The following is a 144,179-nucleotide window of genomic DNA, read 5'->3' on the forward strand; positions in this document are numbered from 1 at the left end:
CCCATAAATGTCATTTAACGATGATATGCACGTCCTATGTAATTATTTTCAAAATTTAAAGTTATGTCCTCAGATGGTTCTTGATGTCCATTTATCCGTAGCGAAATCTCACTAACATTACAATTATCAAATATCATATGACTATGTTCTTGAATATCTAATCGTTCAGCATTTTGTAGCGCGATAAATATGTCTTCGCGCAGAAACCCCTGCTGTGATGCTATTTGCCATGTAAATAACCCAGCCATATTACTTTGAGTGCTATATGTGGTCATTGTTAGCCATGATAGCAATGATTTTCCACCTGAATCCATTAAAGACAGCAATCGCTGTTCTTCGGCAAACGATGGAGTCATTACTGGCATCCACAATGAAAGTTTAAATAATATTACTTTATGTTGATATATTGTTCACTAGAAGGGAACATACCAGCCAGCAGCTTTTTAAGTGGCAGATAAAACCAGATGTTGTTCCCAGAGCAATACAACTTTAATAGGTCATCATATACATACTACACATTCCATTATAGGCTAGTAACGGACATCAATCATGTGACTACACTGAGAAACTGAATGAATCTACTATACTCTGTTTCAAAGTATGCTACATTAATTTTATTCAACACTTTACCAGCAGCAATGCAAGCTGGTCACCAAATAACATCATTATCATGGCCCTTTCTCACAAGTACAACTGTATGATTCGCTCCAAATATTACTTTTCTGACATTTCTACAGACTCTAAAGATGTGTGACAGTGGAACAGCGCATAAAAATATTATATGGTTATCCTTCAACATTGATTTACTTATGCTCCAGCTAGTTGTGGATCAGTCGCAGTATTTCGTAGTACTAGTACTTTAAGATATTGTCTGTGATCAGGATGATTAGTGCTATCTCTGGCAAACATTATTGTTGGGCCAGCTGATCTTGTATAATCATCAGAGTATCTTGCTAAATTTATTATTGTTGTAGCGTCATCAACGTCTTTTTGAACTGTTTCAATATTTCTTCCGTCAGTCATATACGTAGCGCTGTCAAATAACGCCATACTACCGTTGTAAACAAAATCAACTGTATCATTAGCTCTATATGCTGTATTAAGAGGAACGTCTGTTACAAGCTCGCTCTCTCTATCTCTCTCTCTCTCTCTCTCTACTTCAATAAACGCTTCAGCGGGTAATTTTGTTGTTGAGTTTAATTATAGTGGCGTGCGCACAATTGTGCATGTGCCACTTTTTTATGACTGCACCGCAGTCTGCTAGTTGTTCCTGGGGAAAGGGATGGTGCCACCTCCCCCAGGCTTTTATGGATTCAAGGAACCCTGATAGTTTGGCCTCAATCTGTGGGTCCATAAAGGTCCCTACAGTTGAATGGTTGGCTGTCATTAGTGGGAAGGAGAGCTCGGGAACGGTCCTGCTTGCTTTACATCGCTGGTTTCTTGTTGCATTTGCCTGGTGTTTCTTGCGATTGTTTCTTGTTTTTCTTTTTTTTCTTCAAAATGTTCTAAAAGGAGGGGGGATGTTCTATGCTGTTTATAGAGGTTCTTAGTAGAAATCATGTAAGAAATATCTACTTGTATCATGGACTTGCATCTCAATTCGTCCACGCTGATTTGGTACACGCGCGTCATAAGAATAATACTGATAATCGCGTAAGGATTCATCTTTAAGAATTGGTGCAGCCATATCGAACGTTGGATCGGACATACACTTAAACATCTTATTATAATTACCTTTTTATAATTACCTTTGTCTAACACAAAGACCACTTCCTAAAATAAAACTTGTATTTGTCGGCATAATTCCATTAGTCAACTTCATAGGAACAACTTCATTAGCAGCCAATTCTGCTAGTTTTTTATTTGCAGCTTGATTTATTATTTTATTAATTTTTGCAGACATAACTTCAGTACTCGCCAGTTTCACTAGTGGCTGTGATTTTCATCGTACTAATCGAGCTAGTCTATCCTTGATTGCCGAGAACGCTTTACCGGTAACATCATCAACAGCACCAATACCTTTATCGCGAATAAAGTCAATAGCTTTCATTCCTAGTTGTTTTGCAATCGGTATTGCCTTTGGAGCTATTCTCTTAAATAAACCTTAAACAACATCACCAAGTCCATCTCCGTAAATCGCTTTGTACGTTGGCAATCGTGAGTTTTCTACTCTGACAATTATAGGCCCACGTTGAGCATTATGTACGATCATATTACTTATTATTTATTTATCTAATCACAGTGCTCATCAACAACGATTTCATCGATAAGAGACCGATAAACATCGATGTCCATGACAAATATCAGCTGCTTCATTAATAATTTCTGGAGAATTATTTCCAGCACGTTCCCCTTCACAGAATGTCTAGTCGTTCTGCGTCAGAAAGAACATTGTTAGGACAGAGTTTATCAGGCAACGGAAGGGTTTTTACACTGCCATTGACAAGACCTTTTCCGGATATTTTGCTTAGTTGTTGTAATACTGGCTGTGATTGTTGTAATAGTGCAAGATATCTATCTATTGCATTAATAAATGCAATATATCTAGTATCACTATTTACAGCCTGATCAGCTTCTTAGCGTATACGATATATCCATGTGTACCAGTTATGATGACTTACAGCATCATTGATATACTCAGATTTCAAAACGTTTCCTCGCTGATCAAAACTTTGCACGGCAAACTCAGCTAATTTATCCACTTCATTAATACTTTTTAGTAGGCCATTCTAGTTTCGGCAAATTTATCATTTGCATCAGCTTTGGCCCTTGCTTGTTCTGATTCTGTTTCTGGTTCTGATTCAGGTATACGATATTTTATAGCACCTATTTCAGCACGAGCTTGGCCAATACCCTCAAGAATTTCTCGCACTGGTTGAGCAGCAGCTATTTCACCCAGAAGTTCTCGTAGAATCTTTTTTTTTTTTTTTTTAGTTCTTTCTGCTATTTTTCCAGTTGCTCTAGCGGTTTGCTCCAACGTAGGAAGAATGCCTTTGGTAGCCTCTGTAACTCCTTCGGTAGCCTTTGTAACTCCTTCGGTAGCCTCTGTAATTCCTTCGGCAGCCTTTGTAACCGGTTTAAATAATTGTTCTGCACCCTCTGCGAATTCCACCTGAGACTCCTGACGCGCTTTTAGTTGCTGCTTGACAGCATCACGAACAGGGAGATATATTGTTATTGCCTCTAATCGAGCTAATCTAGCTGTGTAAGATTAAATTATTGATATAATAATGATTTAATTACTCATACGTTTACATCAGCAGAGGGGGTTACGACCTCAATGAAGCGTCACGGTTGGTAAATACGCGCGCATACTTTTAAAAAATTACCAACGACAACAATAAAGTAACAAAAAATTCGAACCCAATTAGAGAAACTCTCGGTTAGTTAGAGGCTTTGGTTTGACATTACTGACCTTATGTTTTTTCGTTTTCGTAGGAAGCCTTGTTTTTCAAAAATTGACTTTCAAGAAAATGGTCTGTTCCCTCCTTATGTTGCTACTTCCTAGCTAGTTTCTATTATTTTATTCGGCAATTGCATAACTAATTTTAAATGTGTATTCTATGTTACATCCAGACTCTGAAATACACAATCAACCTAAATTCTAGCTATCGCAACGCAAAGCTGAAATTTTAAAACAATGCTGTATATTTAACATATTGTTACAGGGCCCGGGGTGGCCGAGAGTGAGAAAGCTACCAGTTCCATGCCGTGGGTCGGTGGTTCTTACTGGCTCTTCCTCCATAATTACACTGGACTACATGTTTAGCCAATCTTGCGCTGAGGAATGGAGTTAAAACCACACCAACAGCAGCATAATGTGACATTTGATTGGCCATTCATGGGCATTGCACATCTGTCACTGACCTTCTCTGCAGTACCTTCCAGTATTTCAGTAGATAGCTCTAAAATCATTCACCATTTACAAGAAAAATACCTAAACATATCGTAGTTTTAGTAATTTATTTCTAATTAGATCAAAGAAAAACAATGAGACAGATGCCGGTCATAGTTATTTTAATATCATAACGCAACAAACGTTTGATTTCATGACGAGATTTGCGGAATTTTCATTTTTGTCGTCTCCAAGCACCTAAATTCGAGCTTTGTTGATTTCCTTGGATCAAAGCATATATTCTGGACTGAAAACTGCCAAAAGGCAACACTCTAATCAAGGATTGAAACTATTCTAATCATCAAACAGGAATCTTTTAGCCATCGATAGCAATTATTTCTGACCTTTGAAACTGTTTGGTAAAATCTTACATTAAAGATTTTAGTAATTACATTTGTTTGTTTATTTGTTTCTTTTGGGTTTTTTTTGGTAAAACGGTACATTTAACATATTATTAGCTGTTATGTCATGTTGTATCACATCAAGGCAGACGAACCAGAATGGCCTTTGTGGGTCTCACACCCGCAGCAGAGCCCTTTTAAGGCATAGGCATTCGAGGCACGTGCCTAGGGCCATGCACAGCAGGGGGGCCCGCGGAGGCCCAAAAACAATTTCGGTGTCGGTTTCGGTATCTGTGCAGAAAGTGACCAAATTGTTGCTTTCGGTGTAGTCTCGGTTTCGGCCGAAAGTTAAATTGCATCTTTCGGCAGACTCCTATGTATGTCTGGATATAATGACTGACAGTAACCTGTAGACACAAGACTCCTATGTATGTCTGGATATAATGACTGACAGTAACCTGTAGACACAAGACTCCTATGTATGTCTGGATATAATGACTGACAGTAACCTGTAGACACAACACTTTTATGCAGATTCAGATTGTAATTGTCAGTTATCACCGATTTGCCATTTTGTCAGTTTTCACTAACTACGATCTACTAAACGAACCATTAGACAACCCACCAAGAATGAGTAGAAATTATATGAGTGGTGCTTCAAAGAGAAAGAAGGAAGCAGCAGAACTGGAAAGATTAGCCAGACATCCAAAAGTATCGTCTTTTTTTCAAAGTCAGAAAGCACAATCATCATTGCAGTCCGACATTGTTGAGACGCAAGATACTCTTAAATCGTCTTGCTCGTTTACTGATGCCATTGTCTGTGATAAAGATGAACAGTTAGTGTCGCTGCAAGTGCAAGATAATAGTCTACCCGTTGAAAGTTCAGATATTGTCATAGCACCAACAGTCGAAAACATTCCACATGGTGTCAGCTCGGCGGGTTATCCAACAGACACAGCCTTCTGGAGTCCAATCAAAGAGGAATTACGATCGTATTGGATTTGTAGAGGTTCTGCTAGTTGCCAGCATAAAGAGTCTGATTTTAGTACGACTCAACACGTGTATGGAACTGGAGATAAGTTGCAGAGACGTTGCTTAACTGATTCCTGTTTCCGCCGTGAACTGCGAAATGGTGAATCAGTTTGTCGCGAGTGGCTACTCTATTCTCCATCACAGAAGTCCGTGTACATGTATTGTTTTGTGTCTCGCTTGTTTTCAACAACTACGATGGGTCATCAATCTGCTCTATGCACAACTGGCTTTAACGACTGGAAGAATGCAATGACACGTCTCAGCAAACATGAAAATGGCGAGGGTCATTGAAAGTGCATACTTATTTATACTGAGCGTGTTAGAGAAGCTGGTCACATTGATACACAATTAATGAAGCAATCAAAAGTGGAACAGCAATATTGGCGTGATGTCCTGCAGCGGGCTGTGGCTGTAGTGAAGTTTTTTGGCATCCAGGGGCTTGTCTTTTAGAGGTGACAATCAAATTCTAGGTTCATAGCACAATGGAAATTATTTGGGAAGCTTGGAATTAATTAGCAAATTCGATCCATTTCTCAGTGAAAATTTGAAGAGATACGCCAGTGCTGGAAAAGGTAACCCCTCCTATCTATCGGCAACTATATGCGAAGAGTTCATCGCATTGATGGGCACCAAAGTTGTCTGCTCAATCTTTTCAAAACACAGATAAGCAAAATATTTCTCTCTTAGTGTGGACTAAACCCCGGATGTGAGTCACGCCGATCAATTGACATTGACCGTGAGATATGTGAAAGATTTATCATCAGTGGAACTGTTCTTAGGATTTGTATGCATCCGCGGTCATCGAGCAAAGTATCTTGCGGACACCATCGTGAACGTTTTGGAAGAAAACAACATCAGCATAGCAGATTGCCGTGGACAGTCCTATGATAATGCCTCTAACATGTCCGATCAATACTTACGCGTGCAAGCTAGAATAAAAGGAATAAACGAATTAGCTGAATACGTTCCGTGTGCGGGCCATTCCCTGAATTTAGTTTGCGTGAAAGCTATTGAATGTTGAACGCAAGTCATAGCCTACTTCGACTTTCTTCAAAAACTATATGCCTTTTTCGTAGCATCAACGCATCGTTGGCGTGTCCTGGAGACATCTTTAGGACATGAACACAAAGTAGTGAAACGCTTATCAGATACGCGATGGTCCGCTCATGCTGATGCTGTGAATGATCTGTGTCATGGGTACAAAAGAACTTCAAGCAACTCTTGATAGGATTGCACAGGACAAAGACCAACCTAGAGACGCTTCCTATGAAGCAGCAGCTCTAAGCAAAAAGATGGAAAAGTTGGAAATTGCATTCCTCACCATTCTCTGGAATGATATCTTTGGACGCTTCAACAAAACAAGCAAGACTCCACAAAAAACAGACATGGATTTATCAATCGCCGTCAATCTGATTCAGTCACTGAAGCTTTATGTTGATGCGCTTAGAGACAATAATTATTTTGAAGAATATGAACGCAGAGGCAAAACACAAACTCACAACGCAGAGTACTACGACAGCCAAAGACGACTGACTAAAAGAAATATGTGAATTACATTTCTGGAAGGTCCTGCAATTGACACTGTTATGGATGCGAGCACAAAATTTAGAATTCAAACCTACTTGCCAATCATCGACTCATTGATCATTTAACTAAACAAACGTGGAGAAGCTTATGAAGAAATCAGCAGCAGATTTGCATTCTTAATCAAACTGGACCATTTGAATGTTGAACAAATAACAGAATACAGTGAAAAGCTTGCAAACTTCTTTCCTCAAGATCTTGACCAACACGAACTAATTTCAGAACATGTTCACCTGAAACACTACATGTCAGTGTCATGTGCAAAAACATCAGTATCATCTATGTCAGTAATCTATTCCATGATAAAGAATGACAATCTGGAATCAACGTTTCCAAATGTTGACATTGCAATAAGAATTTTTCTGTCGATGATGGTGACAAACTGTAAAGTGAACGTTCTTTCTCAAAACTTAAATTAATCAAGAACGAGCTTCGCAGCCGTATGATGCAAGAACGACTAAACTGCCTGTCTGTCATGGGCATAGAATCAGATGTGTTGGAGTCTTTGATTTCGATGATATTATCAGAGACTTTGCTGAGAGCAAAACACGAAAGCGATGTTTGTAAGAAAATGTCCTGACAATGTATAGCAAAGTAAGCAAACATTTACTCAGTACAATAATACAATCTCGCTTTCATTTAAATTAACAATACAAACTTTAGCATATGTTTAACTAAACTTTTATTTGTTTTACACTCATAGTTGACCTACGCAGTTTGCTGTGTTATCTGTGTTAGCAGTTTAGTACTATATTAATAAATTTAACAAAATGACACACATACACACGGAAATGCAATGCAATACTCTATATCCGAGACTGAGAGATTGAGGCGGAAATCGGGTTACCTTTAAGGTTAGGGTTTGTGCCTAGGGCTCCCAAACTCCTTAAAACGGCTCTGACCCGCGACCCTTGGATTGAGAATCCGACTCTCTGCCAACTGAGATGCTGAGGCTCACCAAATTATTGCATTCGTCTATGCGTTGCTGCTCATTCCTCATAGTAAATCGCATTCTAAAGACGATCTAGTGCATCATTATGAATTGCAATTGCATTCCCACCAACAAAGACGTAAATTAATAAACACTGTGCTCCCTGGAACCATCACCAATGTTCTCTGTTTAAGTGAATCAAGCGCTTACATGACCCATATTTTCATTGGTTTTCTATACCCCCCCCCTCTCCCCGACCAAATCAAATGATCGGTCCCTTTTCTGGGCGTAGCACAAGAAACCCACGCAAAGGGGGTGGAGGGGGCAGGCCCATGGGGGGGGGGGTCTAAAATTCCCATCAAATAACTCCTCTTTTTACTAGTAGAGGCCCCAAAAATAAGTTTTACGGGGGGGTGCAGGATTTCGTACGACGCCAAATGTACCAATTTGCATTCTTCTTCTTGATTTACAAATACCAGGTTGCTAAGAAGGAAAGCGTTTGGCTTGGCGTCATTCAACCGATAGGTTTTCTGGAACCGTGTCTCTTGTGTTAACAGATTACCCATATCATCTTCAAGTACAAAGGAAATCTGAACATGCCAAGTCGATGGATTTAATTATTTATTTCCAAATTCTTAACAACATTCAGTAGTATAACATACCATAAACTTATTATGGATGCCTCTCTCTCTCTCTCTCTCTCACATGCACACATTTTAAATTATATTAAGATCACAAGCATAGAATTTAACTTTCTAAAACATGCCGCTATTTACAGTTGATAATTATGACAATGTAAATTATTGTATCATGTATCATGTAGTTTATGCATTTTTCTTCCGGCATTTTAAATACACTAAACATTTTCATACGCTCATCTGCTTATTCAGATACGAATACTGGCTCCATGTTCAACTTTGTGTCCTTTAATTAATCTCGGCGAACTATTTCCTTACTCCTTTCTAGCAGCATCCGTTAGTCTGACTTTGAAAGAAGGTGCACGTGTCACAACCCCAGGTTGAAAATAGTTTACATCACACACTGGTACTTCTTCACTCGTGCTAGGCAACAAAAGGAAATTCTGCACAATATTTGTCAAATATAAAAACAGACTGTTTCTTCCAAATGTTTTGCCTGCGCATGCCCTTGGGCCCACTCCGTACGGAAGATAACTGCAATAATAATAATAATGATAATAATAAATCAAATGCATTATTCGAAGGAAAGCACAAAAATAACAAGTTTGGTCATATTCATGTCAATATTGAAAAAGAAATCTCATTTACTACATTTTAAATGATACATGATGATCCGTGGTTACGTGCTAAACAAAGAAGTGAGAGAACGCAATAAAGAAATGAGGGAACGCAAGTTACTCAGATGCGGGGGGACGGGGCCAATGGCAAGCGCCAAAAAAGTAAGGGGACGCCGTTCCCACGCGTTCCCACAGCACTACACCCCTGATTGATATTTCTATTTAATTAACCTATAACCGCGTAAACAAAGATAAACATCAAAATAAAATAACTGAAACAAACTAACTGCCATTTTCATACCGACTCCAATTAAACCCTCCGGAACAAGCTTCGTATATTTTCATAAACTGGGATGTATTTTTTAATAAAAAATATGAACAACACCAAACGGTCAAAGGTATGTACATGTATATTGGTATCTTGTTAACCCTCTATCATTACAGGATTAGGTGTGTATATGTCAGTTTATAGTGTTTTACATGACTGGTTACCATTTCGCAAACCAAAGTTTGTACATATCTATCTACAATACTAAGGAGTCACAGCACTCCCTCTCCGTTTAAAGCGACAAAGAAGTCAACAATATTTTTTCTTCAAAATAAAGCAAGTACTTGTATCGGTACTTACTTTCGTCTCAGAGGATGGTCGTCTGGGAGTAACTTCCCCTTCTCCGTCAAAAACCGCTCGGGTTTGAAGCTCTCTGGGTCTTTCCAGAACCGTTGGTCGTGATGAATACCCCACAAATTGGTGTAAATCTACAAATAAATGTCAAAATATTATTTCATGAGTAAAATAAATTTATGCTATCAACACCAAAAGCGTTTAATTTCATTTATGGTTAGATGCTAACCCGTACTAAGCATTTAAGTTATAATTAACTGCCTAAAGGTAACTATGGATCCAATTTCCAACTAAAATGTTTACATGTAATATAGAATTTACAAGCATTAATTGAAGGCGTTTTATTCCAAATTGCGCCAATCTCTCCATGACATTGAAAATAGAAAACATTTCTGGTTCTTTATTTTGCATATATGTTTTATTTCGCTTTCTTTTCTTGTCCTGAGCAGATATGAAGCGAGAGGCAACACCACCCTTAAAAACGACAAGCATTACAATCAAATTTCATGCAGTTTTGAACGATTATTTCAATACATATGGAAAAGTCAATTACATCGGTATCTTTCGGTATGATAAAACCATCGAACTCTATCTCAATCCGATTATGATGTCGTGCTGAAAGTGGTAGCGGCGTGTGGTATCGCATCAGTTCCTGTAAACACGCATGCGTATACGGCATATTTGGCAAGTCGGCCAATTTGGGTTGTCTCTCTTTGCCCACCACTGATATCACTTCCGCTCTGATTTTCTGCTGGATATGAGGGTAGTTCACTAGTAACAGCAATAGGACGGATAAGGATCCTTGTATAGGTTTCACAGCTGAAAAAGAATACGGACCAAATTTAAATATGAAAAATAAATATGCAGATGGAATGCGAATTCCCAAGCAAATATCGTGAAAAACTGACCCAAATGCAAACTTTTGCCGGATGGATAAGATAAATAATACGCTGGTGACCATACATCGAAAGTGAATAATAACATGAGTTTGAAGCACGTGTAACAAACGGGGAATACTCTAGAAATGGGAGCAAAACACTTTATATTTTGTGCTTTAGTATTTAAGGAATGAAGCATCAGACATACCCATTAGACGATCTGAAAGCATGAATCTGCAGGTTGTGTGTATTATAACCGTTGGATAGATAGGTAACTGAGTCTTATAAAAACTGCTGTTTAACACTGAGAGTTTGGAAACATTCGATGCAATTGATGGATAGAATACTGATTAAATATGTTGTGGAGATGAAAAGATCAGTCGATATCAGTCGATACGATTGAATATAGCTATTGAGAACATTCTATAATCCAAAATTTATATTTTGGTCGGAACAGTCCAGCATTACTTGCTGCTGTAATGTTGTACTCCACTACGACCAGCTATGAGATAACTTGAAACGGTGGATAACAAGTTTTTGGTTTAAATGGCACACACTGCATCGTAAAAACACATACAATAGCACTTAAAAATGGAAATAAAATTTTAAAAACTTTAATCAAGAATAACATAAAAGAACATCTGCATCTCAATGGCCAAACAAGGCAGTTGCAAGTGCTTTCAAATACGAGAGGTTTTTTGAACGTGTCGATACATTTAATGCCGACCTATGGACAAAAACAACATTATCCAAGGATAATAAGTTTTGGATCGGAGAAAACAGGCAGCGTCTACAATCGCTCAACGTAGTCGAACTCTCAATGTTTGCTGTTTACGTCGAGGATTTTCAAACAAATTGGAATATCAGTGCAAAATTGTACATTAGCCAAGTAGATAGGAATATTCCTACCTATTTGACTCCGTTTCGCACTAAGCCGATGGAATACAGCAAGATGTAATATTCCCATCTTCCCTGCAAAAACGCCATGCAGCTAATAATAACTATGTCATGGAAGAAAACACATTTGAAGTTTGATGTGCCTTAGAAACTCAAAGATAAATTATCACCGAATACATTGTTATGTACATTTAATTTATATTGTGTGCTTAATGTTTGTTCATCATTGTAGATGGTAATTTAAGATAATTCCAAAAACGGTCATCTGTAAACAACATGCTTACTTCAATTTGAGTTCAAAATCAAGCCTTATTTACAAACTTAGAATATTCAGGAAAAGAATGTGTGACTTACATCCTGGTATTTTTAATTTGCCATAAGTTTTTATATAAAGTTGTGGTAAACAAAATTATTAATTCATATTTTAAAATCAGTTTGTGGAATCACTTTGAGTTGTGTTCAGATATAATTTGAGACGAACCATTCATTTAAATTCATTGGAATTACAAAGTCACATTGTGGTTTTGGACTACAGCGCTACTTTGGAATTATTGAGGACTTATTTAAAGATAATCTGGATTATATCACTGTCGTACATCAAACATATTGGTACACCAACTAATTCAAGACTATTAGTATATTAGCACATTCAACACTTGAAATTCATTTGGAATATTCTATAATTTTGTACTTGTGCTGGAACAATTAGATTTAGTTTGGATTTCATTTACAAAACTGTTTAAATTTTCACTTTGTATTCTAAGGAAAAAAAAATGTGTCCTAAATTGGCGTTTTCTGCTAGTTAGTTTAATACCATAAAGTCGTAACAACACCCATTCTACTTAAATATAAATTTCGAAGTATAAACTATTTTATAGATAAAATTATTTCTGAAAATAAATCATGAAGCAACCATTGCGGAAGATATTGCAGCTAAATTAGTATCAAGCTGCATACTGATAATCAATGATAAATATCTTGCTATTTATAATAATCGCTCAGAAGTTGAAGTCACTCCACTTGTCTTCGTTAAATACGATGGTTAAAGAGGAAATGCAACCACTCATTGACAACGCATATTAAAATCTTTGTTCCTATGGCAGTATTTGTAGACATAGTATACAATGTATTCCGTCACCAGATGGATGCAAAACAGGAAATCCTAGCTGGAACAAATATTTGATCAGCGCGATCTTGCTGGGTTAAGTGTGACATCCTTCTCACAAGTGACAAGTCAAGAAAGTCAACAACATTTAGTAACAGTATTGATGTAAAATCACGTATATACTCGCTTATAAGACGTCTCCAACTGCAAATTGCACAGACCCAAATCTGCCGTCCCATGATGCATCGGGAGATCCGGATATTTGCAGTTTGTTAAAGAAATTAAAAAAGAAAACATACACCCTGATATGTTGGCGCATTATACTTGGATAAATCAGCAGCATTGCTTAACTCGACTTATAAGCGAGTAAAGACGGTAATACGAGAAGAGGGTTTTGGAGAGTAAGAAGGTATTTGTTTTTTTCTTTAAAGTTTGGTCTTCGAGCATAACGAAGTTGAAAGTGCCTGCTCTTTTTTAACATCAGCATTATCATCTGAAGACCTGCTGACACGGACACTACAACTGAAAGTCCTGCTAACACCGAAACGGCTAACACCGAAACGGCAATTGAAAGCCTTGCTGACACGGTAACTACAATTGAAAGTACTGCTGTTATGTATATTTGATTTAATTATATCTGATCTAATATATATTTATTTCAATTTAATTGTTTGTTTGTCAGTTTTAATATTTTTATATATTTTTCATTACATGCTATTGCAATGTAAATTTATTCACTAGAGATGATACTTTTTCCAGAAAATAGTTTGACCTTGACTGTTCGTTTTAGTAAACACTAGGTGTTGACCTAGCTCCTGACCTTGATTCAAAATTAGTAGCAACCATGTATATAAATTCTATTTTTGTTGTCGAGGTCATGATGGGACTACTGATTTAAGATGCAAAATTTTTTTGTTTATTTCTTAAAGTAAACTGATTGGTTTTCGTCAGGGCCACACTGGGTGTACGTGATCTTTAACAAGTAAATAATTTCGACGAGGTTCTGGAACATGATCATGTGACCCCTTTTTCCGTTTTAGAATACAATATAACCTTTGTTTTGGAGAGATATTCTCAGTAGTTGGGCTCTTACATTGGAAGTTGTATATTGTGCCCTTTGGAGTTATTTCAAATTACTTGGATTCAAAAAGATTAATTCTTTTTTCATGGAAAATACGTGTGCTCATGTGAAATACCTGAACAAAGACAGCTTTTATAAAAACTACAACTGAAAGTCCTGCTGACACGGAAACTACAATTGAAAGTCCTGCTGACACGGAAACTACATTTGCAACAATAAAGCTTTTTTAAATTTTTTAAAGTAACATATGCTAATCAGACTCTTCAAATTCATTATTTCAAACACATAATTCTTTAAAATTATTAACCCAGTGTGTAAAAACCAGTGAAGTAATTTTAATAGCAAAACGAATCAAAGGTTGTTAGTTTTCAAAGGATTTCGCTGATAAACACTGTTTTGCTTTAGAATTCAATTAATGTCAAATTCTAAAAAATGTTATCTTTACCTAAGTTCATTCAAATTAGCCTTAAAAAGGACAACAATGATCACACGGTCATTAAGAGTGGTCATCTGAAAACCCATTGTAAACAAAGAAAGAAAATATAGTACCGGCAGGCGTCATATCCATGACAACACCGTGAATGAAAGTCTCACTCAACCAATCTTCACTTGTCTGTTTTTCTTTTAGCGCTCGCTCCATCAGGGCATCTACCAAACCCTTGCATCGGAACTGACAAAAAGCAAGTAGAAAGAAACCGTAAGATGTGAGACCCTCTAATTGGCAATAACAGTATTTACAGCACAGAAGATTTTGGAAATCTTAAATCTCTGGATACATTTTAAACACAGAGGTATGTTCATCTAATATTCTGTTTTTATTTCTGCTAAATTATTTATGTGTTCATAAGTAATGCAAAGTGACAACTCCCTGCCTATATAGTTTCTGAATTCATGGATTAGCACACCTAAATAATTAGCACATTTCTTTTCCATGAGCTATATTTGTTACCAACTGACAAGCAGTGCAAGTTTTAATAATTGTAACTTCGTATACAAACTATTTCATTTTTCAATGTGTGCTTTCGATACACTGCTGTCAGATATTATTTGCTCTTCGGCTCTATTCCAGAGTAAACATACCGTTATATTTTTTTTACGTTATCACTGGGAAACGTTACAGTTCTGATTGCGCTGTATTAATATATTGGTCACATTATATATATATATATATATATATATATATATATATATATATATATATATATATATATATATATATATATATATAAACTTACCTTGTCTGTCCCTTGTCTGGTATCAGTTATGAAGAATTTTAGTAGTTTTTCTCTGTCCTCGGCCAGTTTCCGGAAGGTTCCCCCAAGTTTACCGGGCGCGTGTCTTAAAAAAGGACATGCTGAGAGCGCCATCTGGTTTTTCACTTTCCCCAGCTCGTTGGCCGCGTGCTCAAACCCAAGAAAACTTGTCATTGCGGGATCTGTATCAGATAGAAGCTTGCCACACAGCTGTAATATCAAGAGAAGTCATGTGCACTAAGTTATCGATGCATGTACTATTGTAGACTTGTTTACGGAGAAGAATGAAAGAATGATGTATACAGATGGCTGCACTTAACCCAAAGACAAACGATCAGTTTCATCATCCTTCTCAAATTTTCTTCCGCAAATGGAGATTCGTTTTATCTTTCATTTTGCTTGGTCAGTAGCATCACTTTTTAATCGAATATTTATCAGACCTTTCTCTGGAATAAAGTTTTGGTTTATCTCAGATGTAAACTTTTGGATTCCTTCAATTAAGGAAATTCTCAACTGATATTGTTTTATCATTCTTTATAAATTCCCACTAAGTAAAAAAGTATAATAAGTTTGATTATGCAAAACCTCTGTCTGAGGAGACATCTTTTAGAAATTAAATGAAACCATAGTCTTGAGTATGAAAGTGACCCTAAGTCATGAAAACAATGATCAGATTGGTTCAAATTTAAGGCTGCTTAAAATTTACAAAATTAGACGTCTTAAATTGCGTTACCGTAACTGAGAAATCCCAGGGGCAAAGAACATTGTAGAAAAGATGATAATTGTTATCATTACTAGAAACAAGAAATTTAAACTGTTTCGTTTCTTTACTAATTTCAAATATTTCTTATCTTTGCTGACGCACATTATATATCCTGACAAAAAGTTAGATAAGAAACAATCTGCAAGCATTATACAATCAAAGTAAAGGTGCATTATTAACAATTATCAATCTGTACAAAATCCAGAAGTTACACATACCATTAGGGCAACTTGTCTGGATATGGAGGGATCAATAAATTCCATCAAATCTATATCTTTGTGCATACGTGTTCGCAGTCCTGCAGTAAACTGTTGGATTTCGACTGACACTTGTTCATAAAACTGCTCATCTTTGGCTGTGTGATTCTCTATGAAATTTACTGCAATCTCCTTCAGACATTTCTGTCTGTCGTCATACTGACGGAATAAAACATCTTGGGAGTCATTCAGTACATATTTTGCCATGAACCCACCCGGTCTGTCATTTGTTACTTCTAGAAACTCTTGCCTTGAAAACAAATTCCTCACAATCTCTGGGTGGTTCAGCACAACACAGTTTTTACCCAACAGCCTGAATATGAATAGATCGCCATACTGTTTTCTCCATTCTGTGAATTGCAAGTGTGCCTTATCTGGGTTGAGGCTGATAGCCTGGCCGATAATCGGAATATCCCGAGGACCGGGCGGAAGGCGAGCAGGCGTGAGACTGACACTGGACAAAGTATATACGCGCCTTGCCGTAGCTGCTAACGGGCACTTCGCCATTTTGTTGTTCTGCAGAGATAAGCAAAGAATATTTAACTTTCATATTTCAAAATTACACACACACACACACACACACACACACACACTCTCTCTCTCTCTCTCTCTCTCTCTCTCTCTTTCTACAGAGTTGGTAGAATAGCCACTCATATGTGTACTTCACTATAATTCTACATACCTTGATTTCTGTTGCAGGAATACGGAATGGCCGTGTAGTTAGATGAGAGTTAATTACTAGGTACACATACTAGTGGGTCTGCTACGCATGAGTGCCCATACCACCGACTTTGAAATATAATTTTTGGGTGATATGTGCTTAGTCGTGATGGTATAGGGACTGGAGTGAGCAGGAAAGGCGATGAGTGCTGTTTACCCGCGGACCTGGGTTCGAATGTACGCAGAGTAAGAATTTAAACTTCTCTAAGATGTATGATAGTATTATTTGCATAACTATAATAATTCTGCCGAGTATTATCATGCATTCTTGTGTAGAATCTAGGGATAGCGCTTTCCGCTCTTTTTGGTATATATTTGTTATTCTCTATAATTAATTCCCTGTAATAGCTTGGTTTCGCAGGAATCCGGGATATATGTGTAGTTATATGAGAATTAATTACTAGGCACACATGCGAGTATCTCTGCTACGCACGATACCACCGACTTTGTACATTTGTGGTGAATGCTTGCTTAGTCGTGATGGTAAAGGGAACTGGTTCATGCCGGCAAGTCGATGGGTCCAGTTTACCTGCGGACTTGGATTCGAATATATGTTGAGTAAAAATTAAAAATTCTCTAACTTGTACCATAGTATTACTTGTATTTTATAATAATTATGCCAAGTATTATCAACCATTCTCTTCTAGAATCCAGATATATCACTTTCCATTCCCCAACCGATATCCCATAATCAAACGAGTAATCACACAAATCTAATAAATCCTTAAAATGGAATGGTATATACAAATTTAAGCATACCCAAGATTTATTATATATATATATATATATATATATATATATATATATATATATATATATATATATATATATATATATATATATATATAACCAATCAGTGACATAGTATAGGAATATAATTCAAGTGTTAATGATCGCAATAATTCACGTGACAACATTTCTCCAAAGATGGTTCTCAAAAGAAATAGCTATTATTATTAATATTGTTATGATGTCATATTTACTAACTAACTTAATCACTTAATTAATTATTTACTTTACTTACTTACTTACTTACTGTTTGTGTCACTAATAAAATCAGATTCAAAATGATTCTCAGTTTCTCCAGCTGTAAATGTGCAGACGCGTTTAATTCAAAGCTGTTGGGTCAGTACTTATATCTACACAACTTCCGACAATGTATTTATAGCTGTGTGGAAGATTAAACCTGATTGGTCGATTATAAATGTTCCGGGTTTTTACGAAGTGTAATTTGTGAAAAATGGAACACTCCTTTGACTAGCACTTTTAGCTGTATGATAGGTGCAAATCCATCTTATTTTCTCCACAACCAAATCAAATTAATTTAAACCACAATTCCAAAATAACTGTAAAGCCCATATAGATAGTCAAAGTCCATGTTTCTTCAACTATTTAAATTTTACTTATTTTTATCTTATATTCCTTATGGCACTCCTGACAACATTGGAGTTTCTGTCGTATGTGTGTATGTATGTATGTATGTATGTATGTATGTATGTATGTATGTATGTATGTATGTATGTATGTTTGTGTATGCATGAATGTATGTATGTTTGTGTATGCATGTATGTATGTATGTTTGTGTATGCATGTATGTATGTTTGTGTATGTATGTATGTATATATGTATATATGTATTTATGTATGTATGTATGTATGTGTATGCATGTATGTATGTATGTATGTATGTAATGTATGTGTGTGTATGTATGTATATATATGTATGTATGTATGCATGCATGCTTCACGCCACAGTAATTACTATATGATGCCTAGTAAAAAGTAAAGTTTAAAGCTATTCAATTAATAATTGCACAAAACAGTTAAGGAAAGTAAACACTTCGGAAATTATGTAACCGTGTAGTCTTACGGCAAGATCAACTATTAAAGGTAAAGATGTTTAAAAAAAACTGATATTGTTAATTTGATGGTAAATAATTCTCCTTTAAAAATTGACACATTGATTTATTATTATGAAAAATAAAAGTCAAATTCAGCTCATTTATTTAGGAAATGCCCAAAGTTGCCTTAGACTTATCTGAAGAAATCACATTATTAGTACCGTACTTCAATAAAATGCCCAAAGTTGCCTTAGACTTATCTGAAGAAATCACATTATTAGTACCGTACTTCAATAAAATGCCCAAAGTTGCCTTAGACTTATCTGAAGAAATCACATTATTAGTACCGTACTTCAATAAAATGCCCAAAGTTGCCTTAGACTTATCTGAAGAAATCACATTATTAGTACCGTACTTCGATATTTGATGCTAGCTGATTGTTCAGTAAGAATTATTAAATTGCAAACATTGCAATGAGAGAAATAGATGTATCAATTTTAAAAAGAAAACTTGAGATCTTTAATGAAACTGGTGTCCTCTATCTCCTTTATAATAATCTGGTCAATATTTTGCGCAGTGAATATTACTCAAGAGCTGGAAATATTGCTCGAAGTTTACAATTGCAGCCCTTTCACTCTGTGTGTGTGTGCTTTGTTTTACAACCAAAAAAAAAAACCTGTACTCAAACAGCACATGCATGTCCAATGTTTGAATACGACTAATGGCACCATACTGCATATTTCAAACAAAAGGTGCGTTTTAGCAGTTTGACCAAACGTGCATGTTCTACCCCAGATTTCATTACCCAAAATATGTTCCTGTTTATGCCCGAAAGTGGCATTGATTTAACCAGACTGGAAGAACATTGTCACAGATGTATTTATAACAAACTTGTTCTGCTTCACGGCCAATAAGGTAGGAATATTTGTTATTAGGTGTGCCCATTTCTAATGGGTAAATTTCTCATCGACGACATGCCATGTTACTGAGGGTAAGACCCGGTTACACTTGGGATAGAATGGTAACATCGCTAAAATGACCAACCAAAGATCAAAGTAAACTATCATCATAACATGGGGAAAACAGGCCAGGTAAATCTTGTATTCAAATGACTGAGTAATAATTGATAACAGTAATGAAGGCTTCGCTAAAATTGTCAAAGTATATATTATGCACGGATTTACAGACAACATTAAATGCTAATGCATAACAGTAACTTAATCCTTTCAGATCATCGTTGAACATCGTGTATTTTTAACATAATTACTGTGTCATAATACAAACATATGATTACTACAAATTTAAATACTACATTTCTTGCACCGTTATAAAATCCATCAAAACAGTCATTATGTGAGCTCATTTTTATCGGGATTATTACAGATATATGTAATTTTGTTATGGGACTAGGATATACATTTCATAAATATTTATATTTTGTATGTGACTTTGATAAGTAGTTGTACTTTCCAATGGACACTACAAGAAATATGTTATATCTTATAACAGATAAATCTAATTAGATATTGTTTTGCGGAAATTTATTTATTCATGTTGGATATATCAGTTAATTTACATATATTTCAAAGAATATTGCTATCAAAACATCTCATTTCAGCATCTATCATATAATACAAGCACTTAGAAAGATGCATCTTTGTAACGATCTTATCTGCCCATGACGTCATGCCCATGATTTTGCGGAAGTACAGAAACTATTCCTAATCAGAAAACGTTAACTCAATAACACTGATCTGTCTGTCAGTAAAACTAACTGTAAATGTACGTATGTTATGCAGAACGTGTATCTAGGTTTACGTGGTGCAATATCTTTATTTGACTTTGGTTTTCTGTAATACATTGCTTTGTTTTCATAAAAAATGACGATAACTAAAACCATAATCTTGCATCCTGGAAACAAGCTGCTGGAAAAGACTAGTTTCTATTCACAGCACTGCGTTAAGTACGCTTCACATACATATTGTTTCACTTTTATAACAATACATGAAAGTCCAGGACGTAGATCACTATACAGCACTAAATTATGCTCATCGCATGACCATCATGTGTGACACATTATCTATTATCCCTATATATGTATATGTAATTTGGTTAATAATTAAGAAAGGAGAAAATTCGTATACATTTGTATCTTTAAATTATTCGTATTATTTCTATCATATCTGATCTGCATCTTTCCTTATTTGTATAGAAAATACAAGACGAGGTTTTATTGGGTAAAACAAGGCCACCTACTAATAATACGTCATTTCACACAAAGGCCATCGTACAAGTGCGTGTGAATATACTATTAAATTTGGATCTTATTTGTATATAATAATGCTTGTATTTGTTATGTTCTTTATCTTATGATAGTTATTACTTGTTCAACTTTTATTAGAATCAAGTTATTCATTAAAATTATTATATCACATAAGTTACAGAAAAGATAAAGATGATGATGATGAAGAGTTTCCAGTGTAACACAATAATCCGTGCATAATATTGAATAATATAGCCATATATGGCCATTTGTCTGCCGGCTGCTACTTTCCATTTCCGATGATCATACAGTCATTACTTCCTGTTTCGATTTATACTGCACACACCATTATTCAAAGCTTTATGTAATACTTTGGCAATAATAATATGGTAAATAAAATATATGCATTCATAAAAGCTGACTGATTCTGTTGAGTATATTATTTCTAATTTCATTAGGCAATAACGTATCTTATCTGTTGAAGCATCGTATTTACTTAAATTTCGATTTGATTTAGAACGTTACAATTAATTTTGATTCCCGTTAATAATACAAGTGAGATTTCAAGTGAACACCTATGAGAACAAAAAATTTGGTTTGTTGTTTTACGCACAGCGACAAAAGTAAGTTAGTGCCGAGGCAAATAAAGTGTTCGAAAAGATGTGATCATTAGATGTCAGTAGCATTGGGATGTCCACATTTTAATGCTATAGAAATGAGAAGGATCTTTCTTCTAACATGGTTTTATATTAATTACCAAGAGTGGAATCGAATCAAGCACATTAATATTATATGTTTTTATTTGATCCAAGTAAGTAGGTTGGAATTTTGTATAATTTGACTCAGTTAGCAACTTTTTTTTATAGCAGCTTGTATTAGAAGTTTAGAAATAATCCCAACCGTCCTACCAAGAATACCGGGTCACAAAGTGTGTGTTATCAGGACTTTAAAAGATATATCATAGAATCAGATCTATCCACATCGTACATTTTGTCAGAGAAGAAAGATATTTGCCCTCAAAAGAACCAAAACCAACCGCATAAAGCAGATACATTACAGATTACATTATCTTCCTAAACTGTCTTTCTTTCGTCCAATCAATAGATTGTATCTTATCTTGTGTGTGATGACACTCCCAACAACACTGGAGTTTCTACAGTACGTATGTATGTATGTATGCCAGCCGAAAGATCAACATCAAGAGGACTGTCCAATGCAAACTCGCAGAGTTGCGAAACTCATGGCTGAGCAATAAGGTAGATGAGACCGAGTCCTACGTAGACAGAAAGAACGTCTGTAATGCTTTGTAGACAATATATGGGTAACATGAATGAGTAATAAGGTAGATGAGACCGAGTCCTACGTAGACAGAAAGAACGTCTGTAATGCTTTGCAGACAATATATGGCTAACATGGCTGAGCAATAAGGTAGATGAGACTGAGTCATACGTAGACAGAAAGAACGTCTGTAATGCTTTGTAGACAATATATAGGTAACATGGCTGAACAATAAGGTAGAGGAGATTCAGTCCCACGTAGACAGGAAGAACGTCTGTGACGCTTTAAGATAATCTATGGGAAACATTCACGAGGAAAATTTCCAACAACGAGTACTAACAGCGAAACACTTATCACTGATAATGACAAGATACTTCAGAGATGTGCAGAACACTTCAACAGCATCCTCAATCAACAGACGTCTACCACCGAGGGGACAAATGATCGACTGCTCCAAATGGAAATCAACATAAAAGTTACTGACCCTCCAAAGCTCACTGAAACTTACAGCAACTGACCTGCTGTCAAATGGCAAGGCATCTGGAGCAAATGCTTGTCCAGCAAATGTTTACAAAGCTGAAAGCATTGCACGTGGCACACGAACTCACTGAACTCTTCCAGTCTATGTGGACTCATATGGTATATACAAGACAAGACCATAATAATTGGGTAATAAAAGGCTAACATTTGATAATACAAGAGCGCGTGAATATACTTTTATATCTGTATGTTATTTGTATAAAATAATGTTTGTCTTTGTTTTGCTCTTTATCTTCAGAGAGATTTTATTTTTCTAAATACTATTATGATCAAGATGTATAGTATACATCAAAATATTATATCATGCGATCTTCTACAAAACAAAATAAAAATGACGATGACGAATCGTGTCCAATGTAATACAATAACTTGTGCATATTGTTGGATAATATAGCCTTATATGGCCCGTTGTCTTCCGGCTGCTTATTTCCATTTCCGATGGTCATACAATCCTTAGTTCCTGTTTCGTATTGCCTTGCACATGCAATTATTAAGAGCTGTGTATAATCATTTGATAAAAAGAATCTGTTAAAATTAAAAATAGTCCTGTGCATTCAGAAAAGCTGACTGACTCTGTTTTGTAAATTGTTTTTAATTGCATCCGACAACATCTTGTATCTGTTGAAGCATCATATTTACTTTAATTTCAATTTGGTATATATAAAAACTTTGCTATTAATTTTTGATTCGCCGATCAATTTTGTTTTTAATTTGTGTTCCATCACTGTTGAAGATTACATTTACTAAACAACGGGTTAGACGGACTTCGAGTGCCTAAATTTTGTTTTTAAACAACCAATAACAATGCTGCATTGGTTTAATTTTAATCATGTTTTCATATCAAACATTATTCTATATCTTTCAAATTACTTTTAAAATGGTCATGCAGATTTTAATTATGCATCCATGAGGAAAACAAGCTAAAAATAAGTCTAACACTGAAATAATCATACAATTGTCGATGATTTCGCTATATCGATCTTCTGGGGAAGGGTATTATGTTCCCTTACATGTTATGTCAACTTTCGCCTAATCGTCAGTAGCGAATGGGGATACCCTAGCGACAATGGGACTTTAATGTTAAAATGGGGGGTTGTACCCTGGCGACAATGGAAAATTTAACATTAGAGAAAAAAGTTTGTACCCTGGCGACAATGGGAATTTAACATGGGGAATAAATCGTGGGACTGTTGAGCGACAAGGGGAATTTAACATGGGGAATATATTTTGGGACTGTTGAACGACAAGGGAAAATGGAACAGGGTCGGGACCCTATTTTAATAGGGTCCCGACCTGATGGGTCTCTATTTTTTTTTAAAAAAATGGGGTAGGCAATTGAAAGTCTATCTCTTTTAGAGAGATTGGAGTGGCCCTGAAAAGGGCCTTTGGGTTTTATGTTAATATTAAGATATATTAACATAAAGGGCACCGCATTGGTCTTCTTCTTGTCCTTAGGCTGCGTCTCACTGCAGGACCGTAAATCAGGACTCTTTTGAGCATCCTTGACGCTCCACATATACTCTTCGCATCCACAGACTGGTGTCTGTCCTGTGGACAACTGTCCACTTGGATCGGACATACATCGGTATGTCCGTCCTGAACATCATCGAAGATACAAGGGTGGAAGATTCAACGTCGGTCCACATGTTGAGGCGCCGAGAACAGGTGAATCAATGCAGTGAACTGCGCTTATTTATAGGTAGAGGAAGGATTGAAACGGATTGAGTTTGTTGACCAATTCAAACACGCGTTACAAAATTCAGTCAGCCCGCATCCAATCCGAAGAGAGCAGTCTGTGACGTCACGTTGTCTATATAGATTCGCTAGCGCCTGTGTGCAGTCAATCTATGCGACAGTTATTTAAACATGACGGAAACTCAGAAAACGATAAATTGGGGTGCACCAGCAGTGGAGACCGCCCAAGGGAACCCGGACTTACTGTCAGAAGAGGTGAATTGGGATTTGTGGATTTTCTTACCTCGCAAGAATTTGTTCCGGAACCTTCGTCTCCTTCATTATCGCACGTGGAGAATTTTAGACAGAGACAGAAAGAAGAATTGGAGAAATTTATACAACAGCAAAAGGAAGCGGAACAAGCTTTTCTCCTACAGCAACAGCAGCAAGAAGAAGAGGTAAGAAAAAAAACAACAACAAGAAGAAGCAGCAAAGAAACAAGGGTGTGAAAATTAAACGGTCACGGTACTGTTAGACATTTTAGCGGACTTAAGAAGTCTGAAACAAATGTATCAGAATTCTTTATCACGACCGAAGAGAATACTACCTTCCCGAGCTAAACACTCCAACCCTGTGACTAAGCCTACCGTGCCACCCTTAGTGATTTCAACCAAATCATCATCATCAACAGTACGCAGTCCAGGCAAAGGCTTAAGACAAGTAAAGTTGATTGCTTAAACTCACCCCTGCACCAAGAAAAAAGGCCCTTTTCAGGTCCACCCATGTCTCTCGAAAAGAGATAGACTTTCAATTGCCAATAACTAAAAAAGAACCATTTTACCCCTATATTACATGTGTATGAGTGTGCGTGAGTGTAGGTTCTTATTTCAAAATCAAAACTCAAAGACACTTACGTTTTATAGACTTTCTATTCTGGTACAAATTTTACAATTCTATTTACAACATAACACTTTAAAAAGTTCATACACTTCTTCTGTCTCATTGTTTAGTCTCTCTGTTTTTTAACTTTCTTCACCGTCACAGTCTTTTCCTCCTCTTCCTCCTCACCTTCTTCCCTTCTTCTTTTCTTTTCCTGTGTCTTTCTCTTCACCTGTCTGCTTTCTTCCTCTGAAGAATCCCTCTCTTCTTCTGACTCCTCTTCAGAATCCCTCTCTACTTCTGACTCCTCTTGTTTCTTTTTCGGGCAATCTGGAGACCAATGTCCTTTTTCTTGACAATAATAACAGGTATCTTGACTTTTGTCTTTTCTAGCCCCCCCCCCCTTTTTTTTTTTCTTTTGACGGTCTGGACACTCTGAAGACCAATGCCCTTTCTTCTGACAGATATAGCAAGTATCTTGACTTTTATCTCGCAAGGAAGGAGAGTAGTCCGTCGGCTGGTCTGAAGAGAATTTTCTAATGACCCCTCGCAAAGCTCTGATGAAATGTTCGATTTGTGTAGTCTCTTCCATCGTTGTGCTCGGTTTGAGAGTGAAATGAATAGTGAAAGGACAAGACACACACCCTTTTATATACGCTGGTCTGTCATGACTATAAATTAGTCTATGGTGTTTAAACTTTAGTCATTTGACGTTTTGCACTCAAGATGAAACGATCCAATTCATTTGAGAAGAAAGAAGAAGAAAGTAAGAAGCAGAAACGTGATCTATCACCTCGTACCAGGGCTGAAGTCTTGGCACAAATTCATGCCAGTGATTTTGAAGAGGACATGAGTGAACCAGAATCCAAACCCTCTAAACAAAGTTCACCACCCTTAGTCAACCCTGAAAAGTACTATTCCATTCGAGAGACGGAAAAGCGCTCCTCTAGAAAATCTAGAACCACGGCTTACAAATACACGGTGAAGTTTAAAGATTTCAAGGCTGAAGTACCGTTAGAGAAAGCAGAAGGGTTCATCACCGGGGTGTGGGATTCTTTGCTCACCACACTCAAGCGACAATGTCAACCCAAAGAAGACGATCGCTTGAGACTTTCCATACAAGACGACGGATTGAAATACTCTGTTTGGATCGAGTTTAGCACCCCTGTAGAATTGACTGCTTCCAAAGTCATGGACAAGATTCAACACGTACAACAATTCAATGACCAGTTTGACATCACTGATGGAAAAGCCACACTGGACATGACCCACGTCTCTCCTCCTCAAGGGACTGGACGCAAAAAGATGTTATTGGTGGACGAGCTTCGCAGCACCAAAACAAGTATCGTCCGAATTCACAACCCTCAAGACCAGATGTGTTTAGCCCGTGCCATCGTGGTGGGACGAACCTATGCCAACAAGAACGACACGGTAGAATGGAAAAGAACCTGGAAAACTATTCAACGATCCGACCGAGCCAAACAACGAAGTGAAGCAGAACTCCTGTTACAACAAGCCGGCCTGTCCACAGACACACCCAGTGGCATTCCTGAGATGCAAACATTGCAAGATATTTTAGCTCCACGCTACACCTTGAAAATGCACCCTCAAGAAATGCGTGGGCCTCTGTTGTTTCGAGGGAAAGACTTTAAGGACGGAAAATACATTCATGTCTATTGTCACGATGATCATTTCGATACCATTACCAGTATTACCGGATTCCTGGGATACGGTTATTACTGTGAGAAATGTGACTGTGGCTATAACAATCGAGTTCAACACAAGCATTGTGGCTCGAAATGCTCAGGATGTTTGGCCTCTCCACCCTGTCTGAGCGAAGGGCAAGAACCAGTGCATTGTTCAACTTGTCAGCGCTCGTTTGTCAGCCCTGCCTGTTACCAACAACATTTGAAGGCGCAAGGTTCACAGAAGAAATGCGCTTATCAACTGCTGAGATTGTGCCCTACGTGTGGACAAGGCATACGTGCCAATAGTGCCAAGGCACACGTATGTTCAGGAAAGAAAAAATGTCACATTTGTCACCACATCGTGGACTTGGAACATCAATGCTACGAGCAAAAATACCAAACCCAACCAGAGAAAGAGGATGGACACAAGCAGAAAGACAATTTCATCTTTTTCGATTTCGAATGCATGAAAGAGACTGGTATTCACATTCCTAATTTCTGCGTGGCTCATCGAGCGTGCGAAAAGTGCATTCAAGAACCTATCGTGAGTCATTGCCCTTACTGCAGCAAGATTCCTGGAGGGCGTGAAAAAATCTTTCGGGGACCGAACACGTTAGCCGATTTCGCCCGATGGGTCTTAGACCCCATCGACAAGACGTGGAGCCAAGAGGACATCGAACGTTACGGAAATTGTCATCGTCATGCCACAGTGATGGCTCACAATTTCTCCGGATACGATGGACAGTTTCTTTTGAGATACTATACGGAACATGGCACCGAACGTCCTAAAGTCACTTTGAACGGAGCCAAAATTATTTTCATGCAAGTGGGACAAGTACAGTTTAAAGATTCGATGAGTTACTTGGCCATGCCTTTGAGTCGAATGCCTAAAACGTTTGGAATGACAGAAATGGCTAAAGGGTACTTTCCACACTTTTTCAATACGGAAGCCAATCAACACGCCGTTCTACCCCATTTGCCTGAGGCTCACTATTACGACCCCGACAACATGCGTACCGAACAACGAGAAGCTTTCTACGCTTGTTACCAGGCTCACGCCTCAGACCCTCTCGACTTTCAGGAAGAAATGCTAAAGTATTGTCGTTCCGACGTGGACATTTTACGACGTTGCTGTGGAAAATTTCGAGAACTGTTCATGGAACACGGAGGGGTCGATCCTTTGAAAGAAGCTTGCACCATTGCCAAAGCGTGTTCCTTAGTGTACCGCCAACGATTCATTCCTGAAAACACCGTGGCTGTCATCAGTCCTCAAACGACCAACTTTGTCAAACGTCAATACTCGGTCAAAGCCCTACGCTGGTTACATTACTTGTAAGACAAGGAAGACAAGTGGATTCAGCATGCCCGCAACGGAGGGGGCGAAAAGACCATCGGAACGCATTCGGTCGATGGCTGGGACTTAGAAAACCCCAAGATCGTGTACGAGTTTAACGGTTGCTTATTTCACGGATGTACCGTCTGTTATCCTGACCGTGGCACTAAAAATCAGTTTTTATAACGAACCATGGAAGACTTGTACCAGGCCACTTGTCAGCGACCATCACGCGAGTCAACAGCACCCTGACATCGAAGGAGACCGTTTAGGAGCCTGGACAGACGAGCACCCTGACGACAAGATTCTAAGTTTCGCCAGTGGTGGTCCTAAAAATTACGGTTACGAATACCGGGACAAACAAGGAGAAGTACACACGACGTGTAAAGTGAAAGGATTGACTCTGAATTATCGTACCAGTCGAGTGGTGAACTTTGGCGTATTGAAAGAAGCTTTGCAGTCTAGAGAAGATGAAGACTTTAAAGTGACCACCTATGAACCCAACAAGTTTGTACGTTTACCCACTCACCACATCGTCAGTCGACCCTTAGAAAAAGTCTATCAAATCGTGTACCAGAAGCGAGTGCGACTTCCCAATCATTTTACCTTACCGTATGGACACGTCGGTATTGGTCTGTATATAAAAAGGAACCCTAGGCAAGATCGATAGTTCATTGTGACTACCAAGACCAAGCGAACAAGATGAATACTTTCAGAGAAACACAAAACAAGTTCAGACAGGCACATTTTAAGTTTGGGGCTTCTGAAGTGGAATGCGATTGTGAGCCTTGCGATGGGAACGATGCTGTATGCTGTGACCTTACCGATGCCGTAAAGCATCATGGGAACTTTGTTCTCACTGCCCCTATCATGGAAAGTGATGCTGTGCGTGTCAAACCTGAGGGATGCGAAAGCGATGCCGCTCGTCCTCTTGGACACTTTACTGGGTTTCGTTTTAAAGGTGAATGTCGACCTTCACGCTTACCTCCCTACGGATGTCATCCAGACCTGAGCAAACTCTTGTCCATGTCACCCAGCCCTCATCGAAACGAACCTGTGAAAGACGAATATTCGTTCCCTGTGCGTTTGTCGGAATACTGCGACTTTGAAAATCGTCTTCAATCGTTCAAAGGAAAATGGCCTAAGTATCTGGGAGGACCGACCCCCGAAGAATTAGCCAGAGCCGGATTTTTCTACTTGGGCGAAGGGGATAAAGTCAAGTGCTTCAGTTGCGGTGTGTCACTTCACCACTGGGAACCACAAGATTCGGCCTACGTAGAACATGCTCGATGGTCACCGAATTGTCATTACTTAACCTTAGTGGGACCGAGACATTGAAATAACTTACCATGTCGTTGACGAAGAAGAAGAAACCAGATTGGTTAGGAGTCAAATGTTGGACATCACCGAGACCAGTATTTAAACTTCATTTCAAAAACGATATTGAATCATTACCTAAAGAACTGAAAGAGAAGATTTACAAGGAAGTTTGGCAGGGGTTTGCCAGAGTGAAATCTCAATGGGTGACTGTAGAACTTTTGTGCCGAGAAATTCACAAGAGGAAAGTGAAAAAAGTCAACCAGTGTGTTAGATTTCTCTGGGTCAAGTGTGCATTCGTCCTATTCTATTACTCTAGACCGTTTACATCAAAAGAGTTCAATGAGATTCTTGGACGTTACCCTGAATGGCAGTGGCCAGAAATTACTCACTATGTGGATTACTTTTGCTCTAGGAGAAGATTGTGAATTGTACGGACTGACCTATTCATGGATACTTTACAAGAGAACTTTCGTGCTTTGCCTGTGGAGTTGAGAGAACGCATTTACCGAGAGCTGGTCAAAATACAAGTCAAACGTAAAGAACAATTGCATCCGTTACGTCACCAGATCTTTAACCACTGGTACCTGAATGGTATAAGAGGACTGATTCGTCAGAAATTGTTTCAGTGGTCAGACCTTGTTCATCACTTTCAGTTAGTGAATGAACTAAATGTTCGTAATTTTGGTTACTTCGAGATTCACCTAGAGCAACGTATTGAGGAAGACGAGGTAAAGGATTACCAACATATTTTACGTGGAATCTGCTTAGCGGAAGACGAAACATCTAGACAAACTCTGAAGTGTAGGTTACAGTATGCAAGATTTAGATTCCCTACTGGAGAACGAAGATGTCTAGTTAGAAAGTACCTTTATTGCTTCCGAAATAAAGAGACTATAAAATCAGGAATCCATGCCACGGCTTATGTCACAAGTGATTGAACAGATTCCGTGGAAGGAACTCAATGACCATTTTCAAACCGTGGATCATTACCATCAATTATTACAAGAACTGTATCCATTCAATTTTCTTCGACAAGTGGTGTGTGTCTTAGTGACTTGTTTTCTGGGATTTCGTTTACCAGCCGACTCCTTGTGGACTCTTTACGAACAGTACTTACCACCCCAATGGCCTTAAATGGTCACGAAAGACTCCATTTGCTCAAAGCCTTGCGTTTTCATCTGGATACTTCTCGACCTCAACAGGAAAAAAAGATTCGTCAACTTTTAGCTACCGAAGACGTGTATGACGATGTGTGTGTAGCTTGTGACTTACACCCCCACTGGACAGATGTCCGTGACTGGAAAAAAAGGGGTTTTGAGGCTTGGACCCAAGAAGTGGCCCAGTATGCACGAGAGTTGTTCAAGGAAAAAAGTTACTTTCAACCTGTGTTAGTGACAGTGCCAGAAGAACCCGTCACCCAGGACGGGACTGTCGTGGACATGCCTGAAAGACCCTTTCGGGAGGACACTTGTGTGACCTTACCCCCTATAGAACTGGTCAGAACATTACCCAAAACATGTTGTACAGACACTTGTGTTTATTCCACGTTGATGGTTATCATGTGCCTTTTATCGTTGTACTTAAGCCTTTGGCTTTTATGTATTTTTGTCTTTCGTGTTCATGTTTAAAACATTCAATAAACGTGTCCAGAAAAAGGTATATAAAGTCTTGTCTTGTTTGTTTTCGTGTCACAAGTGATTTCCTGACACTATGGCTACTTCCGCTGTCTCTGCTCCCTCTTCCTCTACTGTCAAAGTCATCGACGAACACTTAGATCGTGCCAGTTGGGAGGTTTTGTATCTTCGCCATTCCTTTAACATGCTTATTGCTGGACCTAGCGGTTCAGGCAAATCCGATTTCGTCAAACGTTTGATCGAACATAAACATCATTTGATCGATCGACCACCTCAGCGCATCGTGTGGTGTTACAAAGAGTGGCAATCGGCGTACAGCCTCTTGCGAGAAAGTCAAGGCGATTCCATCGTGTTTGTGGAAGGCATTCCTAAAGAAGACTACGGCATCGTCTCTGACTCCCGTCAAACCCATTTGGTCATTTTTGACGACATGTTAGGAGAAGACGAAGAAGAAATTAAACTGTGGTTCACGCGCAAAGGGCTTCATCGTAATGCAAGTGTCGTTTACATCACCCAAAATTTGTTTCAACAAAGTAAAGCCCATCGCACCATCAGTCTCAATGCACATTACGTGGTCTTGTTTAAAAGCCCTCGAGATAAATCGCAAGTGCAAGTCTTAGCCAAACAGTTAGGGACGCCTTGGCTGACTCAGGCGTACGACGATGCCATTCAAACTCCACACGCCTATTTACTCGTCGATTGGAAACCTACGACCCCCGAGGATTTGCGATTTCGTACCCACTTGTTTCACCACTGGGGCCAAGACGGAGGGCCTGTCCTGTACACGTCTCCGTCCTCGACTTAATTTCATTCCACAAAAAAAATCTATAAAACCTCAGACACTTTTCGTCTGTCTCACACAGTTTCAACATGACGTCCCTTCAGTCGCATCTTCCCGTCAAATTGATTCGTGCCTTGTATGGCATCAGTCGTGAAAAAATCCACAAACACGAGCTCGTGTCTTAGAAGCTAGTCTCAAAGAAGTCTTACGATGGTTCACGGTGACTGCACGTCAGTTGCTACAAGGAATCATTCAGATTCCTCATCAAACCAAACGCTTTTTTGATCGAAACAAAGTCGCTTTGACACAACTGGCCGATCCTCGCATCGACACTCAAACCAAAAAACAAATAATTTTGAAACCTGGAGGGAGCGGTACTCTAGGAGGGGTCATCATTCGCTCTCTCTTAAGATGGGATCCTAATGCCCCCAAAGTTCTCCCCAAGAAAAAAGGCAAACGAAACTCCAAGAAGAAGAAAAAGACCAGGTCCCCAAGGAGACCCGTGTTTCCAAGAACTTCTCCAGTGGCGGGACCCTCCTCTTACCAGACACCATCCCGGAAAAAGAAAAGAAGCCCCCAGAAAAAGAAACAGAGAAAAAGCCCCCAGAAAAAGAAAAGTCCACAGAAGAAAACTACTCGCAAGAGAGGCACTTCGGCCAGGACGCAACCTTCCACTCGCAAACCACGACCTGCCACGGCGGTGACCGCGTCTCCGGTAGCCTCAGGTTCATTCACTTCTCCGTTGATGTCACCAAGAACTGAAGAGTACATGGAAACGTTGATCACTCCAAGAACTTCTCCGTTGATGACCCCAAGAACTTCTCCAGTGGCAGGACCCTCCAATTTAGTGGCAGTGGCTGCTGCTCACAAAGTACCTTCTCCCAAAATCAAAGTCCAAGAAAGATCGGGCACGGTACAAAGTTTACTGGATTTGTTCAAGCAGGAAATGGCTCGATTTAGTCCGTTACGTACCCCTGCACGACGTGTCATGCCTGTCCTGAAGTTGATAACGACGTAAAGACAATCAGTGGCGACGCGTTCCAGTATAAAAAAAGATGTGACCAAGTAGGGTCTCAGTGTTTTGGTGCTCCTGAAGATGTCACCCTCCAGAAAACATTCCTCTTCTAAACAACCCCACGGAAAGAAAAGGAAAGGACTGCCTACACGTTTAGTCAAACATGGGGACATGTTATCTATCCTGTCCAAAGCTTCTCCACCCCTACGAAAAAACTCATTTAATCAGCTTCCAAAGAGGTCATTGATACTGTGTGCGAATGTTGTTTGAACGTCTTGAAAGACACGATCCCTTTGTCCAAACACCAGAAACAATGCTTAGGCAAACATCGTCACGTTCTTCGCCAAATGGTTCAAAAGAAAATCCCCCTTCGTCAAAAGAAGAAGATGTTGGTCCAACGTGGAGGCATTTTACCCCTCTTGTTAGGCCCATTGTTGAATGGAGTCTTCGGAACCATGTTGGGAGGACTGATGGGAGCATGATAAAAAGGCCCTCTGAAGTCCCAAGATCTCAGAATCGACCCTTGACAACCCCATGGAAGGACGAAAACTAGCTTTAGTGCCTTGCAAACGATGGATGGAATACCATTGTTGGCAAGAACAACGCACCCCGCATTTACCTCCTAATTCCCATTTGAGCGAAATGTCCCAGTTACAACACGAATTGCAGTCCTTGATGGATCGCCAAGATTTGTCCGAAACAGAAAAATCGCAAAAGTACGGTCAACTCTTGCAACGACTGCAACTCTTTCACCAGAAAGCCTCAGACGAAACAGCTCTTCCCACTCTGAAAGATTTTAAGACCTTGATGAAACGTCCAGCACCATCACCAGTACCACCACCACCACTACCAGTGACCAAGACAGAACAAGGAGAAGAAGAAGAAGGGTTTCAAACTCCACCAGAAAAAGTACGCAAGTTAACAACACCACCTACCTCCAGAATTGGATGAATTAAAAAGATGATGACCACCCCTTCTTCATTACAAGTAAAAAGGAAAGTGAAGACAGAAGTGAAACAAGAACCGATATCCCCTGTTCCGACATCCTCCTCTGCGACACCTATTGCTGGTCGCACACGCAAAGCATTGCAATCCAAGAAAGTTCCCCAAGAGAAAAAGAGTAGCATCTTCCAAGAGTGGGTGCCTTATTAACACACAAACAAAAAATGGAAAAAGTGTTAGCCAGCATTTACTACGATCCCTCCCATCCTGCAGGTTACGCAGGGGTTCAAAAAGTGTATCCAGCTGCCAAAACTCGACTGAAAAGTCTCCGTTTACCTCAAGTGCAACGATGGTTACAAGAACAAGCTACCTACAGCTTACACAAACCCATTCGGCGCAAGTTTTCCAGAAGTCGCACCCAAGTGGAAGGCATCGATCATCAATGGCAAGCCGATTTAGCCGATGTCTCTCATTTGGCCAGCTACAATCGCGGGTACAAATATTTGCTTTGTGTCATCGACGTCTTTTCCAAATTTGCCTGGGTCGTACCCTTGACTTCCAAATCGAGCACTGAGTTAGTGCGAGCCCTGCAACGAGTGTTGAAACAAAGTGGCCGTCACCCTCTTCGATGGCAAACGGACAAAGGCACCGAATTTCTGAACCAAGCTTTCCAAAAAGAAGTAAAGAAACGTGACAGTCATTTTTTTACCACCGAGAATCCTGAAACCAAAGCCAGCATCGTGGAACGTTTTCAACACACTTTGAAAGAACGCATGTGGAAATATTTTACGCATCACCACACTCTGAAGTACATCGACATCTTACCGTTCCTGGTGCAAGCGTACAACCAATCTTACCATCGAAGCATTGGATGTGCCCCGCAAGAAGTGGCTCCCGACAACGAAGTGCTGGTGTTTGAGCGCCTGTTTGGTACGTCCCCGACGAGGGCTGTCCTCAAGAAAAGTGGAGTGTTGGCCGTAGGAGATTGGGTACGCATTGGCAAAACCAAACGCACTTTCGACAAAGGTTACTTACCTAACTGGACGACCAAATTGTTTCGTGTCACTGGACGAGTGCATGGCCGTCATCCTGCCGTCTATAAATTGGAAGACATGAACGGAGAAGTTCTCAAAGGAACGTTTTATTTGCCCGAGTTACAACGTGTCACCAAAAAAGAAGACGACGTGTACGACATCGAAAGCATTCTTGAACGCAGAACCCGTAAAGTGGGCAAACGACGTGTCAGAGAAGTCAAAGTGCGTTGGAAAGGATATCCACCCAGTTTTGATTCTTGGATCGACGCTTCGCAAGTCATCGACTATAAAAAGAAGTGACCATCATGCCCTTTCACACAGACGCAGCTACGTCGACCACTCCTTCACCCAGTTCTTCTCTGCAAGATTTACAGAAACAACCCTTGTGGATGTGGTGTGAAGAACGTGTGCCTAAAACGCAAATCGTCTTATTCTGCCAAATCTTCGTGGTGTATTGTGTCATCGGTGCAGCCATTGTCAATTTGAGTTTGCAACAAGGAGACAAACAATTGTGGACCATTTTATTGAGCAGTTGCATCGGTTACCTGCTTCCCAATCCCTCCCTGAAATTCTCTTCCAACGGGAACCTTGTGTCCAGTGCCAGTGTCAGTCACCACTCCAATAACAACAAACAACCCTATTTTGGGCGGAGACACGCCTCTGACGTCCAGTAACCCCTCGGACTGCCACAGAACTCTGGAATTATGAGTCACCAAAACCAATTTTACTTAACCTTACCCAGTGACAGTTCCATGGAGGTGTTTCCCAACAACACGTTGTGCTGTTACACGGCCAAATTACCTCAGACCATCCCCTTAGATCACGAAGCCCATTGGGAAGTGGCTTTAGTAGAAATCATTCACCCGACCCAAGTCCTAAATGTCCTTCCCAATCAAAATTTTTTTTGATGTGGAAGTTCATGACGAACAATTGCAACAGTACTTGGATACCCATGGCAAATATGACAAGAAAACCCTGGCACAAAAAATCAAAAGTACACCACCTATCACTTGTTCGTTCCCCCAGTCTATTATTTTAGTGGTCAACATTTGGTGAGCACCATAACCTCCAGGTTTAATGTCGTGTTTCTGAAAGCTTTGTAAAGTGTCAAAAAAAGTGTCACCATGGAATACCACAAAGCAGCTGGTGGCCTCCATATGAAATTTGACGGGAGTAAAATCGTGTCTATTTTATTTTGTCCTGAATTGTTTGACATGTTGGGCGGAGACATGGACATGAGAAAGGCCATGCTCAAGAAAAACGAATTACCAATCATTTACCACAACGAGTCTTTTAGCAAGTTATTTCGTGCCCCGGTAGAACTGAACCAAGGACTGAATTTGATGTTTGTTTACTCCAATGTGGTCGAGTACAGCGTGGTGGGACACACCTCTGTGCCGTTACTGCGTGTCATTCCTTTCAAAGTGGATTCTGCCACGACCGCTGACGAGGAAGGTGGAAACACTTACCATGTTCATCGCGAATTTGTACAACCTCACTATTTGCCTGTCAGTAAGTCTTATTTGGACACGGTCAACATTGCTATAAAAGGAGATCTGGGACAAAATATTTCATTCACCAAAGGAAAAGTCACGGTGAAACTCCATTTTCGAAAACGGTTTTCTCACGACTCGTAAGTCATGTATCCAGTGTACCGAGGGGTTGCTCGACAGCGAGGACACGGTTTAAGAGATATGCTGAAATCGGCCTTTCGTTTGGTGGCCCCGGTGTTGAAACCGATGGTGACACGCGGATTGCACGCCTTGAAAGATGCCGCACTGACGCAAGGCAAAGAATTTCTCCAAAATGTCATCATCGACAAACAAAATCCTAAAGAAGCCTTCATGAGGGCAGGCAAAAATGTCTTGCTGCAAACGGGCAAAGACCTTTTGGGCCGACGAGACACACCTATAAATGCCCTGCACGCTACCGAGTCAGGCATTCAGCAAGGACAGGGCAGAAAGAGACGACGAAGAAAACACCCTTTCACCAGACTTCACACGTCTAAAGCTAGAAAGGCAAAGAAAAGAAGAACCGTTCGAGACTTAGACGTTTTCGATTATTGAGAAAGAGAAAAAAAATGATGCACCGAGAGTCTTGCGCTTGTTCCAAGTCGGAACTGGATCTGTTTGCCATGCCCCCCCCCCCTCAACCATGATGACGATGCAAGAATCCCAGTGGGTGGAATTTCACCCCGTCTCCTCTTTGACGGATTCCGCTCCCATCGAGTTTGAAATCAAAGGTCAGCCCGAAGATTACATCGATCTGAATATCAGTTACCTGTATTTGAAAGTGAAAGTGATCAAAACGGACACCACCAATCCAGGAGGCGATGCTAGAGTAGCTCCCGTCAACAATTTCAGCGAAGTGGACTTGTACTTGAATAAGAAACTGGTCAGCAGCAGCATGGATACTTACCCATATCGTGCCTACCTGGAAAACCTCTTGACGTACGGAAAAGAAGCCAAGAATGCTCATTTGGATGCTTGCGTGGTATGGAAACCTGACACGGCAGGTGTAGCCATGTTTAGCGACACAGTCCTGACAGAAGATGACAATCCTCACAATGTGGGGTTTAACGACCGTCGTAAGAAAATTCTGCAAGAGCGAAGTTTAGAACTGATGGATCGTTTGCATTTGGACATGTGGTTACAAGAAAAGTATTTGCTGAACGGGGTGGATATCCGTCTGAGACTGAATCGTAGCAGTGCCGCTTTCCATTTGATGGCCCATGCCAATGAATACAAAACTATCATTCAAGAAGCCCGACTTTACGTGCGTCGTGTGGAAGTGTTACCTAAAGTGGGAAACGACGTCAGTGAGACGTTGAGCAGAACGACCGCCAAGTATCCGATACGACGCGTAGAAGTGAAAACGTTCACCATTCCCGCTGGACAGCGATCTATGATCGAGGATCATCTGTTCCAAGGACAGTTACCCAAGCGTTTGATTGTTGGTATCGTCAGGAATTCAGCCTTCAACAGAACCCTCGATCAAAATCCTTTTGAGTTTCAACATTACAATGTGTCCAATATCGAAGTCAGTCGCGACGGCAAGACCATGTGTACCCGACCCTTTGAGCCCAACTTTGGTGTCGCGAAGAATTATTTGAGATCGTACTTGTCCCTGTACGAAGCCACGGGACAGTTAGGAACCAACACCAGTCACGGTATTTCGTACGACGATTATGCAGGAGTCTATGCTTTGTGGGGTTTTGATTTCACTCCAGACCAAGGCAGCGACGAGGGACATTTCCACCCAATAAAATCGGGTCAGATTCGTGTGGAACTTCAGTTTGCAAATCCACCTCCAGATCATACAGTGAACGTCATCCTGTATGCAGAATTTGACAATACCATAGAAATCAACAGTCTGAGAGAAGTCATTCTAGACTATTAGAAGCCATGGAAGACTGTTATCCTTCTTTGCCTAGTGGAGAAACTTTGAAGATGGAATGTGAGGAGACCGGGGAAGAAGAATCTCAAGACAAAGATGAAGAAGTTATCATGATGAAGTCAAGATGGCCAGAGCAAGAAGCCCATTTAGTCTCCTGTTTTGCCAAACACTTGATCGAAAAAATGACGGAATTGATCAAGAAAGATTGCTATGGATGTCAAAACGATCATCCCAGTCAAATTTAACACGATAAATGCCCAATGCTGAGTCAAGAAGACAAATTGAACGAGTATCTGGACGAAGCTTGGAGTCTCATCTCGGACGAAGTCGTGTTGCACCAGTGGTATAAAGACTTGCGTGAACATTCTTGTCCACCATTAACCACTCAAGAGATCCATCGTATCGAAGCTCTCCTGAATCAGAGTAAGGAGACGAAGCGAAGAAACGGTTATTTGTCAGACATTTTCAAGCAAAAAGTCAGGATCGAATTGATGACTTATCATTACCTGTGAAGAAAAACAACACAAAACATGGATACCTGGGAACTTTATTACCTTTTGAACCACAGTTCGTACACGGCTTCTTGGAATCCTGTTGTCTGTGCTAAAGATGAACTCCCTCATCGCAAACCTCAAGACATCTAGCTTATGTGATCAACACGGACGACAGTCATCTCCCAGGAACCCACTGGGTAGCCGTCTACTTTCATCAAGAAGGATGTGTGGAATATTTCGATTCGTACGGATTGCCCCCTTTGGAAGACGATATCATTGACTTTATGAGAAGAAATGCTCAGACCACCCGATTAAATAATGTGAAATTACAAGGCACAGATTCCTTGGTGTGTGGACAATGTTGTGTGTATTTTCTGCATCATCGCAGCCTGGGCTATTCCTTAGAACATTTAGTGACTCATTTTGATCCTCGTTCTTCTTCTAGAAACGATGTGAAAGTAGATCAATGGTTTTGTGACCATTATGCTTATCTTTTATCTCAAGCTAGGAAACGTAGTGTCCATCAATGGCCTAATGACTTCCAACAGTGGAAATCACAATTTCATTCACAACGTTGTCAGCCTTGTCCAAAATAATGTGTGAGTTGGAAAAAAATGTTTGTCATTTGAAACAAAATGTTTGATGTTATATTGTTGGATTATTGTTAAAAATGTTAGAGTTGTTTGTTAGTGTTAAGTGATTTTGAATAAAAAAATGTTGTGTTTTGAAAAAATGCCTTGGTCTTTTGTTTGGCTATAAGAATTTTGATTCATGCTCTTTGACTTCTTACTATCCTTCTCATGGCACTCATTGAACGTTCCGGCTCGAAAACCGTGGAGGGATGTTTTCCTTCACGTCCGCGCTTTGACTTTAAAGCCGGGGTAGCCTCCAGTCTAACCATCCATTGTCGACTCATCCTCCTACGAAGATATGCTCCAAACTAGCTAAGCTAAACGAAGCCTACGTGAATTTGCATAGGGTCAGACACAGTCTGATACCGAAGACAGAAGAGAGAAATGTGAGAATCTTAAAAGTCACTGAAGACCTGATAGAAGAGCTCTTCAGAGAAGAAGTGAACAGGGAGAAAGAAGAATGGACAGAGAAGTACAGACTTCAGAAACAGCAGAGAGAGCAGCAACAGCAGCAACAACAGCAGCATCAGCAACCTGATCCTGACAGAGGCTTTGTCGATTGTCGTATCGACACCAAAGAGTTCTTCTTCTCTTTCCGAAGAAGCAGACCTATCGTCAGAAAGTCTATCGTCAGAGGACGTCGCATTCTTAGAAACTAAAATATTGCCATTGCAAACAAAAAAACAACAGCCCTTTTCAGGACTACCCAATACTCTAGAAAAGAAATAGTAATCCATTTGCCAATGTGTGTATGTAGAGTAGTGTGAATATAAACACTGACTCTTATTTATAGTGTGAGTGCATGTGTTTGTGTATATGATTGTGTGTTTGTAAGTGCTCACGTACGTTTGTGTGGATAGTAGATTATGATCATGTTTTTTTTTTTGCTGTTTGACGTGTGGGGAGAGTAGATTTGGGATTTGATTTGACTGCTTTGCGTATGTGGATAGTATGTTATTTGTTTAATAAAATTTTTTAGAATAGTAATGGGTAGTATAAAAAAGTGAGTGAGTGTTTCGTTTAGGTCCGCGCGTTGTTTGGTCATGATCTAGGTAAGATCAATTTTGTTTTAGGGGATGTTTTCCATCAGGTCCGCGCTGTTAGTATAAATTGAAACTCGCTCGGCAGTCTAGCTACCCTTGTTGATTGATCAAGAGAATGAACACCAGACTAGCAAAACTGCTTGAACTTCATGTACACCTGGAATATGCCAGGCGTATAGTGAATGAGCTGGCTGCAGAGGCCATAGTAGAAGAGGCAAGGATAAAGAAAGAAGAGGAGGAGAGAAGACAGAGGGAAGAGGAGGAAAAGAAAATAGGAGATAGGATGACTTACAAGATACCAGAGACAGAGGATTGGGGTGCTGAAGCCAATCATCCCGCCTCTGCACTCGCAAGAAAAAAAGTAAAAGGAGACTGGGGAAGAAGATATGTGTGTGGTGCCAGGCCTGGAAGGTGCCATCATTGTTACGAAATGCCCGATATGGCTCATTTAGTCTTCCATACTTTTCATATAATCAGGTTGTCTTGTTTCACGCGCCGTAATATTTCTGTAAATGTAATTTTTCGTCGTATCGCGTGACGCTTTTATTGCTCACGCGGCACGTGCGAAATAATATATTATTGCGCACTACTATATATATCGAGTAGAGATATTGAAGGGCACAGCCAATATAGAGGGAAGCTCTAAACATATTCAGCTGTCGGGCAGGTGCCATTGTAATTTCGTTAAAGCCAAACAGTTGGGTGAGTCGAATGTTTTTTAGTCAACTGTTTTTATTATTTACAATAATTATTCAGTTTCGTAAAAGCACGTTCATTGTTGTATTATGTGGTCACATCGTTTATTATATTTGCAATTCAGTTTATTAAGATATAACCTAGGCAATGCGGTAGCGAGTTAATTTCATCTAGTCACTATCACGACTAATTTCGAAAACAAATTATGTATGTATTAATGTCATAGCATTACGTATATTTATTTTTATTGCATAGCATTCCTATGTCATACTTCGTACCTATCGTATATTCTTGAAGTAGTTGCAACAAAACCCATTCCAATTAAATTAGACTATTGGAAAGGTGTGTTTATTTTCCATATTCAGCTCGCCGGTTATGAGCAGCCGGATGGGCTTGTGAATACCATGACGTCTGGTGTACCATTACTAGTATAACCCACCAATTCAGTGCCAGCGTACGGGTACAAGTGCGGAGGGGAAAGTGACCGTGCCAGAGAGAAGGCCGTGTCAACATGTATTTTCCAATCAAGTAGTGTTTTGCCTACAAGTAAAGCACAATAACAAGTAGTGTATTGACTACAAGTAAAGCACAATAACAAGTAGTGTATTGACTACAAGTAAAGCACGATAACAAGTAGTGTATTGACATAGGTTTGCAACAAGCATTTGTTTATATGAAAGTTTGCTGGAGATATTTGTATACATGAAGTTTATATGGAGTTGCTAGAAATTTTGGCTACATGAATGTGACGTAGTAGTCAAAGTATATTTCATATGTGTTTTATATTCATTTTATATGCTTCTCTGTGTTATTTTCATATCATTAGTACCAGTGTTTAATATATTGCCATTTGTCATCCACGAACGTGTTTGTTTCTTTAAAACCCTGCCCGGTCTCAAAGGGTCAGCTCGAGTACGTTACAATCATTAACCAGGTGTCACTGGAATTCAAAAACAAACAGCCCTTTTCAGGGCTACCCAAACCTTTAGAAAAGAAATAGTAATCCATTTGCCAATGTGTGTATGTAGAGTAGTGTGAATATAAACACTGACTCTTTTTTCCTAGTGTGAGTGTATGAGTTTATGTATATGATTGTGTGTTTATAAGGGCTCACGTACGTTTGTGTGGATAGTAGATTATTGGGTTTTGTAAGAGCTTAAGTTGGTTAGTGTGGATAGATTTGGGGGTTTGTTTATTGCTGCTTCACTTATGTCGATAGTAGATAATATGAAATGAGAAAAGTAGGGGATGTTTTCCTTCACGTCCGCACGTTTTAAGTGATGATCTAGGTAATATAACGTTTGGGCTTTAGGGGGATGTTTTCCATCACGTCCGCGCTTTTCGTATAAGAATCCACAGTATTCGTCGTTCAAACCATTCTACAGAGAATAAAAAAGAAGATGGCTTCAAACTAACTTGATAAAATGAAAACGTTGCAAGACGTCCTGGACAATTTGGGTATGATGGAGCAAATGTTAGTTAGGCTAAACGAGGATCACTATTCTTATAGTCCCCATCGAGTGAAGATGGAGATCAACAATTTCAGAAAAGTAAAGGACATGATCAGTGCTCTGATGAAAGAAATAAAGGAGGAGAAGGAGGATGAAGAGGAAAGGATAAGGATGAGAGAATGGAACGAAAAAATTAAAAAAGAAGAAAATGAGAAAAGGAAGAAAGAGGAGGAGGAGAAGCAGAAAGAAGAGAAAAAGAAGAAAAAGGAGGAAGAAAAGAAGAGAAAAAGTGTAGGACAGAAAATAAGAAGCTGGTGGAGAAATAGAAGAAATTAGAAGAAAAAAACCAAAGGCCCTTTTCAGGGCCACTCACATCTCTCGAAAAGAGGTAGATTTTCAATTGCCTACCCCTTTTTTTATTTTTTTTTATTTTTGTTTTTATTTTTTTTTATAAAAAAAAAGAGACCCATCAGGTCGGGACCCTATTAAAATAGGGTCCCGACCCTGTTCCATTTTCCCTTGTCGCTCAACAGTCCCAAAATATATTCCCCATGTTAAATTCCCCTTGTCGCTCAACAGTCCCACGATTTATTCCCCATGTTAAATTCCCATTGTCGCCAGGGTACAAACTTTTTTCTCTAATGTTAAATTTTCCATTGTCGCCAGGGTACAACCCCCCTATTTTAACATTAAAGTCCCACTGTCGCTAGGGTATCCCCATTCACTACTATCGTCAGTCCCTAATGAAAACGGATTTGCTATCCCGTTTTTACGTTGAGCAACTTTGGGATATTTTCCGCAATGGCAGCAGAACATTGATTCATTTGCTGAGTCGTGTTCTAGCCATGAATACTCATTAATCCAGGAATTTTAATAAAATGGCTTTATCCAATTTTAAAAAAATACAATCAGTTTATATGCTAAGTATTTTGAGTCTTGCGTTAATTGGATGAGATTCATTAACTAGCATCCTCACTATCTCCTGCAAAATCAATATAAGAATTATCAGTCTCGTTGTGTTCTTAGGAGATCAGTTTCGGTTCTGGTGAGATGCTGAAGATACTGAGACTGTATTAAATTTATCTTGTCTCGTTCTATTTTTATAATGGCATTTTCAATTCTACTCAGATACTGAAGATAATGGGGCTCATTTTCCACAAAACCTCAACCTCAATAAATATATATATGAAGAAATTGGATCTCCTTGACTGCAGTCTCAATAAATATATATGAAGAAATTCCATCTCCTTGTCTGCAACCTCAGTAAATATCTATTAAGAAATTAGCTCTCCTTGTCTGCAGCCTCAAAAAATGTGAGAAGAAATCGGATCTCCTTGTCTACAACCGAGTTTGACATTAACTTATGCTGACATGTATCCATTCTGCAATGAATTAGCTCCATTATAAAATAGTTTATCCATTTTACTACTTAGTTCCCAAAATTAAAGTACCTAAAACGTTTATCTGTAAATTTCGAGGAAGCTGAATGCCTTTTCAGAATCTACAGAAAAGTTAAAACCCGGGATATTTTGCTTTCTTAGTACAAACAAAATGTCATGTATAATTTTAATATATTCTTCAATTAAATAAATCAATTTTGATCTTTATGTATTCACTTTTTATTCTGTTTGCAATACAACATGAGCATGCTAAAAGAAACTGGCATTTACCCTTGGAATAGTCCTTACTCTCAAGGACTACCCAAGAAATTAAAACTTTTAGGTCGAAACGGGGACTACCCAGGAAATTCACTTTTTATGTCCACACTGGGACTGCCCAAGATAAACAAACTTTCAGCACGAAACTTGGATTACCCAAGAAGTTCAAACTTTTAGGTTGAAACTGAGACTACCCAAGGAATTCAAAAACTTATTAAGTCAAAACTGGGACTACTCAAGAAATTTAAACTTTAAAGGTCGAAACTGGGACTACCCCGAAAATTTACATTTTTTGGTCTAAAAGGGGACGCATACGTGTTTTAAAAAAATAAAATTCTATTTTCAAAGAAAATTTGTTTACAAAACTGCCAAAATGGTAAATAAAAGGTAAAATATTGTCTCTGAAGTAGTCAACGTTTAAAATGTATTATACAAAAAATAAAATTTTGAATAAGACTCTTTTTTATAGCACATGGGTAGCAAAACATCGGTGTCAGCAGTCAGAACAAAGTGAAACAAGCCTGATTTTTTTATCACCTAACATATTTAATGACATGTTCTACCCAAATTACGAAGATGACATGCTATAGTTTATTTATAAATACTGAACTTTAACGAACACAATATTTCTTCATTGCCTTTTTTTTAGTGTATGCGTGTCTGCAAACTACATATCATTTATAAGTCCAAACTGCTACAATGTACTTAATGCAGAACGAGTCCAAACTGTTACAATGTACTTAATAATGTAGCACGAGTCCAAGCTGATACAATGTACTTAATAATGCAGCACGAGTTCAAACTGCTACATGTACTTAATAATGCAGTACGAGTCCAAACTGTTACAATGTACTTAATAATGCAGTACATGCAAACTGTTACAATGTACTTAATAATGCAGTACATACAAACTGCTACATGTACTTAATAATGCAGCACGAGTCCAAACTGTTGCAATGTACTTAATAATGCAGCACGAGTCCAAACTGTTACAATAACTTAATAATGCAGTACATACAAACTGCTACATGTACTTACTAATGCAGCACGAGTCCAAACTGTTACAATGTACTTAATAATGCAGCACGAGTCCAAACTGTTACAATGTACTTAATAATGCAGTACATACAAACTGCTACATGTACTTACTAATGCAGCACGAGTCCAAACTGTTACAATGTACTTAATAATGTAGCACGAGTCCAAACTGCTACATGTACGTAATAATGCAGTACGAGTCCAAACTGATACATGTACTTAATATATACAAACTGCTGACTTAGTACAGAAAATCAGAGAGCTAATCTGACAAAGAACTTGGTAACATTACTTATTTTATGTGATTTACTGAGGTTAAAACACACGAAGCAAGGGTTTCTATGTAAAAGACAACCACTGTTTTAGATATGTCATTTACGAGGCTTTCCGTTTACCTGATGACATATTTTCAGTATCAGCGATATAATGTACTAATGAACTTAAATCAGTTCTATAAGTATTTGGTCTTGTTTCAAATCAATTTTAGATTTGCTTGAATGATTTCTTTTAAACAAACAGTTCGGAAGTAAAATATACTGAAAAAAAGCATCATTTATAGTCATCATTTACGAGACAATGTTAAATTTTCCATCCAAAATTGCCGTCTTCTTTAGGTTTCATTCGGTTCATTCACATCCATACAGATTACCTCGATGTAAACAAGTTAAACAGCCGCCATTTTGTACCAAGCTACGCGTGTAAAAAAGTGGAATTTGGACGAATATTAATGTTTTATTCTTTCATGCAATGTTTGCACTGCAGAATAATACAACGATTTAAGTACGTGCATTAAATCCCAAACTAGCTTGTCATAGCGTGTAGATGAATATATATTTAACTGTGTTGTAAAAAAATTGTGTTCATATGCATGTCCAGTAAATGACACATTTGTCCCGTAAGTGATTGTTATAAACATTATCTAAATTCTTTAGGTGATTGGGAACACAATTTATAATTATATTCAATCCAAAACAAAACGTTTAAAATGTGTTTTATAAACATAATTACATGCAAATAGATAAACGAAAATAAAATGTATAATTAAACAATATATCACACTCAAGGATAAAACGAGTTTGGAGTGAAAGTAAGTATCAGTGATTGAAGTATATCTGCTTATATATAACACAGAAACGTTCTTTGTACAGAGTCATGACTGTCCTTTCAAAACCACACTCCTTATATATAACACAGAAACGTTCTTTGTACAGAGTCATGACTGTCCTTTCAAAACCATACTCTTTATATATAACACAGAAACGTTCTTTGTACAGAGTCATGACTGTCCTTTCAAAACCACACTCTTTATATATAACACAGAAACGTTCTTTGTACAGAGTCATGACTGTCCTTTCAAAACCACACTCTTTATATATAACACAGAAACGTTCTTTGTACAGAGTCATGACTGTCCTTTCAAAACCACACTCTTTATATATAACAAAAACGTTCTTTGCACAGAGTCATGACTGTCCTTTCAAAACCACACTCCTTATATATAACACAAAAACGTTCTTTGTACAGAGTAATGACTGTCCTTTCAAAACCACACTCCTTATATATAACACAAAAACGTTCTGGGGCCCCGAGTGACCGAGTGGTCTAAAGCGCTCTTCGTTACGGATCACTGCCATCTCACCTCTGTCTGCGGCAGTTCGAGTCTAAGATTCAGCTAATGTGGGTATGTGAGAAAGCTTGCCAGTAGCTTCTCGAGGGTCGGTGGTTCTTTCCGGGGTTTTCCCGGGTTCTTCCTCCACCATTAATACTGGCCGCCATGTATAGCCTATCGTGTGCTGAAAAATGGCGTTAAGCCCCACGACAACAACAACAACAAAAACGTTCTTTGTACAGAGTAATGACTGTCCTTTCAAAACCACACTCTTTATATATAACAAAAACGTTCTTTGTACAGAGTCATGACTGTCCTTTCAAAACCACACTCCTTATATATAGCACACTAACGTTCTTTGTACAGGGTAATGACTGTCCTTTCAAAACCACACTCCTTATATATAACACAAAAACGTTCTTTGTACAGAGTAATGACTGTCCTTATATATAACACAGAAACGGTCTTTGTACAGAGTAATGATTTTCCTTTCAAAACCACACTCCTTATATATAGCACACTAACGTTCTTTGTACAGAGTAATGACTGTCTTTTCAAAAACCACACTCCTTATATATAACACAAAAACGTTCTTTGTACAGAGTCATGACTGTCATTTCAAAACCACACTCTTTATATATAACACAAAAACGTTCTTTGTACAGAGTAATGACTGTCCTTTCAAAACCACACTCTTTATATATAACAAAAACGTTCTTTGTACAGAGTCATGACTGTCCTTTCAAAACCACACTCCTTATATATAGCACACTAACGTTCTTTGTACAGAGTAATGACTGTCCTTATATATAACACAAAAACGTTCTTTGTACAGAGTAATGAATGCCCTTTCAAAACCACACTCCTTTGAAAATGTGAAAATAAACAATGATTAATTCTTCATGGCATTACTTAGAATCAGGCCATGGTAAAGGAGCAGGCATTGGAATTGGCGGAACAACAAAAAGAAGCGCAGACAATGCCGTCTAACAGGGAATCGTAGTTATTCAAGATGCACACGATTTCTTTGCATGGGCGAAAGGTTCAGAACGGCATATACAGTACTATAGTACAAGTCACATGGGTCATGTATGCCCATTTACTCATTTCAAATTAAAAATAAATTGTTCTTTTAAAATTTAACACTAATTTTATTTAACCAAAGTCTATTTAATCCTGATTATTGGATATTCTGCACCTTAACTGTCTATCGCTATAGACTTTTACATTGGTGGTCATGTACTAAACTTAAGACAAATGAAAAGCGCGTCGAGTGGAATCGTTACAATAGAGGGTAGTACGAATTTGTTTATCAATATGCGTAGCTTTCATTGTGACATTAGAGCGCGCGACATTCAATCTGGATTGTACTGGACGACACCGTTAGGTTCATTTCGTGCAAAAATATATATGTACTTTAATATTGACTTTGCCGTAAGAACCTCTCGGGGCGTCTAAATAATGACCTTATAAAGGAATATAAATGTATACGAATCCAAATCAAATAAATGCTTGCCACTTAAAAGTATCTAGAATCAAATTCTAAAAACTGACACATACTACTGAAATAGTCGGTGTTGAATGCCTACACGACCCATGTGACTTGTACTTTAACTTGTTCAACAGGAAGAGTTTGACTAAAGTAGAAACATTGTTGAAATGCGAAACAGAGAACTAAAACCTGTTCTTGATACCATGAGATTACATAGTGTAGTTGAGATATCTGACCAGTGTAGTAGAGATATTACATAATGTACTTGAGATATCTGACCAGTGTAGTGGAGATATTACATAGTGTAGTTGAGATATCTGACCAGTGTAGTGGAGATATTACATAGTGTAATTGAGATATCTGACCAGTGTAGTGGAGATATTACATAGTGTAGTTGAGATATCTGACCAGTGTAGTGGAGATATCACATAGTGTAGTTGAGATATCTGACCAGTGTAGTGGAGATATTACATAGTGTAGTTGAGATATCTGACCAGTGTAGTGGAGATATTACATAGTGTACTTGAGATATCTGACCAGTGTAGTGGAGATATTACATAGTGTGCTTGAGATATTTGACCAGTGTAGTGGAGATATTACATAGTGTACTTGAGATATCTGACCAGTGTAGTGGATATATTATATGCAATGCTGTCAGGCATTTCTGCGCACCAAAGGTTTCCCTCTCCAATACTGAAATAAAACGTATACCGAATTCGACCGATTGACGAAAATAAAATAAAGCAATGCTTACCATTTGAAAAGAGGCAATTATCACCGGAATATTCTGTTCAAAATAATATTAATTTTGGACACGGGTGATACCACCCCCGTATTTTCCTGACTCGCGATATGTCGGCCTATTCTGCGCACAGCTTTGAAAAGATGAAATGTTTATCCATCGGGCTATAGAAATGAAACATATTACTTTGGTCTGTTTCTGTCAGCAGTTCAGTTGAGTAATTAGGTCAGGTTTATAGTTAGTTTTACGAAATTAAGCGTAAAAATGACAATAAATGGCAAAAGATATTAAGCAAACTAAACCGATCTTGTAAAAAAGTTAGTAAAGTTCAACATCTTATCAGAAATAAGCTATTACGTCTAAGAAAAACAACAATGAATGGGATGCAATGTGTTTACAACGTCTTGTTGATGGGGATAAATTACTACAGAATTTAGAAACAGACTATATGCCGGGAAATTTCTTGAGAATTTATATTCTAGCGGCAAGTTGACTCGTTGTATAGAAGATGATTATGTACATGTTGGACATCTTGCAAAATTGGGAACTTGGATTACAATGCAGTATCGTTTTAAGGTATACATTTCCATCTTTTATATAATGTATTTATTTGTATGATTCTAAAAGATGCATAGTAAATCGGATTTTATGTCTTACTGGTTCAAGAAGGCCATGGAGTGGGTCTTCACGTTGCCATTTAGAAATCACATTTTCATGTGCATTTCGAGTCTAAATGTGGGATATCTTTGTACACTTTATGAATATCACTTTTCTTAATTAAAATACGATCGTTCTTTCTTGATACAAAATGGATTTTTTAACCAAAATAACACGTGATCCAATGTTTACAGAAATGACGTATCGTTGCGCAGAATTACCCGACGCGCAAAATTGGCCGACATGGTGTTAGTATAATTGAGATATCTGACCAGCAAATTACGACAAGAAAAACGACTTGTGCCTGTACAAATTGCAATATAGTAAGCGATTTTAATGAACATACAAACTGCACATGGGAAAAAGCTTGATGAAAAAGCCAACAGAAAAAAAACAACAGATAAGTGAATGAAACTCAAGAACAAGAGACACAAGACGCTTGGATAACAGATCTGAAAACAAAAAAAAAAACACAATCAGAACTCAAATACAATGATTACATAGTGGCATTGTATGAAAAGAAAAGCTATATCGGGAAAATTGTTGACTTCGATCAGCGAAGTTGAAGTAACATGTATGGAAAAGTGCAGGAAACTCGAGGGAGCGGTTTAAATGGCCTAGAGTCGAATACAAAATGTGGAGGAACAGAAATGAGAAGGTCATTTCAGAGTCAAAAGCAAATGGAAAAATCATGCAGAGTGTTCACTGTAGCAGAAGAGATTACACTGTTAATGAAAAACTATAACGGGTAATCATTTGGTCATTGACAGGCCAAATGAAAATTCGTTTTTTGTAGTAAACAGTGCATCTGAAAGATTAGTTTTATGTTGACTTTACTGAAAATAGTTCCAGTTAAAACCACACACTGCATTATGAAATATTCCCGAGGTCATTAAGAAGTCAACATTAGTCGTTAGACACAAAATATGTGCATTATGAACAAGGGAAATAGTTCTTGTTAGTTTTCGTTTGTTAAATGAGTTCATTCCGATCGTGTAAACAGTGAGTATCCTGTTAATAGGTTGTATTCTGCATTATGATTCATTATGTGTTACAATATTACCTGCTTTATTTGGAAGAATAAGTAAATCATTTAAGAGACAATGTGAAGACATTTACAGGACGTATAAAACATTCATCGTGAGGGTACAATAGGCTTGATGGAGGGCTTGAATGTCAAGTTATTTTTACAGTTTAAATAACGTTGTTCTATTGATGCGAAAATGATGTTTTGTCTGTAAGATGCTGGTTTGTTTATAATTTCGAGAACGAGTCACACGTTTAAATGATAAAAATTTAACTTTACTGGGTTTTTTTTCTTTTCTTATTTGTCTCAAATTGATAATCCCTATCTCGTGATCAAATAAAGACAATTCCAAGAAAAGAAATGCAATGTAAAGGAGCATAAATGAAAATAAAGCACATTTCTACGGTTAAAAACAATCTTCTTTTGCAAAATAATAACTAAGGGAAGACTCAAAAATGATTGCAAAATAAAAATAAGGGGATGACTCGAAAATGATTGCAAAATAATAACACTGGAATGACTCGAAATTATTGCAAAATAATAACAAGGGGATGACTCGAAATTATTGCAAAACAATAACATGGGGATGACTCGAAATGATTTCACAATAATAACAAGGGGATGACTCGAAAATGATTGCAAAATAATAACTAGGTTATGACTGAAAAATGATTGCAAAATAATAACATGGGGAAGACTCGAAAATGATTGCAAAATAATAACATGGGGATGACTCAAAAGCACTGATGTAATCAATCCAGAAATAAAACAGAAAAAATTAAACCTGTACTTTCAATACTTGGAAACCTACTTCTATACTTATTACAGTTTTCAAAACATCTAAAATAAGAATCTATACTGAAATTAAAAATTCATTTTTGTATGACCCCTATGTTGCAGTTTACTGAGAATGTGTTTATAAATGGATTGAATGTTTCCGCGGTTTTAACAGACTGGTATCAAGTGAAACTTTCTTCATCGCAAAACGCCAATTTATCCACCCCAACTTTTTTACCTGTCAAAACCATTTACCTGTGAAGGAAAAATTATTCCATTGCCATTTCATCTCTGGAAGAAAAACTAGTAAAGAGCATTCCACTATATATTAAAATACAGGGATCTCAAAAAGTACCTCTTACACCGGCCAATATTTCCCTGTTCAAATGGCCTTAGAGCACATCCCCGTCTCCAGAACTACCAATTGCCTGACGCAATATTTCTTGCATAAGAAATGAGAAATTAGAAAATTCATTTTTATACCCAAAGGGTTAAAACTAAGGGTGCATTTGCAACGGTATCTGATTACCTTTTCAACGCTATATTATGTTGCAATTTTCACACTGTTATCGTTACAACGGTATTTATAGTTCGTTTCATCAATATTCACATACGATACTCAGGTACAAATGCCACAGTAATTTCCATCGTTGCAACGGTAATTTTACCGCCGTTACGGCAATCTTTATTGTTGCAAAGCACAAATAACATATACCGTTGCAACAACAAAAGTACCGTCGACCCGGCATTTCCGTTGTAATGGCTCAAGCCCAACCCATGTGCAGCCACTGTTTATTTAGAACGACAATAGATTACACCTGTTGTACGATTTATTGCACTCAGTGCATCGCGAATCCTAAACATTTCATGCACATATTATTCAGTACCAAACAGTCGTACTTTTCATCATTATGATTTATTCAACATTATATTGGAGCATTTAAACATTGCGAAAGAATACTTAATAACAATATTTTCGTCACTAAATGCTTGCGACCCTAGTACATAACTTTTATCTGTGAGTCTAAATTAAAATTACGCTAATAAATTATAAACTAAATATAATCTATTTTATACCCGTCTTTACCATAAAAATATATTTAAAAATGGCGGATTCTGTGTCCTCGCTAAATGAGCGAAAACGTATGTTTGCGCAAATTTGTGATATACAGCACTACTTATCCGTGTGAGAAGTGCCATTAGGAACTCTTGTAAGTACAGCCTATTGTCAAGATCTACTTGATTACAATATTGGTGACTTTTTTCTTAGCCTTTACTGAGTGGTAATATGTAATGATTCACATCTACTTGAGCAATTTGAGTGCGAGTTGAGTAAATTTCAGTGTCGAGCTTTAGTGTGGGACTCGAGAACAAGACAAAAAGAGGAAACAACTTCTTCTGAGACACTGTGAAACTTTTTCATTATGACTTTCTTCTCACTTACGTACGATAACCACTTTGGTTCCTATTTTTATGTATGTCATGTATATGTGAGGTCTCGACACAATACTTTCGTAGAACACTTGGAAGTACGTTACAAAACAATTTCGAATCGATACTGTGTGTGGTCTAATAAAAACCGTAATTACGTATTGTTCAAATATTCAACATTTCATTCCTACAGAGCAGTATGCTTACTTTTTTACCACTGAATACTGTCAACTCATTATGTTACATGAAAGCGATTCACAACGATGGTCGCCCTGGTTAGCTAAAATGATATATTAAGCTGAATAGAATACTCCATTCTGATTGATCAGGCGAAAATGTACTGCTTTTAATATGCACGTACTAAATATATGTGTAAACGCTGCATTTCTTATCTATGAATAATGTATTAACCTCTTGTCTTCAAATTTTAAAAATTCTCTGGGAATGTGTGGGTGGGTAGCTATTTTCTCTGGCCTGGCTAGGATAATGCCGTCAGTAGGTTCAGAGTACTCGAGTCCTAGCTAAGTCTGCCACTTAAGTTCTAAATTTGGTATAAGTTGCAGCCTTATCAATCTGGCACTTTGAGAGACGTCACATCGATATAACAAGCAAGGAAAACAATATAGAATATAAAAGATAACAGAGTTCTTTATTATGAACAAAATTACAAAAATGCTATATCACCTTGGAAACTCATTTCATGATCATGTGTCAGTTACATGAATGTTGTAAACTCTTCTCATTTCTAATCTGCATTATTTCTTCCCGTGGGCCTCGATAGTCGGTACAGCGTCAGACTCGTAATCCAAGGGTCACGGGTTCGATAATTATTCAGTCCAGTTCAGGTCGGCAGCCTCGGTGTAACCTTGGAAAAGATGATCAGCTCCCATTTAATCGGCATGTTTTAGCCAATAACATGTTCCGAGCCCTTAAAACTAGCAAAATAAAAACCTTTCTTTCAATCAAATGTGACGTTATCAAAATCGTTACAATAGTTTTATCACGAAAATTGCCGCAATGCTAACTTAATTTAAGGACAAACAAAATACCGTGTACACACTTCTTGAAGCTTTATATAAGCCATTCAGAACTGGCTTAAAACCGATGACCACACTAGCAAAACAGAAACCTCGGTAAAATATAAGTTAAACGATGAAATATGATTTTCCCGCAACGTACGAAGCACATAGTGTCATGGTAAAGTCTGGTCCTTCTATCTTTGAACCTGCGGTTAAATTGTTCAGAATCTTAGAAAGGATCCAAAAGTTGGTCCAGTACATTTTTTTCTGTCAGTACTAAAAACCCGAGCCCTTGAAGAAAAATGCACTAACCTGCTACACACTTAGAAGGCAAGTTTGATTAGAAAAAAGTCTTAGTATAATTTATTATATACCTATCATTTCTTTTTACTCAAGAAAGAGCTATATGTTCACCATCATTTCCCAGAGGTAGGAAAATAATTACGATGATTTCTTATTTCAATTCACCATACTCTCAAACGAGGCTGGAATTACACATTATTCATTCATGAAACGGATTGATAATCATATAACAAACCAATCAACCATCATAGTAAATTAAACTTAATTCCTAGATCAAGTCTTATTGTCAACATCACAAAATGCGGATCATTACAAGATGTGTCGTCCGTCCTGTCGTGTTTTGGATTTTCTGGTGCTGACAATAAGACGTGATCTAGGAATTAGGATCGAATTGCTGTGATAATCATGTGTAATATCATACTGGTTGACACTGACTGACATTGAAATTGATTCACTGTGAGGAAGTAGCTCCATACGATGCTATGACTGGCTCATAAAAAAGAAGCTGTGTCCTTCAGTCTGCTATCATTCTAGTGCTCACAAATTAATAACAACACCATACTGAAGATTTTGCGAATCTTTCCTTTTAGCTGTAGGATGATCATACTGAGACAATTTCCAGAAAGGCAATAGTTTTTGTTCCTAAAGGAAGACACGTGTCCATGACGTCCCAAAATGTCCTCATTTCAAGGTTTGTGAAACTATATGTAACTTTTTGTATAACACGAAACATTTAGCATTTCAGGCGAACACAAAGAGTTACAAGCAACGGAACTGTCTACTGGTGTTTACTATTAGAGTCGCATAAATTGGGGTGGTAGAAGTCGAACCAGTGTTTAGTGTCGGCTAAAATGTCGCTAAACTTAATCCATGCATGTTAGAAAGTATGAGTAATTGGGTATCGCCAGTTGTGCAATGGAAGCTTACAAGAAATAGTCACATTTATAGTTGATTGTTATAATATTGTGATCGAAACAAAACTGTCAAAAATAAGTGTTGTATTTTTTTAAAGCTTTTTGATTTTATCTTTCACACATGAAAGTGTTGTTTTTGCGGTTGTTGTCAGTTGTGTACGTGTGACAAGTGGTGTTGTTGCCGTTAATTAATACTTGACTTTAGAAAACAAATTTTGTTTCTCGATCACTAAGATTCTTTGTTTCGTGTCTCTTACCAACGAAGAGTCCGAACCCACTTGTACCTCTACGCTCTTAGCAGTGATGTGCTCAAGGTTGTTACACTTGTGAAATCAGTCTGTATTCGCTGTGTACATTGCTAAATGCAATTGTATTGCATAGTATTGATAGTTTTCCCACGTCTAGCAATGCACTTAAGTTGCATTGATATCACTTATACATCAGCTTTCGTTGACGTCACTATTACAAACGCTCGTAAGAGTTCATTAAGAACGCATAGGCGCAAGCGGGTCTCGCTCGTCATGAACAAGAGAGACGAAACGAAGACATCTGGTCAAGAAACGAAACTTGGTTTCTAAGCTACAATAAATAACACCAATCACATGGTCCCGCTCAAGTGAAACCGCTGAGAAACTACTCAACAAACATTGCGACACCATCTGGTGTAGAGGCTTTTCCCAATATATATATTCTGCCTTACCACGCAACCCATCCCCAATGCGAGAAGCAAGAGGCTTTGGAAAAGTGGATATGTAAATCCGTAAAAATCTCTAAGGCTGCAGATAATATGGTCAACAGTTCTACCAGAATTTCAATCAGCGTAAGTCCTAGGTACCGAACAGAAGTGACCGTGCAAACATCGAGCAATAACAATTACAGAAGCTTACTGTCTGTGTATCGATCTTTAATTTGTAATATTTTGATTGATTTGTGCGTTTACATTTGAAAAATATATAAATATGTACATAGAAGTTATAAATGGTACGGTACCAAAACTTTTCGGGGGGTGGGGGACTAACCCCGGCTCTGATTTGTTTTTAAAAAAATACTTAAAGCAGTTGTTGAGACTAGCTACTGACAAACATTTATTGGCGAATAACACGGTTTTGTGACAGAGTATGATGAGACGGACTTGGTAATAAACTTTTGTTCTGATATTTACCGAAAACAAAATTCCCATATAACAATCTCTTGCAGATTCCCCCAACAGAGTTCCACTTCATCGAAATACCTAATCTGCAGTTAAAATTCTTAATTCAATAACGATACGACATACAGGAATAGAAGATAAGTAACTGACTAGTCTAAATCAATGGAGGGATCTGCCTTTTTTCATCAAAATTCTGTACGAATAGAATTGTTCAAACTTTTGAAGATGGAGTTGTTGTTTGTCTTGGTCTTTTGTGCGATGACACAATACCAAAAGTCACGTGATCTTCACCATAACCTCATCATCTATGACACCAAACATACATTTGGACTGAATTATATCGGCTGATATACAACCGACATTCATTGCTCTCTGTCTATTTTCCAACTATTGTCTACTGGTTAATGTGTTTCTTACAATATAGACGTTTATTAGTCTTTTGTAAATCATCTATACTGATGTTAAATATTTTCAGGTTTCGTTCTAATATTAACTTTTGTACATACCTTATATTTCCTAATTACACCCCAAAAAAGAGATTTTGCCAAAAAAAAACAATATATATATATATATATATATATATATATATATATATATATATATATATATATATATATATATATATATATATATATATATATGGTTCATTTTGGTTTGGTTCGGTGTTTCCCGTCACAGCAATATAAGTACATCTACCCTATCATTCCAGTTAGAGGGACTGCAAGTGTGAAATTTTTTTGTCGTCGGTGTTTTCTGTTTTTTTTCTCTACACAAGTTATTGTCTGCTTAAAATTTAATTCCGTGTCAAGATTTCAGGTAAACACTCATGAAAACAACAACAACAACAAATGATTTGTTGTTTAACGGCTTAGCAACTGTGAAGTGTCGGATTTTCAATTACAGAAAATTTTAAATTTGAATGCGCTGAGCAATTAAAGTCTTGTTGCATTTAAGCCAGAAAGTCTTTGTGAAAGGTCACTTCGACATTTCTTCGTTCATCTCCCCCCATGTCAGTGCAAACTTCAAAGGAACAGCATTCCGGCCTAGTGAAATTGACCAAGGTATCTTAACACGGTCCTTAGAAAGTAAACATTTGAGCTACCAACCCTAACCGCTTGGTAGGAACCTATGTCCACTTATCATATTTTCAAAGGGAAATTGTCACGCACTGTCGTACACATATTCTGAGCTGTCTAAACCTGATGAAGGAATTATTTCTTTGGGAAAGATTACGGACTACCGCCTACGATTGGGTAGAATAAATTAGGGCGTACACTTTAGAGCAATCTGAGTTAAGGTGACGACCCTAGTCGAAATTCTTTAGTCTGAAAATTTCCAAGAAGAGGAAACTTAGTCGACTCCGGTTAAAGCATAAAACTGGTTAGTGCTTTCCTCGTGAAACAAGGAAGGGACCAGGTGGTCGTCGTGTAAAAAGAAAGGCATGTTTAGTGCCAGGACGTACAATTCCTGAAAGAAACAGCGACAAGGTACGCAATTTTAGTTTCACGTAATTTTCTATTATTTGATTGCTTGTTTTATGCAAATGTGTTTGCTATGACTAGGTTTCCATATTATGTATCGTTTATTCAATTCATGGGATTGTGTTGATGCTAGAGATGTTATCCAGTTTATTTTATTCAATTTCATGGAAAGTGTTGATGATAGAATTGTTATGCAATTTACCTTTTTAATGATACAGTTATTAGTTTATTGGTAGAATTGATTGCATGCGATCGAACTGTTCATATGTGTAGGATTTCATATGGCTATATGAAATAACTCTCTTGGTTGTTAGGATGATACAGATCATCGTGAGTTAACGATAGTTACCTAATTATATCTGATTTTGTAATGCTTGGATAATCCTGTAGTTAAGGAATGCCATGATTTACATTCCTTTTGAATTTCATGCAATAGTAATCGAACATGTAGAAGCATATGTAAAATAATACGGTAATATTTGGTAGACGTTCATGTGGTAATTTAAGACCTGCCGCTGAAAAACGAGGTCAATGTCCTACCGTACTAAGTCAGAATTTACGCGGTGTGTGGATAGCAACATGCTCTGAATAACATTAAGTGAACTGTATGTACCTCTAAATAGTGGGTATACGGAATTATGGGGTAAATTTGTCCTTTAAGAAACAGCTTCTGAGAGGAAGACGAGTCAGTCCGAAGACAGGAGTACGAGGAAAAGAAAGAAAGAAGGACGAGGTCAGAATAAAAGGACCAGGAAGTCTATAAAGGGGCAGAACATAGACTTTAGGAAGGATGAACTAGGAGACGTTGATATACGATCAAAGTGAATGAAGGTGATGCAGTCGATCTTGGGCATTGCGCTCATTTCACCTTTTTGTAATGATGATGTAATAAATCCAAATTGGACACACCACTTAAATTCTACTTGTATAATCAAACTTGAATTGGAATTGCCGTTATTAATTTGCTCTGATTAAATTTGTTATTTCCTTGTAAAAAGCGGGCTGGTATTATTTATTTCTTCCCAGTATTCTCGCTCAGTTCTCTGTTGAAATTCCATTCTTCTGTCACTCCCGCCGGGCTATGATATCAAGAGAGGTCATCCTCTGGATAACGCCAGCCAAACCCAATAACCACCCCCCTTACTAAGAGGGCGACGTTACAGCAACAAACCTAGGTTATTTGGTGCAGAGGCAATATGAGTCAAGTACGTAGCCCAAGGACGAATCACGATAGCCAACCCACGCTGATCCGATGGATGGATTCGGAGTCGAACCATTTTGTTCATGAGTCCGGCATGCAAACCACTAAGCATCCGTGGCTCCTGTCTCCATTGGTTGCATTTTACGACATGCAGGAGTGTGCATAGTACCTATTCTACATCCCAGATACCGCTATGGTAGGGAGTGGGAGTGGGGCTTTCAAAATGAGGTATAACGAATCGTATAACTTTTCATTTGTGTTAGCCTTTGTGGCGGAAAAAAAATGCTTGATTTACATGTCTCGATGATTTTCGGTTGTTTGTTTGTTGTTGTTGTTGTTGTTGTAACATTTGTTGTTTTTTTTGGGGGGGGGTTCGGGGAAGGGGTTGGGGCAACATTTCCTTTAAGCTGCGCGCGCGCGGCCTCTCAGCTGCTTAGATATCCCCGCGCAGCTGAATTGTTCTCCGCGCAGCAGATCAAAATTACCAAATATTCAATCCAACATTAATGATAAAATCATCGTAATGCTTGCACAATGCAGCGGGCATAGCGCGCACATCTACCATTCGCTTAAGGGGAACGTTAGTTGGGGAAGAGGGGCTATTAATATACAAAATTCCGTATATAAATAAACTCGCAGGCATAGACTTCGTCAAATTTTCTTAATCATTTGGGATGATATGAATTTTCTAACGATTGGAACTGACAATCGGTGTAGCGAAAGTTATGAATATTTTAAACTCAAATAAAATTTTCTTAATCATGATGTTACGTGTTTAGGCTCTTACAAAAAGTAACAAGATAAAAGTGAAGACAACAAGTCTTGTCAAATTTAACAAATAATTTATTTCCCGAGAAAAACACTGTAAAAGTGAGAAAAAGAACATACGGTTTTACGATTCAAATCCAAAAATGATCCAAGAATTAAAAATAGAAGTCCTGGTAATAAAAAGTCCTATTGAATCTGAGTTCGAGTCCCGATGAAATCCAAAACGGAAGAAGATGACGTCAGTTGTAACCTGTGAAGTCCTGCAGTGTCAACAGTCTCTTGCTGAATCACAGAAATTATTATTCCAGTTTTTTTAATTATATGAAAATTTCGATAAATGTCTTTGTCCAAGAATTAATTTAGAGCACTAGTATTTCCAGGGAAAAGAATCACTTTTATTTAAAATAAAATAAAATAATAAGCCCAAAAACTGGTCACAACATAAAACACCTGGACAACTCCACTGTTAAGGCAGGTATGACTGTTATTTCTCACAACATCAACAAGAAATCTAGCTATAACGCAAAGCAGATGTCCTGATGCGGGTCAATCCTCTAGATTAACCAAATTGGTACATGTCATTTGTCACCTACTCCAAGTATGGCCTGAATTCCATTTGGTGAATCTTACTCCGAGAAAGAATTTTAAAAAATATTTTTAAAATGTTGTTTCCTATAAACTATCACTGGTTCTGAATCAAGGTCAGGAACTAGGTCAGCATTAGATACACTGTTTCTATAAAGTTGTTTACGTCAAAAATAAAATAAAAAAACAGTCAGAACTGAACTCTATTCCAGTAAAGAAAATTACATTATAATAGCAAGTAATGGAATCAAAAAATAAAAACTTACAAACAAACAATTAAACGAAATCAAATACAAATTAAATCAAATATAAATAACAGTGATTAGTTATTTGGGATGTTATGAATTTTCTAACGATTGCTTTGTGAATGACTGACAATCGGTGAAGCGAAAGTTATGAATATTTTAAACTCAAATACGAATGCAGAAAAGAATAGAAACTTACGGTGAAAAGCATATTGCATACCCATTTCGACCTAGGGAAATTAAAGTTCAAAGTCAACTTGACAGAGAACATAGCTTTCCTGCTTATTAATTAATCTGAAAAAATATTTTTGATTTTAATCTTCAAAGGACACAACACATCGTGTCATATCATGTCACATCTCTCTCTCTCTCTCTCTCTCTCATAAACACACACTCACAGTCAAACATACACATCTTGTAGTTATAATATATATATATATATATATATATATATATATATATATATATATATATATATATATATATATATATATAATTTGCGGTATTTTTTAAAAATATCGCTATTGATATTTTAAATATTTCATGTGTTGCCATTTGATAATCCCGTTGTCTTGGCATTATTCAATCATACTTCCACTCCTTTTCTGTTTACAAGGCCTTGCGTGCTGCAATATGTTGTTCTAATTACAAAATAGTTATCGTTGTTAAATCTCTAAAATATTATGCCGCTAATATCTTGAAATCAAATATTCGCTAAAATTTGATGACGCTAGCTGGGAGAAAACCACTGCCGTATGTGCAGCATGGAAACAGAAACAACAATTTTCAGAGGTATTATCCAGATCGAGGACTGTCGTACATTTCATTCGTGGTTAATGCGCGTGCTCTTTTATCGTTGCAAAAGGAATATGTTCATTTATATAAACATTAGACATATCGTATATTGCATTTGTTTTTGCCCCAGTTCTGGACAACATCCAACGTGTCAAGTGATCCGGAATTCTACAGAACAGCCCATATTAATCTTTTCGTTAAGGAATTTATCTATAATAAAAACCTCCGTGCCAATTATTTACTTGAATCCTAAAACACTGTCTGGAACAATTAATAGGAATACATCTGTCGAGTGAATTGCCACAGCCCAGATGTAAAAATCGTACCGTTCAACCGACTCATTGTCTGATAAGCTACATAAGTGGTAATAAAGGCACAGTCGTATACATGCATATCGTACTCATCGGTACTCTTTTACGTATACATCCAACTGTACTTGTTGTTGTTCTAGGGTTTAACACCATTTTTCAGCATAGGCTATACATGGAGGCCAGTATAAATGGTGGAGGGAGAACCTGGAAAACCCAGGGAAGAACCACCTACCCACGAGAAGGTACTGGCAGGCTTTCCCACGTACCCAAGCTAGCCGATCCTGAGACTCGAACCCGTGCAGACAGAGGTGAGATGGCCACTCGGGACCCCACCCATCTGTAAACATAGCTAGCTATACAGAACTTTAAAAGTGTTCCCTTATCACATCAGTGTAATCAGGTGGGCCTTTTTTTTGTACTGTTACCGGTTTCATGCCATACTAATCTCGCGCTCACTCTAGGTCACGAATTCGCACGATTTACCTCCCTCGCGAGATCGTCGCTGTGTGTGTGTGTGTGTGTGTGTGTGTTTGAGAGAGAGAGAGAGAGAGAGAGCAAAGGTCTTGAATTAAGTGTGTAATTATGTAATAATTAGAATAAGGGCACAATCTTATAATCTAGTTTCATACTCTACACGTAACTAATTTTAAAGAAATATGTGTGTGATTTGGATTTTTAACGTAGCTCTAATTTTTCAGTCATATCGCTACGATGTCTGCAGTGCTTCCCAGTAATGTCTAGCACTGGGGCATCATGCCGCAGATATGAATCATTATGTCCCACCCAGTCTCATTATCATGACACCATGCCGACCAGTCCTAGTACTAACCTCTTAATGCTGAGCGCCTAGCGAAACAGCTGTAAGTACCATTTTTATAAGTCTTTGGTATGACTGGGCCGGGATTCGAACATGCGACCTCCCGCATCCGAGGCGGACGCTCCAACCACTAGGCCACCTGGGTGGTCTTTAAAGAAATATAATAGCTGATCTCCATCGTGTATCTAACAAGTTTGGAGCATATTTAACCACCTGAATAAAAACATTAGCTTGTGGAATCAAGATATACGATACATTTCACCTGCATAAGCTGCATTCAGTGCAAAAACAACCTGCACTAATTCCCTCCATGCAAAATGTCCCGGCGCAGAAAAGTAAATTGCACGTTATTTCGTTCTTCAGTGCATACCAAACAGTACGTAAATACAGCGATTATTGCAAGTGAAGAGTTTAAGATCACAGAAATAGTAAATTCTGCTGAACGCTATTTTGTGGTAACTGGGGTAATACTTCTTTATAAAACTCAGTTGCGTACATATTTATTACATTATACAAAGGCGTACTCATTTATTACATTTTAGAAAGACAAATTCATTTTTGTAATACGTTCTTTCCGTCCTGTTCTGTTGGCTGAGCGTCGGACTAGTCACCCAAAGGCCTTGTTGGATCGACTGACTCGGTACGGCCTTGAGAAAGGCACTTAATTATCATTTCATGTGCAAGAATTGCACGATAATGTGTTTCAAGTGCTGTTAAGACCCAACCAACGATCCAACCATCCAGTTGTGGATGGGCCCAATACTTTATTAACCATAGAATTTAATGTTAATGCATTTAAACAAATTGCTGCAACAGGTTGGCATAGAAACCACACAGACTTCCGTTCATTAGAGTCAGATAAATATTTGTTTAGCCTTAATTAAAACAGGTCTTATGTTTCCCTTTCGAACCATGTGTTATTTTGTCAGTAGGAACTTAAATACATGATATCAAAAGAAAATATCTGTGTCAACTATAACACATAGATTGAAGTTTATGAAATGGCTGATGGGAAACAAATTAAATCCATTTAGTAGCCAATGGGTGCACCTCTGAATATTTGGGACCGGTTCTCTGGCTGTAAAAAAATCGGTGGCCTGGTACCTTAACATAGGTGAAAAGCAAGCGTTCCAAAACTTTTTGTGCAACTAAGTTAACCTTTTGTATCCGCAGAGTATGATCACACTGTACCCGTATAGTTTTTTAGTTTTTTTAAGTCACAAGAATGCCTCTTGTTAACTGTCGTATTTTCAGCGAGTGATAAAATGTTTATAACGTGCCGGTTTAAAAAAAAAAAAAAAAAAAAAAAAAAAAATTGCTTCGCTGTGTCAGGGTTCGCTAACGCTATCTCGTGACATGGAAGCTGAGGCTTCTTATGAGGCGCCGTAGCGGACAAAAGCTGATCCAATCAGAAGGCTACCGTTGACATTTTACTGTCATATGTCCAGAATTCCAATTTCACTTGTTGTATCAGAAACGCTTGTCCTTAAAGTTCCATTTTGTAGGTCGAGATTTTAGAATGTATCTGTTGAATAAAACAGAGGTGGTTGAAAGCGTTATTTTCTATGTCGAGGTTTTAGATTGTGTCATTTGAATTACATGGAGGTGGTTGAAATTTCAATGTCATACGTCGAGAATTCCTAATTTACGTATTGGTTCAACGAGTTTATGTTGAATGTTCCATTTCATATGCTGAGTATTTATATTTCATCTGTTGAATTACACAGCACTTGTTGAAAATTCGATGTACAATGTCGAGTTTTACGATTGTATCTTCTGAATTACACGGCGGTTGTTGAAATTTTAATGTCATAAGTCGAGAGTTTCAATTTACATGTCGAATCATATTGATTGTGCTGAAAGTTCCGTCTTGTATGTTGAGTTTTTATATTGTATCTGTTGAATTACACAGCAGTGATTGGACATTTTATTGTGCTTGCCATAATTGTTATTTTTATATGGTGAAATGATGTGTTAGTGTTAAAAGTAACATTACACAATGTCCACTTTGACAATTCAAGATAATACTGAGTATTAAGATACATCATTCGTGTATTCAATTATGAGGCGCCATTACATTTCATGCATTTACAGTTTGAAAGTTACCATTTACATGTCGGGAATTACTATGAATTTCTTCGCTAGACGTCGCTCTCTTGAACGCACCGTATTATTTTTAAACAAGGAGGCTGCTTATCGTCGCTATGAAATTCAACATATAAAATCTAAATACTCGCCATATGAAATGGAACTTTCATCACAAACAGTTACATACAACGTGTGAAATAGGGATTCTCGACATATGATATTGAAATTTTCAACCACCGCTGTGTAATTCAAAATATACACTGTAAAACGTCGACATAGGAAATAGAACTTTAAACCAACACTTTATAATTCAACATATAAAATCTAAAATCTCGATCTAGAAAATGGAACTTTAAGGATATGCAATTTGATCCAACAAGTGATATTGGATTTCGCGACATACGATATCGAAATTTCAGCTGCAACTTTCTCATTGGACCAGCTTTTGTCCGCTACGACGCCTCATTGCTTTTTAGCATCAATTATATACTCTCTGTAATGAACCAGATCATGTTTTCCATTACGCGTAAACGATATTTCCGTTGATCAAGGCTATACCATGGGAGGATAACTCTATCCTACTTCAAACGTGACCTGACCTTCTGTTGAGAGCATATCGCACGTAATGTAGCAAAAACTTCTCAGTTTCCATCGTTACATTTCGGGTCGAAAACACCGTTGTTATAATTGTTTTGTTTTTCTTCTCTTTTTAAAATTCATATCATTATTTATGATGGGTAAATCAATTCGAGACCAAAGTTGAATCTTGGACTATTTTATTATTTGTTGTCTGTATCGATGAATCTTATGGATAAGAATGGGTTTTACTTTTATGACCTGTTCACATTTGTATCGTTGCGCAAGCGTATCACGCTACATAATTAGGTAATGAAATTTTAATGGGTGGTTTTGGTCTTTGAAAGTTACATGAGAATTCACAATACACAATTTTGACTTTAACCCTTATTTTTCGCTCAGAAATACGAAGAAAAGAATCCTTCGCTACGCTTCTCTGTCGGATGAGAAAGTTCCACCCCAACCCTCGGGTGGGCTTGTCTTATCACACACCGATGCACATGAAGGATTCTATTAATCACCTGATAAGACTCTATGGTATGAAACTAAGAAACGGTAAAGAACTAAAGCCAGCAAGTCTTGTAAAATTCAAAACAAAAAGTGACAATTTTGAACATTTAGAGCATTGTAAATTAAATCCCAAATGGTCCTAAACGTTCTATCAAAGTTCAAAAGTATATAGTATTCTGAATGAATTCCAGTGGTGTTCCGAATGAATTCCAAGCTTGAAAGTATTCATGTACCAAGAGACTGGAATGGTATTGATATGCTAACAGTAATGATGCATCACAATGATATAATCAAAACTGTCTCTAAATGAATTTACAGTAATCCCAAAATAGTGAATTAGTCTGAACGAATCAATGAGCGCTTTGTAATTCCAGTGAATAATTTAAATAAATAATTCCTCTCAAATTAAAACTGAACACACTTTGGATATTAAAACAGGAATGAAGAATTTCTGTTTACTTCTCCAATAAATATTATCCAAAGACACAATATGAAGATCATGATGACGGTCAAAAGTTCATTTATAGAACATTTTAAGTTGTCAACAATATCAGGTACGCTAGGTTTTTCCCAGGGAATGCCAATGTTCTGAACGCAGATCTAAGTAAACATATTTACCTACAAGTAGTAATGGTCTAAAAATATAATAAAAAATCATAGAAAAAATTAACTATGAAATGTGTTGCTTTTTTTAAATTGCCAGGTAGGCTCAACTCCTACCCTCAGTTTTGAGCAAAGGTAAATTACAATACAAATTAAATATGCGTAACACTCCAGAGAGCGAAACATAATATACTTTCAATTTCATACGAACTGGACACCTGAGATCGAGCATTCTACAACATGTTGCAAGAACGTGCGTAACACGTAATCAAACTACTGTGGGGAACCAAAACGATCAAAACTCTTCCACATCATAGGCCCACACTCATACTCAAACATCTTCCACATCATAGGCCCACACTCATACTCAAAACTCTTCCACATCATAGGCCCACACTCATACTCAAAACTCTTCCACATCATAGGCCCACACTCATACTCAAACCTCTTCCACATCATAGGCCCACACTCATACTCAAAACTCTTCCACATCATAGGCCCACACTCATACTCAAAACTCTTTCACATCATAGGCCGATTGAATTACCACTCATACAGATGAAGGACTGTATGCGATTTCAGTTGAAAACTCTAACAAGACTTCTGTTTCCAGTTTGAAATACAGTTGGTAAGGTGACTGGAGTTTTCATCACAGAAACATGGCCGACGATGGACAGTCTAAGCTGACAGAACCATGCGATAGCATGGTTATACGAAACTACGGGGAAGACAATTCCATTGGTTTTGGTTCCCCTGACTGAAGTATAGAATTTTTGCTCAAGGTTAAATGTTTCAACAAAATATATTTTAAAAAAGCATCTCCTTTGGTAATCCCTGTTATAAAAAAGAATGTGTATATCACAAGTAAAGTTTAAAGAATCTACAGTGTTCTTTATTTTTATATGATTGGATTAATTTTACGTTTGAGAGTGGACAGGGCATACTTCTGATGTTATAAAGTTAAACGCGCTGATATACGAGTGTGCGTATGTGTAGTTTTATAAGCAGGCTTTTGGAAAATTAAAATGTCTGTGTTGTGCAAATTTCTCTCTGTATTTCAACGACAGACAAAGTTGATGTGTTTTGTGCTATTTCAGGAAACATTCTCGAACAACCAGAAGCAACCATTTTCACCAGTAATAAAATAAAATAAACATCAATCCAAATAGGTGAAAGACATGCACGTTTGTATTAACGTTCTCTACTACATCGGGAGAGCTGTAGAGCAAACAACATCGCCGTGTGCCTTTAACACTCTCAGGTGTGCTCCAAAACTCTGGAGGGACGCCTTTATCCAACTAAAAAGGTTAACAGTTACAGATCCAGTTCTTGCGTAGTGACGTGTATTAATACGGAGATTAAAATTATTGTGAGTGAAAGTAATCTTTTCTCCCACCTTTTATGGTGAATTGGTTGTCGTTATCTAGCAGACGATCGACCACAGTGTTATTGTCAGGATCGAGCAAACAATAAAATAAAATATGAAAATAATGTATGGAATAAGAGAGATCTGAGCAATAGTATAAAATAGAACAACATGAGCCCCCGTATGTAAAATATCATATTTTAATCAATTACATAAACACAATGAAATTGAACAAGACGTTTCAATGATACACTTTCTCTTAGAAATAGAATTACAAAATTTATGTCAAAATGCATTTACCCATTGTGTTATACCGAAGAAGAAAAAAAAAATCATCATAGGATCGAGTGACTGGTCGAACTCAAATTTCCAGCATTTCAGCATAATCTGGTTGTTTCCCGTACTTTCCATTTCACTTCTGGTGAGTGGTCAGCGTTGCCCCCCCACCCTCTCAAATTCTTCTAGATGCCGACTATTTTTACTTGTTAATTTCATTCGAGTCCCTCAGACTTCCCTTTCGCAGAAAACTCCCGTATTTCGCAAGGGGAATTACTTCAAACATCTTAATGGCTACATGCCACGCTGACCAACATAAAATGTGCTGTGACAAAACATCAGCAAAAATGTACCATTACAATTATATATGCCCCTTTGTTACCGAATTTTGATTTAATTCGAAATTAAATTTTATATTTACTTGGACCATCAAACATGGGTTGAAATGGGACGACACATTAAAGTATCGTATACAATATATATATATATATATATATATATATATATATATATATATATATATATATATATATATATATATATATATATATATATATATATATATATATCGTACTGCCCCCACCTTTATTATTTTGAAACATATCCATTTCAAATATGGAGTAGCTTTATGCAATATAATTGTTTCAAAACTTGGTTAAATTGTAACAAACCAGAGGAATGGGCATAGTAGTTTGTTCTTAATAGTACGAATACACGTAAAAATAATTACTAACCCTTAATAGTACGAATACACGTAATGATAATTACTAACCCTTAATAGTACGAATACACGTAATAATAATTACTAACCCTTTATAGTATGAATACACGTAATAATAATTACTAACCATTTATAACACGAATACACGTAATAATAATTACTAACATTTTATAGTACGAATACACGTAATACTAATTACTAACCCTTTATAGTATGAATACACGTAATAATAATTATAAGCCATTTATAGTACGAATACACGTAATAATAATTACTAACCCTTTATAGTACGAACACACGTAATAATAATTACTAACCCTTAATAGTACGAATACACGTAATGATAATTATAAGCCATTTATAGTACGAATACACGTAATAATAATTACTAACCCTTTATAGTACGAACACACGTAATAATAATTACTAACCCTTTATAGTATGAATACACGTAATAATAATTATAAGCCATTTATAGTACGAATACACGTAATAATAATTACTAACCCTTTATAGTACGAACACACGTAATAATAATTACTAACCCTTAATTGTACGAATACACGTAATGATAATTACTAACCCTTAATAGTACGAATACACGTAATAATAATTACTAACCCTTAATAGTACGAATACACGTAATAATAATTACTAACCCTTTATGGTATTAATACACGTAATAATAATTACTAACCATTTATAGTACGAATACACGTAATGATAATTACTAACCCTTTATAGTACGAATACACGTAATGATAATTACTAACCATTTATAGTTGAATACACGTAATGATAATTACTAACCCTTAATAGTACGAATACACGTAATGATAATTACTAACCCTTAATAGTACGAATACACATAACGATAATTACTAACCCTTAATAGTACGAATACACGTACTAATAATTACTAACCCTTAATAGCACGAATACACGTGCTAATAACTACTAACCCTTATTAGCACGAATACACGTAATAATAATTACTAACTCTTAGTAGTATGAATACATGTAATAATAATTACTAACCCTTTATAGTACGAATACACGTAATAATAATTACTAACCCTTTATATTACCAATACACGTAATAATAATTACTAGCCATTTATTTTGTTACAGTTGTTATGTTTGTAGTTTTTACTATAATATTGTTTCGTAGTTTTGTAATTTTGTTTGTTTTCTTACAACTGAACAAGGCACGGGGAACAAGCGCGTGTACACAATCATGAATAAATCTATTTCATTCACCGGAGAAAATATCAGGTAAAATTTATCTCAGCTTAGGTTGAATGATTATTTAGACTGTCGTCCTGTTCTTCGTTCATTCTTTCGAATAGCAAGTGTAGATCGTTAACATCACTCGTGGGTGTTTACTTTCTGTTTGCTAGAACGTTCTTGTACTGAAACCACATGTTTCCGGTCCACTTAAATATCGATTAAAACACCAATCCCATTTTTGCCTCCAGATGCAAACATCAACAATAAAAGATTCATATGTAAGTGTCATTAGATTTAACATAATGTAAAATACGATGTGTATATTCGGTGTGTTTTTAATTTTAGAAATGACTGCAAACTTCTCCATTACCGCCTACATTATTGCACGACCAATGTGTAACCGGAGCTCTATCGTTTGAAGAGCTTGTATGTTTGGCTGCTTTAAACAGCACTTTAAATCATGCTGAGCTAAATGGCAGCTAACTGCTTTTTTTCCAGCGACAAACCCATGCAGCCGGCCTGAGCAAGTCTTGAACCCCCGACCAGGGCTGGCCTGAGCAAGTCTCGAACCCTCGACCCATGGATTGCGATTAAGACGCTCTAAGAATTGAGCAATAGCGGCTTTCCACTTTGAAAAAAAAGGACTACAATGGTTTATAGGATGGAATGATTTTATGTATTTAAAAAAAGCAATAAATCTTTGAGTCATCAACTATTCAATTGATTAAAATGTCTCCCAAACTATGTGATTTACGATAAACTAATATCCACCAGTTTTTCTTAACATTATTAATGCAATACTGAGTGGAAATTTAGTACTAACAATTCTAGACAACTCGGATGAGCACAGACTTTTTGTTGATCGCTCAGATTACAACATCTGATTATAATCCTGGTAGTAATAGTGGCAGATGGTGTCTAGAAAGAAAGTGTATGCAATTTAAAGGGCACATGCCTGATATATTTTTCAACTTGATTCGAGCTTCCGGTCCATGTTTTTTGTCCAGAGCATACGTACCTATATACTTTGATAGCTACCTACCAACCTGCCTACATCCATCCACCGATTCATCCATCCATCCATCCATACACATACATACATACATACATACATACATACATACATACATACATACATACATACATTCATACATACATACATAACATACATGCATACATACATACATACATACACACACACACACACACATACATACATACATACATACATACATACATACATACATACATACATACATACATACATACATACATATAGTGATGCTACTGATATCGTGTTTCATAAATCACTGTCCTGTTGTCGATATAAGACAGTTTTTTCTACTTTGACTGCTGAATTATTGGAGTTGATTTGGGTTTATCTGTGCAATGCTAGGCCTTACTTTTGATGTTCATCTCAGAGAAGCTTACCCGCTCTGAACAGCTTTTTCTATTTCTCAAATTAGTAATGTAAATTACAAATCAAGTGCTCATCGAAGGGATTGATGCTATACTTGGATAAAAGAATTTCTAAGAATTCAAATCAAGACCATTTCTTCCATTTAACTACAAGGTGATGAAACCATATTTGATATTCTTCAGCGATAATAAGATTTTGAAATTAACTGCTATGATGGACGTATTGGATGTCACATTGGCACCATAATTAGAAGCCTTTTTTGTGAAAATCCTATGATTATTCTTTGAAGACGAGTAGTGACAACAGGATTTTCACGACAGCTGTCTTGGTAGCATATTAGGTATACGACTGGCACAATTTTCATTTAGGACCAACTAGATATCATAAGAAGTATGTTGGTGAAAACCACATTTTGATATAGCTATATGTTTTGGAGGAGTAGAGATACTTATAATTTCAATACAGCCATCAAGGTGGCCATACTGACGGCTAGTAATTTTCATTTAGAACAAACTAGACTTCGAATGAACTGACGAAAACACCATGTCAAAATAACTTTCCGTTTAAGAGGAGCAGCGAAAGCCAGATTGTCAAGATATCCACATACTGCAAGTCAGATCAGTACCGTTTTAATTTAAGATCAAAACATTATTTTAAAAGGTCTTTTAGTGAAAATCCCATGCTGATATGAGCATTCATATAGGAAAAGTAATGACAACAATACTTTCAAGCTGGTAACTGTGGCCGTCATGTTAGAAATCAGATCAGAACCATTTTCATTTGGAACCTATTGACTTTGTAAGAGGTCATTAGGTGAAAACCCGTGTCAATATTACTTTCCGTTCATGAGTATCAATAGCAAGATTTTCAAGAAGGCTGCTATAGCGGCCAAGTTGGACGTTAGAGCGGCGTAATTTTCATTTAGTACTAACTAGATATCATATATAGTCTTTTAGTGAAAACTTCATTATGATACGACCATTAGCTCTGATGGAGTAGCGATAACAAGATTTTCAAGATGGCCACGGTGTGGCAGCCATACTGAATTTCAGATTGGCACCATCTTCTTTAAGACCAATTGGAGGTCTTTAGGAGGTAACCTAACGTCAATATGACTTCTTTCATTAAGTCTTATTTTTAAATCCCCATGTTGACATGACCATTCAATATAGAGGAGCAGCGATAACAAAATTTTAAAGTGAAAATTCGTTAATGTTTGATCAGGACGGTTAGTATTCCTTGCACTATTTTAAGTATATTTCCTGCAAGCACAGAAGAAACCATGTTTGCACGAGACAGGATATGGTTTTCCTATTAGTGATACAATTCATTTTGAATTCAAGTAGGTAAAACGCATGCACGTGTATGTCACTTTTTAACGACGACTGAAGAAAAGGGTAACCAGCTCCATTTTAAGTCAAGTGCGGTCTTGAACTTTATCAACATTGAGACAGTTGTAGAGCAAACAAATTTCCCCAACCTCTAGAGACTTATTGTGTTACTATACGGAGATTTAAATAATATTTTATTATTTATATTTAATTTGCTTTGTTTGTTAGTTAGGTTTATTTAAAGTTTTTATTACATGCCATGGTAACATTGTTGAACTTGATCTTGTCCAAAATTTTATTTTAGTTTATTTCTGCTAGACCAAAATTAACTTTTTTTAATTCTGTTTAAACAACTAATACACATGTAAATTATTCTTTATTTGTATGGGATTAAAATCAGTATTATTATTAATAGAAGTACATATGTCTATTTGGGTCACGGTTTATGTTTTGGAATTTTCTAAGTGAATTTTATATAATCCATGCTATGGTTTTTATTTTGTAAACATCAGGATCATTGTAAAAGGTTATTTGACTTTAGGCAATGGGTGTTTGTAGAAAATGCTAATTGTGACCTGAGGTCAAGCAGAGAACTATATAATTTGGTAACTGAGAGGATTTTTCAGTTGTACTTTAAGATCTAACACTATTAAGTTGTATTATATGTTATGTCCAGTATTTCATTTTTGGGCTGGAAAGTTTATTTCTTCCTTGAATTCAAGTGATTACTTTCTCTGGAAATACAAAACCGCTCTGATAAAACTCTTGGACAGACATTCACTGGAATTGATAGTGAATTCAAACCTGGAATTATATTACTGTGATTCAACAAAAGACGTTGACACATCAATACTTTATCAGCTATAACAGACACGTCATCGCCTTCCGTTTCTGGGATTTATTCTGGACTTGTACTGAATTTTATTAAAGACTTTAAATTATTAGGACTTGTTTCTGTAATTCTTGGATTATTTTGGGGTTTTTAATTCGCAACACAGTAAGTTCTTTTTCCTCATTTTTACTTTGTATCCACGGGAAAAAAATTATTTGTTAAATTTTACAAACGTTGCTGTCTTTCACTCTTTTCTGTTACTTATTTTAAGAGCATAGACTCGTTACACTGCATAAAATTATTCCTTTCCTGTGTGTAATGTCATTTATGTTCAGTAATATCTGAAATTAATATACTTTCTGAAGTCTCAAAATACCGTAGGTGTTAGGTTCTGTATGGATTGGATGTTCTGCAGAAGAAAAGATAAAATATAAAATGTGCATTTTCAGCGCCATCGCCAGAGAATCGTTTTCGTCGCTTGGTTTGAAGAGTACCTTGTGTTCAATGCTTTCTCTTTGCTTGGAAATATTCTGAGCTTTAAAGTTTCAACAAAAAAATCCATCCATCCATCCATCCATCCATCCATCCATACATACATGTACATTTCGTTTTGCCACTTGCTTATCTAATTTTCCAAATGCAACAAGACAACATTTTTCCTTTCACTGCTTAATTATTGAATGCATGACATCTTCAAATTTGGTAGTGACTTAGTTGCAGTCTGATAATTGAACTTTTGTGGATTATTGTCACTAATCTAGGTCAAAGCAGTCTATGCCCTATCATTTTCCACATTAAAGAGTTTTGTCCACAAGTGTGCAAGTGCGCCTCATGATAGCTTTGCTTGGCAGGCTCGCATATGATGTGAAGATAAAGTCATGAGAGGTACCCGATAGAAACCGCGATTGCCATACGACTACTGGCATGTACATGTACAAGTACAATGCATCAACACTCGCGTGGTAACCAAATCGACCACCTGAGGTGTATTACACACGAGTATGGCTCTATAAGTGAATTTCTCAGTACTGCCGTTGGCAGCTACTGGCAGACTGCTAGCAGACCGATCGATGCAGATACAAGCCAGTGTAGCGTTAACGTTATGTGGCAATGAAGCAGTACCTACTCTTGTACAGAGACCAATTAAATCAATAATATAGCCTATTTATGCGTATCTTTCAATTATAAGGGAAGATATAGCGATTTCTCGACGTACCCAAGAAATAAAATATTCTATGGACCTTTTATTTTCAAAGCGGAATTGAACAGTTCTTGTCTTGTAACAACAGCCGGTCAAATTGATAAGCGTGAATGTGAAAACTACTCCAATTATTGTTGGTACTTCTCTTCCATGTCAGGCCCTTTTAGAAATCGAGGGACAAACTGATACAGAATGACGTAAACAATTACGGTACCGATACCAAGGGCGGATTTGCAACAACAGCATTATGGTGTTCGACAGCACACGTTATTCCATTGATGAAAAGGAAATCGAAGCAATTCTTGACAACGTTCACATTGCCATGAAGATCATCTGATTCGCGAGATACAACGACGATTATGCGAAGTCAGCTCTCGGGCCCATCTATGATGTTTTACATGGACTCATCCGATAGTGTAGAACATAAACCGTATAATACTGCACGACCTCAAAATCATGCAAATCAGGCTATCGCCGACGTGCAAGATGTAGTCATTGTAGCCAACAATAATTTTAACCTTGCATTTCTACAGCTTCATGGGAACTTACTACTGTTTCCGTGTGTGATTAATCTCAGTCACATAACTGAGTTTTGCAAAGATATTTGCAAGGTTATTTTTGCAACCAAACACAGACCTGTCAACTACCCGACGACGCGACTCTGAAGTGGATGTGATCAGGCTCGCCAACAAAGCTGATTAAACTTAGTTTTCTAGCCGGGTTGTAACTGACGTAAACCCGGGCGACTTTGTGATTTTCCAAGATCAAACTGGAACACTTGAAACATCTAACGCGGACATTCAACAAGTTGTTTTGAAAATGCAAGGTGTCGTCGCTAAAAACCTGGCCGAAATCATCGAAATCAAGAGAATCCGAGACTCTGGTATGTCTATGAAAAGGCCGCCTAGGTTCTATCCGACACACCAATACGCTTTGTACGCTGATGGAACACAGCTGAAGGATATACATACCAGCGAAGGAGGTAAAAAAAAAAACGAATGTGTAGTAAATGGTCTATTTGTTTTCGATGTTGTAGGGGATGCCTTAAAGGTATTCAAGTCTGGAACATTCTAGTTCATCGTAATCGAAACTAAACCTGGGTGGGGTACAATAACAACATTAGAAAACAACAAGCTATTTGATGTTCTGCCAATATACATGTCAACAATGGTAATGTTGCAGAATTTTTCACATTTACATTAACCAGTTCGTTTGTCACCAGAGATAAAATTCATTGTGAAGGAATCAATATCTATCTGGACGTGTACTAAACCGTCTTAAGCGTTTGTGTTTAAGATTAGATTTATCATTGCATATAAGTGGGGGATTGTAAACGCGATGATGTTGCGGAATTTGCAGATGGGTTGTTGGACCAGCTGACAGTGAATATTGAAAGCAATTTTATATTTTAAAAAAAAACCTGTTGACTAATATATGCTTGAGAATGGTGTTACTAAGCCTTTGTACATGCTCAATTACAATCGAAGCGAAGGTACAACACAAATTGACCTTGGAACTACCCTGATGTACCAATACCAACTCGAGGCTAGCTTGGTTGGAGTCATATGATTACCAGGTGAAAACACAAAAAATTGATACGACACCACCAGGGGGTGAATCAGCTAAAGACTGTTTCTATAATGATGACGTGAAATTCGCCGCCAAATCCACCCCGATTTTATTCCCCAGCGATTATGTGAAACCAGCATTGACTTAGATCAGAAGAAAAAAACCTGCATTGCTATTCAACTATGACGCACTTGTCCGTGCAACAGTTCCGGGACCATCCTTAGAGACACAAAGCAAAGACGTAATCGGTGTGTTTCTAAATAAACCTCGTACCAAACTACCGGAACGTACAATTTTCGGAGATATAAAGATTCTACCAGAAGATATTTTCTCTGATTGCATGAGATTTGTACCAGTGAAGAAATGTGATTGGTTAAAAATGCATGTTATAAAGTGATGGCTTTGCAAGTTCTCAAATTTAGAAAAAGCCTTTTCCTGCAGAAAGTTGTACATTATACATGGATAGATACAAAAGATAATTACAACATAATGTTGGAAGATAACACGTATATGATTCATGAGAGAGAGAGAGAGAGAGAGAGAGAGAGAAAGTATGACCGTGGCAGGAGGTAGTAATGTATATTATCGTAACTATCAAATCTCGTGAGCTAGAAAGGTCATGCAAGATTTAAGTGGGAGAAGGAAATAAAACATGGAAATTATAGTGTCCATTTTTTTAACTGATGAAATGCTTGGTTGCTTTTATGATATTAGGAATTATACAAAAATATACGGGAATTCTCATTTACAAACAAAAACCATATGACAAAATTAACAAAGTACTTATGGTTAATGCTAGTGAAAACTGATTTGGGCTTTGAATCAGATATATACGTTGTTCAACTGAGTAAACACACATAGTGGATTATCTATATACATGGTTCATGTAGAATGTAGATCAATCCATTTACTCCTAATTCGGGCATGCGAGAGATTCGGTTTTCTATCCCCATGTCCATATTTGGAAAGCACGTGTGTGGTCTTGAACAATGAAAAGATGTGATTCTGTATTACAAATTGTCACCAAAATAGACGTGTAATATATATAGCAAGCGAATTTATACAAAGAAGCTTCATCAAAGTTCCTTAATTGAAGTCATCTTCAAAATATTTTGACGTAATGTGTAACATATTAGTGTCGTAATTATATTCGTCTTAAGTCAGCTTTTACTCTCTAATGGAGGTAAAATATAATGGGATTTAAATACTAAAATAATATTACATTAATCACTGTCCTTTAACGTAATTCTTAAGCACTGACTTGGTCTTTATCGTTGAAATTTATATAAGAGCATTTTTTTAAACGAACCTTTATACTGAAAGGGTGAATTGCGCGCCTAAATAATCACATAGATTGTCCATTTCAGAAAAGAAAGAAAAAAGGATGGAAATACAAAACTGTATGGCATTCAGCCAATTTTGGCATTCAAATGACAGGTTTAAGAAATGAATATAAATCTTGTTCACGTATGCCAAGGTATTTAACGTTAATGCAATAATCGTATGAACATACAGTTAACACGTGGAAATTCCACATCTGGCATGGTGATCTAGGACTGATTAAAGTCACTGTTCCATCAGGTTGATCCCAGATTAACTATTCTTGCCAGATGCAAAACCGATGAGATATAGAAGTTAATACATTTGCCGACCTTCTTTCCAGATATTGAGTGGCTATATGATTCCATACCGCAAATTTTGTGGATCAGTTTAAAAGTGATTTATTGTCACTCCTTAGTGGAACCCGAAAACATTGGAACAATCGTGCAAGAAACTTTTCGATAACGTTACTTCGGCCACAACAACTCGTCTTTTTGTTTGCTTAGCATTTGAGGCGTGTCAGAAAAAATATCAACAGTGAAAAGAAGGATAGTAAGGTTGATAAACAGTTACAATAAAAATATAGTTTGTATTTGTATCAATAATGGATCAAGATATAGGTAAATTGGTTATACATATTACACAATTAATTCTATATACGTGATTAAATGAAACGTGTTAAGCGAAGTCCGGTTCCTCAGAGCGTCTTGCGTTGATGTATCCTGTACCCCCACCCTAAGTAAACCATCCTCTTGCGTTGATATATCCCTCAGTCCCATCCAAACGTGCCCCCCCCCCCCCAAGCGTATCTGACTTGCAAACAGCTCGAACACAAAACTAAATAAGAAGTGATTGCTATACCTATGTCGACCTTTTATTTACAATGAAAATGGAAAATAAATGTCCTTAAACCATACTGAAGAGATGTATCTTGTAAGAAAACTTAATAATATATAGATTTCTTTACGCTTCGTGCTACGCTTTGCTGTGCGAAGTATATAAAAATGTATGCAACAACAAATTATTAAAATTGCTTAAGTACATCCGTGTGAGTGCAATTGCTTTAGATGGGCATGAATACATATTTTCCTGTTGCGTATTTTTAACCAGGATTTGATGACAAGGTCAAAAATTGAGCGGAAGAGCTTATCAACAGTTGACCTTGACGTGATGTTGAGAATTTGCATGCGTGTTCAGCTAGTTATCAGACCCAGCATTCATGCAAGAGACACTCTTCAACACAAAGCGTTTCTGCTTGATTACCTGATTTATTTCTATGCTGCTGTCATTTATAGGTTCGGAAAAGGGACAAAAGCCAGAATATTCAAATGACTATGAAGTGAGTGAGTGTGTGTGTGTGTGTGTGTGTGTGTGTGTGTGTGTGTACACAGAAAGACAGGGACTCCCCCACATGATCCTTAACCACACCATTCAATCATTGTCTAATAGTATTGGATACTTCACAGACATCAGAAGCAGACAGACAACACTTTTTAGATGAAATAAAGGTGAAAATGTAAATCATGGATAGTATCGTTGTAAAGAATACATTACTTATATCGTAAAGACCTAGAACCATGATGAATGTGACTTTGCATGCTTTTAAATACAGTGAGTACAATTTCGAGATTCTCGAAAGAAAAAGTCATCCGAGATGCATTTTAGAGCAGAATCTATTCAGAATTGTATGATTTTTATAATCACGGGGGTTCAATCAATCGGAAGCTTTAATTTCAGTTTACTTATGCAGATAAGGAAATGTATTGGCATTAATCCTTGTATTTGGCACTAATCGTTGTACTTGACATTGATACTTGTATTTGGCATTGATCCTTGTATTTTCGTTATGTTTTAAGGTGATTACAATAATTCTACAAAGCAATTTTTCACAACGAGAAGCACCATGTATCATTAATGCATGTTCAAATTTAGTTTTGGGTATGTTTTTAAAAACACTATCAGAGGAAACAAAAAAGAACGATAAGCTCCGAATGATCAAAATGTTTTCACCTACCAGAAACATAACTCTGGCCTAATGTTTTCACCTACCGGAAACACAACTCTAGCCTTTTTGTTCTTATCATGGATTTGTAAATATGGTATACTGGCACTTTCCGATATTGGAACGAATTACATGCCACTTCCGCTTCATGTCCGACTCTAAATTTAAGAGTAAGTTTAGCGAAACAGCGCAAAAATTATAGCGATAGATTTAAAAGATGCCCGAATGATGGTGTACACAGCAATCGATCAATAGATAAATCAGTGTAAACATTTGAAATAGTTGAAGAGAAACAACAAGGTCTTGTGACATTTGTACGTTTATTTTTTATGAGTTAACAATTGATTGTCTCCTTTGCCAGTCATTTAAACGAGGAAAGAATCAGTAATAAAATTTATGACGTTATGCTTTGAAGCAAATACGTATAGAGTATTTGTTCGCTACACGAATTCGCATTCAGTTGCTTTCCAAGCACTCAGTTACTTCAACAGGTGCAAATTGTGTGTTTCCGTATTTTTAATGTAATTTACAGCTTATGCCTTTCGCCTAATTTTCATCTTAAACTTTGCGATCAGAGATAATAAAACTGTACTAATCGGTTTTTGCATACAATTAATATATGGATCAACATATCCCCTGGTCTGGTATGGTAAAATATGTCTTGATGGTTCAAATGTTTTCCTGGTCCGAATTACTTAAATTTGTGTCGATGGTTCAAATGTTCTCCTGGTGTGGATTGCTTAAATATGTTTGATGGTTAAAATATTCTCCTGGTTTGGATTTATTAAATATGTATTGATGTATTAATAGATCCCCCACAGTCTGGACTACTTAAATATGTCTTGATGGTTCAAATGTTCTCCTAGTTTGGATTTATTAAATATGTTTTGATGGATTAATAGATCCCCTAGTCTGGATTCCTTAAATACATTTTTAATGGATCAAATGTTCACCTGGTCTGGATTGCTTAAATATGTATTGATGGAACAATGATCCCCCACCCCACCCCGGCTGGATTCTTTAAATACGTCTTGTAGGATGAAATTTTCCCCTGGTCTAGATTGCTTGTATATGTCTTGATGCTACATGATCGTACTGAAAAGAATTTGTAAATGTTATATCGAATACAGCTATTTATATCAAGAGTATGAAATAACAGAACTTTTCTTACATCTGACGATGTGATTTGCTAATAAAGGCGATGTTTTCCTAGGTTTGTCCTAGATCGTTTATGCTAGCCGAATCTAGCACTCACAAGTTTCTAAACCTGTAGATACTTTGTGTTAAGTTAAATATGGTAAACGGTTCTTAACATGAAGGGGAAAAAATCCCTGTTATACAAAATGAGAGAGAACTTGAGCAGGAGGAACCATGGCCTATAGAACTAAAAGGTTTTAGATAGGAGAAGTGGGTCATAGAGTCCCCGGCATTTGGATCACATCGGGGTTTTCTATCAATTAGAATACCTCTCGGTTATTTCCAGCATACCAGACAAGTTTCCATTTGAAACAGAACGTTGTCGTGCAGTATGAACGAAATGTGTATAATTTGCCAGTTTAGATGGGGAATATTATAAATAATGTCACATGCTCACGAAAATGAACATCAATTTGTAAAATAAAGTATTTAAACTTTCTTTCTGCTAAGGTCAGTACTTAATAAGATGTGTACTAGACAAGCCTAAATTTACGTCTCGGATGTCAGAGCGGTCTACTAGTATACAAGTATATATGGTGATCGGATATCAGAGCGGTCTATTAGTACACAAGTAGTGCAACAGGATAGACCTGAATGGATGCTTCGATCGAATGACAACACAAAACAATGTGATGAAAGATGGAAGTTTATGATATGAATATATATATATATATATATATATATATATATATATATATATATATATATATATATATATATATATATATATATATATATATACTACAAATACAGTGATTCTTTCACGCTCTAAACATACGTCTCATTCAATTACTTTATCCAAATATTCACAAATATGAAAAAGAAATGATTTATATATTCAAATGTATGACGGTAATGTTAGTATAATCTCATGTAATGAAAATGAGATTCAAATAATCTGATAAAATGAAGATAAGATTCAAATAAGCTCATGGAATGAAGATAAGATTCAAATAATCTCATGTAATTAAAATGACCCAATTGTACTCTATTGAAACAACAATCAATTGAAACAAACATATGACTCGGTCATTTGTACAGCCGTATGATTCATAAATATTTGTAAAAACTTGCAAACATGTCCACTGACAAACCACACAGTTCTCCCGAATTCTTAGGTTGACCCACTCTTGTATCGGCCGCATACATCCTTCATGGATCCACCATGCGCACAAGTTCACAAATTAGCGGTTTCGTCTTCGTTTGGCCTTGATGGTTACATCATCTTCCATATCCATACAGACACACAGACAGCCTGATATACCCCCACACACATACGCACCGACAGCACACAGTTCTCCTAAATTGGGTTGGCCCACTTGCATTGGCCACGCCCACCCTTCATGGATCTACCATACGCACAGACATACTTATAGACATACGCACAGACAGGTACAGACACGTACTGACAGGTACAGACAGCCTTATGGCTGGAGAACAAAAATAGAGAACGTTCGCTCCTTGACAAGATCCAAAGACCAGTGTCAGTTAGAAAACAAACTTGCCTTAAATCTATAGGAGAGTGAGTATTTTGGGTAAGGGTAGAATACTGTGCATACTGTGCTGTTAGTGTCTCTCGATGCAAGCGATCTACGACGAGATACATGCTTATGCAGTGGCTTGCCTATCCACCCTAGGTAACGTTGTACGCAGGTGCGAAGAAAATGATCAAATCGTTCTAAGGCGAAACCAAATTATATCTTGCCTTATTATGTGACAAGTAGATATGGTGATCGGACGTCAGAGTGGTCTACTAGTATACAAGTAGATATGGTGATCGGATGTCAGAGTTGTCTACTAGTATACAGTATACAAGTACATATGGTGATCGGACGTCAGAGTTGTCTAATAGTATACAAGTACATATGGTGATGGGATGTCAGAGTGGTCTACTAGTATACAGGCAGATATGGTGATCGGACGTCAGCGTGGTCTACTAGTATACAAGTAAATATGGTAATCGGATGTCAGAGTTGTCTACTAGTATACAAGTACATATGGTGATGGGATGTCAGAGTGGTCTACTAGTATACAGGCAGATATGGTGATCGGACGTCAGCGTGGTCTACTAGTATACAAGTACATATGGAAATCGGATGTCATAGTTGTCTACTAGTACACAAGTATATATGGTGATTGGACGTTAGAGCGCTCTACTAGTATACAAGTAGATATGGTGATCGGACGTCAGTGTGGTCTACTAGTATACAAGTAGATATGGTGATCGGACGTCAGCGTGGTCTACTAGTATACAAGTACATATGGTGATCGGACGTCAGCGTGGTCTAATAATATAAAAGTAGATATGGTGATAGGATGTCGGAGTTGTCTACTAGTATACAAGTACGTATGGTGATCGGACGTCAGCGTGGTCTACTAGTATAAAAGTACATATGGTGATAGTATATCAGAGTTGTCTACTAGTATACACGCAGATATGGTAATCGGCTGTCAGAGCGCTCTACTAGTATACAAGTACATATGGTGATCGGAATGTCAGCGTGGTCTACTAGTATAAAAGTAGATACGTTGATAGGATGACAGACTTGTCTACTAGTATACAAGTACATATGGTGATCGGACGTCAGCGTGGTCTGCTAGTATACAAGTACATAATGTGATCGGACGTTTGACCTATCTACTAGTATTCAAGTAGATATGGTGAATTAAGAAACGCTAATGTCACCTCGTTTAAGGACATATGGTACTGCATAAAATGTGAGAGTGTATTTTAATTTTTAAAGTTATTTGGAGATAGTTGTAATTGTTTATAAACATAACCTAAATAATACATATGCAATCAAAGCATCCAAATTTATTAACCGCATTACGTTGAAATTTGCCTCTATGCTCGAACTCTCATTCAGGCTATAGGTTTGCACCAACCAAAAGGTTGCCCGTAGGTGACTACAATATTAAACACGTCAAAAGATGCATATCCGCCATTTGATGAATTATCTCAAGGCAAGATAAAAATCTCACAATTGCTTCTATGGTTAGAAACATGCCACTCTTTATGGTGGAAGACACACTTCAGGCAAACATGTTACATCATTTTGACGAAATTCACAGCATTATCTAAATCTCTTTCAGGTTAACGGAAAGGTATTACATGTGTTTTGATGTGTTTCTGCCAAGATAGCTATATCATACCTGCTTCTATCGCAAGCAAACCGGGTCACTATTTTCATGGAAGGAATATGGCCTTCGGCAAACATTTTGCTTTCATGTAAATCACTATCTAGACTGTCACACGACCAGATTTTCAACAAGCCTCATTTGTCGTTTGGGAGATTGAAATCAGTTATGATAACCTTTACCAGACTCTTGTTGAGCGTAAGTCTTACAAAATCATGTGACAGCCTGGTTGAAGGTGACTAAATCTCGACCTGTAATGTTACTTGCGATTGGAATCAGAATCAAATTGCTGTCAAAAAACTTTCTGAAACAAAATTAACAATAAAATATTGTTGTCTATTTTTCAAGCGATGGAAGAACACAAATATACCTCTTGCAAGTGAGCAAAGCGAAATTTGAAGATATGCACACCTGTTATCAAGGGAACAATTGATCTATTCAAGCGTGTCTGCATTGCACTCAATGACAAAATGACAAACACCTTAGGACCATGCTTAAATGGCTGCATTGGTAGAGGATCTGTCAGGATAGTGTCATTGATGATTATATATACATAAAAGTGCATCATTTGAAGCAAAGCCCAAAACATTTGCTAAAATGGTATGCTTATTGAACTACACGTTGTGCCTTCTATCTCACAATCTTAACGAGTGGCCTAACATCCCAATGCAGGAGATGTAAGCCAAGGAATGTGTTTCCGTAAGGTGTTTAATGCAGAAAGGTATTCCAATGCTGTTAATTGCACATGTCATGCGAAACAATTGCCTTGATGATCCTTCACAACAGGATTCATCATCTAAATTTAATAACATATCAGCATAATTTCTCCCATATTTTGTATGCGTGTGTGTGGTTTAGATTTTTAACATAGCTTTAACATTATTTTAGTCATATTGCTACGATGTCTGCAGTCTGGCAGTTTATAATGATATCTAGCACTGGAGAATCATGCCGCAGACATGTAGCAGCATGTCGCACCCAGTCACATTATCCTGACACCAGACTGAGCAACCCTAACACTAACCTCTTAATGATGAGCGCTAATGCAGAAATGTTTTCCACTGAACGTCATGCGAAACAATTGCATTTAGATTTCTCCATAATAGTATATCATTATCCACATTTAATGACACATCAGCATAATTTCTTCCACAATGAAAAACTTATATGCCAAAGTGTTTGCCCTCATATATGGTCAAATTCTGTATAGAAGTTTGTTAAGATAAAGTTGTTAAGGCGTTTTTTCAATTCTCTGTAATGACGGCAATCAATGATGGTGACATTACTTGTACAAACCTAGATCTTCAGGCCAGGATGCCTTGAAAGGAGGTTGTTATAGGTCTTCTATGTTTAGCAAAGGTGCCCATATTTGATTGATGTCATCTAGATAAACCTAAGTTCATTTATGCCAAGGTATTTTCAGTCCAATTTGGTTACAATTTGTTAAACAGTTTCTGAGAATTGTTTGAAGGCTTACGTATTTTTTTAACAGCGGCAATACTTGACTTATATCTATTTTAGCAGCGTGAAAACAATAGTTATCCTTGATGGTGGAACGACATCATTTTCTTAAACTTGAAAAATTCTTTATGGAAGGATGTCTTCTTTTAAATTTAGTCAAATTATATTGAGCAGGTTTTCGCACGAAGTCCTTTTAAGTTATTTTATTATATTCTTATTAGCGGTGGCCATATTTAATGGCTAATCGATATTAGCTGTATAAATTTGGAAGACTTGAATGTCAGCATGGTTTCTGGGAAATTTCACTAAATTATATGTATCGGTCGTTTAGATCCAGTTGTGGATAGGTTTTCCTATTTTTAGTGAAGGTAGCCATACATAGGATGACGAACATCATCAACTGAACACATTTGTAAACCTGATATCACAATGGTCCCAATAAAATTAAATAGAACTGCTGAGGATCATACTGTTTGTTCATTTCATTATGGACAAAAAAATAAACAACTCAGGCGGCCAACGTGCTCAGTTTGTTTAGCGTCAAGATACACTAACATTTGTCTGCCCAACGTGCTCAGTTTGTTTAGCGTCAAGATACGCTGACATTTGTCTGCACAGCTTGCATGGGGACATACATGCTATAAACACTCGTAGCCATCTGAAAATTATCATCGCTGAAAGAAGCTATATTTCTAGAGCTTTACATTTATTATGACTTCAACAGTCAACGAGCACAACAGATTTCTGTAAAGGATCGTACCCATCTGCACCCAACAGAGCATGCGAATCATGTATTATCCACACCTGTGGGTAGCAATCAATCAGCTACAACTTATCAGTGATCCACACTGACTGCAGACCAATCAGATTACCAGCCACCCGTACAGCCTTACGTCATCGTCCGTTTATCATTTGTTTGTCCATATGCAAGATCTGTCAAACTGATTGAACTCTAACGACTTTATGGATGTAATCACATCAGTATAACTTCACAACCTTTTATCCGACTTTGATCATAAGTCGAAAGATTTTAGTTAAGTTTATGTGCAAATGTTGAAAAGAAAATCTCGAATTTTGTATATATGTTTTTTGCCAATGAGTAGGCAGTACATAGTCAATATGCTCTTTCAAGTATTGTCCAAAGCGATTTGAGTTTCTTCACTCAATCTATCATGTACACCCTTTATTCGGATTCAAGATCCTGCAGAATTTTACATTCCTGGCGTTAGTTGTAACGTAGATTCGCCAACAAGGGCGGAATGCAGCGTTTGGCAATTGGTAATATCTCCAGCAAGATGTATTTTTTTTCTAGTAGCATTAAACTCCTTGGACTTGACGAGTTAAGCCAATGGACTACAAGATGTATAACTAATTCTCTGATTGTCTTTCTAAGCCTCGTTAACGCAATTTGTAGTCTTTCTTTTTGTTCCTTTCTACAGCATGGGAAGAAATTATCAGATTGGAAACTAATTTCTACAAAAAATGCCTAGTCCTGCTAATTTTGTAGCATCGCTGAAGTTTTTCTTACTAGTACGTATACGTAATGATTGTACATACGTTTGCTACAAATATGTTCGATACTTGAAGAGTCAGGTAAGAAAAATATAAATAAACAAGAGATTCTCGAAGAGACTGGGCGAAAAGAATTTCCGGGAATTTAGAATAAAACTATTTTTAACTGCTTAGTGTTGGAACCATCTCTGATAGTCTTCAGTGATAGCAAGTTTTTCAAATTAGCTGTTGTGTTGCACATAATGGATGTCAGTTTTACATCATTGTCATTTAGGACAAAGTAGACATCGTTAGAAGTCTTTTGGTGAAAAGCCCATTCCATACCTATCATCCATTCCTCGATTTTTAATAAATTTGTCGTGGCAGTCATACTGGAGATACGACTAGCACAATTTCCAATTCGGACAAACTAGGTATCATAAGATGTTTATAAATGTTGGTATTTTATCTGATAACATTTTTTTATATAATTATTTAACTCAGCTGTGCGAAAGACTTCTATCCGAGTCTATCGTATACACACGTTACCTTGGCATGTCTCAAATGGTCCTTGAAGAATTTTAGGCAACTATAGTAACTTTTATTTTCCTGTAGACGTTCAGGAGATCTTATCTGGTACACACACACACACACACACACACACACACACACGTGAGAAATTATCGAGTTCAGATTGACTTAAATGAGGGGTATACTGAGGACATTGTGCATTTCCCCATGACTGTGCTGGAGGTTTTATTTGACTACGAGAATTATACCCGGTACAAAGGGCACAAATGACACGCGCCAATCTTATATTACGTCATGTAATGTCAACTAGTGTGCTAAATCAATTATAGCCCTTTTCTCTGGGAAACGTGTGCCTACAGTGTTGTCTGTAGGATAACGATACTGGAAAATGCGCAAAATCATTAATATAATTACAGGATAGACCAAGTATGTTCGGTTTGTTTGGGAGGAAAATGATGCATGATTAAGAATTAAGGAATAAAGTACAGGATTCCTCAAGACCACTGGGCGTAGGTACAGAGCCGACAAACTGACACGACAAAGAGGAAAAATGCGAAATTGATCAATATTTTGGAAGATTGATCAAACTATGTACTCTAAAATAATAAAACGAAGGCTACATGTTTTCTGTCAGATGTGACGCATGCTAATTAGTTCCTAACAAAGGTGAAAAACTTGTTACATTGTAGATAAATGTCTATTATTTTGACAACAAACAGTGCCTTAATATGATGTACTAAACTAGTATTGCCTCACCTCCTGTGGAAATGTTCTCCAACAGTGTTGTCATAGTATATTGTAGTCCACCAAACAACGCTACAGGAGAACAGTTTGCCAGGAAAAGATAATAATAGAAAAGTATCAATACAGTGAAATAATACTATCCTCATGCATTGAACATGCTTAGAAATATAGACATGTACCATGACTGACATTTTTAGAGGAGAAAAATTCATCTAAATAACTGACTGGACATCCCAGGAAAAAGGTGTTTGTCTGTGTAGGAAATAAATGCATGATGGTGAATTAAGGATCAAAGTGATAGATTCCTCAAAACAATTAACTCTGATGTACAGATCCAGTGAAACTGGTCAAGATTTTGGCAGATTGGTAAAGAATGCACTCTGAAATGATTAATGGTAGTCAACCTGTTTTCTATCAAATTCAATAAGGCTGATTTCTTAAAAATGGTGCAAAATGTGTTCTGTTGCAGACAACTGCATGGTTATCTGCTAATATTACCATAAAAAGAGCCGCAAAATCAGCCCTATTTTTAAATTGATTTTGTTAAAAGTCGAGTAAGTCACGATTCTAATTTACTTTTTTATGCAAGAGGTGACTTGGCCTATTTAAGGCATCTACTTTTATATTATCTATGATGAACAACGATATACTCATGCCAACAGAATTTATGTAATGACACGTCCTAATGCTCCTGTCGTGCAACATGCCTAATAATTTTAAGTCAAATATATTGGTCTTGTGCTTGGAATTTATTGTTCATAATTACGGATTTCGATTCGTACATATATATATCAAGCTTATGAATGAATTACTGTTTAACGAGACTTTGAAAAATATCTTTGATCAAAGTAAGATTGATTATTTTCCGACTACTTGCAGCCAGCACCTGAAATACTCTTTCGTATTGATTTTGCATGTATTTAAAACGACGTACAAATGAAGACTTCATCATTGTCCACACTATAAATGTCATAGCTTAATTGATATAGCACCTGCTACGAATAACTGCATTGAAAAGAATGATTCTCACAAAAAGTTGGTGATGGTATTATCTGTATTTTATATGTGAACAAAGGTGCCATTTCAATAGAACAAAGCATATTTTCAAGCTTGTATACTTAATCAGATCACGAAGAAAATGAAGAATCATATTCGTTATTGTTAGTAAAAGACAACCGACAATAACTTTTAGAAAATAAAATGCAGTTCTTTAAAATGGTACATGTGTACAAGTATCTTTATTTAAATATAAACCATTATCTCGCAACAAATTATTTTGCTATGACCACTTGCTTATCCTTTTCTTATTTCTACATCATAAAATCATAATGCAAAGGATTAATGAAGATACGCGCTTTCAGTTACAATTTGTGTACACTTTAAGCAGACGCTTTATTTTTCATCATCATCATCATCGTCGTCGTCGTCGTCGTCGTTGTTGTTGTTTCTCAATAGCCCATTTTCTGTTTCTGATCACAATTTATGAATGTATACTGTGTCATTTTTACTCGAAATGACCTTGCAATTAATACACTTCTACATTACTGGCTTGCCGGCTCTATCAAGGATGACGTCACACAGCCAACATAGCCTTGGTCATGAAAATTAATTTAGTCGGTGATTTCCGAAATAATTACGTCACACAGCCTTGGTCATGAGAATTAATGCAGTCGGTGATTTTCGAATGAATGACGTCACACAGCTATCATTGCCTTTGTCATGGGAATTAATGTTGTCGGTGATTTTCGAAATAATTACGTCACACAGCCTTGGTCATGAGAATTAATGCAGTCGGTGATTTTCGAACGAATGACGTCACACGACTAACATGACCGTGTGTGTGTGTGTGTGTGTGTGTGTGTGTGTGTGATTCGGATTTTTAACGTAGCTTTAACAATTTTTTAGTCATATCGCTACGATGTCTGCAGTGTGGCAGTTTATAGTGATGTCTAGCACTGGGGCATCATGCCGCAGACATGTAGCATGATGTCCCACCCAGTCACATTATCCTGACACCAGGCCGACCAGTCCTAACACTAACCACTTAATGAGCGCCAAGCGAGGCAGCTGCTAGTACCTTATAGGTCTTTGGTATGACTTGGCCGGGGATCGAACCCAGGCCTTCCGCATCCGAGGCGGACTCTCTAACCACTAGGCTACTGGAACGGTCAACACATGGCCTTGGTCATGGGAGTTAATGCAGTCGGTGATTTTTGACAATCCGACTCTTCATTCACTTGACTATTAATTCAGAGAAATTGGTTGAAGGAAGTTTCAAGTGAGAAAACAATTTTTAATCTATACAAAGTCTTTTACTAAAAGCATGCAAAGTTTACCGTTTGAAGAATTGCTGTTTTGTGTGTATCGAAATATTATGCGCCGCTCATTCTGTTCTACCCAGGTTAATAACCGATTGGCCAGTTTTTAAACCACCTGAAATCGATTTTCTATTAAAATCATTATCCACGATTTTTTTTATAGAAAAAAAAAAACATGGCCACTCCGTCTAGAAGTCCAAAGCTTGGGGCCACTTTATCTTTGTCCCTAACCTGTGACCATCACCATAAACAACAGTTCCTCAAAATTCTAGCAAAAACAAGGGCCACTGGCTTTAAAAATTGTATGGACTATAGGGCCACGTAACTTCCGGCCGGTTCTGGGTCGCATAAACTTGGGCCGGTCCTGGGCAACTTAACCTCTCATCATAGGCCTCAAACTTTAAAGTTTTGGTGAAAGAAAACTGGGGCCAACTAAGCCATCGACCTTCAAAAAAACAAGGTTCGACAAGGGCCAAGTTTGGCCCACACATTAGTGCTAAATTAAAGTATCGATAATAATATTTGTCATACTTATGCCATATCCACTATTTGTCATGGTTATGCCGCATCCACTATTTGTCTACTGCAACATAAGTACAGAAGACATAATGAAATAGTGTGAAATTAACAGTTAATTTTGTTTATAAAAAGGCGTGTGTTCCATCAAAATTCAAATTTTGTTTGATTTCTGCATCTTCAAATTCTCCGAAACTAGTTGCTCAGTCGAGAGCACATTTTGTTTTTTGAAAGAAAACACAAAAATTGTAACCATTCGCTCTTATCGCCTGCCCCTTACGACCGCCTCAGCTATAATCTTATTAACCTATGGGTTAATGATGATCACACCCATACATTATAGCTATGAAATCATCACTCAATCCAGTCAAAACACAATATTCGTTAACATTTATTGTTTATTTATTTCTATTTCAGGCGTTTTGTAATAGAATATCAAATTATAGTATGCGGACTAGATATGTAGACCTAACCAGCAGGCGATTGGCACAGTGTAACATGAACTAACAAAACATATTACAGCAGTTTTCAAAGAAATATTTATTGATGAAAGGGATTATACTGTACAATATGAGTCTACTTCTATTGCAAGCTTACAATCTTTATTTTCTGTAATACTCCCTCCCTCCCTCCCTCAATAATTGAAGTGTTTTATATATGTATTGCCACCATAAGGAACCTCACTAAGGGGACATGTTATCTAGCTATAGTAAATTCCTAGCGAGGTAAATATCTCACAACTAAAAGTGAAAACAACGATTCGAGCCTTCTCTGAATCTTACATCTATTATTATTATTATTATTATTATTATTATTATTATTATTATTATTATTATTTTCCCAGTTATGGGTTTTATTACGTTGTGGCTACATCATTTAGTGAACTGCTGGAATGTTGTTTCAACCTTGTTGTTTAACATCATGATATAGCATTCCTACAAGCTCCAGAAAGTTTTCAAAAAGATATAAACACTGAAAATGAAATCTACTTTGTGTGTGTGAAGCGCTCATGCCTATCTATTGTCACATACATCCAAATCTAAAATTAAACTTTAAAAATACCTTAGCAAATTATTCATACCATCTATCCAAACAAATCTTAGTCCAAAAGGTTCTAAAATTAATAAAATGTTGCTGTTTCATTTTAAAGTGTTATTATAGGTCAAAAAATCACTTCATACCCTACAGAAAGGTACAAAGGCATGCCTATTAAGTTTAAGTGGTCTACCTCAAGTGGTTTGTATACAACTGTACTGAATAGAATTTTCTGTAAAACAATGAAGTTATCTGTTGGTTTGTTTTGCAGAAAACTAGATCCTAAAATCTCGACGCCAAATCTCTTCTGTTCGAGTGCTTTTTTACAATTATGCTACAAAGTTAAGATTATTCTTGTTTCTGAGCATATCTTTCTTTCGATGCATTTTGGGGTTTACTAAGAGTTAAAAATCAGGAACGAATGTGAGCTGTTCCTGAACCATGATATTGTGTTTTTACAAATATACGCATATTTTAGACTATCTCATATAATTTGAGAATGCTAGACAAAATATCTTATATCAATATGCCGAGAAGAAATATTTTATTTGTATTTCAGTAACGTAGTCAAAATGGCGGCGACCATTGTTCTCGTTGCTATACCGATCTAAGATATTTTGTTTAGTCATACCAGCTGTAACAAAATAGGACATATTCGGCTAAATTTGAACCTGTACAACTTAATTTTCTTCATGTCGGTCACTTTAGCAACATTTATTTTCCGTCTGCTTCCCGTCGGTGGCTTGGAATATTTATATACCACGGTGTGTGTGTGTGTGTGTGTGTGTGTGTGTGTGTGTGTGTACGATTTTTTAAATAAAGAAATCACTTGGGGGATATATTGCTAATCATAAAAGGATAAACTTTAATTTCCTTGACATTATATAAAAAATGAAATAAAATTATTTGCTATCACACAAAATACAACAAAAACCCAGCGTTATAATGAATGACTATTTTCACCACAATGAATAACGTATATGTCCTCTGCACCAGATATCATTACTTTTAATTTGAGAAATGTCCTTATTAAATTATTCAAACAATAAAAATATGCCATTTTTATAAGCCACTCTTTCATTAAATGTAAAATTCTTAGCAAGTGAATCTTAACTAGGAATATACATATCACGCATTTTTCCATTGGATGATTTCTATTTTGCTTTTTATTTATTAAAAATAAGCCTCGCTCTTCATGACTACTCCGGTGGCCAAAGTGGTTAGAGCTTCCGCCTCAGATGCGGGAGGTCGCGGGTTCGAATCAAACCGAGTCATACCAAAGACTTATAAAGCTGGTACTAGCAGCTGCCTCATAGCTCAGCATTAAGTGGTTAGTGTTAGGACTGGTCGGCCTGGTGTCACGATAATGCAACTGGGTGGGACGTGATGTTACATGTCTGCGGCATGATGTCACAGTGCTAGACATTTCAATAAACTGCCACACTGCAGACATCATAGCGATATGATTAAAACTGTTAAAGCTACTTTAAAATTTCAAACAAACACACAATACTCTTCCTTTTACTGGAGTTCAAGAACCTGAGTTTGTATCAAATAGGCCCATTTTCATCGTCATAAAATTCGCTTAGACGGTAACGTTCAATGTGGGGGGGGGGGTATATCACATGCAGGGCCGGCGCCAGACTATTTGGCGCCCTAGGCAAGGTTAGATTCTGGCGCCCCACCCCACCCCCCGAAAATATCAATTTCAAAATTTATAAACAATAAATTTTTTACAAAAAGTTTTCAACATTTGAGCACAGACTAAGAGTAATCTTTTTTAAAATAAGGAGTTACCCCCCTCAATTTGGTTTTCGAGGCAAAGTGAAGGTTTCGTATACGCGTGATTCCACGGAAAAACTCGTAGTCTATAAAAACACGCGAACGTAATTACGTCCTGAAAGTTTCGTATACGCGCGATTTTACCATATAGGCAAACTAGGCAGCCGCCTAGGGCGCTGATTTCACGGGGCGCATTTTGTCCAAATCAACAACAGTTTTGAAAAATAAATAAATTTCAGTTTTATTTAGGGTCGTTTTTTATCCTGGTTTATTTCATACAGGGACAAATAATCGGGTAGATTCAGACTGACCGAAACACCAGGCTGTCCGGAATTGTTAATAAATTTAGAAATTGATATTTTCCGGGGGGTGGGGGTGCACCAGAATCTAACCTTGCCTAGGGCACCAGATAGTCTGGCGCCGGCCCTGTTTCCGATGATCGCCTGTTTCTGAGTATGTACCTTTCACAACATCTGACGAAATGGTGTGGCATATCAGCCCAGAAATATACATACAACAAATACTGTAATTCATAATTATCTGAAATCGCACACATTATGAAGAAATATTACTATTATTGAATTTAATATTAAAGCAATATATTATACGGGAAACATGGGCCATTTGATGTTAACTTATACAACGAATTCATTTACCTCGTAAGACAGGTGAATTTACAACTAGTAGGAAACACTAAATAAAAACTAGTGTCAATATGCTGTTAGAATGTCCTGCATTTATTTACCGTATCTACCAATGTGTTACTATTCTGCATAAATAGTGGGTTATAATAATTTTAGAGTTGTAATCAGTACGTGGATAAAAATGATAATCGATCCGTGACCATTATTGTGGGATAGAAGATTTATCTACAATGAGTTCATCCCAGGTTATCAAACATGAAAACAAGAACTCTTTTGCAAAAAGCGATTGAATTTTATTTTGAAAACCGGCATTAAATTTACAAAAAAACCGCAAAACTTAAGCAACCAAACATATATCACAGTAGATAATCACACTATAAGATGGTTTAATCTTTAAACGTAACAACTGCCAAACTGGATTAAATGTTCCTTTTGTGTTATATATTATAATTTTGAAACTATTATTGAACCAGCAACATATATTATTCAGGAAACAAGTTATAGTTCTGACGTTACAAATACGTCATGTACAATAAAAACAGTAAAAGACAGATGCCATCAGCTCCCCAGAAATAAAAATAAATAGTTTACAGAGAAGAAGACTACAGTTACATCATAAGAATATTTAGCATCAATTTCAAATACTATTTATCAAGAACTAAGACCTATTAATGTTGCAGAAATTATATTCACTGATGAACATAAACAGTATTAAAATTGCACCAATACAAGTCAAATATGTGAAAAAGTCATCACTTAGCCGCAAAATTACAGAGGTCCAGCACATCCACATTGTAATTTAATTTATAAATATCTAGAGTAGTTTCCCCTGTTTATTCATAGTTTGTCAAAATAAGATTCTGACCTCATTACCAAAGCCTTAGTTAAAAAAGGATCCAGGTCAAGTTGTCTCAAAAATATTATATAATATGAAGAAAAGATCGAAAAATGGCGACAACCCTGAGAGCGCCTGAGGGGTTTTTGTTAAAAGAACCAGGGGAGTTTTAGATAGTTCTAGATTTATGCTCAATCACTAGAGCAACTTGAAAAACACTTATGGATTATCAATACACAACCTGCTAAAACTTAAGGATTATCAATGCACTTGCTCAAACTCTTATGGATTATCAATACACAACTTGGTAAAAAATGTATGGATTAACAATACACAGCAACAACAAAACATTTTAACTAAACAGAAACGACGAAGTCTAATTATAAGAGTGAAACGGATGCAAGCACTGCTTCCCACAGGTTCTCGAATTTTCTAATACAAGATATTTATCGATATGAACATACGGATTTACTGAAAAGGTTTAGTAAGACTAAACTACAGCCGATCGAAAAATATATTCAAAACTAAGCGGATTAGGAATTATTGCAGAGGATTGCGAACATGCAAAATATAGTATGAAACATTTGATTACATTCTCTTGGCGACCATCACGGTTACTATGGAAAGAAATATAGTTTAATGGTATGTCATATATTTAAAGGATTCATATCCATATATTTCAGAAATTACATACCAGGCCCAGCTTATTATTTTAGCGCACAATACTAGCTGTTTTCAGATGAGTATGGTATAATTAGAATTGCTTACAGATTATGGCATGTTTTAATAACTGAATCTTGAATCAGCAGAGTAATAAGTGTGACACCTAATAGATATGTTAAAGAAAATAATGTGTAGTATTACGATAACAAAAGCCTGAATCAATTCGACGTCCTGAATAAAATACATTAATGTCAAGGTCATATACTATGTATCTTATACCATAAATGTATACGGCCGGACCAAATGATGCCAACCTCTGCACGTTCAAAATTTCAAAGGGACAGACGAATAAATTAATCAAATTTTTTGATGTTTTCGAGTGATTATTCTAAAATGTAGAGATAGGAGTACCAGCAGATCTGAACTTCTATTTTAACGATTATCCCCTAGCACCAGAGAAACCGATTCCTAGTGACAATGATTTAGCTCCGTTAAAAAAAATGACAGAAGATAAATATGGCACAAAGCCTTCATTATATAAATTATATTGTACGTTAAGAAAAACATTCATGCATCACTTAAATTCGACCGATAGCCGTGGCAAAAATTATAAATATAACTTAACACACCTTTTAGTCACACAAAAATACAACGGATGAGTTTAGAAAAGTATTTTTTAAATATCTACTGATGAAAAATATGGACGGTCAAGATTATTTTATCTGGCAGTATGCGGTACTGTACGTAACGACTCCAATAAAAAATGTATGACAGAATTTATGGGAAATGTCTATCTGTCAACAAAAGAAACTTTCAATAGAACTATATAATGACAAAAAGAAGTGCCGATCAAAATACAAGAGTAAACAAAAATAAAAGTGGCATTTAAACACAATATTGTGGCAACTGAACAAAAATGAATGTCTCTAATATTAGTATTTTTACGTTCCAAAATTAATGGTCAATCATAAAGCAGCACATCATTATTTACTTTTAATACAAACAAAACGTGCGGAGTAAATGAAAGTACTGTCATCACCTCCCTCCAGCTACTATTGCAGAAATTACCAGATCTGTGTATATTTCATGGAACTGACACAAACTCTGTGAACTGCATTTCGATTATTTCGATCTTAACTTGTTTGTAAGATTTTTAAAATATAAACAAATGTCTAGGATTGTCACACAAAAAGTAAGAGTACTGCATGCGGGCAATAATTATCAGGGGAAACAATAACTTTGATCATATAAACAATGTATTGTTCTTCTGAAACTAGATCCTACTAGGGCTCTGCAACTGCCACTTTATAAATGAAAGCTGTCATTATTCGTGGTAAATAGGCTAATTGCCACAACCAGTTCATTGCCTCTGGTTTGTTGAACTTTTAGTCTTACTGGCCTGATTTCTTGAAGCGATTTGTTAACATATGAATCGTGTATCTTTCCGTTTACTATACAAAACATCTTTTGACTAAGTGCCCATTTCCCTTTTACTCACTAATCTACACTCTAGGAGTTGCTTGGATAGCTCACCAGTGATATGCTTGATTGGTACCTATCCGTTCCTGGGTTCAAATCCGAATCCAATACAAGCAAGATTAAGGGGCTCCAAATTCAGGTTCTGCGGATTCAGCAGGTCAGCTGTTTATTTCCTGGTATTTGCCGTATAATCAACGTAACGTGAATTGTGTTTTTAAAAGCACATGCACGTACAAAGAAACCTAGATCCGTTTTCTTGAGTCCATCAAAAACAACAAAAACGCTTCAAAAAAGACGAACTGTAAAAGAGGCTTTGGTTGTTTGGTGTTGGAAGACAGCAATAAATCCATTGTATATCCATTTAGATCCATTTTCAGCAGTCAAAACAAGATTACCGTCGACAATGAGACCAGGATTTTCGTTGGGTTAATGTTTAGATGAAAACTAATAACTGCACAGAATATTCATCATACCGCAGTAGTAAAACAAGGGATAAAAATCGTATATAAGCTACTCGGACGAAGTGTAACTTCAATGTGTGAGTAAAACAAGGGATAAAAACCGTATATAAGCTATTCGACGAAATGTACTTTAATAACATGCTGCGAGATGCTGCAGACAATTTTTTTATATATATAAAAAAAACAACAAAACTAAACGAAGGCATTCTGGTTAACGCATTGATCATTTGAATCGAACACCAATTGATGGTGGAAAAGTCTTATAGAATTGATAATGTTTAAAAGCGACAAACTTTTAAATAAAGTAGTCAATAAAATGTACATGAAAATATGTGATTGTAAACCTAATAAGCAGTATTTTTTCCGGTTTCATTAACACCTAGCGTCATTCATGCACAGTGACAATAATAAAAGAAAGATCGGTAGAAATAATAGCAAACTCGAATTATTGTAAGGTACTAATCGTGAAACTAATAGCAAATTTGGATTATTGTACGGTAGTAATAGCGTAATTAATAGAAAACTCTGATTAGTGTAGGGTAATAATCGTGTAAATAATAGCAAACACAGATTATTGTAAGCTAGTAATCGTGTAACTAATAGCAAATTCGGATTATTACAAGGTAGTAATCTTGTAAATAATAGCAAACACGAATTATTGTAAGGTAGTAATCGTGTAATTAATACCAAATTCAGATTATTGTAAGGTAGTAATAGTGTAATTAATAGAAAACTCTGATTAGTGTAAGGTAATAATCGTGTAAATAATAGCAAACACGGATTATTGTAAGGTAGTAATCGTGTAACCAATAGCAAATTCAGATTATTGTAAGGTAGTAATCGTGTAACTAATACCAAATTCAGATTATTGTAAAGTAGTAATAGTGTAACTAATAGCAAACACGGATTATTGTAAGCTATTAATCGTGTAACTAATAGCAAATTCGGATTATCAAAAGGTAGTAATCTTGTAACTAAAAGCAAATTCGGATTATTACAAGGTAGTAATCTTGTAAGTAATAGCAAACACTAATTATTGTAAGGTAGTAATCGTGTAACTAATAGCAAATTCAGATTATTGTAAGGTAGTAATCGTGTAAATAATAGCAAACACGGATTATTGTAAGGTAGTAATCGTGTAAATAATAGCAAACAATGATTATTGTAAAGTAGTAATCGTGTAATTAATAGCAAACACGGATTAATGTAAGGTAATAATAGTGCAATAATAGCAAACTTGGATCATTGCAGGTCAGTAATTGTACAAATTACAGTAAACTGTTCTTTGTTAAAGATTTTTTCGTAAACATTTTCAAACCACGTGCAGTCGTACACACGTGCATGTCCCGAAAAAAAAAACGTGTGTGGGTTTCAATTAGAGCAACTTTTCACTCACAAGCAATCAAAAGTGACATAACAAATGTAAAGTAATTCCTGAATAACTGACCAAAAATGTATAGATCCAATTCAGTTTCAAACGTTTTATTTATGAGGCCAAAAAAGAACAAAAAACAAGACTCCCTCGATGAGACTGACGTTCTAGTGATGGAAAAGAATTTTCAGGAATTCAAGATTAGACCATTTCTTCCTTTTAACTGCGGAGTGTTGAAACCATGTTTGATATTGTTCAGCGATAATAAGATTTTCGATATAACTGCTGTGATGGATACATTTTACGTCAGCTTGAAACCATTTTCATTTGTGACAAGAACGCGTCGTAAGAAATCTTCTAGTGAAACCCGATGCTCACATGATTATTCCTTTTTGAGGAGCAACGATGCCAAGATTTCCCAGACAGATTATGTATTAGCTATACTCAATATCAGATTGGCACCATTTGTATTTAGTACCAGTTAGACATTAAAACGTCTTCTGGTGAAAGCGCAATGTCGATATAACTAACCATCTTGAAGAAATAGCGAAAACTAGATTACAGGATGCCCACTGGGCAGTCATATTATATTGGCGTCATTTTTATTTACGACCAGTTCGACATCATAAGATGTCTCTCATTAAAACCTTATACAGATATGACCATTCATTTTAAAAAGTAGTGATAACAATATTTTCAAGATGGCCACTGTCGCAGGCATACTGAACGTCTGGATCGTACCATCAGGACCAACTAAATATTATTTTTTAAAAACCCAATATTGATAGAATAATAAGAGCAGTGATAAATAATGGCGCTGTTGTGACCATAATCATATTAGATCCACGCCATTTCATTACAGATCAATTAGACCATGGATGTGTGTGTGTGTGTGTGTGTGTGTGTGTGTGTGTGTGTGTGTGATTTATTCCTCCAAGCAGTTTAGGAATAGCGATAAAAAAAAACTTATGTTATCGGATGGATGGAAGACAGAAAACGAACGCCGTACAACAAAACATCCCATCATCCCATAAGTTCTTTTGGTTTTATCCCGTAGAGCTCAGCAAAACAACAATGCTAGGATTGAGGATGAGATTGAGTTTTCAGCCAAAGGTGATTTTCAAACATACCTGATTCAGTGATTTGAGATTTCCCGTTAAAAGAAAAGTAGATCCTCAAATCACGTTCAGTCGTGCATACGTGCCTTGAGGTGAAAAAGATCAACAACCATGAGACTGGAATCGATTTATTGGTCAACCTGATTTTTCAAACAGTTGGTCATTCATGAAATATTTCATTCTCTCTATCCATTTTGTGTCCTTTGGAGCTATATGGACAAGAGGTACACCCTTTCATAAATGTCACCTATCATGTACAGCAAAGTTCTGGTTCTCCCTACTCTTCATTTTATTTCTATATTCATATTTTGCCTCTTCTCAGCAGATATATCACTTAGCCTACACAGTCAGAACATCCTCTTCTTTTCTTGACGTCAGGTCGAAATGAAACCTCAGATGTAATTCTCCGCCATTGAGAGCTATATTCGGAACTAAGGAACTAACTTTATATGCATGACACAATACGGCAGAGACAGTCTGATTAAAATCAATCTCCACTGTTCTACGTCGATAGTGAGATCTGGTTTAAATTAGATTGCGACGGACTTAAAATCACTAACGGAACATGTTTGGCGTTATTTGTCGTTACATACATGTTGCACACTTATGTTAAGACAGATGACTAAATCCATCAAATTGATGTCTATATCTAGAACTACCTACGATGTTATTTCCCGACTTAACGGAAATGGGCGGGCTACCTTCTCATCCCTATAAAGCCAAAATTCACCCATTGCCTCAATGGCTGCTTAACAGTACTTACATTATGGTTAAAATGACACGTATCATCTGAAGCATTAATCAAACCAATAAAAGTTATTGATTAATGTGTCCATGTAGGTCAAGTCATTTGTACCATTTACTTTAATAGATAGTAAATGTTCAAGATACTAACAGTTCTGAACACAATACCAATAATGCCAGATCTAAAAGCTAGGACGTGTATTATAGTCTATACAAGCCCTGAAGACACAGGATTCACTTGCCTGATTACACACGCACGCACGTGTGTGTGTGTGTGTGTGTGTGTGTCCAAGCTGTCACCGACTAGCACCAAGCCTCTTTTAAAAATATTTTTAGTTTCACAATACTTGAAAATATATTATCTCGCGGTATCTCGCAGAATCTGTTGGTAGATTAATATTATATTCTGGCCTTATTTGTGTATGTTAAAAAATAAGAAAAAACGAGCATATATTACATGCATGCATAAAACATGTCGATTTTTTATTTTAAACATCCAGTTAAATCACACGAAGCTAACAGCTTCACGTTTTGGGAAGGCAACAAAGTGCAAAATTTTGTGAAAAGCATTTCATATTCAAACTTTCATTTTTATGCGGTAATGACAATGAACTAAACAGCGGTCGATTCTTAAACGCAGGGGCGATTCTTAAACGCGCAATGGGTAATTTAATGAAATGGAACGAAATTATTCAGTATTATGCGAACATAAATTATAATATTCCCCTTTTAGAATAACTCATTGAAAAGACTCTATATTAAAACTGTTAAGCGTATTTTGGTTGAACCATTTATAGCTAATACAGTGAAAAGAAAAATTTAAAATATTGTGCCATTTCATCACATTATATATAGCTTTTAAAGACTTTGAGTGCAAAACGTAATTATTCTTACGCGAATTGTTGTCATAATTCCTCTCTTCATTAAATTCTAGAAAAGAAAAACTTCTAATTAATGTAGAAATAAAAAGATACTAGCAAGGCTCTTTTTCAAAACAAATTTTATTCATGTCATTTTTGCTCAGAATTGGAAATCGGCATGTGAAATGGGATTGTAAAATATTTTTTCTTCAAAAACAATTCCTACTATTTGTTGCTATTTATCTCAAACTCAAACTTAACAAACATTAGTTTAGCTAATTTATAATGTAGAAAGCAACAGCAATAACGACTGATAGTTTCTGATTTTCTTGAGCTACTCAATTAGTAAGATCAAGAACTTAACAAAATATTTTCGTTATTTGCATTTACGTTATGCAGTTTTATTTTTAAAAATTCCCTACTTGATAAAAATGTAAATTCGTATTGTGAAATGGAAACTCGGCATACAAAACAAAGAAGAAAACAGAAAATGCTTCACCATTCGAGGTCGAGAAAATGGGCATATTAATTTGCTAAGTTACGGGTGCTTAGAAGTTATGAGTCCTATGTCTAGAGCAGGAATGTCTATTGAACACTAATTTCTTTTATGAAGGTTGATATAGATAAACAGTTCTTGTGGATTGTAGCAGATCATTCCATGAGTCGACAAGTTTTGATATATAGGCCTACGATTTTTTTTAACAAAGGGCTAAACATTGATATTGAACGATAGTGTTCCCGTCCTCGTCTTTTAAGGCACTATGTCTCGCGACCAAGATGGGAGTAATTAAATTATGTAATTCGGAGACTGGCTGTTCATAATTAAAATAAAATTGCAGAGATTTTTTTTTGTTTCGTCTTTTTGGGAGAGTAGGCCATCCATTTTGAAAATAAAGTGCCTCTCTGCTAGCCAATTTTGTTAGTCTGAAACTATTTGCTCGGTTAAATGTAATGATTGAATAAAGTTAAAATATGAAAAATTATTATTTCTTTTAAACTTTAGCAACTATTTCCATCGCCTGTCTTCACTTTCAGATCAATGTAACCAACCCCCTGCAGTAATAAACTCATGGATTTTAGTGATCGATATCAGGAACGGCAACTCTTCCGACAGATATCTTGCGAAATGGGTTTATTTGAATGTTTGCGGGCCGACGTTATTTAATGAATGCCTCTATTCTTTATGTTCGCTTTATTAGGATGAGATACCTTAGACCACTCGGCCATCCGGGGTCCCTCTCTTTCATGTTGAAAGTTGAGTCACCAGAAGAATGGATCGAAAATGGAGTAACTTAGGAATGTATTGAAAACTCGACTTGCGCAAGTCTGCTATGACTACGTTACATACAAGTCCCTGAAATTCAAGGATCACTGAATACTTAAATGGTTTCTACAAATGCATGTGTACTCATCGTTAAATGAACTGTATATGCATATGGCTGTCACCCAAAATGTAAAAATAAAAACTGGGGCAAAAAGTAATTCACAGGCAACATTGTAATAATTGCGCTGCCAGCAATTATGCCGTAATTATACTGTCGGTGTAGTAATCAAATGGAGAACGGTGTTATTTTTAGGTCAGACAAGGCTAATATTAATAGTTACACACAAAATCCAGTAAGCTACGGATGTAACGAAACACAAGGGAATACAAAACTCGTATTCTAATAATGTTAAACCTTGATTTCATTATAACCGTGGAAAAGTACGTAACTCCCAGAAATGATAATTGATGCATATCGTATATAGACAAGGTCGTTGATTTATTAAGATTTACACAACATCACATGCTTATTTAAACACGAGACATTGTATGTTACCTTTTAAAAAATCTCGTAAAAATGTTACTGCGACGAAACGAAGTATAAAAAAATATATAAGCAAGTTTCTTGCCTAGATTAAAAGTATAAAATATATTTAACCACTCCCACAACCAAGATTATAAGTATAAAATACATATAAGCACGCTCACGAGATTAAAAGTGTAAAATACGTATCAGCTCGTTTACGAGTTTAAAATATAAAATACATATAATCATTCTTCTTACCGAGATGAAAAGTATACAATGCATATTAGCACACACCTTGCCGAGATTAAAAGTATAAAATACATACGAACCCGTCTCTTATCGAGATTAATTATTCCGACAAATAATGCAGCATTGATATTATTGGTTTCGGGCAAGTAGATTATAATTGATTCGTGTGAATTACTAGAGGACTCGAAATTTGGGATCCACAAACGTTAATATGTTGAGCTCTTTTTATTTCCCTCTTTGTGTGAATTAGGTCATCTTGATTTGTGTGAATTAGGTAATCTTGATTTGGTGTGAATTAGGTAATTTTGATTGTGTGAATTAAGTAACCTTGATTTGTGTGAATTAAGTAACCTTGATTTGTGTGAATCAGGTAATCTTGATTTGTTGAATTAGGTAATCTTGATTTGGTGAATTAGGTAATCTTGATTTGGTGAATTAGGTAATCTTGATTTGTTTGAATTAGGTAATCTTGATTGTGTGAATTATGTAATCTTGATTGTGTGAATTAGGTAATCTTGATTTGTTTGAATTAGGTAATCTTGATTATGTGAATTAGGTAATCTTGATTGTGTGAATTAGGTAATCTTGATTGTGTGAATTAGGTAATCTTGATTTGTTTGAATTAGGCAATCTTGATTGTGTGAATTATGTAATCTTGATTGTGTGAATTAGGTAATCTTGATTTGTTTGAATTAGGTAATCTTGATTTGGTGAATTAGGTAATCTTGACTTAGGTAATCTTGATTTGGTGAATTAGGTAATCTTGATTTGGTGAATTAGGCAATCTTGATTTGTTTGAATTAGGTAATCTTGATTTGGTGAATTAGGTAATCTTGATTTGGTGTGAATTAGGTAATTCTGATTGTGTGAATTAAGTAACCTTGATTTGTGTGAATTAAGTAACCTTGATTTGTGTGAATCAGGTAATCTTGATTTGGTGAATTAGGTAATCTTGATTTGGTGAATTAGGTAATCTTGATTTGTTTGAATTAGGTAATCTTGATTGTGTGAATTATGTAATCTTGATTGTGTGAATTAGGTAATCTTGATTTGTTTGAATTAGGTAATCTTGATTATGTGAATTAGGTAATCTTGATTGTGTGAATTAGGTAATCTTGATTTGGTGAATTAGGTAATCTTGATTTGTTTGAATTAGGTAATCTTGATTGTGTGAATTATGTAATCTTGATTGTGTGAATTAGGTAATCTTGATTTGTTTGAATTAGGTAATCTTGATTTGGTGAATTAGGTAATCTTGACTTAGGTAATCTTGATTTGATGAATTAGGTAATCTTGATTTGGTGAATTAGGTAATCTTGATTTGGTGAATTAGGTAATCTTGATTTGTTTGAATTAGGTAATCTTGATTGTGTGAATTGTGTAATCTTGATTTGTTTGAATTAGGTAATCTTGATTGTGTGAATTATGTAATCTTGATTGTGTGAATTAGGTAATCTTGATTTGTTTGAATTAGGTAGTCTTGATTGTGTGAATTAGGTAATCTTGACTGTGTAAATTAGGTAATCTTGATTTGCTGAATTAGGTAATCTTGATTTGTTTGAATTAGGTAATCTTGATTGTGTGAATTAGGTAATCTTGATTGTGTGAATTAAGTAACCTTGATTTGTGTGAATTAAGTATTTTTGATTTGGTGCATGAAGTAATCTTAATTTGTGGAATAATCATGCCGTATTTACAATTATCAGTATCATGAACAGTCGTTCACTGACAGCAGCTATACATACAAGCTGAGTACAACTGCGTAGTAATTGGAGTTTAATAAAATGACGATCATAATATACGAATTTTAACATCATGATGTATCGAGGTTAAAACTGACAATAGTTTGCAATCGTAATGATATCGGAATGCATAAAAAATATAGCTCAGCCACGAGCACTTACACAGTAGATATCACACACACACACACACACACACACACACACACACACACGTTTGAACACGTACAGTGCATTATTTGTTTGACTTTTTGAAGATCATGATGAAAACGAGTTTAAGCTGATAATATCTGAATGCACATCAACACAAGTATTAAATCTAGGTTAATTATTTCAATTTTCAGACGATTTAAGAGCTAGGTATTACCAAGGTAGTTTGAAAATAGGGGGAGTTATATGAGGCTCTTTTCATTCACTGCCCGACTACGTTTGACCTATTGCTTACATCGGTAAACACAATCTGCGTATTACTTACTTTACATCTAAAGAAGGATTAGAACCTTGTATACACCTCTTTCCTTTGTGTATGTCACAGTATAAATCATTAATTTTATTTCCTAAATAAAAGTTCCCACAGCTGTCGAATTGCTCTGCGTATATTCATGCATGACCACTTATGACCTCGAAACAGAAACAATAAACATAAATATCCGGTTTCACCGACAACAAAACTTGATAATAGAGAATATTTTGCCAGCTATTATGTGCTGTGTGACTGCATTTGCCTATCCACCTCGAGAAAGAAAGAAAAAGAAGAATAAAAAAATAAGTGAATACGGTACAGGAAAGCTTGGTTCCGGGCACTTATGGAACCATCTCTCTCTCTCTCTCTCTCTCTGCCGATTATTCTCACGCTCATAATGACACGTCAAATCCGCCATAAACAATCAAGGTAGGAAATACTGTAGTACACAGTTCAGTACACATCACTGAATATGTAGAACATCTATCATCCTTAGTGAACTTTGTGCTTGGTGCTTTTGACAAAAGAGACGCTAATTAGTCATACTGCAAACAAATATATATACATATCAAAACGCTTACCTTCTCTTCCTTTTCTGATCCTTTAAGATTCTGCATCGCTTCTTTTGGGTTGCGAAAGTTTTGACAGTATAAATATTCTAAGTCGGTCACTTCTACTATTAACTGCGTCGGTTGATTTAATGTTCGGGATATTAGAACCTACTCGTACTTCTTCGCCCGATGCCTATGCTGATAAACTTTCAAGCGCCTCTAGCTTTTATTCCGTCGAAATGTAAGCAGACCTCTTTCAATACAGTTCTGTGCGGTCGCGCGAAAATAACCCTTAATTTGAAAATCATTATTTGTAAACGGTGCTTCCAAATGGCCGTGGCTGAAAATGTTAGACAGGAAGTTCGAATAACCTGTGTGCGTAGAAGTGGTGGAATTGTCGATGCACACGATGCAAGCGACTAGAATTAATGGCACGTATATTTTATACGTACGATCAACAACCTATCCGCATCGGCAAAGGTGTGCGGAACATTTCCACAAATATTAATTATATCAGATGAACCTAATTAGCAACGAAAATGACTTAATTTTTTCTATCGCATTTAAAGCGCTTGGCTTGTACAAGTTTGATGCCTGTAAAACGTCCCCTCAGCTAGGTATTACATCTCTTCGATGTTGTAGTACTCGCCGGTTAACTTCCTTGACAATCGGAACACGATCGGGACCTTAAGGACTCATGGTACTAATTCAACTCAAATAGTAAACATATGGAAACACTATCAGTAGTGAATAGGGATAGTATAGCGTCAATGGGACTTATCATTAAAAACACCCTTGGGAACATATAGCGTCAAGGGAAATTTAACATGGAGAAAAATCGTGGGAACATATAGCGTCAAGGGAAATTAACATGGAGAAAAATCGTGGGACTGTATAGCGTCAAAGGAATTTAAACAGGGTGGGACTGTATAGCGTCAAGGGAAATTGAACATGGGATTTTTAAAAAAAAAAATTTTTTTTAAAAAAAAGGGTAGGCAATGGAAAGGCTATCTCTTTTTGAGAAATATGGCTGGCCCTGAAAAGGGCCTTTGGTTTATGTTAATATGCCCTTAACATAAAGGGCATTTGCGACATCTTCTTGTTCTCAAACTTCGTCTTACAGCAGGGCCATACATCAGAGTCCTCTTGAGGCAACCTTGTCTCTCTATATAGACTCTTCTTATCCACAGGCTACTGCTGGTCCTGTGGACAACGGTCCACTTGGATCGGACATACATGAGCATGTCCGTCCTGAACATCATCGTTGACACAAGGGTTGAAGATTCAACGTCTGTCCACATGTTGAGACTCCTAGAATAGGTGAATCAATGCGGTGAACTACGCTTATTTATAGATACAGAAAGGATTGAAACGGATTGAGTTCATTCACCAATCCGAACACGCGTTACAGAATTCAGTTAGCCCGCATCCAATCCGAAGAGAGCAGTCTGTGACGTCACGTAGTCAATATAGATTCGCTAGCGCTTGTGTACAGTCAATCTATGCGACAGTGATTCAACATGACGGAAACTCAGAAAACGATCCAATGGGGTGCACCAGCAGGGGAGACCGCCCAAGGGAACCCGGACTTACTTTCAGAAGAGGTGAATTGGGATTTTGTGGATTTTCTCTCTTCGCAAGAATTTGTTCCGGAACCTTCGTTACCTTCTTCATTACCGCAAGTGGAGAATTTTAGACAGAGACAGAAAGAAGAATTGGAGAAATTTATACAACGACAAAAGGAAGCGGAACAAGCTTTTCTCCTACAGCAACAGCAGCAAGAAGAAGAGGTAAGAAAAAAACAACAGCAACAACAGCAAGAAGAAGTAGCAGCAAAGAAACAAGAGGGTGAAAATCAAACGGTCACGGTACTGTTGGACATTTTAGCGGAGTTAAGAAGTCTGAAACAAATGTATCAGACTTCTTTATTACGACCGAAGAGAATACGACCTTCCCGAGCTAAACACGTCAACCCTGTGATTAAGCCTACCGTACCACCCTTAGTGATTTCAACCCAATCATTATCATCATCATCAACATTACGCAGTCCAGAAGTAGGCCTTGGCCGTGGCAAAGGCATAAGGCAGTTAAAGTTGATTGCTTAAACTCACCCCTACGCCATAAAGAAAAAAGGCCCTTTTCAGGGCCATCCACATTTCTCGAAAAGAAATACAATTTCAATTTGCCAATAACTCAAAAATAAACCCCACCCATTTTACCCTTATAGTACGTCTCTGTGTATGAGTGCGTGAGTGTACGTTCTTATTTTAAAATCAAAACTCAAAGACACTTACCTTATATCATTAATTTATTCTTTTCTCCATTTTTTACAATCCAATTCACAATTCACAACACAACACTTTAATAAAAAGTTCATTGACTTCTTCTTTCTCCTTGTTTAGTCTCTCTGTTTTTTAAATTTTTTCACCGTCTTTTCCTCATTTTCTTCCCTTCTTCTTTTCTTCTTCTCCTGTTTCTTTGCCTCTTGTAAATAGAATTGTCTTCTTTCTTCCTCTTCTTCCTCTGAAGAATCCCTCTCTTCTTCCGAAGAATCCCTCTCTTCTTCTGAAGAATCCCTCTTTTCTTCCGACTCCTCTTGTTTCTTTTTTGGGCAATCTGGAGACCAATGTCCTTTTTCTTTACAATAATAACAGGTATCTTGACTTTTGTCTTTTTTAGTCCCTGTTTTTGTTCTTTTTTGACGGTCTGGACACTCTGAAGACCAATGCCCTTTCTTCTGACAGATATAGCAAGTATCTTGACTTTTATCTCGAAAGGAAGGAGAGTAGTCCGTAGGCTGGTCTGAAGAGAATTTTCTAATGACCCCTCGCAAAGCTCTGACGAAACGTTCCATCTGGTTAGTCTCTTCCATCGTTGTGCTCGGCTTGAGAGTGAAATGAATAGTGAAAGGACAAGACACACACCCTTTTATATACGCTGGTCTGCTATGACTATAAAGTAGCTCATGGTGTTTGAACTTGAGTCATTTGACTTTTTGCTTTCAAGATGAAACGATCTAATTCATTCGAGAAGAAAGAAGAAGAAGAAAGTAAGAGGCAGAAACGTGATCTATCGCCTCGTACCAGGGCTGAAATCTTGGCACAAATTCATGCCAGTGATTTTGAAGAGGACATGAGTGAACCAGAATCCGAACCCTCTAAACCAAGTTCACCACCCTTAGTCAACCCTGAAAAGTACTATTCCATTCGAGAGACGGAAAAGCGCTCCTCTAGAAAATTTAGAACCACGGCTTACAAATACACAGTGAAGTTTAAAGATTTCAAGGCTGAAGTGCCGTTAGAGAAAGCAGAAGTGTTCATCACTGAGGTGTGGGATTCTTTGCTCACTGCACTCAAGCAACAATGTCAACCCAAAGAAGACGATCGCTTGAGACTTTCCATACAACACGACGGTTTGAAATCCCCTGTTTGGATCGAGTTTAGCACCCCTGCAGAATTGACCGCTTCCAAAGTCATGGACAAGATTCAACACGTGCAACAATCTAATGACCAGTTTGACATCACCGATGGAAAAGCCACATTGGACATGACCCACGTCTCTCCTCCTCAAGGGACCGGACGCAAAAAGATGTTATTGGTGAACGAGCTTCGCAGCATTAAGCGTAGCCTTGTCCAAATTCACAATCCTCATGACCAGATGTGTTTAGCCCGTGCCATCGTGGTGGGACGAACCTATGTCAACAAGAACGACACGGTAGAATGGAAAAGAACCTGGAAAACTATTCAACAATCGGACAGAGCCAAACAACGAAACGAAGCAGAACTCCTGTTGCAACAAGCTGGCTTGTCCAAAGACACACCCTGTGGCATTCCTGAGATGCAAAAATTGCAAGATGCCCTAGCTCCACGATACACCTTGAAAGTGCACCCTCAAGAAGTGCGCGGGTCTCTGTTGTTTCGAGGGCAAGATTTTAAGGACGGAAAATACATTCATGTTTATCATCACGATGACCATTTCGATACCATTACCAGTATCACCGGATTCCTGGGATACGGTTATTACTGTGAGAAATGTGACCATGGTTATAATAATCGAGAGCAACACAAGCATTGTGGATCGAAATGCTCAGGATGTTTGGCCTCTTCACCCTGTCTGAGCGAAGAACCAGTGCCTTGTTCAACTTGTCTGCGCACGTTTGTCAGCCCTACCTGTTACCAACAACATCTGAAAACGCAAGGTTCACAGAAGAAATGTGCTTGTCAACTCCTGAGATTGTGCCCTACGTGTGAACAAGTCATATGTACCAATGCTGCCAAGGCACACGCATGTCGAGGAAAGAAAAAATGTCACATTTGTCACCACATCGTGGACTTGGAACACCAATGCTACGTGCAAAAATACCAACCCCCACCAGAGAAAGAGGACGGTCACAAGAAGAAAGGCAATTTCATCTTTTTCGATTTCGAATGCATGCAAGAGACCGGCATTCACATTCCTAATTTCTGTGTGGCTCATCGAGCGTGCGAGAAGTGCATTCAAGAACCTATCTTCAGTCATTGCCCTCACTGCAGCAAGATTCCTGGAGGGCGTGAAAAAATCTTTCGGGGACCGAACACGCTAGCCGATTTTGCCCAATGGGTCTTAGACCCCGTCGACAAGACGTGGAGCCAAGAGGACATCGAACGTTACGGAGATTGTCATCGTCATGCCACGGTGATGGCTCACAATTTCTCCGGATACGATGGACAGTTTCTTCTCAGATACTATACGGAACAAGGCACCGAGCGTCCTAAAGTGACTTTGAACGGAGCCAAAATCATTTTCATGCAAGTGGGACAAGTGCAGTTTAAAGATTCGATGAGCTATTTGGCCATGGCTTTGAGTCGAATGCCTAAAACGTTTGGAATGACAGAAATGGCTAAAGGGTACTTTCCACACTTTTTCAATACGGAAGCCAATCAACACGCCGTTCTACCCCATTTACCTGAGGCTCACTATTACGACCCCGACAACATGCGTACCGAACAACGAGAAGCTTTCTACGCTTGGTACCAGGCTCACGCCTCCGACCCTTTCGACTTTCAGGAAGAAATGCTAAAGTATTGTCGTTCTGACGTGGACATTTTACGGCGTTGCTGTGGAAAATATCGAGAACTGTTCATGGAACACGGAGGGGTCGATCCTTTGAAAGAAGCTTGCACCATTGCCAAAGCGTGTTCCTTAGTGTATCGACAACGATTCATGCCTGAAAACACCGTGGCTGTCATCAGCCCTCAAACGACCCACTTTGTCAAACGTCAATACTCGGTCAAAGCCCTACGTTGGTTACATTACTTGTGCGACAAGGAAGACAAGTGGATTCAGCATGCCCGCAACGGAGGGGGCGAAAAGACCATCGGAACGTATTCGGTCGATGGCTGGGACTTAGAAAACACCAAGATCGTGTACGAGTTTAACGGTTGCTTATTTCACGGATGTCCCGTCTGTTACCCTGACCGTGGCACTAAAAATCAGTTTTTGCAACGAACCATGGAAGACTTGTACCAGGACACTTGTCAGCGGCGCCTAAAGTTAGAACAGCAAGGATACCAAGTGGTGGAAATGTGGGAACACGAGTACGATCACCGTATGAAAACCGATCCCTAGTTTAAACGCCTCGTGAAAGTTACCAGTTCATGGACCCGCTGAACCCGAGGGATAGTTTGTACGGAGGAAGGACCAATGCCACCTGTTTGCTGTACCAAGCCGACGAAGAGAAAGGAGAAGAAATCAAATACTTGGACGTGTGTTCGCTGTATCCCTACGTGTGCAAATATTGTCGCTTTCCTGTAGGGCACCCGCAATTGCTGACGGAACACATCGACCTGAAAAACATTCGACAATACGAAGGCTTGATCAAGTGTAAAGTTTTGCCTCCCACGAACCTATACCATCCCGTCTTACCTCACCATTGTCAAGGCAAACTGATGTTTCCCTTGTGTCGTACTTGTGCCGAAACGTGCAACCAAGACCAACCTTGTCAGCACAGCCAGGAAGAACGTGCCTTTACGGGAACCTGGGTCAGCGTAGAATTGTTCAAAGCTCTGGACATGGGATACCAACTGTTAGAAGTGTACGAAATTTGTCACTTTCCCAAGACACAGCAATACCACAAGGGTGACCCCAGTCAGAAAGGCATTTTCGCCGACTACGTGAATGCCTTTTTGAAACTGAAACAAGAAGCCAGCGGCTATCCTTCCTGGTGTCACACTCCCGAAGACCAAATACAATTCAAAGAGAAATACTACGAACAAGAAGGCATCACTTTAGACCACATCGAGAAAAACGAAGGCAGGCGATCGTTTGCCAAAGTGATGTTAAATTGCTTGTGGGGTAAAATGGCACAACGACCGTGTTTACCCAAGACGGAATATTTGACAGAACCTTCCCGCTACTTCCAGATGATTCACGACAAAACCAAATACATGAAACACGTGGACGTCGTTCGAGAGAATTTGATCTTGGTCAATTACGAAGAAGATCTGGACTTTGTACAAGACGACCCTTTTGGAAATGTCATCATTGCGGCTTACGTGACAGCCCATGCTCGCTTAAAATTGTACGAAGCTTTAGAACTGTTAGAAGAACGCGTCCTGTACTTTGACACGGACAGTTGCATTTACATCCATCACCCGATTCAACATCACCCTGACATCGAAGGAGACCGTTTAGGAGCCTGGACAGACGAGCATCCCGATGACAAGATTCTAAGTTTCGTCAGTGGCGGTCCCAAAAATTACGGCTACGAATACCGGGACAAACAAGGAGAAGTGCACACGACGTGCAAAGTGAAAGGACTGACTCTGAATTATCGTACCAGACGAGTGGTCAATTTTGGGGTATTGAAAGAAACCTTGCAATCGGGAGAGGATGGAAACTTTAAAGTGACCACCTATCAACCGAACAAGATTGTACGTTTTCCCACTCACCACATCGTCAGTCGACCCTTGGAAAAAGTCTATCAAATTGTATACCAGAAGCGAGTGCGACTTCCCAATCATTTCACCTTACCGTATGGACACGTCGGTATTGGTCTGTATATAAAAAAGGAACCCTAGGCAAGATCGATAGTTCATTGTGACTACCAAGACCGAGCGAACAAGATGAATACTTTGAAAGAGGCATCGTTCCAGTTTGGGGATTGTAAAAAGGTTGTATCTTCCTCTAGTGTGACTAATATTGGATGGATAAGACCCATGCATTGCGACGGAAAATGTCCGGAAGGAAACTGCGATTGTCCATGTGGTTACCATTGTAATTGCGTAACGGAGTTTGCAGACGAGTGCGATTGTGAGCCTTGCGATGGATACGATGCTGTACCTTGTGACCTGAGCGATGCCGTAAAGGATCATGGGAACTTTAGTGCCCCTACCCCTATCATGGAAAGTGATGCTGTGCGTGTCAAACCTGTGGGATGCGAAAGCGATGCTGCTCGTCCTCTTGGACATTTTACCGGGTTTCGTTTTAAAGGGGAATGTTCACCTTCACGTCTACCCCCCTACGGATGTCATCCAGCCCTGAGCAAACTCCTACCCATGTCACTCAACCCTCATCGAAACCATCCTGTGAAAGACGAATATTCGTTTCCTGTGCGTTTGTCAGAATACTGCGACTTTGAAAATCGTCTTCAATCGTTCAAAGGAAAATGGCCTAAATATCTGGGAGGACCGACCCCCGAAGAATTAGCCAGAGCCGGATTTTTCTACTTGGGCGAAGGAGATAAAGTCAAGTGCTTCAGTTGCGGTGTGTCACTTCACCACTGGGAACCGCAAGATTCGGCCTACGTAGAACATGCTCGATGGTCACCGAATTGTCATTACTTACCCTTAGTGGGACCGAGACATTGAAGTAACTTCTTACCATCATCTGTTCATGAATACTTTACACGAGAACATTCGTGCTTTGCCTGTGGAGTTGAGAGAACGCATTTATCGAGAACTGGTCAAAATACAAGTGAAACGTAAAGAACAATTGCATCCGTTACGTCACCGGTGTTTGAACCACTGGTACCTGAAGGCTATACAAGGATTGATTCAATTGAAAGTGTTCCATCGGACAGACATTGATCAACGATCCTCTAGTTTTAAAAAGGATTGGTTTGGTATGGACGATTCTACCTACATCATTGTAAACGTACTGCATCGAATTCCAGAGGAAGAATTAACGAATTACCAACATCTTGAACACAATGTCAACTTGGTGAAAGAGGAAACTTCTGAACGAATTGTAATGTGCAAATTAGTGACTCAACGATTTAAATTCGACACTGAAGTAAAACCATGTTTGTGCAAACAGTACATTTCTTGTGTCAGACCAAAGAGGATTTAGTATGACCTATTCATGGATACTTTGCTAGAGAACATTCGTGCTTTGCCTGTGGAGTTGAGAGAACGCATTTACCGAGAACTGATCAAAATACAAGTGAAACGCAAACTCAAAGTGATTCATCCGTTTTTAAATTATGCTATGTTCCAAAGTACAAGAAGACTGATTATGAGTGGATATTACATTAGGCACAAAGTTAAACGAGGCTACTGGCTACCACCCAGCGATTCCAAAAACAGTGTATATACTTATGGATACTTTACAAGAGAACATTTTGGGCTTGCCTGAGGAGTTGAGAGAAAGGATTTATCGAGAGCTGGTCAAAATACAAGTCAAACGTAAAGAACAATTGCATCCGTTACGTCACCAGATCTTTAACCACTGGTACCTGAATGGTATAAGAGGACTGATTCGTCAGAAATTTTTTCACTGGTCAGACCTTGTTGAATACTTTCAGTATATGAATGATGATGATGGGCTAGACGTTCGTAATTTTGGTTACTTGGAGATTCACTTACTGCAACGTATTGAGGAAGACGAGTTAAAGGATTACCAACATTTGTTACATGGAATCTGCTTAGAAAAAGACGAAACATCTAGACAAACTCTGACGTTTCAGTTACAGTATGTAACATTTAAATTCCCTACTGGAGAACGAACGTGTTTGGTTAGAAATTACCTTTATTGCTTCCGAAACAAAGACACTATAAAATCAAGTTGCCATGCCACGGATTATGTCACATATCATTCAACAGATTCCGTGGAAGGAACTCAATGACCATATTCAAACCGTGGATCATTACCATCAATTATTACAAGAACTGTATCCGTTCAATTTGGGACGACAAGTGGTGTGTGTCTTAGTGACTTGTTTTTTGGGATTTCGTTTACCAGCCGATTCTTTGTGGACTCTTTACGATCAGTACTTACCACCTCAATGGCCTTAAATGTTCACGAAAAACTCCTTTTGCTCAAAGCCTTGCGGTTTCATCTGGATACTTCTCGACCTCAACAGGAAAAAAAGATTCGTCAACTTTTAGCTACCCAAGACGTGTATGACGATGTGTGTGTAGCTTGTGACTTACATCCCCATTGGACAGATGTCCGTGCCTGGAAAGAATGGGGTTTTGAGGCTTGGACCCAAGAACTGGCCCAGTATGCACGAGAGTTGTTCAAGGAAAAAAGTTACTTTTCAACCCGTGTTAGTGACGGTGCCAGAAGAACCCGTCACCCAGGACAGGACTGTCGTGGACAGACCTGAAAGACCCTTTCGGGAGGACACTTGTGTGACCTTACCCCTACTATAGAACTGGTTAGAACATTACCCAAAACATGTGGTTGTTGTACAGACACTTGTGTTTATTCCACGTTCATAGTTATCATGTGCCTTTTATCCTTGTACTTAAGCCTTTGGCTTTTATGTATTTTTGTCTTTGGTATTCATGTTTGATAAAAAAACATTCAATAAACGTGTTCTGAAAAAGTATATAAACTCTTGTCTTGTTTGTTTTTCGTGTCACAAGTGACATTTCTCACACCATGGCTGCCTCTACTGTCTCTGCTCCCTCTTCCTCTACTGTCAAAGTCATCGACGAACACTTAGATCGTGCCAGTTGGGAGGCTTTGTATCTTCGCCATCCCTTTAACATGCTCATTGCTGGACCTAGCGGTTCTGGCAAAACCGAATTCGTCAAACGTTTGATCGAACATAAACATCATTTGATCTATCGGCCCCCTCAACGGATCGTGTGGTGTTACAAAGAGTGGCAATCGGCGTACAGCCTCTTGCGAGAAAGTCAAGGCGATTCCATCGTGTTTGTGGAAGGCATTCCTAAAGAAGACGACGGCATCGTCTCTGACTCCCGTCAAACCCATTTGGTCATTTTCGACGACATGTTAGGAGAAGACGAAGAAGAAATTAAATTGTGGTTCACGCGCAAAGGGCATCACCGTAATGCCAGTGTCGTTTACATCACCCAAAATTTGTTTCAACAAAGTAAAGCCCATCGCACCATCAGTCTCAATGCGCATTACGTGGTCTTGTTTAAAAGCCCTCGAGATAAATCGCAAGTGCAAGTCTTAGCCAAACAGTTAGGAACGCCTTGGCTGACTCAGGCGTACGACGATGCCACTCAAACGCCACACGCCTATTTACTCGTCGATTTGAAACCTACGACCCCCGAGGATTTGCGATTTCGTACCCACTTGTTTCACCACTGGTGCCAAGACGGAGGGCCTGTCCTGTACACGTCTCCGTCCTCGACTTCATTTCACTCCCCATGAAAAAAAATCTATAAAAACCTCAGACCCTTTTTCGTCTGTCTCACACAGTGCGAACATGACGTCCCTTCAGTCGCATCTTCCCGTCAAATTGATTCGTGCCTTGTATGGCATCAGTCGAGAAAAAGATCCACAAACACGAGCTCGTGTCTTAGAAGCTAGTCTCAAAGAAGTCTTACGATGGTTCACGGTGACGGCACGTCAATTACTCCAAGGAATCATTCAGATTCCTCATCAAACCAAACGCTTTTTCGATCGAAACAAAGTCGCTTTGGTCCAACTGGCCGATCCCCGCATCGACACTCAAACCAAAAAACAAATCATTTTGAAACCTGGAGGGAGCGGTACTTTAGGAGGGGTCATCATTCGCTCACTCTTAAGATGGGATCCTAATGCCCCCAAAGTTATCCCCAAGACAAAAGTCCAACGAAGCCCCAAGAAGAAAAAGAAAAAGACCAGGTCCCCAAGAAGAATAACTTCTCCAGTGGCAGGACCCTCCTCTTACCAGACACCACCCCGGAAAAAGAGAAGAAGCCCCCAGAAAAAGAAACAGAGAAAAAGTCCCCAGAAAAAGAAAAGTCCACAGAAGAAAACTAGTCGCAAGAGAGGCACTTCGGCCAGGACGCAACCTTACACTCGCAAACCACGGCCTGCCACAGCGGTGACTGCGTCTCCGGCAGCCTCACGTTTATCCACTTCTCCGTTGATGTCACCAGGAACTGAAGAGTACTTGGAGACGTTGATCACACCAAGAACTTCTCCGTTGATGACCCCCAAAAGAACTTCCCCAGTGGCAGGACCCTCCAATTTAGTGGCAGTGGCTGCTGCTCACAAAGTACCTTCTCCCAAAATCAAAGTCCATGAAAGATCGGGCATGTTACAAAGTTTACTGGATTTGTCCAAGCAAGAACTGGCTCGATTTAGTCCGTTGCGTACCCCTGCACGACGTGTCATGCCTGTCATGAAGTTGATACGACGTAAAGACAATCAGTGGCGACGCGTTCCAGTATAAAAAAGGCCTGTGACCAAGTAGGGTATCAGTGTTTTTCTGGTGCTCCTGAAGACTCAAAGATGTCACCCTCCAGAAAACCCCAAGGAAAGAAAAGGAAAGGACTGCCACCACGTTTAGCCAAACATGGGGACATGTTATCTGTCCTGTCCAAAGCTTCTCCACCCCTACGAAAAAAACTCATTCAAACAGCCTCCAAAGAGGTCATCGATACCGTGTGCGAATGTTGTTTGAACGTTTTGAAAGGCACGATCCCTTTGTCCAAACACCAGAAACAATGCTTAAGCAAACATCGTCACGTTCTTCGCCAAATGGTTCGAAAGAAAATTCCCATTCGTCAAAAAAAGAAGATGTTAGTGCAACGTGGAGGCATTTTGCCCCTCTTGTTAGGCCCCATACTGAAAGGAGTCTTGGGAACCATGTTGGGAGGACTGATGGGAGCAAGATAAAAAGGCCCTCGGAAGTCCCAAAATCTCAGAATCGACCCCTGACAACCCCATGGAAGGACGAAAACTAGCTTTAGTGCCTTACAAACGATGGATGGAATACCATCGTTGGCAAGAACAACGCATCCCGCATTTACCTCCCAATCCAAATTTGAGCGAGATGTCCCAGTTACAACACGAACTGCAGTCCTTGATGGATCGTCAAGATTTGTCCGAAACAGAAAAATCGCAAAAGTACGGTCAACTCTTGCAACGACTGCAACTCTTTCACCAGAAAGCTTTAGACGAAACAGCTCTACCCACTTTGAAAGATTTTAAGACCTTGATGAAAAGTCCAGCACCATCACCAGTACCAGTACCGGTACCAGTGGTCAAAACAGAAAAAGGAAAAGAAGAAGAAGAAGGGTTTCAAACTCCACCAGAAAAAGTACGCAAGTTAACAACACCACCTACCTCCAGAATTGGATGGATTAAAAAGATGATGGCCACCCCTTCTTCCTCACAAGAGAAAAAGAAAGTGAAGACAGAAGTGAAGACAGAAGTGAAACAAGAACCGATATCCCCCGCTCAGACATCCTTCTCCTCTTCGACACCTATTGCCGGTCGCACACGCAAAGCCTTGCAATCCAAGAAAATACCCCATGAGAAAAAGAGTAGCCTCTTTCAAGAGTGGGTGCCTTATTAACACACAAAAACAAAAAATGGAAAAAGTCTTAGCCAGCATTTACTACGATCCCTCCCATCCTGCAGGTTACGCAGGAGTTCAAAAATTGTATCGTGCTGCCAAAACTCGACTGAAAAGTCTCCGTTTACCTCAAGTGCAACGATGGTTACAAGAACAAGCTACCTACACTTTACACAAACCCATTCGACGTAAGTTTGCCAGAAGTCGCACCCAAGTGGAAGGCATCGATCATCAATGGCAAGCCGATTTAGCCGATGTCTCTCATTTGGCCAGCTACAATCGCGGCTACAAATATTTGTTTTGTGTCATCGACGTCTTTTCCAAATTTGCCTGGGTTGTGCCTTTGACTTCCAAATCGAGCAGCGAGTTAGTGCGAGCCCTGCAACGGGTGCTGAAACAAAGCGGTCGTCACCCTCTTCGATGGCAAACGGACAAAGGCACCGAATTTCTGAACCAAGCTTTCCAAAAAGAATTAAAGAAACGTGACATTCATTTTTTTACCACCGAGAATCCCGAAACCAAAGCCAGCATCGTGGAACGTTTTCAACGCACTTTGAAAGAACGCATGTGGAAATATTTTACGCATCACCACACTCTGAAGTACATCGACATCTTACCGCACCTGGTGCAAGCGTACAACCAATCTTACCATCGAAGCATCGGACGTGCCCCGCAAGACGTGACTCCCGACAACGAAGTGTTGGTGTTTGAGCGCCTGTTCGGTACGTCCCCGACGAGGACTGTCCCCAAGAAAAGTGGAGAGTTGGCCGTAGGAGATTGGGTGCGCATTGGCAAAACCAAACGCACTTTCGACAAAGGTTACTTACCTAACTGGACGACCGAATTATTTCGCGTCACTGGACGAGTGCATGGCCGTCATCCTGCCGTCTATAAATTGGAAGACATGAACGGAGAAGTGCTCAAAGGAACGTTTTATTTGCCCGAGTTACAACGTGTGACCAAAAAAGAAGACGACGTGTACGACATCGAAAGCATTCTCGAACGCAGAACCCGTAAAGTGGGCAAACGACGTGTCAAAGAAGTCAAAGTACGTTGGAAAGGATATCGACCCAGTTTCGATTCTTGGATCGACGCTTCGCAAGTCATCGACTATAAAAAGAAGAAGTGACCATCATGCCCTTTCACACATCAGACGCAGCTACGTCGACCACTCCTTCTTCCCTTAGTTCTTCTGTGCAAGATTTACAAAAACAACCCTTGTGGGTGTGGTGTGGAGAACGTGTGCCTAAAACGCAAATCGTCTTTTTCTGCCAAATCTTCGTGGTGTATTGTGTCATCGGGGCAGCCATCGCCAATTTGAGTTTGCAACAAGGAGACAAACAATTGTGGGCCATTTTATTGAGCAGTTGCATCGGTTACCTGCTTCCCAATCCCTCCCTGAAATTCTCCTCGAACGGGAACCTTGTGTCCAGTGCCAGTGCCAGTCACCACTCCAACAACCACAACCAGAACCCCATTTTGGGCGGAGACACGCCTCTGACGTCCATTAATAACCCCTCGGACAGCCACAGAACTCTGGAATTATGAGTCACCAAAACCAATTTTACTTAACCTTACCCAGTGACAGTTCCATGGAGGTGTTTCCCCACAACACGTTGTGCTGTTACACGGCCAAATTACCTCAGACCATCCCCTTAGATCACGAAGCCCATTGGGAAGTGGCTTTAGTGGAAATGATTCACCCGACCCAAGTCCTCAATGTCCTTCCCAATCAAAATGTTTTTGATGTGGAAGTTCATGACGAACAATTGCAACAGTACTTGGATACCTATGGCAAATATGACAAGAAAACCCCTGGCACAAAAAATCAAAAGTACACCACCTATCACTTGTTCATTCCCCCAGGGTATTATTTTAGTGGTCAACATTTGGTGAGCACCATTACCTCCAGGTTTAATGTCGTGTTTCTGAAAGCTTTGGAAAGTGTCAAAAAAAGTGTCACCATGGAATACCACAAAACAGCTCGTCACTTCTTGATGAAACTTGACGGGAGTAAAATCCTGTCCATTTTATTTTGTCCTGAATTGTTTGACATGTTGGGCGGAGACATGGACATGAGAATGGCCATGATGAAGAAAAACGAATCACCCATCGTTTACGACAACGAGTCTTTTAGCAAGTTATTTCGTGCCCCGGTAGAACTGAACCAAGGACTGAATTTGATGTTTGTGTACTCCGATGTGGTGGAGTATAACGTGGTGGGACACACCTCCGTACCGTTACTGCGTGTCATTCCTTTCAAAGTGGATTCTGCCACGAACGCTGACGAGGAAGGTGGAAACACTTACCACGTCCACCGCGAATTTGTCCATCCTCACTATTTGCCTGTCAGCAAGTCGTATTTGGACACGGTCAACATTACTATAAAAGGAGATTTGGGACAAAATATTCCATTCACCAAAGGAAAAGTCACGGTGAAACTCCATTTTCGAAAACGGTTCTCTCACGATTCGTAAGTAAGTCATGTATCCAGTGTACCGAGGGGTGGCTCGACAGCGAGGACACGGTTTAGGAGACATGCTGAAATCGGCCTTTCGTTCGGTGGCTCCGGTGTTGAAACCGATGGTGACACGCGGATTGCACGCCTTGAAAGATGCGGCACTGACGCAAGGCAAAGAATTTCTCCAAAATGTCATCATCGACAAACAAAACCCTAAAGAAGCCTTCATGAGGGCAGGCAAAAATGTCTTGCTGCAAACGGGTAAAGACATTTTGGGCCGACGAGACACACCTATAAATGCCCTGCACGCTACCGAGTCAAGCATTCAGCAAGGACAAGACAGAAAGAGACGACGAAGAAAACACCCTTTCACCAGACTTCAAGCGAGAAAGGCCAAGAAAAGAAGAAACGTTCGGGACTTAGACGTTTTCGATTATTGAGAAAGAGAAAAAAATGATGCACCGAGAGTCTTGCGCTTGTTCCAAGACGGAACTGGACCTGTTTGCCATGCCCCCCACCATGATGACCATGCAAGAATCCCAGTGGGTGGAATTTCATCCCGTCTCCTCTTTGACGGAATCAGCTCCCATCGAGTTTGAAATCAAAGGACAACCCGAAGATTACATCGATCTGAATATCAGTTACCTGTATTTGAAAGTGAAAGTGATCAAAACGGACAACACCAATCCAGGAGGCGATGCTAGAGTAGCTCCTGTCAACAATTTCATGCATTCCTTATTTAGCGAAGTGGACTTGTACTTGAATAACAAACTGGTCAGCAGCAGCATGGATACTTACCCATATCGTGCCTACTTGGAAAATCTCTTGACGTACGGAAAAGAAGCCAAGAATACTCATCTGGATGCTTGCGTGGTATGGAAACCTGACACAGCAGGTGTAGGCACGTTTAGCGACACAGTCCTGACAGAAGATGACAATCCTCACAATGTGGGGTTTAACGACCGTCGTAAGAAAATTCTGCAAGGGCGAAGTTTAGAACTGATGGATCGTTTGCATTTGGACATGTGGTTACAAGAAAAGTATTTGCTCAACGGGGTGGATATCCGTCTGAGACTGAATCGTAGCAGTGCCACTTTCCATTTGATGGCCCATGCCAACGAATACAAAACTATCATTCAAGAAGCCCGACTTTACGTGCGTCGTGTGGAAGTGTTACCTAAAGTGGGAAACGACGTCAGTCAGACGTTGAGCAGAACGACTGCCAAGTATCCGATACGACGCGTAGAAGTGAAAACGTTCACCATTCCTGCTGGACAGCGATCTATGATCGAAGATCATCTGTTCCAAGGACAGTTACCCAAACGTTTGATTGTTGGTATCGTCAGGAATTCAGCCTTCAACGGAACCCACGATCAAAATCCTTTTGAGTTTCAACATTACAATGTGTCCAAGATCGAAGTCAGTCGCGACGGCAAGACCTTGTGTACCCGACCCTTTGAGCCCAACTTTGGTGTCGCAAAGAATTATTTGAGATCGTACTTGTCCCTGTACGAAGCCACGGGACAGTTAGGAACCAACACCAGTCACGGTATTTCGTACGACGATTATGCAGGAGGCTATGCTTTGTGGGGTTTTGATTTCACTCCAGACCAAGGCAGCGACGAGGGACATTTCCACCCTATAAAATCAGGCCAGATTCGTGTGGAACTTCAGTTTGCAAATCCACCTCCAGATCACACAGTGAACGTCATCCTGTATGCAGAATTTGACAATACCATAGAAATCAACAGTTTGAGAGAAGTCATTCTAGATTACTAGAAGTCATGGAAGACTGTTATCCCTCTTTACCTAGTGGAGAAACTTTGGACATGAAATGTGAGAAGACTGTGGAAGAAGAAGAAGTGATCATAATGAAGTCGAGATGGCCAGAACAAGAAGCCCATTTAGTCTCCTGTTTTGCCAAACACTTGGTCGATAAAATGACGGAATTGATCAAGAAAAATTGCTATGGATGTCAAAACGATCATCCCAGTCAAATTCAACACGATAAATGCCTAATGTTAAGTCAAGAAGAAAAATTGGACGAGTATCTGGACGAAGCTTGGAGTCTCATCTCGAACAAAGACGTGTTGCACCAGTGGTATAAAGACTTGCGTGAACATTCTTGTCCACCATTAACCACTCAAGAGATCCATCGTATCGAAGCTCTCCTGAATCAGAGTGAGGAAACAGAACGAATAACCGTTTATTCGTCAGACATTTTCAAGCAAAAAGTCAGGATCGAATTGACGACTTATTATTACCTGTGAAGAAGAAAACACAAAACAATGGATACCTGGGAACTTTATTACCTTTTGAACCACAGTTCGTATACGGCTTCTTGGAATCCTGTCGTCTGTGCTAAAGATGAACTCCCTCATCGCAAACCTAAAGACCATCAAGCTTACGTGATCAACACGGACGACAGTCATCTCCCAGGAACCCACTGGGTAGCCGTCTATTTTCCTCAAGAAGGATGTGTGGAATATTTCGATTCGTACGGATTGCCCCCTTTGGAAGACGATATCATCGACTTTATGAGAAGAAATGCTCAGACTACCCGATTCAATAACGTGAAATTACAAGGCACAGATTCCTTGGTGTGTGGACAATATTGTGTGTATTTTCTGCATCATCGCAGCCTGGGCTATTCCTTAGAACATTTAGTGACTCATTTCGATCCTCGTTCTTCTGCTAGAAACGATGTGAAAGTAGATCGATGGTTTTGTGACCATTATGCTTATCTTTTGTCTCAAGCTAGGAAACGTAGTGTCCATCAATGGCCTAATGATTTCCAACAGTGGAAATCACAATTTCATTCACAACGTTGTCAGCCCTGTTTAAAGTAGATTGTCCATTGAGAAAAAAATGTTTGTGATTTGAAAAAGATTGTTTGATGTTATAGTATTGGATTATTGTTAAAAATGTTAGAAATGTTGTTGTTTAGTGTTAAGTGATTTTTGAATAAAAAATGTTGTGTTTAGAAAAAAATGCCTTTGTCTTTTGTTTAGCTATAAGAATGTTGGATTGATGCTCTTTCATTTCTTACTATCCCTCTCATGAACGTTGCGGCTCGAAAACCGTGTGGGGGATGTTTTCCTTCACGTCCGCGCTTTGACTTTAAGAACCGGTTTGTTCCCAGTCTAACCATCCATTGTCGACTCATCCTCCTACGAAGATGTGCTCCAAACTAGCTAAGCTCAACGAAGCCTACGTGAATTTGCATAGGGTCAGACACAGTCTGATACCGAAGCCAGAAGAAATAGAGAATGTGAGAATGTTAAAAATCACTGAAGACCTGATAGAAGAGCTCTTCAGAGAAGAAATGAACAGGGAGAAAGAAGAATGGACAGAGAAGTACAGACTTCAGAGACAGCAGCAACAGCAGCAACAACAACAGCAGCAACAACCTGAAGCTGACAGAGGCTTTGTCGATTGTCGTATCGACACCAAAGAGTTCTTCTTCTCTTTCCGAAGAAGCAGACCTATCGCCAGAAAGTCTATCCTCAGAGGACATCGCATTCTTAGAAACTAAAAAAGAATGCCATAGCAAAAAACAAAAAAACAGCCCTTTTCAGGGCTACCCAATACTCTAGAAAAGAAATAACGATCAATTTGCCAATGTGTGTAGGTAGAGTAGTGTGAAAATAAACACTAACTCTTTTTTAAAAAAATGTGAGGGTATGTGTTTGTGTGTTTGTGTTTGTGTTTGTAAGTGATAAAGTAGATTGGTGTGGATAGTAGATTAAAATTGTGTCTTTTTTGGTGTTTGAGGTGTATATTTGGGGTTAGATTGGATTGCTTTGCATATGTAAATAGTCTATTGAAGTGATTTATAAAAACTTTTTACAATAGTGATGGGTAGCATAAAAAAGTGAGTGAGTGTTTCTTTTAGGTCCGCGCGTTGTTGTTGTTTTTTGGTCATGATCTAGGTAAGATGAATTTTATGTTTTTAGGGGATGTTTTCCATCACGTCCGCGCTTTCAGTATAAATTGAAACTCGCTGGGCAGTCCAGCTACCCTTGTTGATTGATCAACACAAGAATGAATAGCAGAATAGTGAAACTGTTAGAACTCCAGATGCACCTGGAATATGCCAGGCGCATAGTAAACGAACTATCAGCGGAGGCTATAGTAGAAGAAGCAAGAGTAAAGAAGGAAGAGGAGGAGAGAAGACAGAGGGAAGAAGAGGAAAAGAAAAGAGAAGAGAGGATGTCGTTCAATATTCCCGAGACAGAGGATTGGGGTGTTGAAGCGAATCATCCTCCCTCTGCGCTCCCCAGAAGAAAGGTGAAAGAAGACTGGGGAAGAAGATGCGTGTGTGGCGCCAGGCCAGGACGGTGCAACCATTAGATAGGTGCATCAGGAGTTCAAAAAACAGCCCTTTTCAGGGCTACCCAATACTCTAGAAAAGAAATAACTATCGATTTGCCAATGTGTGTAGGTAGAGTAGTGTGAAAATAAACACTAACTCTTTATTAAGATATTGTGAGGGTATGTGTTTGTGTGTTTGTGTGTTTGTGTTTGTGTTTGTAAGTGATAACGTAAGTTTGTGTGAATAGTAGATTATGGGTTTCTTTATTGTTTCTTAGCGTATGTGGAGAGTATAGTTTGGGTTTGATTATATTAAATGAGAAAGTAGGGGATGTTTTCCTTCACGTCCGCGCGATGTTGGGTCATCATCTAGGTAAGATCCATTTTATGTTTTTAGGGGGATGTTTTCCATCACGTCCGCGCTTTTCGTATAAGAACCCACAGTATTCGTCGTTCAAACCATTCTGCAAAGAATAAAAAGAAGATGGCGTCAAACCAAATGGACAAAATACAAACCTTGCAAGACGTTTTAGACAACTTAGGAATAATGGAACAGATGCTAATAAGACTGGTTGAAGACCATTATTCCTATAGTCCCCATCGTGTAAAGATGGAAATTAATAACTTAAGAAAAGCAAAGGACAAGATTAGTTGCGTTATGAAAGAGATAAAGGAGGAGAAGGAGGATGAAGAGGAAAGAATAAGAATACGCAAATGGAACGAAAAAATTGAAAAAGAGGAAGAAAATGAAAAGAGGAAGAAAGAAGAGGAGGAAGAGAAGAAGAAAGAAGAGGAGGAGAAAAAAAGAAAGAAAAGAAGAGAAAGAGTGTTGGAGATAAAATAAGAAATTGGTGGAGGAAAAGAAGAAATTAGAAGAAAACCCAAAGGCCCTTTTCAGGGCCAGCCATATTTCTCGAAAAGAGATAGCCTTTCCATTGCCTACCCTTTTTTTTAAAAAAAAATTTTTTTTAAAAAAATCCCATGTTCAATTTCCCTTGACGCTATACAGTCCCACCCTGTTTAAATTCCTTTGACGCTATACAGTCCCACGATTTTTCTCCATGTTAAATTTCCCTTGACGCTATATGTTCCCAAGGGTGTTTTTAATGATAAGTCCCATTGACGCTATACTATCCCTATTCACTACTACTATCATATTCAAAATTCAATAACTTAAATTTTCTGGGCGCTGATGATGAGACCTATAATTCTCCATGCACAACTAACCTTGATGCAAGTTTATGTGTGGAGAACACCACATGAGCCGCGGCATTTTGTTTATCTACATGTGCATGAAACACATGTTATTGATTCTGCACCAAATGAATCAGGTGCTACTTTCATTATTGAGTACTCCTAAGTCAAGCCTGTAAAAATACTAAAATTGCATCAATAGAATTTTGTCTATATTTTTTTAAAATTACATATAGGATAAGCTCTCAAAAGATATTTTTACTAAAATTTTAATTTTCATTATTAACCAATTATGGACCACCAAACCCGTATATACTCTATTATTTGTTCGCCCATTTCTAGACTGGTCCACAGTTCTTCGTATAATTAGTATCGTGTGTCCTTAACACTAGATCTGGGTACCGTAAAAAAGTTTGTACCAAGGTACGCCATGGTATTTCTGAACGTACGTACCACGATATACCATAGTTATATTAGGGACAAACAATTCAGTGTTATGGGGCAAGCACATGACACTTTTTTGTTTAATTTTTGTCTAGTTGGAAAAATATTTTGCTGATTTATAGCAAGATAACATCAAATTATATCCTAGTCCTACATGTAAGACTTCGACGCTGATATTTGTTTTAGGCGTCTGGGTCTTGCTCCCTAACTAACGGCGCTGTGTAGCGTGTTTAGATGTCGACTAACATCGTAACGAAAGTCAAATTTTCAGGAATATCTTACACAACTGGCAATCAATAACAACGCTTTCTAAAAAGTGAAGTCATAATGTTTTAGTGAGACTTTACTTATTCTGATGTATTTTCTCTAATAAATTCAAATTCTCACAAAAGAAATAGACCTGTTTTCAAGTTTCGTTGGCCTACATTTCACTTGGCTGGAAAGCGATAAAAGCCGGGAATGCCAAAATCGGGTTAAGTTGAAATATTATTTTTTAACGAAACGAATACAAATATATTATGCCAATTGGAACTGTAAGCATCGTTTCGTTTCGTTCAAGAAACATATCCCCACATGAATCTTTTTGTACATACTTCGTCATACCTCGACTACAGTCGCATTTCAACAAATTCAAATCTCCACGGAACATGAAAATGCGTCCATTTGCTAGTGTCAGAATTTTATTCCGCCAGGATAAAAACAGCACATTAAGTATACTAATTAATTGTCAGTTTGTGGAAGAATGCCGATATGGACTGCCGAGTGTGTGAGATATTACTGAAACTTTGACTTCTCGTTCCGATGTCAATCTATATCGGAACACGCTATACAAGGCCGTTATTTGGGTAGTAAGACTTAGCACTAAAACATAAATAATATGTGATACGTCTTATACTGTGGGACCAATTATTTCATGATATTATTTGAAGAAAAAATTAATTATATTGAGATAAGAGAAAAGAGAATATTTCAGCTCATTGCAGCTCAAAAGAAAATGACAGTCACATCCCACCCCGAAAATTAAATGGCCAACACCTTACAGTAGATGAATTTGCTACGTGTATGTTAACTGTTGTATAAGTTGCAGTCTCAAAGTGTTAACTAAAGCTGGATTATTAAATTTACAATATAGCTGATACTGTTAAAGACATTGTGCTGACATTCAACAGCCTATTAATAAAAATCAAAAGTGTTGATACTGAAGCCAACAATTTACTAGCTACACTATTGGTATAATAGGAAAAAAACAAATAAACATAAAATAGACTTACTCAACAAACGAGAAAATATGCAGTGGACTTTAGAAAATTACGTAAAGTTCTGATAGGAAGCAAGTGCGGTCGTGAAAATCATTGTATGTTTCACAGCCTTACAAATGAATACATATACTTAACACAATCACGTACACTAGTCAATAACTAAAACATGACGTGTGGTTTTGGCATTTTTGTAATCCGAAAGTTTTGCGAAAGTTGGATTTGGTACTAATGTGGTTCACGACATTCCACTGGTCACCGCGCTGGCATACGTGACACGTGTCAAACATGTGATTAAAGGCGCAAAAATATATTGGAAAAAAATACATATGTGTTTTGTTCCGATTGGGTGGAAAGAACGAGTTTGATGAGGCGTTGGAATACGTTGAGGCTGTCAGGCCGAGAGATTTGTTCCTTCGCTGTATCAAACGAGTTTGCGCCTATATTTTTGGGAAATAGTTTTTTAATATTCATTTGGATATATCTTAAGAAGAAATTTCTAAACAATATTATGATATTATTCTCTATCTTCTCTTTATTTTCTATTTAAAATGTAAATTTACAGTTCCCTTTATGTTCTTCTGCGATGAACAAGTCTCAACAACATTGTAACAATATATAAACAATCAAAACAGCTGCTGGTCTCGGTGATACGTCTAAAACTATGTTGCAAATGTTTGTAAAAAAATTTCTCTCGAATTTACTGAACTAATTCGATGCCTCTGTACTATTAATAGACAAATTCTAAGTCCCTCCATTTAAAATTGCTCCTTAAAACAATAAATTTCCGTAGACTATAGTTTTTAAAACTCTGAAGCTGAAATGGATTTTAGATACGTTTAGTATTTCAGATGGTTTACATTGTGGAATATATCTCGGGAATTAAACACAGGGAATTGTTATCTCCAAATGCGAGACATTGCCAACTATTCGTTGAATCTTGGCATGACTCGATGAGTCTTTCTTACTTTGTCCGGGTTTTTAAAAATTTAAATTTAAGATTCCAGCAGCAAAACAAACTCTCTCTCTCTCTCTCTCTCTCTCTCTCTCTCCTAAATTGGTCACCTCAACTAACTCTAATTTCTCGTCCTAGATACCGTGAAGTGCACATAAACTGCTCATAGCTACTTATGGTACTCTCTCATTTTTACCAAATATGACAAATGTCTTAAAATTACAAACGTGTATTGTCATTTTTGAATATTTAAAATGTAAAGCAATAAATACTAGCTGATATTTAATAAGTGGACTATTATTTAATATTTCAAGTTAAAAGTAGTTCCACACTGGGTGTGTGATACGAAAATAACAGGTTTGAGATAAGGGATCACAGATTAAACAGCTGTATCTCACGCCAGGTAAGCCAGATTAAATGGGTGTGTAATAAAATTATATCTGTAATATTCACCATTAATTTGTGACGGATACAACCAGTTTTTAAAAGGAAAATTAATTTGTCGTAACAAGATTCCACGGGAATTTCCGCACATTCCTTACTGACAGAAACTGCCGACTTACCGGTACAGTGAAAATGTACCGTGGTACATACCACATGAAAATAATTCCGCCTTAAACCGATATATCGGTAATACCGCGCACCTATAAATTACACCACTATCTGGGGGTGGGGGGAGCCCAAACTTAGAATATACTACAACAGTATTGTACACTGACTTTTATTCCTCTCTTAATCTCGTTCTCTGGATCACAAGATGTTATACACATCCAAGTTTTGTTGTACTCTGTTTTATTATCTGACATTCATATTTAAGTCTATTGCCAGATATATGATTGAAAGCAAAAACGAGCTTTAAATATTTTTGATAGTACTTTTAATTATGGACATACAACATCAGGAACTCATGCAAACTCCATAAACAGATATTGTTATATAATCCACCCGGTAAATCAACATAGTTTAAATATTATTCAAGAGCCATTTTGACATACAACCTTGGTCACATGGCACAATCTTGGACTGTACTCTTACTCTGTATGGGAGTGTTTCTGCCGAATTCCCTTTCTGACTCATCCACGGCCAAATATGCAGCAGTATTTACTGTAACAGAGATGGGAGAGGGCCTGAAATCCGTCAGTCCTTGCTCACCCGTTGTCTGAGATGGACCATCCTTTTGCCTCTCTTTATGCAAGCACCCATCCTCTGTGCTAATGTGGGATGAAAAAGGTCGAAGGGAATAATAACCATTGCTCAAAGCATGATCGATAATGTATGTTCATTGTATCGTGATACCACAAAACATTTGTCTTTATGTTACCTTTCAAACTGATCATTTCAATTTTGTATACACAATACTTATTGGAAATTCATTTTTAAGAAACAACTTCAACATTTACTGTTTTACGACAAATTTTGTAGAAAGCTGAAGCATCTGTTTTTAGAGACAATTGATATTGAGACGTATCAATACAGATTCTGATTTCGAAGTAGTTGATTTGGCACGTATCAATACAGATTCTGATTTCGAAACAGTCGATTTGGCACGTATCAGTACAGATTCTGATTTCAAAACAGTTGATTTGGCACGTATCAACGTACAGTTTCAAATATTTGTGGACTCCCTGAGTGTGTATGATTGTCTTGGCAGGCTCCATGTTAAATCTCCAAAAAAATGTATTTTTCATCATTAAGTATGACGACTATAGACGTCAAAGAGCAATGTCAGTGCTTAGATTTACCACTGACCTCAACTGACAGAGTTCAAAATACGTTGGCCCAAATAACTGCTCCCATTTTAGAACACAATGGGCGTCATCAATCACGGTTTTCCAAGTCAACATCCTTGATAGACTTAAGAGTTCGTTCGCCCGTGTTGCTTACCATATCCCCAAGATACCCTAATATGTATGAAATTTTAAAGGAAGGCCTATTGTGAAGATACATTTCTCTACATATATTATTTCGTAAAGGAAAGAAAGAAATTCATATACAAGCTTCTTCCCTGTAGGACATATTAGGATGGTGTTTTTATTCTTTACCAGACAGCTATATGTTTTGTGCTAACATGGCTTTAGTTACGCTGTCTCCTTGTAATGTGTCAAGGACAATTTGACTTTAAGACATTTTATGTTTTCCATGACTGAAAGAAAGAATCCGCCAGTTATCTCCATAACAGATATTTCCTCCTGTTAAAGTCGTACAACACTTTTCTGCAGGTGCATACTCTAATATTGGTATTAATATCGATACCACAACATATATGACACCAAAAAAGTGAAATCTATCTCTAAATGACACGACAAGGATCCCTTGCGCAAAAAAAAAGTCATGAGTGTTTTTTTTTTTTTAAGGATAAATGCATTATATATTCAAGTGCGAAGGACACAGCTAGAGATGTGTGATATAGGACAATATCCTTCATCTTTAACAGGAGACTAGTTTTGAAGGTCAATATTTTATATCCACTTAAGCATTCTAAATATTTTGGTGTACAAATGTTTAGTAATTTGAGATAGCAATAATTCTTTGTATTAGGTGTTTCGGATGTGTTTTGTGGTGTGTGGCATGAAGTACCAATCTACGGTTTGGAAATGCTTAATTATGGGTAATACAAATGGGAAGCAAAAGAAAGCATACAAAGGTGAAATTAGGGTCCCGTAAACGTGTGGTTAATTAGAGGTAAATTATTTATGGTATTAGCGCGTTTAAGAACCCTACAGTTCAGATATCTTTGGAAGAAGGGGATAAAACGACCCCAAGATGTTTGTTTGATTCGCTTCATTGTGAGACCTCTTGTGATACATACATACATACATACATACATACATACATACATACATACATACATACACACATACATACATATAGCTGTATTGGATACCTTTAGTTAAATTTTACCTGAGTGTGATTAGAGCATACTATTACAATGGATTTATAAATATACGCTTTGTATGTGTCGACAATTATTAATTATAAGCTTAAAAATAAGACTTAATCGTCCCTTTGGATTAATTTCTCATTGGCTGATGGGGTTTCGACGTTTTTAGAAAAAATCAGTAGCTTCCCATTGGTTGGGCTAGGTCACACGAATAGGAAAGTTAGACGCAAAATGAGCAGTGTGATCAGTCACATGGGGTATATTGTGAAATAAGATTCGTAATATTAGGTGTATATAAGGAGATAAAAGAGCAATCAGATTCATTCATAATTTGGAGTCATCTTCATTTCTTGTGTTCCTGTTGTAAGTCTGCAGACATGTTTTATATTGTACTTGTATATTATTCGAGATGAAAAACATTTGTTTGGACTGTTCCGTGGATATAGAAAATGCTCAATATTTGGACTATAATATTATTCTAGAACTATTATTAATTATTCGAAGGAGTTCTGGAGGCCTCCTTCTTGACAACATCACGATTCTTGACGGACCAACACATTTCAGGTTTTGAAATTTATTCAGAACTTTTCATTTGTTTAGGGCCTTCATCAAATTCTTTTCAGAAGTATTCTGGATTCACGTCATAATAATGTAAGTTCCTCTCACATTTTCATTTATGACTTTGATAATCACATTCTTTGTTAAGTTTTACAAAACTTGTTAGTTTTACGCCCTTCCGTTACTTAGTTTGTGGCCATAGAGTCGACAATATATATATATATATATATATATATATATATATATATATATATATATATATATATATATATATATATATATATATATATATATATATATATATATATATGTGTGTGTGTGTGTGTGTGTGTGTGTGTGTGTGTGTGTGTGAAATAACAGTCCTTCAAGTGCACTGGATCTTAACAGGATCGTGTGTGTCAAGGTTTTACTAAGCTAATTGTTCAAAATCTTACAAGAAGAAATGCCAGATCAGGTTAGTATAACCAGCCAACGCGCTTTCAGCTCTCACTGAGGCTTTGTTAAAGGTAAAATTACGAAAGTGAGACAAACAATAAACAATGAGCATCAAAGAAAAGCTTCATGTACATTATTATAGATCTGATAGAATGTTATTTCAGAATGTAACAGTTTCAAAACTAGTTAGTTTTGAACTACAAAAGAACAACAACAGCACAATCTACCTCTAATAATTAATTATGAAGTAATGTAGCCGCATCTTATATCCCATAATTCATTTTATTTTTGTTAACATCAGCTTCAACAATAATACAAATATCAACAAGAATTAAAACAAGGTAGAAATCATAGGTAATTGAATGACGAATGGACTAAATTTCTTCTCTGGGAAAGTGCGCTTTGGTTTGACATACAGTTCTGTGATGCTTTGAGAGAGAGAGAGAGAGAGAGACGGGGGGGGGGGGGGGGGCTCGAGACAGGCTTTCATTGATAACCGTTACTTATTTAACAAGTACGTTTTCGGTAGAAGAGCAAAGCAAAACAACCTTAAAAGTTGCAAGACGATTTATGAAGAAGATTTGAAAAATACAAACGTTGACTTTTAACTTCTACTTTTTAAAGCAACAGGATAGTGTGGTCTGTACGTAAATAACAGTATGTCCTCAAATATTTTAACATAAATTTAAGAATCGTGATCGATTACAGGGGCATACTCGAACATCAAGTACTGTAGACTTGTAGACAAATTTTCACTTTAATCTTTTTCACTTTAAGTATATATATATATATATATATATATATATATATATATATATATATATATATATATATATATATATATATATATCGGAGACATTTCTTTCTACCTTGAATGTATTACTTCTTGCGTGTGATTGTACGCATATTTTCTTCATATACCGAACAGGTGCAATTTTCGCAGATGTAAAATTTGATCTAAAACATGATTTTCATTTTGGCTAGTTATATTTTAGCGATAATGGAGCATAATCCATACAGGATATGCTGTTTAAGTTGGTAAATTTTTTACAGCATTTATTCCGAGATCACAGTATGATTGCTAAGTTGACAAATTTCTCCGCCACTGAGACGTTCTGCTATACCGCATGCGAACCTGAAATCTCTATTTTTCTTATAGAGTTTATATACATTATTTCAATACGTTTTTTCAATACGTATTTTATTATATTGCAATACCCGTATGTTTTGAGAATGTATCATCATTCTGCTTTTACTTTATATGAAAGAATGAATAATTATTTCTGTGTTAGTATGGTAACAACGTATTCATTTACAGTAAAGTTGAAAATGGCACATTTTTTAATATTTTTTAATAAACCAAAGGGGTCTATTTACCGAGTGAATTCAATCCTGGAGAGAATCCAGCGAGAAGTAACTGCCAACCAATGCATCGATAGTAGAAATACCCTCCTTTTTCTCCTTAGCTCCTTAATATGATATAGAATGCAAACTTTAAAGTTCACAATCTACTTCAGTGAACTTAAATTTGGTGACATATGCGTACCAAGAGGATCAGACTGCTTCATTGTGTGTCAAAACTAATTTTGGGGGAGTTGGGGTAGACTTTGCCCAGATTTGTCGATACCTTTTAAGAATGCAATAGAAAAAGTTGAAAACAGGATATACGCTTAAAATTTATAGTGAGATGGAAAAATATCATCTTAGTGCAAATGTGTGAAAGACGAATATATATGATCGGAAGGACGAGCAAGTTAACAATATATGCCCTACCGCTGTTGCCGCGGGGCATGCATATATGTTCTTATATGTCCGGGTTCGCAAGAAATGTGCCGAACAAAAATATTTGTTAGATCCACTGAACTTGAACTTATATCAAGGATAAAACCTCACGGAACGCTTCTCAGATACTGTCATGATATACCCATGTGCTAAGTTGAGTTTAATCCATTATTATTAGTTTAGCTTGCTGTATTTTACAGGCCATTTTGATTTCAAAACACCCACACACAAAACTGACCTGGCATCATCTAAGGTATTCTTCAGTTTTGATGGAAAAATTATTTCACAGTCACAATTATGTCCACTGAAGGTTGTCATTGTTTTGTATAATTAATTTAAAAAATTCTGCAATGTCGTATGTATGTGGCTTTTGCTATGAATTGTTTTCCCAACCAATAAAACTTGTGAGAAATTTAGTTCATTATGTCATTATGATAAATTACCTATCTAAGGTCTCATGCTCATCCGCCTTATAGTATGCAGATTATCCGATATAAAAAAAAAATCATTAAGCTGAAATCGATTCTTTTTCATCGCTTTTGATACCAGATCATGTTAAGACCATAAGAGCTTTCGTGAAGCCCATGCTTTCTTTGTTAATCGCCCACTTACTTGATCCAAACAGAAAATGGCGCCCTTGGGATATCCAGTATGGACTCAGATCCCAATATGTCATAGTCTCTACATTTGTTTCCCAGTACTGAAGTTTCCACTGTGTACAAATATTAATAAATCATATTGTAATGTTTCGAATTTTGAATGTATTGAACCTTAAAAATTTGAATACATTGAACATTAAAATTTTAGTACAGTCAAGCCAGCAAGGTTTTATGTGAAGAGTCACTTCCACCTTTTCCAATGTCAGTTGGTACATTTCGTGGGTGAGGGTGAGGCCAGCATCCACGGCTAATTTAGAATTGACATGGGTATCGCAAAGCTGTCCTTGGAAAGTAAACATTAGGATGCCGACCATATCCGCTTAATGGGAACGTCATGTTGAATAGTCATTTAATAAAAGAAAGTTGGTATGTGTCCTATTTCTCAGATTCTAGACTGTTAAAATCTGACGGAAGAGATTATAACGTTGGGGAAAAAAATTAGGATTGGTCAGTTTAACTTAGGGCGTACACCCTGGAAGAAATGTTAAATTTGAAGGAACGACTTTAGGCAAATTTCCTCAGTCCGCGATTTTTCCTGCAAGAGGAGCAAGACTCGTTTGACTCCGGGTTAACTAAAAAAGTAGTTCTTCCTCGTTAAGACAAGTAAGGGGACCAGGTGGCTGTCTTGTAAGCAAAGACAGACCTTTTCTGCTAGGACACACGTTTTCTTGGAAAGAACAGCATTAAGGAAAACAGCTCTCTGGAACAGTCTGGGAAAACAGCTCGTTTCGGAGCCCGTAACTTCAGTTTGGTACAACGCAGAAAAGTCAATATGGCTTGATGGATAGAAAAATATCTCAGGAGTAAAACAAGCCATATAGTATGGTCGTGTGCCTTAAATAACGGAAAAAGTAGAAGGAAATCGAGGGTCATGGGTGGAATGAAGTATTTGGAAGTTCCGTACCTTTTCTCTTGTATATTATGATAGAGAGGGTCCTATGTCAGATGGGTCATGGGGGTAATCTAAGGTATTTTTGTCACTCTGTATGATTTTTTCCTTTAGATTATTTTGTTTTCTTCCTTCTCAACATCAAGCTCGCGTCGAGCACCTGTGCATGGGATGTGACTACATTTGTAGGAGCAGAAGAGGGGGCGAACAAGCTCTAATTGGTTCACCTGTATTTCGCCAAATTAAGCCTTCCAACGAGATCACAAAAATCGTAAAAAAAATGCGATATCCGGCGTAAGGCAACTCCGTCGATGACAAATTGGTTTACCTGTTATCGCCGATATGTTTTTTTTTTTTTGTTGCGTCGAAGGAAAAATGCGCGATAGTGTCGGTGACAATTTGGAGGCGCGCCCTCCCTGCTGCTATTATCCAAAAATCGTATCAAGACCGACTCGATATCGTGTTCGAGGATCGTGTAAATTTTGTTATAAATCCGTGCAGTGTTGACTGAACCTGACTAAATAAATTTCTAAACTTAATTATGTCCATATCACCATTGCACCAAGTCTGATGAATATTTCGTAACGTGTGAGTATCAACTCCGTTAAACACAGCAAGAATATTACAATTATCTCTGATCACTTTTGGTATTTGTGTATACCGCTGGGTTACATAAATCACATCAGTGTTTTTATGTCTGCCTCTGGAAAATATCCTAGCAGGATTGGACTGTTTGTCCAGCATGACATCATCGTACACGATTAAATTGTTAATAAACCCATCAATGGAATCAATACTTGGCGCTTCATCGATATCGGTGATAAATTCAACAACATCGTCTCCGTTCTCATTTAACGATTTTGCATTTTCATTAAAATCGTTTAGTACATCATACCAACGCTGGTCATCTACAGACGGAGCTACCAAATACAGCTTATCCCACCTAAGCCATCTCATTATCAAATTAAGTAGCAGTTGTGTTTTACCCGATCCAGATGGTCCAATTATGATCATACGGACAGGATTTGGTAGCGCAGCATGATGCTTGACTGGTTCTTGTTTTCGTGTTGCAGAAAAATCAATTACATTCATGGTATATATAAAAAGAATATGGATTTATATTGTGTGAAATGCAGGGCGCGTACCCCAACAGGTGATCTAGCAACCATTACAACAAAAAATAACAGATCAGCGGTTACGGGTAAGTGTGAACGATGCGGTACAAAAAAATTTAAATTTATTTCCTCGGGCGATAAGCCAAAGTCAAGTGAAAAAAGAAGCAACACGGAGGTGATATTGCAGCAAAATTAACAAAATTACCGGGAGCTCCGTGGGCTAAATATCCAGGAGAAAAACATCTTCCAGGATATAATTACTGTGGCCCTGGAACCAGACTTGATATCAGACTTGATGACCAAGATCAACCAAGACCAGGCGAATATCCAGTAAGCGATATTGATAAGGCGTGTCATGCTCATGATGTAGCTTATAAAAGTAAAAATCTACAAGATAAGCATCTCATGGATGTGAAATTAATTCACGCGCTAAATTCCATCACTGATACATCTTTCAAGGAGAGGTTAGCTAGTTGGTTAATAAAATCCGCGATGAAAGGTAAATTAGCGCTAGGTGCTGGTAATTAATTATAATGGAGTCGATTTATTATTCCCCAAGAGGATACTGGAGGGGTAGCGCAGCAATTAGTAAACTCGCTGAAGCAGCAAAAGTTACGCGTGTTACTGCTAAAAAGTGGTTATCCAAACAGGCAATATGGCAAATTTACCAACCGCCGCCTAAACAAATTCACTTTGCACATTTTGATGTTAGTGTTCCTAATGAAGTTCATCAGGCTGATATATTATTTCTGCCACATGATACCGTTAAAATCAGAAGACGTCAAATTAGATACAAGTACGCGCTAACTGTAGTTGATGTTGCAAGTAGATACAAAGATGCAGAACCGTTAACGACTAAAACAGCATCTGAGGTTGCTTCTGCTTTTGAACAAATTTATCAACGAGGTGGTCTACGATGGCCACAGTTGCTACATATTGATCCTGGCAAAGAATTTTAGGGTGCAGTATCATCGCTAATGAAACAACATAACGTCACCATCAGACGAGGACATACTGAAATTCACCGTGATCAGGCAATTGTTGAGCGATTTAATCGAACACTTGCTGAGCGGTTATTTGGATATCAATACGCGAAGGAATTCATTCAAGACAAGAGATCACGCGAATGGGTTACAAGATTACCAGGTGTGATAGCTGCATTAAATAATGAAATAACTCGAACAACAAACATGAAACCTATTAACGCAATTACCAAAAAAATATACCCATACAGCGACGTGATTTTTCAACACAACCAATACTGGGCTATGTCATTGTGAGATGTTTATATGAACCAGGTGAACTTGAAGGTGGTAAAAAAAAGAGCGACTGATCCTATCTGCAGCATCACGACACACAAGATATCTGGTATAACTAGATCTACTGGTAGACCAGCAATCTACAAACTGGATTCAACTGCCCTCAACGTGGGTTTACACGTGAACAACTACAAGTAATTCCCAAGGACACACAATTACCGCCCAGATCACTTAACTAGCACCCCGACGTCGATTACATTCAAGACAGGTCAGCATCACATTTTCTCGTGTATGACCGCGACTGTTATCTTTTCTATCTACGGTGAATTGTCTTGGATTATTACTGAAATACTGCCATAACATTATACAATTACAGCTTGCACAATGATTATTCTGCTGTTGTTTTAGTGTCATGACAAATTCAACATCAAGGTCAAAATCGCGATTATTTTTTTGTCACTTTGTTTATAGCCAGCTAATTTGTTTCTTATTATATCACTGTTGTTTTCATTATTAATTTCATCAGCCATTGACTCATCCAAAACAATCCTTCACAGTTGAAATATTCTTCTGACTCTGGACACAGCCAAGTAAGCTAAGTTTGACCACTCGATATGATCATCAACGATCCAAACAACTGTATCAGAGATAGTCAGTCCTTGAGATGAATGTATCGTTATTGCGTATCCTAGCGTCCACGGGGATTGGTCAGCGTGCAGCGCATCTTCAACAACACTGACATCAACTGCGACAATATAATTTAATACGAGATTTTGTTTCCTCCTTGACAGAGTCAAGGGTCCTGATATAACAACGTCAATATTCTGTAATCGCGTATCAGCTGGTCTATAACACAATGGCACTGGCAGTGTTGGAAATTTTTTCTTGTGTAACTTAAATAACTGTTGTTGAAGTGTGTCTCTATCTTTCTACTTGCCACTATCAAATCGTTTGGTCTCCACGTTTTCCAAAAGTCGCTCATTGAAGTCTCTGAAATTATTTTACGCATTATTTCACATTGAATTTTATTCGGTTGTAGTCTGATTAATGTTTAAATTCTTTTAATTCTGCATCAAGAGATCTGTGATCATCAGCCACTACTTCGTAATAATCAACAAAACTCTTTAACCAATCGTGTGGAGATGGTCCAACAAACGGAGGTGGCTGACCGTGATCGCCGCACATAAATACTGCAGTATTTTTTGTTAATAACCAATCAAGAAATGTTTTTAATGTTTCTAACGGCACTGTGCACACTTCATCCCAAATAATACTTTTTGGAATATATTTCTCTCCCATTCGGTCAGGAGTCCACACACCACCGCTGTATTTGAAAAAGCTGTGATAAGTACAAGAAATAACTCCTCGTTGTTTCATCTCCCTGGCAAGTCTGTGTTGGTGTTAGCACAATCATATCTGAATTCTGTCGAAATGATTCGATTACTCGAGTTGTCTAACCAGAACCTCCTGGCCCGTTCAAATAAACGGTTTTGTGTCTGGATACTGGATCATACACAGACGGCGCCAACGACAATTCTGATAATTCTGATTTGCAATAACTACCTTTAACCGCAACATCCGCGGATTCACAATAACAATGTAACATTTCTTGTTTTATTCTTCACGAACTCCATGATTCATCATTGTTTGTGAAACTAGCTAGTAATTCTGAATATCTCTTATCGATATAAAATGAATCCGTTGCAACTCTAACTGCAGTGTCAGGAAATCTATTTATCATCGATAGCAAATTTATAGAAACATAAGCCAACATCGAAGATATTAGATGTGTGTACTGAGGTGATTCTCCATTAATGTAACTAACAATTGTGCCCAACCGTGTTCCGTCAGACAAGTAAGCGTCTTCCCGATTACAAAATATATTTCTCGCAGCGGCATCAGCAATTATAAAATCTAATTCAACATCATCCATAATCAATCGTGAGTGATGCCGTTAATGATCATATGCACCACCTTGAGTAAATTTACCGATTATTCTTCTACCAAGATCTTTTGCTGTTTTTTCACTGTTGTTGAGTTTAATCTTAAGAATATTAGGAGCATCATTAACAATGACATCAGCTGAAACGTTTGGACATTCTCGCCTATATTCTTCAATGACTTCATCGAGACTGATACGCTCCGGTGTTGGTAACCAAACCGAAGTCTGCGGCCAATATGATATAATTGCTTCACTGACAACCAACGATATCAATATTTTACTGTCAAGCATATATCGTAATAACACTATTGGCAACCAAAGTTTCTCCGAGAAGTGTCTGCCAAACCAAACATAACAGCAAGGATGAAGATTTTCAGCGAATTTCAATGACGTTACACGAGCAAATCCTGTCAGATCAAAATCGGGTAATGGACCATTAATTGATACTTTTGCCACCTCATGACAGGGATGACCAAATCTTTTAAAATATCCAGCACACTCGCCCATCCCGAGAAAACTTCCCGGATAACACGCGACCATGTCCACAGAAATGACATCCTTGTGGTTATATTCGGTATTCCACAAACCGCCATGTCCATATTTGATACAACTTAACTGAACATCTTCAAGGAACTCAGCGCGTGTTGGTCTCCATGTATTTCTCTCTCTCGCGGCGTGATCAGCAACCGATGGAACTGTAAAACAATTAGTTAATAACTGCTCAGTGTTTTCTGAATATCTCTGTGCGAGTTTTCTCATTTCTTTGTGGAGAGATTCTTTACGATATAATTCGCCGTTAGGTCTTACAAATTGATCATACTCGCCATCTTCGGAACTTTTAAACAACCACACTGACACGGGGTCGTTTTTGCTTATCTGGCTGATAGCATCAAACATTCCACCAGACGAGTAATATCTCACAACAATATCTCGTGGAAATATTGTTACTGCGTTGGTCCAAGCGGGAACGTTATGGTCAATAATTTCAATTGGTGTTCCATTTCCTTTATTCCCTGATTCATATAAGACCTCTCCGGTTAATGTTTTTACTGTCATTGGAAATTTTAATTTACTTCATAACTCAGCGACATCGTTTATTGACGCTCCTGTATCCTTAACCGATTCAGCCCATTTGTTTATTTTTTCACGTCGCAAATCAGTTAAACCATTTCCGCGCTTCGCATTTTTAGAATATTCCATTACTCGGGCGGCTACACAATTCAGCTTTGAGAATCTCATTGGGGCAAGATCACTAATGTTGGGTTTTTTTATCAGATAAATTCCATAAATAACCGCGATCACAGGATACGATCGAGCGTAATATGGTTTATCAATCCCAATTAACATTCCTGGTTTGGAATCTTTACTTAACAGAGCGGTTTTTCCCTTAGCAAGGACAGGGTCGCGTTTGTCACGGGTAATCCACGTACCGGAATCTGCATGCACAATAAACTTTATTCTGAAATGACATTTCTGATTATCAAGGTAATAGATAATTGTTTTCGCTCGTGCATCGCTCATTGTAGCGTCAATGACAGAGCCAACGCTGACTTCGTCAGTTTCGTGTATAATTTTGAATGTAGACCACACGTGAAATGCCCCATCATCACGAAATTCTTTTTTGGCATCTCTGATAATATCCATCAAATCAGTCAGGGCTCGCCTCCGCGAGTCAGGGGTTAGCATGTCAAGATCGAATCTAGAAGCTTTCCAGGGCTTGATTGCAGATAATCTTTCAAACTCATCCATATTATATTTAAGACAAACATTTAAACAATAAATATTATATATATATATATATATATATATATATATATATATATATATATATATATATATATATATATATATATATATATATATATATATATATAATGTCTTAAACCAATCAGTGCAAGTGGCTTAAAATGGGATCTGTAACTGCTTGTAACAAATCCTGCAGAAAAGAATTATGCGGGGAACATTCACAAAGCATTCGAAGAGGACGTTTAGGACCAATACCGTGTCTGCGATGTGGTATTGGAGTCAGGGGTAAAACACAGTTATGCGCAAGTTGCGGCGTAAAAAGATATCATGAACTCAAGCGATATTATGATAAAAAAAATAATAATGATGCGCTGAAATGCGAGCGCTTATATAACTAAGTTTTCTGACAAATTACATACTAGGCAAATTATAAATTAGACAAATACATTGTTATATAAAATGAATCAAGAATTTATCTCACTCCCCATCATCAAGAATTACGAAGCAAATCGTAATGGAGTGGTTAGACACTGTAGGCTGAAAAAAACCAGTTGGTGTTGTTAACTATGCTGGTTATCTAAAATTTACTGTTGGGCAAGAAAAGTTATCTCTGTCATCGTTTCGTGTACGAGTGTTTCTTTGGGAAGATCAAAGACGGTCTTGTGATCGATCATATTGACGGAGAGAAACTTAATAATAATGTATCTAACCTGCAAGCTATCACACAACGCGAAAATGTTGCACGTGAGAA

At 37.7% G+C, this 144,179-nt stretch overlaps 2 protein-coding genes across 6 annotated transcripts; one reads left to right on the top strand and one right to left on the bottom strand.

Moving 5' to 3' along the window:
- Nucleotides 1–8,387: 8,387 nt before the first annotated feature.
- Nucleotides 8,388–107,350, bottom strand: LOC149794548 (vitamin D(3) 25-hydroxylase-like). Of its 5 annotated transcripts, none has more exons than XM_089968813.1 (7): nt 106,824–107,350; nt 15,856–16,410; nt 14,857–15,084; nt 14,171–14,291; nt 10,214–10,479; nt 9,667–9,794; nt 8,388–8,955 (listed from the first exon to the last, which is right to left on the bottom strand). In XM_089968813.1, exons 1-7 carry the CDS (start codon nt 106,857–106,859, stop codon nt 8,736–8,738), a joined length of 1,554 nt encoding a protein of 517 aa, XP_089824939.1. In that variant the 5' UTR covers nt 106,860–107,350; the 3' UTR covers nt 8,388–8,735. The 5 variants fall into 5 exon arrangements, with proteins under 5 accessions (XP_089824939.1, XP_089824940.1, XP_089824942.1 ...); XM_089968814.1 differs by lacking the exon at nt 106,824–107,350 and adding an exon at nt 17,651–17,756; XM_089968816.1 differs by lacking the exon at nt 106,824–107,350 and adding an exon at nt 17,647–17,754.
- Nucleotides 40,127–44,080, top strand: LOC149794549 (uncharacterized). The gene is made up of 2 exons (XM_089966593.1): nt 40,127–41,102; nt 41,462–44,080. The coding sequence occupies exon 2, from the start codon at nt 42,521–42,523 to the stop codon at nt 42,881–42,883; it is 363 nt and encodes a 120-aa protein (XP_089822719.1). The 5' UTR covers nt 40,127–41,102; nt 41,462–42,520; the 3' UTR covers nt 42,884–44,080.
- Nucleotides 107,351–144,179: the final 36,829 nt, after the last annotated feature.

Source organism: Sinohyriopsis cumingii, chromosome 8 (genome assembly GCF_028554795.1).
Source record: "Sinohyriopsis cumingii isolate HCF-2022 chromosome 8, ASM2855479v2, whole genome shotgun sequence".
Classification (NCBI taxonomy): domain Eukaryota; kingdom Metazoa; phylum Mollusca; class Bivalvia; order Unionida; family Unionidae; genus Sinohyriopsis; species Sinohyriopsis cumingii.

Coding starts and splice junctions, on each gene's coding strand:
- LOC149794549 (XM_089966593.1), top strand. CDS start 42,521: ATGAAAACGTTGCAAGACGTCCTGGACAATTTGGGTATGATGGAGCAA.
- LOC149794548 (XM_089968813.1), bottom strand. CDS start 106,859: ATGCAGAATCTTAAAGGATCAGAAAAGGAAGAGAAG. Junction 15,085..15,855: donor CCAGACAAGTTGCCCTAATG/GTATGTGTAACT, acceptor TTGATATTACAG/CTGTGTGGCAAGCTTCTATC. Junction 14,292..14,856: donor CCAGACAAGGGACAGACAAG/GTAAGTTTATAT, acceptor GCTTTTTGTCAG/TTCCGATGCAAGGGTTTGGT.